General features: G+C 43.3%; 10 protein-coding genes and 1 pseudogene across 30 annotated transcripts in view; 7 read left to right on the forward strand and 4 right to left on the reverse strand.

Annotated features, from left to right (window-relative positions):
- The first annotated feature begins 6,014 nt into the window (after positions 1–6,014).
- On the forward strand, positions 6,015–10,406 carry smtnl1 (smoothelin-like 1). The gene is made up of 6 exons (XM_090198055.1): positions 6,015–6,347; positions 7,486–8,046; positions 8,884–9,134; positions 9,249–9,363; positions 9,452–9,603; positions 9,730–10,406. The coding sequence occupies exons 1-6, from the start codon at positions 6,219–6,221 to the stop codon at positions 10,091–10,093; spliced, it is 1,572 nt and encodes a 523-aa protein (XP_090054181.1). The 5' UTR covers positions 6,015–6,218; the 3' UTR covers positions 10,094–10,406.
- Positions 10,407–15,719: 5,313 nt separating this feature from the next.
- On the reverse strand, positions 15,720–19,176 carry LOC149978292 (uncharacterized; annotated as a pseudogene). Its single transcript, XR_016486180.1, has one exon. The product of XR_016486180.1 is annotated as an uncharacterized LOC149978292 (transcript).
- An 8,155-nt stretch (positions 19,177–27,331) lies between these two features.
- On the forward strand, positions 27,332–31,672 carry LOC110488842 (uncharacterized). Its single transcript, XM_021561263.3, has 4 exons — positions 27,332–27,717; positions 28,584–28,678; positions 28,781–28,868; positions 28,973–31,672. The coding sequence occupies exons 1-4, from the start codon at positions 27,429–27,431 to the stop codon at positions 29,818–29,820; spliced, it is 1,320 nt and encodes a 439-aa protein (XP_021416938.3). The 5' UTR covers positions 27,332–27,428; the 3' UTR covers positions 29,821–31,672.
- A 3,435-nt stretch (positions 31,673–35,107) lies between these two features.
- LOC110488843 (catenin delta-1) lies at positions 35,108–75,309 on the forward strand. Of its 18 annotated transcripts, none has more exons than XM_090198387.1 (23): positions 35,126–35,356; positions 36,301–36,379; positions 58,478–58,627; positions 60,152–60,303; positions 62,119–62,187; positions 62,314–62,436; positions 62,539–62,801; positions 62,929–63,225; positions 63,310–63,544; positions 63,691–63,913; positions 64,411–64,603; positions 64,708–64,825; positions 64,925–65,081; positions 66,291–66,308; positions 66,746–66,814; positions 66,884–67,011; positions 67,148–67,298; positions 67,425–67,617; positions 67,744–67,943; positions 68,071–68,112; positions 68,205–68,281; positions 68,479–68,570; positions 73,496–75,309. In XM_090198387.1, exons 4-22 carry the CDS (start codon positions 60,157–60,159, stop codon positions 68,536–68,538), a joined length of 2,763 nt encoding a protein of 920 aa, XP_090054513.1. In that variant the 5' UTR covers positions 35,126–35,356; positions 36,301–36,379; positions 58,478–58,627; positions 60,152–60,156; the 3' UTR covers positions 68,539–68,570; positions 73,496–75,309. The 18 variants fall into 18 exon arrangements, with proteins under 18 accessions (XP_090054517.1, XP_036798881.1, XP_090054515.1 ...); XM_036942985.2 differs by having other exon boundaries at positions 68,479–68,533; XM_036942986.2 differs by lacking the exon at positions 58,478–58,627 and having other exon boundaries at positions 35,120–35,356; positions 68,479–68,533.
- Positions 75,310–76,627: 1,318 nt separating this feature from the next.
- On the forward strand, positions 76,628–83,340 carry LOC110488844 (uncharacterized). Its single transcript, XM_021561267.3, has 3 exons — positions 76,628–77,093; positions 80,226–81,204; positions 81,362–83,340. Exons 2-3 carry the CDS (start codon positions 80,321–80,323, stop codon positions 81,750–81,752), a joined length of 1,275 nt encoding a protein of 424 aa, XP_021416942.3. The 5' UTR covers positions 76,628–77,093; positions 80,226–80,320; the 3' UTR covers positions 81,753–83,340.
- A 309-nt stretch (positions 83,341–83,649) lies between these two features.
- LOC110488846 (beta-crystallin A1-2-like) lies at positions 83,650–86,404 on the reverse strand. Its single transcript, XM_021561269.3, has 6 exons — positions 86,029–86,404; positions 85,265–85,347; positions 85,027–85,145; positions 84,697–84,838; positions 84,376–84,518; positions 83,650–84,242 (listed from the first exon to the last, which is right to left on the reverse strand). The coding sequence occupies exons 2-6, from the start codon at positions 85,337–85,339 to the stop codon at positions 84,095–84,097; spliced, it is 627 nt and encodes a 208-aa protein (XP_021416944.1). The 5' UTR covers positions 85,340–85,347; positions 86,029–86,404; the 3' UTR covers positions 83,650–84,094.
- Positions 86,405–87,569: 1,165 nt separating this feature from the next.
- On the forward strand, positions 87,570–89,912 carry LOC110488845 (beta-crystallin B1-like). Its single transcript, XM_021561268.3, has 6 exons — positions 87,570–87,650; positions 87,998–88,116; positions 88,252–88,370; positions 88,556–88,688; positions 88,913–89,055; positions 89,214–89,912. Exons 2-6 carry the CDS (start codon positions 88,003–88,005, stop codon positions 89,383–89,385), a joined length of 681 nt encoding a protein of 226 aa, XP_021416943.1. The 5' UTR covers positions 87,570–87,650; positions 87,998–88,002; the 3' UTR covers positions 89,386–89,912.
- A 5,994-nt stretch (positions 89,913–95,906) lies between these two features.
- LOC110488847 (uncharacterized) lies at positions 95,907–102,332 on the forward strand. Of its 3 annotated transcripts, XM_021561271.3 has the most exons (3): positions 95,907–96,655; positions 96,803–96,918; positions 100,656–102,332. In XM_021561271.3, the coding sequence occupies exon 3, from the start codon at positions 100,661–100,663 to the stop codon at positions 101,828–101,830; it is 1,170 nt and encodes a 389-aa protein (XP_021416946.3). In that variant the 5' UTR covers positions 95,907–96,655; positions 96,803–96,918; positions 100,656–100,660; the 3' UTR covers positions 101,831–102,332. The 3 variants fall into 3 exon arrangements, with proteins under 3 accessions (XP_021416946.3, XP_021416947.3, XP_021416945.3); XM_021561272.3 differs by lacking the exon at positions 96,803–96,918 and having other exon boundaries at positions 96,144–96,534; XM_021561270.3 differs by lacking the exon at positions 96,803–96,918 and having other exon boundaries at positions 96,243–96,655.
- A 5,620-nt stretch (positions 102,333–107,952) lies between these two features.
- LOC110487735 (calcium-binding protein 2) lies at positions 107,953–121,665 on the reverse strand. Its single transcript, XM_036942998.2, has 7 exons — positions 121,203–121,665; positions 120,254–120,562; positions 109,494–109,524; positions 109,194–109,328; positions 108,873–108,982; positions 108,582–108,729; positions 107,953–108,409 (listed from the first exon to the last, which is right to left on the reverse strand). Exons 1-7 carry the CDS (start codon positions 121,287–121,289, stop codon positions 108,384–108,386), a joined length of 846 nt encoding a protein of 281 aa, XP_036798893.2. The 5' UTR covers positions 121,290–121,665; the 3' UTR covers positions 107,953–108,383.
- Positions 121,666–131,124: 9,459 nt separating this feature from the next.
- LOC110488848 (zinc-binding protein A33) lies at positions 131,125–141,238 on the reverse strand. The gene is made up of 6 exons (XM_021561273.3): positions 140,001–141,238; positions 138,122–138,217; positions 132,970–133,203; positions 132,727–132,749; positions 132,351–132,466; positions 131,125–132,094 (listed from the first exon to the last, which is right to left on the reverse strand). Exons 1-6 carry the CDS (start codon positions 140,511–140,513, stop codon positions 131,529–131,531), a joined length of 1,548 nt encoding a protein of 515 aa, XP_021416948.2. The 5' UTR covers positions 140,514–141,238; the 3' UTR covers positions 131,125–131,528.
- LOC110487736 (endonuclease domain-containing 1 protein) overlaps positions 140,241–141,750 on the forward strand; it is a 5,354-nt gene continuing 3,844 nt past the window's right edge. Inside the window, exon 1 of the mRNA XM_021559648.3 lies at positions 140,241–141,750. This exon is cut by the window's right edge and continues 1,621 nt beyond it. The gene's annotated coding sequence lies outside the window, so the exon portion shown is untranslated.

Raw genomic sequence — 141,750 nt, forward strand, 5'->3', positions numbered from 1 at the left:
CTTTAAACGCTGCCAATGGTGCTTCAACAAAGTAGTGAGTACAGGGTCTGAATACTTACGTAAATGTCATATTTCAGTCTTTTTTTTAAATATAAATTTGCAAACATTTAAAAAAACTCTGTGTTTGCTTTGTCATAATGGGGTAATGTGTGCAGATTGACAAGGGGAAAAATGATTTAATGCATTTTAGAATAAGGCTGTGACGTAACAAAATATGGAAAACGTTAGGGGCTCTGAACACTTCCCGAATGCACTGTATGTTTTTTTAAAAAGGCAGTTAACGAGGCTGAATGAACTGTTTCGCTGCCAGACAAGGTTCAGCTGATTGCCAAGTGTAGCGGTGTTAAGGATTGACTCCATAGTGCTGAAAAGAAATCTCTGCTGTTGGGACAGCTTTATGTAGACCCTAATAGTTTGTGGGCACCGTTTGTCACTGTTATAGTGCAATTAATTTGTTATTTAGTGTTGTGTTGTGTAGTGGCTTTGCTGGCATGCATACCACATCATCCAAATCCAGACAGCTGATGTTCTGATAGAGCTGCAAAATCTGTATCCTACAAATCAGCAGGGCTAGATAATCTGGACCCTCTCTTCCTAAAATTATCTGCCGCCATTGTTGAAACCCCTATCACTAGTCTGTTCAACCTTTCTTTTGTATCGTCTGAGATTCCTAAAGATTGGAAAGCAGCCACGGTCATTCCCCTCTTCAAAGGGGGAAACACGCTAGACCCAAACTGTTACAGACCTATATCCATCCTGCCCTGCCTTTCTAAAGTCTTTGTAAGCCAAGTGAACAAACAGATCACCGACCATTTCAAATCCCACCGTACCTTCTCCCCTATGCAATCCGGTTTCAGAGCTGGTCACGGGTGCACCTCAGCCACGCTCAAAGTCCTAAACGGTATCATAACCGCCATCGATAAAAGACAGTACTGTGCAGCCGTCTTCATCGACTTGGCCACGGCTTTCAACTCTGTCAATCACCGTATTCTTATCGGCAGACTCAAAGGCTTTAGGTTCTCAAATGACTGCCTCGCCTGGTTCACTAACTACTTCTCAGATAGAGTTCAGTGTGTCAAATCAGAGGGCCTGTTGTCCAGACCTCTGGCAGTCTCTATGGTGGTGCCACAGGGTTCAATTCTCGGGCCGACTCTTTTCTCTGTTTTAACTAATGATGTCGCTCTTGCTGCTGGTGATTCTTTGATCCACCTCTACGTAGACGACACCATTCTGTATACATCTGGCCCCTCTTTGGACACTGTGGTAACAAACCTCCAAACGAGCTTCAATGCCATACAACACTCCTTCCGTGGCCACCAACTGCTCTTAAATGCTAGTAAAATGAAATGCATGCTCTTCAACCGATCGCTGCCTGTACCCACCCGCCCGACTACCATCACTACTCTGGACGGTTCTGACTTAGAATATGTGGACAACTAGAAATACCTAGGTGTCTGGCTAGACTGTAAACTCTCCTTCCAGACTCATATTAAGCATCTCCAATCCAAAATTACATCTAGAATCGACTTCCTATTTCGTAAGAAAGCCTCCTTCACTCATGGTGCCAAACATACCCTCGTAAAACTGACTATCCTACCGATCCTTGACTTTGGTGATGTCATTTACAAAATAGCCTCCAACACTCTACTCAGCAAATTGGATGCCGTCTATCGCCATTTTGTCACCAAAAAATACACTACCCACCACTGCAACCTGTATGCTCTTGTTGGCTGGTCCTTGCTACATATTCACCAGGTTTCCTCCAGACGTGATGCTTCAGGCCAAAGAGTTCAATCTTGGTTTCGCCAGACCAGAGTCTGAGTCCTTCAGGTCATCTATTAGTCCCACCCGTAGCACAAGCCAACACCTCCTTTGGCTGGCTTTCTTTCAAGTCCTCTGCTGCCAATGACTGGAACGAATTGCAAAAATCACTGGAGTTGGAGACTTATATCTCCCTCACTAACTGTAAGCATCAGCTGTCAGAGCAGCTTACCGATCGCTGCAGCTGTACACAGCCCATCTGTAAATAGCCCATCCAACTACATACCTCATCCCCATATTTGTTTTAGTTTTTCTGCTCTTTTGCACACCAGTATTTCTACCAGTATTTCTGCACATCCTCATCTGCACAGTGTTAATTTGCTAAATTGTAATTACTTCACGACTATGGCCTATTTATTGCCTCACCTCCTTACTTCATTTGCACACACTGTATACAGATTTTTCTATTGTGTTATTGACTGCATGTTTATTTATCCCATGTGTACCTCTGTTGTTGTTTTTGCCACACTGCTTTGCATTATCTTTGCCAGGTCGAAGTTGTAAATGAGAACAACTTGTTCTCAACTGGCCTACCTGGTTAAATAAAGGTGAAATAAAAAAAGACATGTTTTTTGTGTTTGTCCCACCATGATTTACATGCTAACATTGCCACTGAATAAGACTAGATAATAATACTGACTAGAGAGTGGAAGCATACCTCAATAAAACTTTTAGAGCTTTTTATGTCTCTATTTTGGATTGGTCAGGGTTTGATTTGGGTGGGCATTCTATGTTCTTATACATGTTTTTGTATTTCTTTGTTTTGGCCGGGTATGGTTCTCAATCAGGGACATCTGTCTATCGTTATTTCTGATTGGAAACCATACTTAGGTAGCGTTATTTTCTGTTTAGTGTTTTGCACCTTACAGGACTGTTTCGGTTTCGGTTATTCTCTTTGTTATTTTTGTTTAGTGTTCAGTGTAAATAAAAAGTAATGAATACTTACCACGCTGCTCTTTGGTGCGATTCCTCTTCAGACGCCGAAAACCGTTACAACTTTAATAACTTTAATTATGAAGTTCATATGAATGCAACAGGATTTACGTGTTGCTTGCTCATCCCCCTTTGCTTTGGCAAGCTTCTTTTTTAAGCCCATGACGTAACGTTAGCTAGCTAGTTAGATAACTATGGATATTTAGCTTGCTAGCTTGTGGACTTTTAGCGGGTTAATGTCTTTTCGCTATCTAGCTAACGCTTGCTAAGTTAAAGCTGCTATATGTAACTTTTTGGGTGACCCGACCAAATTCACATAAAAATGTGTGTTATGGATCTGTCATTCTCATTTAAAGCAAGTCTAAGAGCGGTGGATAATTTCTATGTGCACAAATCAGGTCCAGAGTCTGTGATGATCCCACAACGGTGACAGAGATAATACACTGTAAAATTAAGTAACTGCTTCCACAGGCTTATTTTGTTTACTCAACTTTTCGGACAAAGTGTTACCTGAATTTAACAATTTTAGTTTGGCCAACTTACCTCCAACATGGGAAAATGGAGGCAAAAATTCAGTCAATTTGAAATGATTTGTTTGCTCAATTTGTCTCATATATTCATTCAACTACAAATTATGATTTTGACAATTTACTGCCAAAAAAGGCTGTGGAACTAGTTACATGCGTGTACACACACACACACACACACACACACACAGTGCTTTTCACCTACAATGTTTTGAAAGTACATATTTGATACACGTTGACATACATGATTACATTGTGAATGTTTATTTATACAGTAATTAGTATTCAACATGTCCTCACCTGGGATTTAAACTCACAACCTCTTGGTTCACAGCATTCCAATCTTGATGAGATCTGTATTTAAAACATTTACACAGTGGTGAAAAGTAACAAAGTAGAAATATTTAAAAGTATTACTTAAGTAAATCATTTTTGGGGGTATCTGTAGCCGACTTTCATTTATATATTTTTGTCAATTTTTACTTTTATAAGAAAATATGTACTTTGTACTCCCATACATTTTCCCTGACACCCAAAAGTACTAGTTACATTTCGAAGGCTCAGGCAGGACAGCAATATGGTACAATTCACAGACCTATCAATATAATGCGTTGTCATCCTTACTGCCTCTGATCTGGCAGACTCACTAAACACAAATGCTGCGTTTATAAATAACGCCTGAGTGTTGGAGTGTGCCCCTGGCTGTCTGTAAATTAAAAAAACAAGAAAATTGTGCCATCTGGCACACTTACTTTTACTTCCTACTTTTACTCAAGTATGACAATTGAGAACCTTTTCCTCCACTGTACTTAAGTACATTTAAAACCAGATACTTTTAGACTTTTACTCAAGTAGTATTTTACTGGGTGACTTTTACTTGAGTCATTTTCTATTAAGGTATCTTTACTTTTTCCAACACTGCGTTTACATTTGACACTTTAGTCATTTAGCAGGTACTCTTATCCAGAGCAACTTACAGTTAGTGCCTAGTGGTTAGAGCATTGGGCCAGTTACCGAAAGGTTGCTGGATCGAATCCCTGAGCTGACAAGGTAAAAATCTGTCTTTCTGCCCCTGAACAAGGCAGTTAACCCATTGTTCCCTGGTAGGTTGTCATTGTAAATAAGAATTTGTTCTTAACTGACTTGCCTAGTTAAATGAAAGTTAAATAAATAAAAACATCTGATGATAGCTAGGTGAGACAACCACATATTAAATATACAGGAAACGAACATTCCATTTAGGCCAAACAATGAATATATATAATTTTGTACACACACATGAAGGTACCTATATATATATATTTTTCACCTTTATTTAACCAGGTAGGCATGATGAGAACAAGTTCTCATTTACAACTGCGACCTATAAGCAATCATTTCTGATGAAAAACAAAAAAATCATCAGGAAGTGGATCTTCCAGCAAAACAATAACCCCAATCGCTAATCAAAATCCACAAAGAAATGGTTAACCATAAAATCAACATTTTGCAATGGCCATCTTAGTCTCCGGACTGGAACCCCATTGAAAACCTGTGGATGGAATTGAAAAGGCCAGTCCATGAGCGCAGATGAAGAATATCAAAGATCTGGAAAGATTCTGCATGGGGGAATGGTCTAAGATCCCTCCCAATGTGTTCTCCAATCTCATAATTTGTTGGGGTGTGTTGTTACCCTCGCAAGAATAGAGTGCTGAAGTAATACTTTTGACGCTTATCTTTTTTAGATTTTTCTCTGAGCAATTGTATTAGTATAAAATAATATAACTTTCTATTTGATTATGGACCCCACTGTATATCGGTACGAATCTGGTTGGACATTACAGGACATTAGCATTCTGCTGCGAGAGAGAGAGAGAGAGAGAGAGAGAGAGAGAGACAGAGAGAGACGGAGAGAGAGAGCGAGAGAGAGAGAGAAAGAGAGAGAGAGAGAGAGAGAGAGAATATTCACATCTTACTGATTCACTGGTCGCTGCAGTTTATCAACACTGTATTGAGAGCCAGAAAAACAGAAAGAGAGAGAGGTGTTAAGACAAACAGGACAGACAGAAGTGGACACTGACTTAATAGAGAGAGAGAGAAAGCAGGACACAGTGACCACAGCGAACTCAGAGGGCTATAGGTACCACACAAGGTAAGGGCTGCACCTCTCCTACCACTCAACTCACACGCTTTTATCAACATCAAAGATTCACTGCATGTGTACGTGGAAGTGCTGGTCTCTGTATGTCTTGGTCTCCATGTATGTGTGTTGAACTGTGAACTGTATTGATTGTTACTATTTCTGTTAACTCATATCTGAATGACTGCATTTACTTTGAGATTAAATAGGCCATTAGGGTCCTTGGGATCAGGGTAAGAATTCAATTTAATTTGAGTAGAGTCCCAACTATGCAAATCTGTTTGCTAGGGCTTTACTTGAGAATATAATATGAGTGTGTCTGTGTGTGTGAGTGTGTTTGTGTGTGTGTGTCTGTCTGTCTGTGTATGTGTGTATTTGCACACACGTATACATGTGTGTACTTATGCATGTTTGTGTGTGTATGTGTCTGTGTACCCATGGTTTCCAGAGCAGATGCAGCTGTCCTGGCTGTTGGACTGTGCCGATGTCACTAGCTCTATTTCTGGAACCTGTGTTGTTCTGCAGGTCAGATAAAGTGACTTGGAATCCTAGCGAAGGAAGGAGGGGGGCAGGGGGCACTCACTAACCACACACATGAGAGCACTGACAGAGAGATATAGACAGACAGAGACAGAGCGGTAAAAGAGAGAGAGAGAGAAAGAGAGCAAAAGAGAGGGAGAGAGAGAGCAAGAGAGATTTCTGCCTAGAACTTTGAGCTTTGAGGCTACACTGATTGATGGAATGGACGTTGAATGAACATAGATATTGAATGATCAGGAGCAATTCAATAAAGGAAAGGAAGAGTCTGATTTGACTTGATGTTTCAGAAGAAGTTGGACAAACAGACAAAGGAAGTCCATCAAACCATGGACGATGTATCACTCCACCAGGAGGATTCTGGGAACGATGCAACAGCCAACCAGATAGAGGACAACAACAACAATCAGGTGTGTGTGTTGATGAAGGAAACACACCCAAAAACAGATACAGACAACCCCAAGACAATATGCATACAGAGACAAACCTCAACCACCTAAAGACAAACAAATACACACTTTTTTCAAGAAAAAAAAACACATACAACATCAGCCATATAGCTTTACCATGAGGTGGCAGAGTTGTATTTGCGATGTGGTCCAATGTAGTATTTGGAGCGAAGATAGTGGGAGGGGTTGGTGGTGGTCATGGCTGGGCAACACCTGTTCCTGTGCCAAATTCTGGCACAGGAATGTTGCTGCCTTTCTCTCTCTCAACACACACACACACACTCTCTCTCACACACACACACTCTCACACACACACACTCTCACACACACACACACACACACACACACACACACTCACACACGTGTCCATCCTATTTTCACTGATGAGTCACTACCCTGAAACATGACCAGGAGTGACACCTGGGACAGTCCCTCAAGTGCACTGACCTAACATAAATCCAACATACTGTATTATCTGCAACGTTATATATCTTAAAAGTAGGTTGAATATTTGCATTACATAAAAACAACATAAACATGTAATATGTTTCAGTTGTGACTTATTAAAGTCATGGAACATTATGATAGACCTGTGTAATATTACAGCCATAAACAACTCTGTACAACTCTGTACATGTGTTCTGAGTGTACCAGTATAGACTTTACGTCCGTCCCCTCGCCCCGACCTGGGCGCGAACCAGGGACGCTCTGCACACAGGCAACAGTCACCCTCGAAGCATCGTTACCCATCGCTCCAAAAGCCGCGGCCCTTGCAGAGCAAGGGGAACCACCACTTCAAGGTCTCAGAGCGAGTGACGTCACCGACTGAAACGCCACTAGCGCGCACCACCGCTAACTAGCTAGCCATTTCGCATCGGCTACATGAGCACCAAAGTAACTATGGGGATTCCCTAGAGTGAAACAGACTCATTTCCTAGTTTAGTACTTAACTATGTATAATGTCACTTTACATAGTCTCTCCCCTCAACAACTGATATAAAATCAGGTCTCTGACAACAATTCTGTCCTATAACCCTAACCAAAACTACCTCAAGTGCTCAGAATTGCCCATTGTAATCTTATCTGGTTTGTCTCTCAGACAGAGAGAGAAGCTCCAGTCCAGGAGTGTGACCCCCCGAAGAGAGAGCACCTGGCGGAGGACACAGTGGAAGGTCATAGGGTCAAGTCAGGGGCTAATAGGGTGAAAACTCCAGAACAGGCAACAGGGGCTAGCATTGAAAACATAGAGGAGTCTCAGACTGTAACCGACGCCAATGAGGTTAATGGTGAAGAGGCTTGTAAGGGTGAGGAAGGGCCGTGTCATGGTGCAGACACCGGAGAAACAGAAGACCCCAAATTGGTGAAAGGAGAGGGGGAAAGTGAGATGGAGGAGCACAAGAATGGAAAGGGGCAAGAGGTGGTCAAGAATGGAGAGATTGAGAAAAAGAAAGAGGAGCTGAAAGAGGACAAAGAGAAGGGGGGAGAAAATAATGCCAAGAAAGAGGGGAAGGGGGGGAAAATAGAAAAGAGAAAAGGAGATGAAGAGAAGAGGAAAGACAGAAAAATAAAGGCAGGGAAGGGAGAGGCAGGGAAGGGAGAGGCAGGGAAGGGAGTGGCAGGGAAGGGAGAGGCAGGGAAGGGAGAGGCAGGGAAGGGAGAGGCAGGGAAGGGAGAGGCAGGGAAGGGAGAGGCAGGGAAGGGAGTGGCAGGGAAGGGAGTGGCAGGGAAGGGAGAGGCAGGGAAGGGAGAAGCAGGGAAGGGAGAGGCAGGGAAGGGAGAAGCAGGGAAGGGAGAGGCAGGGAAGGAAGAGGCAGGGAAGGGAGTGGCAGGGAAGGGAGAGGCAGGGAAGGGAGAGGCAGGGAAGGGAGTGGCAGGGAAGGGAGAGGCAGGGAAGGGAGAGGCAGGGAAGGGAGTGGCAGGGAAAGGAGTGGCAGGGAAGGGAGTGGCAGGGAAGGGAGAGGCAGGGAAGGGAGAAGCAGGGAAGGGAGAGGCAGGGAAGGGAGAGGCAGGGAAGGGAGTGGCAGGGAAGGGAGAGGCAGGGAAGGGAGAAGCAGGGAAGGGAGAGGCAGGGAAGGGAGAGGCAGGGAAGGGAGTGGCAGGGAAGGGAGTGGCAGGGAAGGGAGAGGCAGGGAAGGGAGTGGCAGGGAAGGGAGAGGCAGGGAAGGGAGAAGCAGGGAAGGGAGAGGCAGGGAAGGGAGAGGCAGGGAAGGGAGTGGCAGGGAAGGGAGAGGCAGGGAAGGGAGTGGCAGGGAAAGGAGATGGAGAGGCAGTGAAGGGAGAGGCAGGGAAGGAAGAGGCAGGGAAGGGAGTGGCAGGGAAGGGAGAGGCAGGGAAGGGAGTGGCAGGGAAGGGAGAGGCAGGGAAGGGAGAAGCAGGGAAGGGAGAGGCAGGGAAGGGAGAGGCAGGGAAGGGAGTGGCAGGGAAGGGAGAGGCAGGGAAGGGAGTGGCAGGGAAAGGAGATGGAGAGGCAGTGAAGGGAGAGGAAGGGAAGGGAGAGGGAGGGGAGGCACCAGAGAACAAGAGCAAACCAGTAAAAGAAAAGGAAGGGGCGGGAGGAGGAAAGGTTAAAGAGAAAAGCAAGGAGGTGGAGAAGCAAGGGAAGACCAAAAGAAAGAGTGTCTTGAATCCCACCGCCTCTACCCCATCCTCTGCAGCCCCCTCTGTGATCCGACCCCGGAACTCTGCCCGCTCTGCCCGGATGTCCAGAAAAAATGACATCATAGCAAAGTTCCAGCAAAATGCACCTGAGTAAGTTATGACATGTATAATGTGTTCCAATGTGTATAATTAAATATATAATCTGTATTAATATAACAACATTCTAATGGGGAGAGTTGTATTTGTCTTTTGACTTATTTTAAGGACACCGGTTGTCCGCAACTTCAAACTTCAGAGATCATCTATGGCTGTGGCAAGTGGGGCATCAATCAAACAGAAAGTGCTTTCATGGTGTGCCAACAAAACACGCAACTATGAGGTGAGGGGATGGTCATGGTCATGCACAAGAGACATAAGAAGTGACATCTGGGGAACCATAACCCTGCTTGCCACCCTCTCTTTCCCAGGGCGTTTCCATAGAGAACTTCTCATCTTCATGGTGTGATGGGCTGGCGTTCTGTGCACTCATCCATCGCTTCTTCCCAGATGCTTTTGACTTCTCAGCCCTGAAGGCATCTGAGAAAGAGAAGAACTTCACCCTGGCCTTCAACACAGCAGAGTACGAAGCTGTATGTGTGTGTTTGTGTCTGAGTGTGTGTGTTGTAAAGTAATCATCCTCTCTCTCTCTGTCTCTCTCTCTCTCTCTTTCTCTCTCTCTCTCTCTCTCTCTCTCTCTCTCTCTCAGGACCATGGCTGACTGCTACCCCCTGTTGGAGGTTGGTGATATGCTCCTGATGGGGAACAGACCAGATCCTATGTGTGTGTTCACCTATGTCCAGGCTCTTTGTCACCACCTCTCCAAAATAGAGAAGGAGAAGAAGGACAAGGAAGAAATGGAGAAGAAGGACACAGCAGAGGAAAAGAAGAGTGAAAAGATGACCGACGGAGAGGTAGAAACCACTACAGAGAAGAAAGAGGAGGAGAGTGTGGGAGGGGAGAACAAAGGAAAAGATGGGAAAGAGAAAGAAAGCGAGGAGAGCTCAGCGGTGGAGGGAGAGAAAGAGAGAGAGGAAAGAGAAGTTGTAGTGTTAGTTGAAGGGCAGGCTTAAGCTAACGCTAAAGGTACATTGAAAAGACCAAAGGAGAGAGATTCAGAGAGATTAAGAAAGACTTAAGCTACATCATGAAGTAGAGTCTTACAGTGTTCAACGCGATTGTGTGTGTAGCGTATATGAGCATCATTTCTTAAAGAGTGACACATTACCACTGTGTATTCAAAAGCTGGCTTTGTGAAGGTTTGGAATTATGCTCAGATTCCAACAATGTGTGTCAATTGTAACCTGTTGTGATATTTTAAACATGATTTAACATGCTGTGTTTTGGAACTTTGCGCAGAGGAACATTAAACGTCAGTGTGTATTATAATGTATTCTTTTGATTTATTCTTCAGAGAGACCACCCATGTATACTACCGTTCAAAAGTTTGGGGTCACTTAGAAATGTCCTTGTTTTTGAAAGGAAAGCACATTTTCTGTCCGTTAAAATAACATCAAATTGATCAGAAATACAGTGTGGACATTGTTAACGTTGTAAATGACTATTGTAGCTGGAAACGGCAGATTTTTATGGAATATCTACATAGGCGTACAGAGGCCCATTATCAGCAACCATCCCTCCTGTGTTCCAATGGCACGTTGTTTTAGCTAATCCAAGTTTATAATTTTAAAAAGCTAATTGATCATTAGAAAACCCTTTTGCAATTATGTTAGCACAGCTGAAAACTGTTGTTTTTATTAAATAAGCAATTAAACTGGCCTTCTTTAGACTAGTTGAGTATCTGGAGCATTAGCATTTGTGGGTTCGATTACAGGCTCAAAATGGCCAGTAACAAAGACCTTTCTTCTGAAACTTGTCAGTCTATTCTTGTTCGGAGAAATGAAGACCATTCCATGCGAGAAATTGCCAAGAAACTGAAGATCTGTTACAATGCTGTGTACTACTCCCTTCACAGAACAACGCAAACTGGCTCTAACCAGAATAGAAAGAGGAGTGGGAAGCCCTGGTGCACAACTGAGCAAGAGGACAAGTAGATTAGAGTGTGTAGTTTGAGAAACAGATGCCTCACAAGTCCTCAACTGGCAGCTTCATTAAATAGTACCCCCAAAACACCAGTGTCAATGTCAACAGTGAAGAGGCAACTCTGGGATGCTGGCCTTCTAGGCAGAGTTCCTCTGTCCAGTGTCTATGTTCTTTTGCCCATCTTAATCTTTTCTTTGAATTGGCTAGTTTGAGATATGGCTTTTTCTTTGCAACTCTTTGCAAGCTATGGATCTTTTCATTGAGATCACACTAAATAGCCAATAGGCACACTTGATATTGCGCGCCCAGCAGAGAATCAGAGATGAGGGGCGGCATCGGGCACACATCGATATATAGCCTAATAAGTAACTTACATAAAACACTAAGAAATATAGAAATTCAATCAATTATAAATTATGTGAATTTTATTGTGTAGTTTCTGTGTCTTTATGTTTTATGTACCGTATTTTTAAGCACATGACCAAATTCATTTCCCCCTGGTGGGATAATAAAGTTGATCTGAATCTGAATCTACTCCGCTGGACTAGATAACATTTTTTTTTTTAACTCTCCTTGACTGAAATTGAACAAGCATGACCTTCCCCCATTTTCCTCCAGGTAGCAATCCTGTACAGTTCGATCCTTCCCTAATATGATGACAACGATGTAGACTGTGTAGAGGTTAGCAGTTATGGTATGGCTTGGATATTTTTTTTAGAAAGGGTCACAGACAGTTGTTGTGTTGTGCACTGAAGTCCACAAGCAAAGTGAAAAGGTGAGAGGGGGAGAGCACGTAAATGCGAGAAGGATGCGAGAAGGAATCGATTCTGCTGCAAACATTTCTTAAACAGAAGCAAATGTAATGACATGTGGATGGACCTACCTCAATTTGTCCAATAGAAACTCTCATTCCTTTTTGAAACTGTGTGGACAAATGATTACACCCCAGATAAGCTAGGTGCAGGCAAGACTCTGCAAGGCTCCAATTTGTCTCTCGACCTGTAGGCTTTGTAGGCTAGGTTGTAGCAACCTCATGATGCATATAGAGTAACTTCGATTATCATGTAATTGCCTAAACCTATCGATGTTACATTGAGATGGGTGAATGGAATATGAATGACAGTCATCTAATATGCTAGGGTGGGAAAACGTTGGCTCAAGCTCCCGTTTGGTGTCTCCGTGGTGCCCGGGGTTGACCAACGGAAGCAGCACGAGGGGATCAAGGGGATTGAACCCATCGTTGATGATATCCTGATTGTAGGCTGCGGTGACACTGACTAAGAACCAGAACACGACCACGATGTGAAGCTCCTGGCACCCCAGTCATATTGGAGGTGAAGTATGCTCCCGCCAAGCACGCAAAACATTATACTGGCCAAACATGCAGGCAGAAATGAAAGACTTCGTCAGCAGCTGTACCACATGCGACGAGCATGCGCATGAACAGCAAAATGAAACCATGATGTTGCAAGAATTACCCACAAGGCCCTAGCAGATCGTCAGCATGGTTATTCAGTCACAGACAAAAGGACTATCTTCTCATCGTTGATCACTACTCTGACTTTTGGGAGATTGAACTGCTCCCTGACTTGTCTGCAGAGACAGTCATAAAGCGCTGCAAGGCACAGTTCGCAAGGCAAGGTCAGCCTGGCTAGGACATCACGGACAATGGCACACAACTCATTGCACAGTTCAAGCGTTTCGCCTCAGAATGGGAGTTTGACCACATGACCTCCTTTCCAAAGCTCCCATTGGCAAATGGCAAGGCAGAGTCAGCTGTCAAGGTTGTAAAAAAAACTGTTACGCAAGGCCTTGCTTAACGGACACGGCCCCTGGAAAGCCATCTTACAGTGGAGGAAAACATGGACAGCAGTGCAACGCCTTCTGTCTAGGAGCAGTCCGGTCGAGACGTCTTCGACCGGACTGCTTGAGACCTAACAGAGCTGGAGGTGGGTGAGACAATAAGGACGAAACCCACTGCCGGGCGACCACACTGGATTTTGGTGAAATCTACAGAAAGTCACACCATGTTCTTACCTGGTGGATGTCGGTGGCTCTCTCTATCGCTGCAACCGGATGGATCTGTAAGTAGCAGAGCAGATACCTAACCAGAACAACACGCCATACACTCACTCGGAAGAGCCGGATCACAGTCCAGGCCTAAGGGCAAGGGGCGCAAATACTGAAAATGAGACTTGAGCAGGAGTGAAGCCACTGTCTATAAGACTGAAGACCCACATCATACAGAGAGTCCTATTGTTTTTGAAATCATATTTTGGCACAGAAAATGTAAAAAAAATATGTAAAAACGTTCAGCACATCAGAATTTCTCATACTGTTACACAAAATCAAGATAAACCTTTACCATCATAGTAGACACTGAACGTCTATAAGGGTCTTTCTATAAATAATTGAGCCAATGCTTGACATTGGGGTCAAAATTCCAAAATGCTTTGAAAGCAAAATAAAACATATTTTTATGCAGTTCCACATGTGTACTAGACTAGAGGAATGAAAGGGAATATATGCAAATTGGCCCATAACTCCGCCTATACAACAACATAGGCTTAGGAATATACATCCTTTAAGCAGGGTTCATAAAGACATTGGCAAGTCTAATTCAAAGACTTTCAGGGACTATTTCAAGCACTTCATTGTCATTTTGAAGGAACACAATATAATACCATTGTATAATTTCTATAATTGTACATATAAGGACCTACTATAGAACCACTCTCCACCCAAAAAGTGTAAAAGAAAAAGTGGGCCATTATCATTTTAAGAATAATGCATTTTTTTAGGCCATGATATAAAAATTATTATTACATTCTAAAATATGTGAGAATAATGTGATAATAATAAGCCAAGTGAAGCCAACATTAAATGGATACTTATGTAAATAAGGTATTTTACATTATTTTAAATACGTTTGCAAACATTTCTAAAAACCTGTTTTCGCTTTGTCATTATGGGGTAATGTGTGTAGATTTGCTGAGGATTATTTTTTATTTAACCCATTTTAGAATAAGGCTAGAACGTAACAAATTGTGGAAAAAGTCAAGTGGTCTGAATACGTTCCAAAGGCACTGTAGTATATGTTTGTGTGTCAGATATTCCCTACGCTACCATCCACGACTGTCGGTGAGCAGACAAGAGGTGAGGTCTTTGCCAGAGCCCATGGACATTATTAAATGCATCTAAGAAGCAGAAAATAAGCAGCAAATAATGTCAGTTTACATACATTATGTTTCACAATTGGGTTCTCAAATGTATCAAAGTAATGAAGTGGGTTACCTTCTGTTTTTGTACCAATGATGAGCCTGTGAAAGCTGTTGCCACTGACAGGTGAAGGTTGCTGGCCGCATACTCGCCAATATGTGGCTGACTAATCCATTCATAGGAATGCTCACAGTGAGGGCATGTCTGCACGAAGCTGATGACGGCCCCCTTCCTGGTCTTCTCTATGCTGCATGTTCGGCTGCAAACGGGACATCTCTTGAACAACTGCAGCAGGCAATCTTATGAAGTGGTGTTGACTGGGAGGGCCTGTGACGGGGTGATATAATAGACAGCCAAGTGGTAAATTGCATTTTCTTCTAAAGAAAGGACCAAGCTTTTTGCTAACGCACTTCACAACCAAAATACATCTACTAGCTGTATCTGGTTGGCTGAGGAATTAGCCTACTATTTTATCAAGCCGGGTATATTTTTATAAAACTTTTCACATTTCACAGAACACAATGTGCCTGTTGTTGTTGATGAAGCCATCTGTGTCATCAGGGCCTTAACTAGAGTCACTATCAGAGACCTCATGTTCTTTTTATAAGAATTGATCTTGACTCTGGCAACAATAGAGATGTCACAAGGGTACTTGTGTTGCATGGCACACTTTTATTCTGAGGTCTTGTCTGACAAGCTGTGAAAATATTGAACAGTGAATGAAATTATTTTTGGAGGTTGCTAAACCATTGCAATCACATTGCTGGACATGTTATGATACCCACCTTTGCTCCTTCTGGTAGGTCCCGGCATCCGTTCAACACCAGAGCATCAGTCTGGCACCTGACTGTGCAGTTTGTTTAACAGAAAAACAGGGTCAATGATTGTCATCATCCCTCAATTATAAACATACTGTAGCTCGAGAAATAACATAATCTCGTTTGTAAACTAATTCTATGCTTTACAGACTGACTGCCTCCAGATTTGATTAGATTCAGGATTACACTATGCAACTAACTGTGACGTGTTTTGATATGGCCCTGGGTTGGTTTGAGTTTGTTGCTGCTAGTTAGTACACTGTTTTAGTCAGACATGAGTTAGCATGTACCACCATACTGTTACTAGCAAAGTTGGTCAAAAATAGATATGGTTACTTCCTCAGATCTCTAGTAACACATTATACTCAATATTATGTTACTTTATCTCTAGTAGCCCATTATACATTTGTGTTACATCACAAATTCCTCCTCTACATCAGTGTTCTATTCATACAGGGGTTTGAAGATTCACTCTGGTGTTCTATTGAAAATAATATTCAGGAATAGTAATTTCTCCTTTCATATCTCCACATATCAAATGTATTTATATAGCCCTTCTTACATCAGCTGATATCTCAAAGTGATGTACAGAAACCCAGCCTAAAACCCCAAACAGCAAGCAATGCAGGTGTAGAAGTACGGTGGCTGTGCCGGGTGGAGATTATAACAGAACATGGCCAAGATGTTCAAATGTTCATAAATGACCAGCATGGTCAAATAATAATAATCACAGTAGTTGTCAAGGGTGCAACAGGTCAGCACCTCAGGAGTAAATGTCAGTTGGCTTTTCATAGCCGATAATTGAGAGTATCTCTACCGCTCCTGCTGTCTCTAGAGAGTTGAAAACAGCAGGTCTGGGACAGGTAGCACGTCCGGTGAACATGTCAGGGTTCCATACCGCAGGCAGATGGACTGGGGACAGCAAGGAGTCATCACGCCAGGTAGTCATGAGGCATGGTCCTAGGGCTCAGAATTAGAGAGAGCATACTTAAATTCACACAGGACACCGGATAAGACAGGAGAAATACTCCAGATATAACAGACTGACCGTAGCCCCCCGACACATAAACTACTGCAGCATAAATACTGGAGGCTGATTCAGAACAACTGAGCTTTGGAGGAATATGCAGATTTAAAGAGGAGTCTGTAATTTGCTTTCTAATGATCATGATCTTTTCCTCAAAGAAGTTCATGAATTTATCACTGCTGAAGTGAAAGCCATCCTCTCTTGGGGAATGCTGCTTTTTAGTTAGCTTTGCGACAATATCAAAAATAAACTTTGGATTGTTCTTATTTTCCTCAATTAAGTTGGAAAAATAGGATGATCGAGCAGCAGTGAAGGCTCTTCGATACTGCACGGTACAGTCTTTCCAAGCTAGTTGGAAGACTTCCAGTTTGGTGTGGCGCCATTTCCGTTCCAATTTTTTGGAAGCTGGCTTCAGAGCTCGGGTATTTTCTTTAGACCAGGGAGCTAGTTTCTTATGACAAATGTTTTTAGTTGTTAGGGGTGCGACTGCATCTAGGGTATTGCGCAAGGTTAAATTGAGTTCCTCAGTAAGGTGGTTATGTACCGTTCTGAGTGTAGTGGGTGAGAAGTCAGGCGCAGGAAGCAGAGAGTTCAGGGTAGTGCTACTTTAATGCACAAAACGGCGAACATAAGCCAACCCCACGAAAACACAGGGCGTGTAACAAAACAAACGCCCCAAACTAGGGGACTTAAACTGTCCAGCAAAACCCACAAAATGGGAAAACACGTAACCCACAGACGTGCACACAAGTTACACAAAACAGAAGGTCACAATAATTAATCCCGCACAAAGAACCAGGCGGGCCGGCTGACTAATAATGCCTCACTAATTATACCCAACTCAAAACAGGTGTACTCAATAAACACATAAGGAGGGGGAGGAAAGAATCAGTGGCAGCTAGTAGGCCGGCGACGACGACCGCCGAGCGCCACCCGAACGGGAAGGGGAGCCACCTTCGGTCGGAGTCGTGACAGGTTAACTGATTTTTGTCCTCTGGCGTCCTTGGGTAGGCAGAAGGAGTCAGGAAGGACATCAAGGAATCTTTGGGTTGTCTGAGAATTTATAGCATGACTTTTGATGATCCTTGGTTGGGGTCTGAGCAGATTATTTGTTGAGATTGCAAACGTAATAAAATGGTGGTCCGATAGTCCAGGATTATGAGGAAAAACATTAAGATCCACAACATTTATTCCATGGGACAAAACTAGGTCCTGAGTATGACTGTGGCAGTGAGTAGGTCCGGAGACACGTTGGACAAAACCCACTGAGTCGATGATGGCTCCGAAAGCCTTTTGGAGTGGGTCTGTGGACTTTTCCATATGAATATTAAAGTCACCAAAAATGTGAATATTATCTGCCATGACTACAAGGTCCGATAGGAATTCAGGGAACTCAGTGAGGAACGCTGTATGTGGCCCAGGAGGCCTATAAACAGTAGCTATAAAAAGTGATTGAGTAGGCTGCATAGATTTCATGACTAGAAGCTCAAAAGATGAAAACGTCATTTTTTTTTTGTAAATTTAAATTTGCTATCGTAAATGTTAACAACACCTCCGCCTTTATGGGATGCGCGGGGGATATGGTCACTAGTGTAACCAGGAGGAGAGTCCTCATTTAACACAGTAAATTCATCAGGCTTAAACCATGTTTCAGTCAGGCCAATCACATCAAGATTATGATCAGTGATTAGTTAATTAATTATGATTAGTTAATTGACTATAACTGCTTTGGAAGTGAGGGATCTAATGTTAAGTAGCCCTATTTTGAGATGTGAGGTATCACAATCTCTTTCAATAATTGCAGGAATGGAGGAGGTCTTTTTCCAGTGAGATTGCTAAGGCGCCATGTTTAGTTTTGCCCAACCTAGGTCGAGGCACAGACACAGTCTCAATGGGGATAGCTGAGCTGACTACACTGACTGTGCTATTAGCAGACTCCACTAAGCTGGCAGGCTGGCTAACAGCATGCTGCCTGGCCTGCACCCTATTTAATTGTGGAGCTAGGGGAGTTAGAGCCCTGTCTATGTTCGTAGATAAGATGAGAGCACCCCTCCAGCTAGGACGGAATCTGTCACTCCTCAACAGGCCAGGCTTGGTCCTGTTTGTGGGTGAGTCCCAGAAAGAGGGACAATTATCTACAAATTCTATCTTTTGGGATGGGCAGAAAACAGTTTTCAACCAGCGATTGAGTTGTGAGACTGCTGTAGAGCTCATCACTCCCCCTAACTGGGAGGGGACCAGAGACAATTACTCGATGGCGACACATCCTTATAGCTGATTTACACGGCGAAGCTATGTTGCTCTTGGTGACCTCTGACTGTTTAATCCTAACATCGTTGGTGCCGACATGGATAACATTATCCATATACTCTCTACACTTGCCAGTTTTAGCTTTAGCCAGCACCATCTTCAGATTAGCCTTAACGTTGGTAGCCCTGCCTCTTAGTAAACAGTGTATGATCGCTGGATGATTCGTTTTAAGTCTAATACTATGGGTAATGGAGTCGCCAATGACTCTGGTTTTCAATTTGTCAGCGCTAATGGTGGGAGGCTTCGGCGTCTCAGACCCCGTAACGGGAGGAGTAGAGACCAGAGAAGACTCGGCCTCTGACTCCAACTCGCTGCTTAATGGGGAGAACCGGTTGAAAGTTTCTGTCGGCTGAATGAGCGACACCGGTTGAGCATTCCTACAGCATTTCCCTTCAGAAGCCATGAGAAAGTTGTCCGGCTGCGGGGTCCATGTGAGGGGATTTATACTACTATCTGTACTTACTGGTGTCACAGACGTTGTTTCATCCTTTCCTACACTGAAGTTACCCTTGCCTAACGATTGCATCTGAAGCTGGGCTTGCAGCACAGCTATCCTTGCTGTCAGGCGATCGTTCTCCTGTATATTATGAGTACAGCGACTGCAATTAGAAGGCATCATGTTAATGTTACTACTTAGCTTCGGCTGGTGGAGGTCCTGACGAACCACGTCCAGATAAAGCGTCCGGAGTGAAAAAGTTGAATGAAAAAGAAAAAAAAAGTTGAGTGAGGGAAAAACTAAAAATATAAACGAAAATTAAAAAGTAAAAACCGTAAAGTTGTTAGGTAGCAAAGTAAGGTTAGCAACAAAACGCACAGCAGCACGTAAACAAGTCTGCAATATAACAACGTTATACCATCAAACTCTACTGATGAGTCATGCTATCCTCATGTAATCTAAGGTCATGTTACCCTTGTTACTAATGAGACGTGTAATCATGTTATCTCCAATGAGACATGTTATCATGTTATCATGTATTCAAAAATACCTTGTGTTATTTGTAGGGGCTGCAGACCACATAGACGTTTCTTATAAATGCCTACAGTCTCACGCCCGGATCTGTTTCACCTGTCCTTGTGATTGTCTCCACCCCCTCCAGGTGTCGCTTATTTTCCCCGGTGTATTTATCCCTGTGTTTTCTGTCTCTCTGTGCCAGTTCATCTTGTCAAGTCAACCAGCATGTTTTTCCCGTGCTCCTGCTTTTTCTTATCTTTCTTTTGCTAGTCCTCCCGGGTTATGACCCTTGCCTGCCCGGACTCTGACCTTGTTATGATCTTCTTGCCTGTCCACGACCATTCTCTTGTCTGCCCCTTGGATACTAATAAATATCAGAGACTCGAACCATCTGCCTCCTTTGTCTGCATCTGGGTCTCGCCCTGTGCCCTTATATAAAGACAGCTGTCAGCGGGGCTTTCCATGTTACAGTTACTTCCTCGCTCTAGTCTTCTCATAAAACTAGTGAATATCCTTCTCCCTATAAGACTGTGGGTACCTTTTAATGCGTTGCTCACCTGAATTACATTAATTGACTTACTGGAATTCAGAAGACATGTCCCTCAGAAGTTTGCGGATCTGGTATCTTCCCCCGGGCAGCTCTCAGTAAAAGTCTGGTCTGGGCGGGTCCACGTCGTCTTTGGTCAGACGGGAAATTCCTTTATTCTTTCCCACTAGGGAATGCGGCACCGATGTCTCCCTCGCAGACCTTCCCTGGGATGCTCCACAGGTGGAATCACTGATCCAGTTCATGACAACAAATTGTTGTGGAAATTCTTACACAGGACACTCAAAGTCAATATTAAATGAATCACTCTTTATTGTCAGCAAGCTGGAGAGGTCACAGTCAAACTTAGATGCATAAACTACCGGTCTGAAGTCTCTCACGGGGCAGTCCCATTAGTTCTCTTATATACTGCACAAAAGTCATATTTGCATGATTTAGCTTAATCAAAATGAATTAATCATTAACGTTTGCTTCATTCATGTGACCGACCAATACTGGGTCATGCATGTGACAGACCAATACCTCACGAGGCTTCTTCTCTCTAAGCTGAGACCTTGAAACTGAGATATTTTGTTCTCAAAATAAGGGTCTAGGCGTACTGCCAAATTGCAGATACTGATAGTGAGGGTTCTTTCAATCAGTCACCTGAAGAAAAAAAATCTGTCACCTGAAAAGCACAAACATAGAACACAGAAATGTATAAATAGAAAAGCACCAACATAAAATGTTCCATCACACTAACAAAGTTAATCAAAAATAGCTAGCAATGCTAATGTTAGCTTGCTAAAATATGGTGGTCCCCTCAATCTTAGTTAGCTGGCTAAAGTTATACTGCATCTGAAGTCAATCTGGCAAAATCATAATCATGACAAACGGTTTTCCTACTAATTATTCGCCTTCTTTTTTTAATGTTATTGTGCTGCCAAGCCAAATCCGAGTTGTATTGAGGTAGGCTAACGTTAGTTGCCACTAGCTAGCTAATGTCAGATATGCTAGCAATACTAGTGATAATGATTATCAAAATATACATGACTAGATACATAAACAGCAATCTATGGTCGCTAGGCAAAGAGCATTGGGCCAGTAACCGAAAGGTTGCTGTTCTGAATCCCCGAGCCGGTAAGGCGAAAAAGTCTGCTAACAACAACTAATTCACAGGTGCCGATGACATGGATGTCAATTAAGGCAGCTCACCTCTCTGATTCAGAGAGGTTGGGTTAATTGCAGAAGACACATTTCGGTTGAATGCATTCGGTTGGACAACTGACTAAGTTTCCCCTTGTTGGCATATAAGTTTTGATAAATCTAATTCAAATTGCAAAAATAGAAGTGTATAAGTTTTTTCAGAAACTTTTGTATAAAGATGGAATAGCATCAACCTGCATTAGATTTGTGGCAATATATCATACAACCTGACATTTAAGAATTTAAAGTTGTGTCATATTTGCACTTTCTACTGAAAAGGATGATGGTCTGGTTAATAAGAGATGCTGGAAGATGGAGCTTGAATTGGATGGCATTGGAAATGTTGAATGGGAAAATAAGCTAAATTCATATTAAAAAGAAAACAAAGTGTTGATGATTCCCCATCGTATCTGGTAGGAGTGTGTTTTCTGGGATTATGTACACACGACATGGTGAATCCAATGAAAATATCCAAAGTGGTGGAGAAAGCAAAGTAAAAGTAAAATCTGTGAAGATCACGAGAAGTATCAACTGGAATTACATGGATCTCTCTCAATTTGGAGATTATTGTGTGTTCAAATCAAATCAAAATAATCAAATCAAATGTATTTGTCACATACACATGGTTAGCAGATGTTAATGCGAGTGTAGCGAAATGCTTGTGCTTCTAGTTCCGACAATGCAGTAATAACCAACGAGTAATCTAACTAACAATTCCAAAACGACTACCTTATACACACAAGTGTAAAGGGATAAAGAATATGTATATAAAGATATATGAATGAGTGATGGTACAGAGCGGCATAGGCAAGATGCAGTAGATGGTATCGAGTAAGGTATAGACATATGAGATGAGTATGTAAACAAAGTGGCATAGTTTAAAGTGGCTAGTGATACATGTATTACATAAGGATGCAGTCGATGATATAGAGTACAGTATATACGTATGCATATGAGATGAATAATGTAGGGTATGTAAACATTATATTAAGTAGCATTGTTTAAAGTGGCTAGTGATATTATTTACATCAATTCTCATTATTAAAGTGGCTAGAGTTGAGTCAGTGTGTTGGCAGCAGCCACTCAATGTTAGTGGTGACTGTTTAACAGTCTGATGGCCTGTTGTGCTTTGAGCTACGGCACAGGGCACCTATTAAATTAGTAATTTCTTGAGTTTTGGAAGAAGTTGACATTGAAATGTTAAATAAAATTCCTGGAGTGGTCAATGTACGCTTGATGAATCGTGTGGTTAATGGCAGGAAGAGTCGTCTGTCCTTGTCAGTGGCGATTTTAGTATGTATATCTTGATGGGGCAACTCAACCAAGTTTTTTAGGTGCATGCCAGCAAAACCACTACACAACATTTTATTATTTTATTAGGCCTATGTGATCTAAAAAGTAAGGAAAATACAATCACGAGGATCCACTTTTATAGACAATATACCGACACACATTGCGCTAACATTACAACCCTTGAAATATCAACTATAATAACAGGGTCTATTACTTAACTTGTTGTTTAACAAAAATATATATGAATGGGAAGAGATTGTCACTGGCAAACATGGTTACAGACCAAACAACATTATATAGTCTCTCCTCCTCGTAAAGAAAAGAACATGAGCTAATTATAATACACAAAGTAAGCAAAACAATGAAATAATTCCAACATTCGTGAAGAAGGTGCAGCAGCGCCTCTTCAACCTCAGGAGGCTGAAGAAATTTGGCTTGTCACCAAAAGCACTCACAAACTTCTACAGATGCACAATCGAGAGCATCCTGGCGGGCTGTATCACCGCCTGGTATGGCAACTGCACCGCCCTCAACCGTAAGGCTCTCCAGAGGGTAGTGAGGTCTGCACAACGCATCACCGGGGGCAAACTACCTGCCCTCCAGGACACCTACACCACCCGATGTCACAGGAAGGCCATAAAGATCATCAAGGACATCAACCACCCGAGCCACTGCCTGTTCACCCCGCTATCATCCAGAAGGCGAGGTCAGTACAGGTGCATCAAAGCTGGGACCGAGAGACTGAAAAACAGCTTCTATCTCAAGGCCATCAGACTGTTAAACAGCCACCACTAACACTGAGTGGCTGCTGCCAACACACTGACACTGACTCAACTCCAGCCACTTTAATAATGGGAATTGATGGGAAATGATGTAAATATATATCACTAGCCACTTTAAACAATGCTACCTTATATAAATGTTACTTACCCTACATTATTCATCTCATATGCATACGTATATACTGTACTCTATATCATCGACGGTATCCTTATGTAATACATGTATCACTAGCCACTTTATACTATACTATGCCACTTTGTTTACATACTCATCTCATTTGTACATACTGTACCCGATACCATCTACTGTATCTTGCCTATGCTGCTCTGTACCATCACTCATTCATATATCCTCATGTACATATTCTTTATCCCCTTACACTGTGTACAAGACAGTAGTTTTGGAATTGTTAGTTAGATTACTTGTTATTACTGCATTGTCGGAACTAGAAGCACAAGCATTTCGCTACACTCGCATTAACATCTGCTAACCATGTGTATGTGACAAATAAAATTTGATTTGATTTGATTTGATTAACATTAACAAAAATTCTAAGATATGAATGAGATATACCTATATAAGCAATATAATAATTGTACAAACTATGGTTTAAGGGAACGATGTGCGGATACGAGGCAAGCCGTAATTTCGATTAAGACATTAATGAGCGAGTAGTTGATATAAGCATTTTTTCAGCACTTTTGGGCTGGTCTTTTGGGCTGAACGGGCTGTTCTTACAGTATTCTGTACATCAAATCAGAAACATAGGATAAATAACGTGGGCATATAAGCAGACAATGAAGGAGCTTACAATATTCGATGATTACATTTCTGTGCACCACCAAGTCAGAACAGTAGGCTAAATTCTGAGGGGGACAGGTTCCAAATTCTTAAGGTGAGGCACATGGGCTATTAACAGCTTACTACACAACATACACTTAGTATTACATTCTTAGCTACAGGATACATATCTCCCTAGCATATTACACAATTTATGCAGCAGCATACAGTACATTTTTGGACTGTTGTTATGGCGGCAGGTAGCCTAGTGGTTAGAGCGTTAGGCCGGTAATTGATAGGTTGCTGGATCGAATCCTCAAGCTGACAAGGTAAAAAACTGTTGTTCTACCTGTGGGGCCAGACAAGGCAGTTAAACCACTGAGAAAATAATTGTAGACAGACAAGGCAATTAACCCACTAGCCTGTCATTGAAAATAAGAGTTTGTTTATAACTGACTTGCCTACTTAAGTAAAAAAGTTATGCTGTGCTAACTTGAACGTTGAGCCGTGGTCCTTGTGTGCAAACTTAGTCATTCTCTGGATTTATGGTGCTTTCAAGACAACTGAGAATTCTGAAAAAACAAGGTTGAATCATGACGTCAGTAATCTTCAGGTCGGAGCTCTAGAAAGAGGCCCGAGTTCCCGAGTTGGATGACCGTTCAAAATGTATTTTCCCAGTCGGAGCTAGTTTTTTTTCTGAGTTCCCAGTTGTCTTGAACGCAGCAGAAATCATGCCAGATTGACAGCATGGCCATTGTATTCAACCTTTTCTGGTCCATGGTGTTGCATGTGAATGTTTATCCTTTTAAACTTGGAAAATAGACCCTTTCAGACAGATGTTTTAAATCCTTAAACCCAGACTTGGACCACACACCCTCTCCACCTAATAGCAGGCAAGGGAAGCAAAATAGTGATTGCTTTGTGACGCTTGCAGTTAGCCATTGATTCCTTCAAAACCACTTATTGTTACATTTGCGACTTTCGGCTTGTTGTGTAATGTTTATGTCCAATGGCCGATGAGCGCTGATAAGTTTTATCTATAATTTATCTTCATATGAAAAGGATTTGCCAGGAGATTGTTGATGTGATTCATGATAATGACTGCTTGTCTAACTTGCTAGCTAAGATTGTGAAAGTATGACGTTGACATGAATAGTCCAATCAAAGCTACTTTAGAAAAACATGATTTGACGTCATTTTATGTGTGGCCAATGGCATTGAGCCTTCATGGACCGCCACTTCTAATGTAAATCTGTGACAGCACCCAAAGGGGCTTGAATTGCCTAGCTTTCCCTGTAGATTCTGCGGAGACATAGTGTCCCCATGAGTGACTGAGCCAATCACGGCGCAACTAGAGAAGATTACTAATGCTTAAACTCTGTATTTTCGCTGACTGCCCCTCCACCACAGAAAGAACTGAGCTAGGCTGAAACACCCGCCTTACTCAAGAAAGAGACCATGTTTGTATGCGGATGTATTATTTTTATTGAACCTTTATTTAACTAGGCAAGTCAGTTAAGAACATATTCTTATTTACAATGATGGCCTACCAAAAGGCTAATGGCCTCCTGCAGGGATGGGGGCTGGGATTAAAAATAAAATATATAAATATAGGACAAAACACACTTAACAAACGGCACTTAACAAGTGGAAAAGAAGTCAAGAAGGATTGACATCATCTGACCTTGCTATATTGTTGTTTTAGGTCGCTCTTCAAGAAGAGCGGTTCAATTGTTGTGAAGAAGGCTTCAGGGTGCCCAAGAATGTCCAGCAAGCACCAGGACCGTCTCCTAAAGTTGATTCAGCTGCGCGATCGGGGCACCATCAGTACAGAGCTTGATCAGGAATGGCAGCAGGCAGGTGTGAGTGCATCTGCACGCACAGTGAGGCAAAGACTTTTGGAGGATGGGCTGGTGTCTAGAAGGGCAGCAAAGAAGCCACTTCTCTCCAGGAAAAACATCAGGGACAGACTGATATTCTGCAAAAGGTACAGGGATTGGACTGCTGATGACGGGGGTAAAGTCATTGTCTCTGATGAATCCCCTTTCCGATTGTTTGGGTCATCCGGAAAAAAGCTTGTCCGGAGAAGACAAGTGAGCGCTACCATCAGTCCTGTGTCATGCCAACAGTAAAGCATCCTGAGACCATTCATGTGTGGGGTTGCTTCTCAGCCAAGGGAGTGGGCTCAGTCACAATTTTGCCTAGAACACAGCCATTGAATAAAGAATGGTACTAACTCATCCTTCGAGAGCAACTTCTCCCAACCATCCAGGAACAGTTTGGTGATGAACAACAGTTTGGTGACGAACAGTTATCAAAAGTGATAACTAAGTGGCTCGGGGAACAAAACATCGATATTTTGGGTCCATGGCCAGGAAACTCCCCAGACCTTAATCTCATTGAGAACTTGTGGTCAATCCTCAAGAGGCGGGTGGATAAACAAAAACCCACAAATTCTGACAAACTCCAAGCATTGATTATGCAAGAATGGGCTGCCATCAGTCAGGATGTTGCCCAGGAGTTAATTGACAGCATGCCAGTGCAGATTGCAGAGGTCTTGAAAAAGAAGGGTCAACACTGCAAATATTGACTCTTTGCATCAACTTCATGTAATTGTCAATAAAAGCCTTTGACACATATGAAATGCTTGTAATTATACTTCAGTATTCCATAGTAACATCTGACAAAAATATCTAAAGACACTGAGGCAGCAGACTTTGTGAAAATTAATATTTGTGTCATTGTCAAAACTTTTGGCCACGACTGTACAGTTGTCACGGCAAAAAGTAAAAATGGCTATATCGTAAAAATTGGTCTTAATTTAAGGTTAGGCATAAGGTTAGCAGTGTGGTTAGAGTTTGGTTTAAAAATCACACCTGCCAAAATAATACGTTTTCATCCCAAATGCCTCTGATCTGGCGGACTCACTAAACACAAATGCTGTGTTTGTAAATTATGTGTTGGGATGATGGAGTGTGCCCATGGCTGGCTGTAAAATAAAAAAAAACAAGAACACCGTGCAGTCTGGTTTGCTTAATACAAGGAATTTGTTGTATAGCATTTACTTTTTACTTTTACTCAAGTATGACAATTGCGTACCTTTTCCACCACAGTACATTTAAAACCAGATACTTTTAGACTTTTACTCATGTAGTATTTTACTGGATGACTATCACTTGACTCATTTTCTATTAAGTTAACTTTTACTCAAATATGACAATTGAGTACTTTTTCCACCAATGTCACTAATCAATGGTCGCTCATTCCAACGATCCTGTGGTGACTTAGTACACCATATTTGCTACTCCGAAAAAAGTCAGCGGACGTCTTCGTATAATTACGGTGAGCTGCGTTATTCACCGGAAGTCGTTTTGTGTACACAGACAGACGCGTCACAGTTTGTCTGATCTTTTCCAATTTTTCCCTCTGTCGTTAATCTCGCCAGCTATCGATGTCAACAAACATGCATGCTCATCTGTCTGTACAGACACAACTTGCCTCGATAATGGACGTGCTTGCTAGAGCAGCCGTTGACGAGATAAGTCAACTCTTTTCCGAGAGCTCGGCTGATTTGCAGTTGGAGATTTCTCGCAGCTACAAAGAAAACGAAGCTCTGAAAATGAGGATGAAGGTGATGAAGAACGAGCTTTTCACCCTGCGACTACAAAGGGCGAGTACACCGCGGGGCAGTCGCTTTTCTTTCAGCAGAACTTTATGCAGGCCTCGGGGGAAACTCGCAGGTTGGTTGAGGTTCTCAAACTGCTATCTGTGAGACATGGGTGTTTCACAGATGATCCATTATATTAACCAGATACTCTAGTGGCCGCTCTAACAAAATGTCTTAAAAAATGGAAGGCAGTCGGGAGGAGACTCTGTCAGGTGGGACCGTTCTAGCCAACGAGAGGGCAGATACGCATGTGAACAACGGGCACAATCATCATAAAAATTCATGAAAACAAACATTTGCTATTTGGTCTTAATTTAAGGTTATACATGTGGTTAGGGGTTGGGTTAAAATCACATTTTGAGAAGTAGTAGAAATGGGCGGGGTTTAGGACTTTGTGTCTGAGGTAACTAGTGACGACCAGGCACAACTCTGATATAAAGTGTTTTTTCTCAAAGTTGCCGGGATGTCACGTGTCCTACTTATATTAGTACACTCAAAACAACCGAATCATTACAACACTTATATTCGATCAAATAAGCCACACATAGCAAATAATAAATACAACATTTTGTTAACAAAATTCGACACTTTCATTCACCTCCATACAAAGACTTCGCTTGGTGAGAAAAAATCGCCACCTGCTGGAAAATACAGATTTTGGGCCAAGTTATCCCTCTTGCTTCGCCTCATCATCTCTGGGTGGATTCCGTTTACTCCAAACGAAAAACATTTTGCAACATAAACAACCGTTTATATTGGCCAAATTTAGTTTGGACCCTTCTCGTTTTGTTCAGTTTTCTTCCTTTTGCTTCCTAAAGTAAACTGTTTTCTCTAGGACAACCGGTTTTGCAACTGAATCCGACTAATGAATACACTCCAGTCAATTGAACATAATATGTTGGAAGAGGAATGGTTTTTGACCTTTGCTCTCCCTCATAGATAAGACACCTGAGCACCAGACATCCATTTACAGCAGGGATGATGCCCCAATTACAATAGGGGAAGAGGAGATACCATCCACAGTCAAAAAAGAGGTGAGTGGCAATATTAACAACTCATCACACATTTCTGACATAGGCTACTACTACTCTAGAAATGTTTACATGTCTGTGTAAATGAGTGTGTTTATGGTTCAGTGTGCAGATGTGGAGAGTCCAGATGTCATCTTGATAAAAGATGAGGAGGGTCCTGAGGATGACTTTGGAGGATGTGGGCCAGATGCAGGTGTGTAGAGGACGAAGAAGAGAAGGAAGAAAATGATGGGATGGTATATAGACAATTGACAGCCAGATAACTACCAGATGATATTATTGTTTTGTTTCCCGTAGGTCATGACGATATTTGTGGTGAGAATGTTACCATGGTGACACCACAGCCGGAACATGCCACCCAGAGACTAGGTCACGATGAGGGACCATACAGCATGAATGACCCTCACGGTCATGGTCGAGGTGAAGGAGCGCTGTGCAGCGTGACCAGTACTGAGAACTACCCTTTCTTCAGAGCCCCAGAACTACCTCAGAGTTTGCCCTCACACTCTGGTCTGCTGCCGGACCACACAATCAGCCATCAGATACAGCTGAATACTCATTCTATTGGGGAACCACTGCAAGGCAACCCCCAAATGAGGGGTTTGCAGAGTGACAGAGGGGGTCTGCCGAGAGGGGATACAGGAGGACGGGGTCTGAAAATCGTACAGGTAGCTTCCCTAGAAACCACCCCAACGACCCCAACAACAACCTTGGTAACAGGGGGTGTGACTGTGAGGCGCCCTAGTCTTGTAAACCAGTTCCAGCGACACCACGTCCCCCATGGTACCAAGCCGTTGTTCTGTAGCGACTGTGGGAAGCGCTTCTCTCGCCGGCTTGACTTGATCCGCCACCGAGCGGTCCACACAGGAGAGAAGCCTGTCATATGCAACCTGTGTGGGAACTCGTTTGTCAACAAGACGACACTGAGGGTCCACATGCGTATTCATACAGGGGAGAAACCTTACATGTGCTCCCTGTGTGGGAAGGGTTTCACCCAGAATGGAAGCCTGACCATCCATCTGAGGACCCACTCTGGGGAGAAACCCTACAGCTGCTCCCACTGTGGAGCCTCTTTCAACAACCCCAGCAACCTGCGCAGACACATGGTCACACACCCAGAGCAGGCAGGGACGCTGACACTCTGACACCGAAACTCTGTGGGGCTTTAGGTTCTTTATTTTTCTTCAGCATTCTCTCATTCTTGTTCTCATTCTCTCTCTCTCTCAATTCAATTCCATATATGCTTTATTGGCATAAATGGGTTGTTGCCACTGTGGCCAAAGCAAAGTATATGAAGTATTACATAAATTAACAGCGTTTTTGAGCAAAAATAATAATATACAGTGAACAAAAATATAAACGCAACATGCAACAATTTCAAAGATTTTACAGAGTTATAGTTCATATAAGGAAATCAGTCAATTGAAATAAACCCATTATGCCCTAATCTATGGATTTCACATGACTTTTTTTTTAAGTAGGGCGTGGTGTGGATCAGAAAACTAGTCAGTATCTGGTGTGACCACCATTTGCCTCAAACAGTGTGAATCCTCCTTTGCATAGAGTTGATCAGGCTGTTGATTGTGGCTTGTGGAATGTTGTCCCACTCCTCTTCAATGGCTGTGCGAAGTTGCTGCATATTGGCGGGAACTGGAACATGCTGTCGACAATGTTGATCCAGAGCATCCCAAACATGCTCAATGGGTGACATGTCTGGTGAATATGCAGGCCATGGAAGAACTGGGACATTTTTAGCCTCCAGGAATTGTGTTCAGATCCATGTGACATGGGGCCGTGCATTATCATGCTGAAACATGAAGTGATGGTGGTAGATGAATTGCACGACAATGGGCCTCCAGGATCTCATCACGGTATCTCTGCACATTCAAATTGCCATCGCTAAAATGCAATTGTGTTTGTTGTCCGTAGCTTATGCCTGCGCATACCATAACACCACCGGCACCATGGGGCACTCTGTTCACAATGTTGATATCAGCAAACCGCTCACCCACACAAGCCATACATGCTGTCTGTCATCTGCCCGGTACAGTTCAAACTGGGATTCATCCATGAAGAGCACACTTCTCCAGCGTGCCAGTGGCCATTGAAGGTGAGCATTTGCCCACTGAAGTCGGTTACGACTCCAAATTGCAGTCAGGTTGAGACCCTGGTGAGGACAACGAGCTTCACTGAGACTGTTTCTGACAGTTTGCAGAAATTCTTCAGTTGTGCAAACCCACAGTTTCATCAGCTGTCCGGGTGGCTGGTCTCAGACCATGCCGCAGGTGAAGAAGCCAGAGGTCCTGTGCTGGCGTGGTTCACAATGTGGTCTGCGGTTGTGAGGCCGGTTGGACGTACTGCCAAATTCTCTAAAACGACTTTGGAGGCAGCTTATGGTAGAGAAATTTACATTACATTCTTTGACATTAACATTACATTCTCTGGGAACAGCTATGGTGGACATTCCTGGAGTCAGCATTCCAATGCTCCCTCAACTGGAGACATCTGTGACATTGTGTTGTGTGACAAAACTGCACATTTTAGATTGGCCTTATTGTCCCCAGATCATGTTGCTTAATCAGCTTCTTAATATGACACACCTGTCAGATGGATGGATTATCTTGGCAAAGGATAAATGCTCACTAACAGGGATGTAAGCAAATTTGTGCACAACATTGAGCATTTTTTGCATATGGAAAGTTTCTGGGATCTTTTATTTCAGCTCATGAAACATAGGACCAACACTACACGTTGCGTTTATATTTTTGTTCAAGTGTATATCAACAAAAACAATTAATACATTCTCTCACACTTCCAGCCCCAGACTGGAATCCACATCTGTCCCGTCGCTCTTATTCTTCCAATCTCCCTGATTTATACTCTGTTGTCTGTCTCGGATTTAATGGACATACTACATAAAGTTGCTGTATGAGTAGATTTTAGTAAGTAACCTACTCTGGCCGAAATAAATAAACAGTGTGTTTTGATATGAAGGAATGAATGAGCAAATGCTTTTTTTCTGACTCAGTGGCTGCACTACTAAGCCATTACTCATATATACAGTGCCTTCGGAAAGTATTCAGACCCCTTGACTTTTTCCACATTGTTATGTTACAGCCTTATTCTAAAATTGATTAGATTTTCCCCCATCTGCACACAATAACCCATAATGATAAAGCAAAAACAGGTTTTTAGAAAATTGTCCTAATTTATTAAAAACTGATATCAGTTATTTAAGTATTCAGACCCTATACTCAGTACTTTGTTAAAAAGCAACTTTAGCAGCGATTAGTCTTGATTCTTCTTGGATATGACGCTACAAGCTTGGCACACCTGTATTTCGGGAGATTCTCACATTTTTCTCTGCAGATCCTCTCAAGGTCTGTCAGGTTGGATGGGGAGCATCGCTGCACAGCTATTTTCAGGTCTCTTCAGAGATGTTCGATTGGGTTCAAGTCCGACCTCTGGTTAGGCCACTCAAGGTCATTGAGACTTGTCCCGAAGCCACTCCTGCGTTGTCTTGGCTGTGTGCTTAGGGTCGTTGATCTGTTGTAAGGTGAACCTTCACCCCAGTCTGAGGTCCCGAGCGCTCTGGAGTAGGCTTTCATCAAGGATGTCTCTGTACTTTGCACTGTTCATCTTTCCCCTCGATCCTGACTAGTCTCCCAGTCCCTGCAGCTGAAAAACATCCCCACAGCATGATGTTGCCACCACCATGCTTTACCGTAGGGATAGTGCCAGCTTTTCTCCTGTCGTGACGCTTGGCATTCAGGCCAATCTTGGTTTTATCAGACCAGAGAATCTTGTTTCTCATGGTCTTACAGTCCTTTAGGTGCCTTTTGGCAAACTCCAAGCGGGCTGTCAGGTGCCTTTTACTGAGGAGTGGCTTCCGTCTGACCACTTTACCATACAACCCTGATTGGTGGATTGCTGCAGAGATGTTTGTCCTTCTGGAAGGTTCTCCCATCTCCAGAGAGGAACTTTAGCGCTCTGTCAGAGTGACCATCAGGTTCTTGGTCACCTCCCTGACCAAGGCCCGTCTCCCCCGATTGCTCAGTTTGGCCGAGCGGCCAGCTCTAGGAAGAGTCTCGGTGGTTCCAAACTTCTTCCATTAAATAATTACGGAGGCTACTGTGTTCTTAGATCTTCAATGCTGCAGAAATGTTTTGGTACGCTTGCCCAGATCTGTGCCTTGACACAATCCTGTCCCAGAGCTCTATGGACAATTCCTTCGATCACATGGCTTGGTTTTTGCTCTGACATGCACTGTCAACTGTGGAACTTTATATAGACAGCTGTGTGCCTTTCCAAATCATGTCCAATCAATTGAGTATACCACAGGTGGGCTCCAATCAAGTTGTAGAAACAGCTCAAGGATTGTCAATGGAAACAGGATGCACCTGATCTCCATTTTGAGTCTCATAACAAAGGGTCTGAATATTTATGTAAATAAGGTATGTTTTAATGTTTTATTTTTAAAACATTTACAAAAACTTGTTTTTGCTTTGTCATTATGGGGTTTTGTGTGTAGATTGCTGAGGATTTTTTAAACATTTAATTTTAGAATAAGTAACAAGATGTGGAAATCAAGCGGTCTGCTGAATTCTTTTCGTAGTCACTGCATATAACAGTAAACAGTTGTTTGTAGTTTTACCTCTAGAGTGCAGCATTGCCTCCTTTTAGCAATCTTGTACTGTGGTTTTTAGCCTAGAGACTCTTTCTTCACCATCATGGGGGTCTCTTCAGGAATCTTCAGGAAATTGGGACATTCCTTACATTGTTGGGGGGTGAGTCTCGGACATTTCACAACTTCAACATCAAGTTTTGAACCCATCCCAATTGAAAAAATATACACATACAGTGGGGCAAAAAAGTATTTAGTCAGCCACCAATTGTGCAAGTTCTCCCACTTAAAAAGATGAGAGAGGCCTGTAATTTATCATAGGTACACTTCAACTATGACAGACAAAATTAGAAGAAAAAAATCCAGAAAATCACATTGTAGGATTTTTTATGAATTTATTTGCAAATTATGGTGGAAAATAAGTATTTGGTCACCTACAAACAAGCAAGATTTCTGGCTCTCACAGACCTGTAACTTCTTCTTTAAGAGGCTCCTCTGTCCTCCACTCGTTACCTGTATTAATGGCACCTGTTTGAACTTGTTATCAGTATAAAAGACACCTGTCCACAACCTCAAACAGTCACACTCCAAACTCCACTATGGCTAAGACCAAAGAGCTGTCAAAGGACACCAGAAACAAAATTGTAGACCTGCACCAGGCTGGGAAGACTGAATCTGCAATAGGTAAGCAGCTTGGTTTGAAGAAATCAACTGTGGGAGCAATTATTAGGAAATGGAAGACATACAAGACCACTGATAATCTCCCTCGATCTGGGGCTCCACGCAAGATCTCACCCCGTGGGGTCAAAATGATCACAAGAACGGTGAGCAAAAATCCCAGAACCACACGGGGGGACCTAGTGAATGACCTGCAGAGAGCTGGGACCAAAGTAACAAAGCCTACCATCAGTAACACACTACGCCGCCAGGGACTCAAATCCTGCAGTGCCAGACATGTCCCCCTGCTTAAGCCAGTACATGTCCAGGCCCTTCTGAAGTTTGCTAGAGAGCATTTGGATGATCCAGAAGAAGATTGGGAGAATGTCATATGGTCAGATGAAACCAAAATCTAACTTTTTGGTAAAAACTCAGTTCGTTGTGTTTGGAGGACAAAGAATGCTGAGTTGCATCCAAAGAACACCATACCTACTGTGAAGCATGGGGGTGGAAACATCATGCTTTGGGGCTGTTTTTCTGCAAAGGGACCAGGACGACTGATCCATGTAAAGGAAAGAATGAATGGGGCCATGTATCGTGAGATTTTGAGTGAAAACCTCCTTCCATCAGCAAGGGCATTGAAGATGAAACGTGGCTGGGTCTTTCAGCATGACAATGATCCCAAACACACCGCCCGGGCAACAAAGGAGTGGCTTCGTAAGAAGCATTTTAATGTCCTGGAGTGGCCTAGCCAGTCTCCAGATCTCAAACCCATAGAAAATCTTTGGAGGGAGTTGAAAGTCCATGTTGCCCAGCAACAGCCCCAAAACATCACTGCTCTAGAGGAGATCTGCATGGAGGAATGGGCCAAAATACCAGCAACAGTGTGTGAAAACCTTGACCTCTGTCATTGCCAACAAAGGGTATATAACAAAGTATTGAGATAAACTTTTGTTATTGACCAAATACTTATTTTCCACCATAATTTGCAAATAAATTCATTAAAAATCCTACAATGTGATTTTCTGGATTTTTTTCCCCTCATTTTGTCTGTCATAGTTGTCTGTCATAGTCATATATATATATATATTTTTTTGTTCATGTCCATTCAGTTGGATATTTGTGGAGATGTACATTTTCTAGTGTGCTTTGTGCTCCTGACTGTTCATTCTGCAACCTGTGACACCATTACTTGGGCGGAATCTTGTTCGGCCAACTGTTATCCGTATTTACGGTATATTAAAAAAAATCGATCTGTTATGCCCGCCCTCTAGCCCCTATGTATTCGTCCCGTTGCTTTGCTCCGACCGAGTTTGACCGAGAAACCAGGAAAGAAGAAGAAAAAGAAACGGGGATAAAATAAATACGTTAGGAAGAGGCCGAGAATACGAGACGGATATGTAAGTAAAATAAAATATACAAGCCTATTGAATGGATCGTTTGGCAGTGTTTTACTTCGCAAACCGCAGTGTCGTCAAGGAGTGGTCACTGGGGCACAGATCAGCACGACTTTTCCAATGCCCGTGATTGGGGTTAAAACGCCCAAATTCCGCTCTACACGGATAGCCAGCTTGAAGTCTGTCTAGTAGGCCAGTGTCTACCACAAGTGGAGGCGGAGGACCTATTATCTAGCTAGCTACCAAACAATTCAAACTCAAGACTGCTCGGTGTGTTAGCAACTAACGTTAGCTTGCCAGCTAGTTTCTGCTAATCTAGGCACACCATGGATGGTTAGTAAACTGGTTAGCTAGTCAAACAAGCTAGCCAGCTAACGATAACTTTGTTAGCTAATCCTCTTGTTAGCTAACTGGTCAACCAAACGAACTAGCCCGCGAGTTTTAGAAATAAACTTGCTGCATCCTTGTAACGTGAATTCATAACTAGCTAGCTGACGGTATTCCATTGTTTTTATTAGCTCAACGTAGCTAGTTACTGTGAACTATATATGTTTGGATGAAAACCCATCTGAAAATCAGGGTAGCCATCGCGTTCCCTGAATGCCCATGCACCGACTGATCTTTTGTTTGAATTTTACATAATCCTGTCCTCAATCGACCTCATTCAACTGGCTGTTAAACCTATCAATTTAAGCAAAATAACATTTTGTAGGTACAAAAAAAATCTAAACACTTATTTTGTCCCGATTGCCATATGAATGTCCTTGATGACTAACAATAATAGCTAGCGAAGTGTTTTTCGTGTTACTATGGCTGGTTGATCAAAAATACCTTTTTGGTTTGTGCAACTCATTAATTTGACTAGTCACTATGCAAGACTGGAATGTTTAACTTAAAATGTTCACTGTTAAACCTTCGCGGTAACTTCTATGTTCTTGTCGTTTTAGCGTCTGAAGTGTGGTGACAACAGCCCCACTTCAAACGAGGGGACAAGCAAGCATACAGTATTGACTACACCTGACACAGGTAAGGGTGGTTGAGCTGTCCCATATTTTCTCCCCACGTGAAGGATTATAAGATAAACCAAAGCCTGAACTAAAGAACAAGTTCTCCCTCGACCATATTTAATTAGATGTGTTTGCTGTTGCCTTTGGTTGTTTTTGTCATTACCAGTTATTTATACAATGTGTATGGCTGCATATAACTGTTTTAGTGGTTCGGGTGGTCTTCAAGTTGAATTCCCCCAACAGGTGTTTTCCCCCTGTCAGCTAACCTGTTCTGGTGGTTCCTGAGTGGACTTGTTTTGTTAGGGAAAAGGTTGGGCGGGATGAACTGTCGACATGTGCTTTGAATAAGAAGGATCCAACCCTGTATATTGGGTTGTAATTATTGGTATTTGTATTTCATGTCTAGCCAAGGAAGCCAGTTAAGTCACTGTTTGTTGCTTGTTCATGTGAGGTGATGTTGGAATTAATTTGGGTATATCAGTCAAGTCTGGTGCAGGTGTTTCTCAGTCTGATAACAGTCAACAAGGGATCTCCCTGAGACTGTCACTGTGATGCAGTGCAGGTGGAACAGGAGAGCACCCGAGTGTGTCTGTGTACACTAACAGACCATGTTTTAGTTGTTGTGAAGTAGCTGAGATTGTTGATATTCTACAGGCGATGTTTGTGTGACCAGATGAGTTGTCTAGAGGTTATAGTCTTTAAATCAATCAAATTCTATTTGTCAATGCTTCGTAAACGGGTGTAGACGAACAGTTAAAAGGTTACTTACGAGCCCCACACAGAGAAATATGTAAAAAATAATAACATAAAGAATAAATACACAATTAATGATAACTTGGCTTTAAACATGGGGTACCAGTACTGAGTCGATGTGAAGGGGTACTAGATAGATATGTACATATAGATAGGGTAGGGGTAAAATGACCAAGCAACAGGATAGATAATGAACAGTAGCAGCAACGAATGTGACGAGTCAAGTGTTAGTGCAAAGAGGGTCAATGCAGGTAGTCCGGGTAGCTATTTGGTTAACTATTTAGTAGTCTTATCACTTGGGGGGTAGGAGCTGTAGAGGGTCCTGTTGGTTCCAGAATTGGTGCATCGGTGCCGTGCAGTAGCAGAGAGAACAGTCTATGACTTGGGTGGCTGGAGTCTGACCATTTTTAGGGCCATCCTCTGACACCTGGTATAGTGGTCCTGGGTGGCAGGGAGATTGGCCCAATGATGTACTGGACCGTACGTGCTACCCTCTGTAGTGCCCTGCGGTCGGATGTCAAGCAGTTGCCATACCAAGTGGTGACGCAGCCAGTCAACATGCTCTCAATGGTGCAGCTGGAGAACTTTTTGAAGGTCTGAGGGCCAATGCCAAGTCTTTTCAGCCTCCTGAGGGTGAAGCGCGTTGCCGTGCCTTCTCAAAGGTGTGTGCACCATTTTTATTCCTTAGTGATGTGGACTGAGTTTTTAAAGCTCTCAACCTGCTCTACTACAGCCCCATCGATGTGGATGGGGTGTGCTCGTCCTTCCGTTTCCTGTAGTCCACAATCAGCTCCTTTGTCTTGCTGATGTTGAGGAAGAGTGAAGACACCCACCAGACTGTCATTGCATGCTCTGAGTACGTGTCCTGGTAATCAGTCTGGCACTGCAGCCTTGTGGAATGTTTACTTGTTTTAACCCTTTGACACGTATGAACACACGGGTCTGATCATTTTGCAGTGGTCCTGGCCTTGTACGCTCAAACCGGTGTGATTAGAACACTTATTTAGAATGTCCAGTTCCGATTGACGCAACACTCAGTGTTTGAGCTGGCCACACTTTTTTTCACAAGCATTTTGCACCAACAGTTTTTAAAATGTAATGTCATCAATGTGAGCAGCTTTTTTTTGGTATGCAGTGTTCAGACATTCACAGAAGTAGCGACAGCATAATGCCATTCTCATCCAAACCGGGAAAATGTAGGCTATATAGCAAAATGTAGCACTAACTGAGGAGAGCGCGACCTAACACAAACGATCATATTTAGTTAACTCTTGGCTGACAGAAACCATGATATTAATTAGCTTATAGCAATTACAGTAAGTTATCAGACGATGGGTATTTGTGTGCGCCGCAGCGTGTGTGTTTTTTTTTGTGTCAAGCAATTATGGAAAGGTTACAAGATGATTTGGGTCTGTTTGCAGGATGCATTTTGAAGGGGGTGTGTGATCTACCATAATTTCTGAAAGTGTAACCCTTAACCTCGTTTTGTTATTATGTCTTTGGTCTGACAGGTGTGACAACCAGAATGCATTGTATGATATCAAAAAACATAGCTGACAATTAGCTTAGCATTAGCTCATCATAATCAGTACAACCTTAAAAAAAGTATTTTACGCACGTGTCCATTACAATCTATACAATGTATGATTTGTCACCAGTACTTGAATGTGAATATAACAGTAAATACATAATGCTCTATACATGCATACAGTGTGCTACAGTAGAAATGACGACACTATATACAGAAACTATAATGGTAACGTGATAAGGAACTTACACATGTCCAAAGTTGTTAGTAGTGAAGGCAATGCAGGCGCCAGCCGGAAAATGTGCCAGGGAGGGAAAGTTTGTTCTTGGGCTCTTGTTCGATAGAGGTTTGTCCGGTTCAGTAACGCCTCAAATGTAAATTGTCCGCATCAGTTAAATTGGTCACTTCTATGTGAATGATGAGGCAGAACATACCTCAATTCAAACTGTTGGTCGAAAATAAAACTGGTTAAAAAATAATTTGATATTGACAAGTTGAAACAGCCTATAATTTGCAGGCAGCATGCCTTGGTTTGAGGGCAGCATGGGTTAACTGTCCTGTAACAATCACATTTTGGAACATTGAGTGCATTCTGACATCACGCGCATAACAAAACTCACGCTGGGGTGACCGGTAAAGATAGTTGGAACTCACGTGGGAAAAGGTTAAAGGTCTAATTCACATTGGCTACATAAAGCGTTATCAGTTGTCCGGTACTGCTGGTGCTCTCATGCGTGGTTCAGTGTCGCTTGCCTCGACGCGAGCATGGAAGGCATTTAGCTCGTCTGGTAGGGCTGGGTTTCCCTTTGTATTCTGTGATAGTTAGCAAGTTTTACCACTTTCGAGCATCAGTCCTTTATTGAAGCTTTGCATGTTTGATGGCTCTTCATAGGTCATGGTGGGATTTCTCATACACGTCCGGATTAGTATACCACTCCTTGAAAGCGGCAGCTCTAAGTGTGGATGTTGCCTCCATAGCTTCTGGTTTGGATATGTACGTACAGTCACTGTGGGGACGATGTCGTCAATGCACTTATTAATGAAGCCGGTGACTGATGTGAAACATGTAAACATATTCCAGTCTGTGCTTCATTGGATCACTTCTGTAATTGAGCGTGTCACTGGTACTTCCTGTTTTGAGTTATTTTGCTTGTGAACAGGAATCAGAGTATAGAGGATAGAATTATGGTCAGATTTGTATGGGTTTCTGTGTGGAGTAAAGGTGACAGAGTAAATATTTGTTTAAATATATTTTTTTGTGTCTAGTTGCACATGCTGGTAAAAATGTCAAACGGATTTGTTTCTCTACATTAAAATCACTTACCATGAGAAACGCTGCCTCTGGACGTGCATTTTCTTGTTTGCTAATGGCAATCTACAGAAAAATATAGAACGCTTTTGTTACATAGTCTGATCTGCAGTTTATTCTGAGGTGCGCAAGAACTTGGGACTTCTTTAACATTTAGAGATTTTGCACCAGCTGTTGGTAAAAGAGACACACCACTCATCTTACCCGAGGCTGCCGTCTGATCTTAACGATACATGGAAAAGCCAGTGAGGTGTATAATGTCCATGTTCAGCTACGACTACGAGAAACAGGATATTACAGTTCAGTTACAAATCAGAGGGCAATGGCGGTCTAGATGCTCGCCGACTTAGTTTAATAATAACGCCACCTTGCTTGCCTCTTAACCCCCTTCTCTTTCAAGTCCCGGGATCATTGAAAAATTGAGGTTTGTGATCGCTGTTCTGTCCAGAAGCTGTTTTCAATTATAGGATGTGGCAGAAACATTATGCACCCCAAAAATGAAGATCAGCTTAAAAACACACAAAATGGCAGAATTGGTCAGGAGCCTTGAAGACGGCAACTATCCACTGCAGTGCCATCACTATTCGCCTCATGGGTCGTAGGCTAAGTTTGTGTGTGTGTGTGTACACTACAGTGTTTGGGAGGTTCAGTGTGTGTGCGGAGGTAAGTGGATTAATAGTCTAATTCCTCAATCTTATTACCAGCCACACACACTTAAATCGACACGAAGGACTAATCTAATTTATCGTCAAACACTGGCGCACATGTCAGACATTCAGACGTGTTGTTGCAGGTGCAGCAGAGATGCTCTACTTGGCCAAAATTATGTGGACAACTGCTCTCATTCAAAAATAAAGGGCATTCTTACAGTTGGTCCCCCCTTTGCTGCTATAACAGCCTCTACTCTTCTGGGAAGGCTTTCCACTATATGTGGAAACATTACTGTGGGGACTTGAATCCATTAAGCCACAAAAGTGTTAGTGAGGTCAGGCACTGATGCTGGGCGATTAGGCCTGGCTTGCAGTCGGTGTTCCAATTCATCCCAAATGTATTCGATGGGGTTGAGGTCAGGACTCAGCATGCATGTCAAGTTCTTCCACACCAATCTTGTCAGCATTTCTGTATGGAACTCGCTTTGTGCACGGTATCATTGTCACGTTGAAACAAGGAAGGGCCTTTCCTAAACTGTTGCCACATTTGTAAGCACAGAATCGTCTAGTATGTCTTATGCACTAGCATTAATATTTCCCTTCACTGGAACTAAGAGACCTAGCCTGAAACATGAAAAACAGCCCCAGATCATTATTCCTCTTCCATCAAACTTTACAGTTGGCACTATGCGTGGGGGCAGGCAGCGTTCTTCTGGCATCCGCCAAACCCAGATTGGTCCGTCGGACTGCCAGATGGTGAAGCGTGATTCATTACTTCAGAGAACGTGTTCCACTGCTCCAGAGTCCAATGACAGCAAGCTTTACACCACTCAAGCCGATGCTTGGCATTGCACATGGTTCTCTAAAGCTTGTGTGAGGCTGCTCGGCCATGGAAACCCCTTTCATGAAGCTCCTGACAAAATGCTCTTGTGCTGACGCTGATTCCAGAGTCCGTTTGGAAGTCTGTAGTGAGCGTTGCAACCGAGGACAGACCATTTTTACACGCTTTGCGCATCAGCACTTGGTTGTCCAGTTCTGTGAGCTTGTGTGTCCTACCACTTCGCGGCTATAAACCTGCTGCCTATGCTGTCTGACGATCACTGTTAGTAAACTCAGCAAAAAAAGAAACTTCCTCTCACTGTCAACTGCGTTTATTTTCAGCATACTTAACATGTATATTTGTATCAACATAAGATTCAACAACTGAGACATAAACTGAACAAGTACCTCAGACATGTGACTAACAGAAATGGAATAATGTGTCCCTGAACAAACGGGGGGGGTCAAAATCAAAAGGAAGTCAGTATCTGGTGTGGCCACCAGCTGCATTAAGTACTGCAGTATATCTCCTCCTCATGGACTGCACCCGATTTGCCAGTTCTTTTTGTGAGCTGTTACCCCACTCTTCCACCAAGGCACCTGCAAGTTCCCAGACATTTCTAGGGGGGGGAATGGCACTAGCCCTCACCGGGAGAGATCCAGGCTCTTCGCTGGCCATGGCAGAACACTGACATTCCTATTTTGCCTGCAATGACAACAAGCTCAGTCTGATGATGCTGTGACACACCTCCCCAGATCGTAATGGACCCTCCACCTCCAAATCGATTCCGCTCCAGAGTACAGGCCTCAGTGTAACGCTCATTCCTTCGACGATAAACGTGAATCCGACCATCTCCCCTGGTTAGACAAAACCATGATTCGTCAGTGAAGAGCACCTTTTGCCAGTCCTGTCTGGTCCAGCGATGGTGGGTTTGTGCCCATAGGCGACATTGTTGCCGGTGATGTCTGGTGAGGACCTGCCTTACAACTGGCCTACAAGCCCTACGTCCAGCCTCTCTCAGCCTATTGCGGACAGTCTGAGCACTGATGGAGGGATTGTGCATTACTGGTGTAACTCAGGCAGTTGTTGCCTACCTGTCCCGCAGGTGTGATGTTTGGATGTACCGATCCTGTGCAGGTGTTACACATGGTCTGTCACTGGGAGGATGATCAGCTGTCCGTCCTGTAGCACTGTCTTAGGCGTCCCACAGTACGGACATTGCAATTTATAGCCCTGGCCACATCTGCAGTACTCATGCCTCCTTGCAGCATGCCTAAGGCACTTTCACGCAGATGAACAGGGACCCTGTGCATCTTTCTTTCTGTGTTTTTCAGTCCGCAGAAAGGCCTCTTTAGTGTCCTAAGTTTTCAAAACTGTGACCTTAATTGCATACCATCTGTAAGCTGCTAGTGTCTTAACGACCGTTCTACAGTTGCATGTTCATGAATTGTTTATGGTTCATTGAACAGGCATGGGAAACGATGGTTAAACCCTTTACAATGAAGATCTGTGAATTTTTTTGAATTAAGGATTATCTTTGAAAGACAGGGTCCTGAGTTCTTCAAAGTAAATGAGGCATACTTTTATGTCTGCAGAATACCAGCAATCTATCACTAACATTGCCGTCAAAGTATTCACCCCTTTTTCCACATTGTGTTACATCCTGAATTTAAAATGGGATAAATTGATTTTTTTTCACTGGCTTACGCACAATACCCCATAATGTCAAGGTGAATGTTATTTGAAAAGGGCATCGATTGGTTAAATTATTTAAAAAATAACAAAGCAGACATTGAATATCCCTTTGAGCATGGCGAAGTTTATTACACTTTGGTTGGAGTATCAACACACCCTGTCACTGTAAAGATAAACATCCTTCCTAACTCCGTAGCCGGACAGGAAGGCTACAGCTCAGGGCTTTCACCATTAGGCCAATGGTTACTGTAAAACAGTTAGAGTTTAATGGCTATGATATACTGAGTGTGGATTAACAACATTGTAGTTACTCCACAATACTTCCTAATTGACAGCGAAAAGGAAGCCTGTACAGAATAAATATTCCACAACTTGCATCCTGTTTGCAACTAAGCAAAGTAATACTGCAAAAAATGTTCCCAGGCAATTCACTTTTTTCCTGAATACAAAGTGTTGTGTTTGTGGCAAATCCAATACAACACATTACTGATTACCACTCCATATTTCCAAGCATACAGTGCATTCGGAAAGTATTCCAACCTCCTGACTTTTTCCACATTTTGCTACATTACAGCCTTCTAAAATGCATTTAAACATTTTTTTACAAACGTCCTGAGCGCTCTAGAGCAGGTTCTCATTAAGGATCTCCTTCCCGCGATCCTGACTTATCTCCCAGTCCCTGAAAAACATCCTCACAGCATGATGCTGCCACCACCATGCTTCATTGTAGGGATGGAAACCACTGTTCTTTGGGACCTTTAATGCTGCAGACATGTTTTTGTGCCCTTCCCCAGATCTGTGCCTCGACACAATCCTGTCTCGGAGCTCTACGGACTATTCCTTCGACCTTATTGCTTGGCTTTTGCTCTGACATGCACTGTCAACTGTGGGACCTTATATAGACAGGTGTGTGCCTTTCCAAATCATGTCCAATCATTTGAATATACCACAGGTGCTCCAGTCAAGTTGTAGAAACATCTCAAAGATGATCAATGGAAACCGGATGCACCTTACTCAAAATTGAGCACTCATAGCAAAGGATATGAATGCTTATGTAAATAAGGTGTTTATTTTTAATACATTTGCAAACATTTCTAAACCTGTTTTCACTTTCTCAGTATGGGGTATTGTGTGTAGTTTGAGAATTAAAATCCATTTTAGAATAACACTAATGTAACAAATGTGGGAAATGGGAAGGTGTCTGAATACCTTTTCGCGCGAAGGCACTGTAGTAGCGGCTTCATGTTACGTGTATGCTTGTAATCGTTAAGGACTTGGGAGTTTGTTAGGATAAAGAAGAAACGGAATGGCGCTAAGCGCTGGCAAACCCTAGAGGATAACCTGGTTGTCTGCTTTCCACCGAACACTGGGAGATGTGTTCACGTTTTTCAGCAAGACAACCTAAAACACAATGTCAAATCTACACTGTAGTTGCTTAGCAAGACAGTGAATGTTCCTGAGTGGCCCAGTTAGTTTTGACTTAAATCTACGGAAAGACCTGAAAAGGATGGTTTAGCAATGATCTATAACCAGAATTTTGTAAATAATCATGGGCTAATGTTGCACAATCCAGTTGTGGAAAGCTCTTAGAGACGTACCCAGAAAGACTCACAGCTGTAATCGATTCCAAATGGGATTCTACAAAGTATTGACTCAAGGGTTTGAATGCTTACGTCATTTAGGTTTCTGTATTTAATTTTCCATAAATTTGCTAAAATGTCAAAACATGTTTTCACTTTGTCATCATTTGGTATTGTGTGTAGATGGGTGAGGAAAAAATATATTTAATCCATTTTGAATTCAGGCTGTAACCCAAAAAATGTGGAATAAGTCAAGGGGTATGAGTACTTTCTGAAGGCAATGTAGGCCATGTTTTTTTTCATTTTCAGGTAGAGAGCTCACAAAGCAACTGCTTTCCAGCCCTCTAGATTGCACGTTCTCATCTCTAGTCCACACCTATTATTATAGCTTAGTGCTCAGCACAGACTGGACAAGTAGGCGGGCACCCAATGGATTATGGTCATTGTAGTTTAGTGTAGAATACATGGTAATTAACTGTGGATAATTTGCATGTTGGAAACTACTACATCAATCAGATCAAGCCTGAAATGTGAGCTCTCTACAGAAACTGTGCATTGATCACACAGAAAAAAACGAAAGCAAAATGGAAATCAAATAATTAAACGGACGTCAGGCTAATTAGTTGTTTAACCCAAAAAGTAACCAAGATTTTGGGTTAATAACTAATGCATGAATGCTACGCTGTATTCTGATGTCTGGCTAGGGTGAGTCACATTGACTGCTGCAGAATCAGACAGGATGATATGACCCGTGGTGTGTCAGTGTTGTATCAGGCCTACGTGCGTCTGAGTGCACATGTATTCTTTATCATTGAGCCTAAGGCGCTCTGCTTTTATCTGCTGACATGGTGACCTAGAGATATTGACGTCAGTGCAGTTGAGGTAATGGTTGGTTGTTGCAGTAGCATCTGCTTTTTCTTCCTCTTACAGGTTTTATTGATTAGTTTACTTCCTCAACACGAGTGTGAGGGCGGTTAGGGGTGAAGGTAGAAGCCTCAATCATAGATGGAAGCGAAAAAAGTGACCACAGGTAGTGGCAGCGAGATTAGTGGCAACTTTGTACTGTTGCTACACCCCATAGTCCAGCCAAGGTCAGTGAATTAAGAGAACTTAGCTTGAAGAGTTGAATCGGGTGTGGAACAAAGGCTTGTGCGCACCCTGCTGCTTATCTTCAGTGAATACCACTCATGTCTTCATTCATCTCTAAAGGAGAATCCATAACATCCTGTTTCTTAGGAAGGGGGGGGGGGGGGGGCAGCAGCAATGTTATTGTTCAGCGATACTCACAGCTGACTTCAGATAGGCTTTAAGGCTAAAATATCTTACTACTTACTTGGAAAGGGTATGATGCAGCGGTAAGTTGACTACGAATCTGCTTAAAGCGACATAGTTTATTTTTTTTTATCTACAGTTGAAGTCGGAAGTTTACATACACTTTAGCCAAATACATTTAAATTCAGTTTTTCACAATTCCTGACATTTAGTCTTGGTAAATATTCTCTGTCTTAGGTCAGTTAGGATCACCACTTTATTTTAAGAATGTAAAATGTCAGAATAATATAGATAATTATTTATTTATTTCATCATATTCCCAGTGGGTCAGAAGTTTACATACACTCAATTAGTATTTGGTAGCATTGCCTTTTACATTGTTGGGTCAAATGTTTTCTATAAGATTGAGTCAGGGTTTTGTGATGGCCACTCCAATACCTTGACTTTGTTGTCCTTAAGCCATTTTGCCACAACTTTGGAAGTATGCTTGGGTTCATTGTCCATTTGGAAGACCAATTTGCGACCAAGCTTTAACTTCCTGACTGATGTCTTCACATGTTGCTTCAATATATCCACATCATTTTCCTACCTCATGAATGTTATAAGCAGCCAGCTTGCTTCATCTGGCTAGTGAGGCTCAACCTGACCGGGTTATGTGTTGTGAAGCTAGCCACAATAGCTGACTTTGCGGTTAGCTTTTAAAATAAAACTATGTAATTGACAGTGATGCAAATGAATACAAATAGTAAAATTGCCATACCTTTTATTTTGAAGGCTAACCGCAAAGTCCACTATTGTGGCTTATCCTTATTGTGGCTAGCTTCACATAGATGGGTCCGGACACCATTAACCTCTAGCGACGAGCAATCCCGTATCCGGGAGCGTAATCATAGCCTCAAGCATTACCATAACGCAACGTTTCCTATTCATGAAAATCGCAAATGAAATAAATATATTGAAACACAAGCTTAGCCTTTTGTTAACAACACTGTCATCTCAGATTTTCAAAATATGCTTTTCAACCAAAGCTACACAAGCATTTGTGTAAGAGTATTGATAGCATAGCATTAAGCCTAGCATTCAGCAGGCAACATTTTCACAAACAAGAAAAGCATTCAAATACAATCATTTACCTTTGAAGAACTTCGGAAGTTTTCAATGACGAGACTCTTAGTTAGATAGCAAATGTTAATTTTTTCCGAAAATATTTGTGTAGACGAAATAGCTCCGTTTTGTTCATCACGTTTGGCTAAGAAAAATACCGGAAAATGCAGTCACTTACAACGCCAAACTTTTTTCCAAATTAGCTCCATAATATCGACAAACATCGCAAACGTTGTTTAGAATCAATCCTCAAGGTGTTTTTCACATATCTATTCGATAATCTATCTGTGGTGGCAGCTGGCTTCTCAACAGAAGCAAACGGAAAAATACTGCAGCTGGAGATTACGCAATAATTGCAACGGAGGACACCAAGCGACCACCTGGTAGATGTTGTCTCTTATGGTCAATCTTCCAATGATATGCCTACAAATACGTCACAATGCTGTAGACACCTTGGGGAAAACGTAAGCTGACTCCTAGCTCCTTCACAGCCATATAACTGACTCCGCAAGGAGTCATTGGAATGAGGCGGTTTCAAAAAATGCGGCACTTCCTGATTGGATTTTTATCTGGGTTTCGCCTGTAACATCAGTTCTGTGGCACTCACAGAAAATATCTTAGCAGTTTTGGAAACGTCAGTTTTCTTTCCAAAGCTGTCAATTATATGCATAGTCGAGCATCTTTTCGTGACAAAATATCTTGTTTCAAACGGGAACGTTTTTCATCCAAAAATTAAGAGCCCCTATATCGAAGAAGTTAACTTCTCAAATCAAATTTTTTTGTCACATGCACATAGTTAGCAGATGTTAATGCGAGTGTAGTGTGATGCTTGTGCTTCTAGTTCTGACAATGCAGTAATAACCAACGAGTAATCTAACCTAACAATTTCACAACAGCTACATTATACACAAGTGTAAAGGGATGAAGAATATGTACATAAAGATATATGAATGAGTGATGGTACAGAACGGCATAGGCAAGATTCAGTAGGTGGTATAGAGTACAGTATATACATGAGATGAGTAATGTAGGGTATCTAAACATTATATTAAGTGGCATTGTTTAAAGTGGCTAGGGATGCATTTTTTACATGTATGGCAGCAGCCACTTGATGTTAGTGGTGGCTTTTTAACAGTCTGATGGCCTTAAGATCAAAGCTGTTTTTCAGTCTCGGTCCTTGCTTTGATGCACCTGTACTGACCTTGCCTTCTGGATGATAGCGGGGTGAACAGGCAGTGGCTCGGGTGGTTGTTGTCCTTGATGATCTTTATGGCCTTCCTTTGACATCGGGTGATGTAGGTGTCCTGGAGGGCAGGTAGTTTGCCCCCGGTGATGCGTTGTGCAGACCTCACTACCCTCTGGAGAGCCTTACGGTTCTGGGCGGAGCAGCTGCCGTACCAGGCGGTGATACAGCCTGACAGGATGCTCTCGATTGTGCATCTGTAAAGCCAAATTTCTTCAGCCTCCTGAGGTTGAAGAGGCGCTGCTGCTGGGTGGACCAATTCAGTTTGTCTGTGTTGTGTACACCGAGGTACTTAAAAGTTAATACTCTCTCCACTACTGTCCCGTCAATGTGGATAGGGGGGTGCTCCCTCTGCTGTTAACTGAAGTCCACAATCATCTCCTTTTGTTGACGTTGATTGTGAGGTTATTTTCCTGACACCACACTCCGAGGGCCCTCACCTCCTCCCTGAAGGATGTCTCGTCGTTGTTGGTAATCAAACCTACCACTGTAGTGTCGTCTGAAAACTTTATGATTGAGTTGGAGGCGTGCATGGCAATGCAGTCGTTGGTGAACAGGGAGTACAGGAGAGGGCTCAGAATGCACCCTTGTGGGGCCCCATTGTTGAGGATCAGCGGGGTGGAGATGTTGTTACCTACCCTCACCACCTGGGGGTGGCCCGTCAGGAAGTCCAGTACCCAGTTGCACTGGGCGGGGTCGAGACACAGGGTCTCGAGCTTGATGACGAGGGTCATCAAGCTTGAGGGTTCTATGGTGTTAAATGCTGAGCTGTAGTCGATGAACAGCATTCTCACATAGGTATTCCTCTTGTCTAGATGGGTTAGGGCAGTGTGGTTGCGATTGCGTCGTCTGTGGAACTATTGGTGTAGTAAGCAAATTGGAGTGGGTCTAGGGTATCAGGTAGGGTGGAGGTGATATGGTCCTTGACTAGTCTCGTAAAGCACTTCATGATGACGGAAGTGAGTGCTACTGGACGGTAGTCGTTTAGCTCAGTTACCTTAGCTTTCTTGGGAACAGGAACAATGGTGGCCCTCTTGAAGCATGTGGGAGCAGCAGACTGGGTTAAGGGTTGATTGAATATGTCCGTAAACACCAGCCAGCTGGTCTGCGCATGCTCTGAGGAAGCTCTTCAAAAAGGCTTCACGGCGAAAGAAGACCATGTGATTATCTGAGGACAGCGTCCTGCATACAAACACATGAAAAACATATTTCAACCAGGCAGGTGCGACACGAAAGTCAGAAATAGCGATATAAAAAAAGACTTACCTTTGATCTTCTGTTGGCACTCCAAAAGGTCCCAGTTACATCACAAATGGTCCTTTTGTTCGATAATGTCCTTTATATCCATAAAAACTCAGTTTAGCTGGCGTGCTTCAGTCAATAATCGACCCAGTTTCCCATTCATCCAAAATGTTACTAATAAACTTTTCCAAACAAGTCAAACAACATTTATAATCAAACCGTAGGTACCCTAATACGTAAATAAACAATACAAATTTAAGACGGAGAATCGTTATGGTCTTTCCCGGAGAAAAATACCAAAACGCGCTCTCTTCCATGCGCTTGGAAACACTACAGCCAAAATGGGAGCCACCTAGAAAAACTACAGTTTCTGGCTAATTTTTTTCAAAAAACCAGCTGGAAACTCTTTCTAAGGAAAATATGGGGCATCTGCCAAAAATGTCATATCAGTGCGTCCTTAACCTATGTGATTTGTGTAGATCTGATGAGAAGTTTGGGCAAGGGGCTTGCTTGGCTTTGGATCACACTTCTGGCTGTAAGCAAACGAGTGCTGTGCGTTTTGGAAAAATACTGGCTGTATCCAAGGCTCAGCCAATCGTTCATATAACTGAATGCAGCACACTACTGAAGAGCGAATAGACAACCACTTTGCTAGTTACAGCATCAGCACCTCATGAGCTATAGAGGTGAAAGGAACACCACACACTTTCCCTATTTCTCACTTTTTCAATTCTACTTTAAGATGTTTTTTCCCAAGTGCAATATTTAGGTTGGTGTGTGTGTGGTCACAAGCGTTCTATTATAAAGGCTCTCATGGCTAATTGCAATATTAGTGGGTTTTTTCCTCAATACTTAATCGTCATTTGCAGTAAAGTCTAGGCAACTAATAACATTGGATTGCTCTCTTTACATTTTTTTTAACTGTGAGTTAGGTTCCCATGAACCACTTGATATTTTTCTTGTGTAATTAGTTAACCTGCATTTCCCCCAAACAGGGATTGTTTTTGCATGTTTCGGTGCAACAGTGTTTCCTTTTTGGGCCCTCACCAGTTTGCATCCCTAGCTACGTAAACTTGGTTTGAAGACATGTCTAAATCTGGCCTCTATACAGGTGCAATTGAAATTGTTCAATATTGTCCCAACATTTTATAAATTCAAATATTGAAAACATTTAAGGGGAACTGAAAGGTGTGCAACATGATGGATGATTGAAGCAGAGGCAAAATCAGTAAGTTCAGCCCCCCTTAAACACACAGCCTAAACCGCACTCTAACGCTTTCACGCTTGTGCTCACTCACACAAACTTCTCATTGTTCCAGTGGCCTCCCAAACCAACAGCTGCGAATTCCCCTCTCTCTGTGGTTTACACTCAGACACGCAGACCCACACACCAATGAACAAAAAAAAAAACATGCTCAAACACTCACACATTCCTTATTTGTAAATGATGACAAACATTTGGATTTGAGTGGTAATGATAGGTTTCACTAAATGAATGAGACTGTGTGCAATGCCAGACTTGGTTTTGCTCGCTTTGTGAATGGGTCACTGTGACCCAGGCTTGCCTTGAGATGTTACTGTCTCCATATTGAACCCACAGTTCTCCTACTACGGTTTGTTGTGTCTTAACTAGGGACTTTAGTAGCGATTTGAGCCGACACAGTCTGAGGAATGTAAGCTTCACTTTATTTTATTCAGCATTCCTTATCTTCTCTCTACTCCTCCCCTCTTTCTCTCCTGGCTGTAGGGTAGATAACAACAGTTCGGTGCTGTTGTACTGCGTCTTCCCATATAAGGGCATGTGTTACTGGACAAGAGTTTGTGCAGGTGGGCAGTGGCCTTTGGCTGTGTGTTTGTTAAAATGATGCCATCCATCCTCATCACTTCTTCACACCCCTCATCTCTGATTCTTGAACCCCTCTATTCCAAAATAAAGCAACCCGCTTGAAATATTCATCCCTTTTTTAAACAATATACTTTTTATCTCTAGCTGCCTCTTCTGCCCCTGTCTGTCATCCATCCTACCTCCCCCTTTTTTTTTCTATAAAAATATTTTTTTCACCTCCACCTCTTTTCCTCTTCTGGAGAAGCAGAGCAAAAAGCAACAAGGGAGCAGGAATCGGCCTGTAATAGACGTGGAATGGGATTTGTGTGTGTGGTGAGTCATCAGACAGGAGCCGACGAGGCAGCTAGAGGTACTATTTCTATTGTTTAAAGGGCAGTTCTACTCAATGATGTCATCACATTCCATGCTGGCCTGATCTCTACCCTTGCTCTCTGTGGCTCGGACACTTTCTCTCACACTATTTTTCGCTCATTCTGCTTCTTTCTCGTTCTCACACACTCAGTCCCCCACAGGTGAAACTGTGAGTCAGCCCCCCCCCCCCCTCCCATTTCACAATACACCTCTGTTCCTCCTTTCACCTTTTTACCCCGTTGTCAGCACCTCTCGCTCTTTCTGTTCAATTTCAGTTTAAGGGGCTTTATTGGCATGGGGAACAATGTTTACATTGCCAAGCAAGTGAAATGGATAACACAAGTGAAATAAGCTATAAATTAACAGTAAACATTACACAAGTTTCAAAAGAAAAGACATTTCAAATGTCATATCTATATACAGCGTTGTCATGATGTGCAAAAGGGAAAATAAATAAAGGTTGTATTTACAAGGGTTTGTTCTTCACTGGTTGCCCTTTTCTTGTGGCAACAGGTCACAAATCTTGCTGCTGTGATTGTACACTGGTATTTCATCCAATAGATATCGGATTTGTTTAATTTCTTTGCGGGTCTGTGTAATCTGAGGGAAATATGTGTCTCTATGGCCATACATTTGGCAGGGGGTTAGGAAGTGCAGCTCAGTTTCAACTCATTTTGTGGGCAGTGGGCACATAGGCTCTCAAGAGAAGACAGGCTGTCTGCCTTCAGCAGCCTTTCTCAATCGCTAGGCTATGCTCACTGAGTCTGTACATAGTCAAAGCTTTCCTTAAGTTTGGGTCAGTCACAGTGGTCAGGTATTCTGCCCCTGTGTACTCTCTGTTTAGGGCCAAATAGCATTCTAGTTTGCTCTGTTTTTTTGTAAATGCTTTCCAATGTGTCAAGTAATTATCTTTTTGTTTCTCCTGATTTTGGTTGGGTCTAATTGTGTTTTGCGTTCCTGGATCTCTTTTGGTTCTGTTTGTGAACAGAGCTCTGGGACCAGCTTCCTTAGGGTTCTCTTCTCCAGGTTAATTTCTCTGTAGGTGATGGCTTTGTTATGGGAGGTTTGGGAATCACTTCCTTTTAGACATTTGTAGAATTTACCGCCTCTTTTCTGGATTTTGATCATTAGCGGGTGTTGGCCAAATTCTGCTCTGCGTGCGTTATTTGTTTGTTGTACATGGAGGATATTTTTGCAGAATTCTGCATGCCGTCTCAATTTGGTGTTAGCCCCATTTCGTGAATTCTTGGTTGGTGAGTGGACCTCACAACCACAAAGTGCAATGGATTCTATAACTGATTCAAGTATTTTTAGATGGATCCTAATTGGTATGTTTCTTTAGATGACATAGGCGCTTTTTGCCTTCACACAGATCGTTCACAGCTTTGGAAGTTACCTGTGGTGCTTATGTTTAGGCCGAAGTTTGTTTTGTAGTGTTTGTGTGTTCTAGGGCAACATTGTCTAGATGGAATTTGTGGTCCTGGCGAGTGGACCTTTTTTTTGGAACACCATTTTTGTCTTACTGAGATTTATGGTCAGGGCCCATCTATGCAAGGTCTGACTGAATCTATGCAGAAGATATAGGTGCTGCGTAGGCCCTCCTTGGTTGGGGACAGAAGCACCAGATCATCAGCGAACAGACGTTTGACTTCAGATTCTAGTAGGGTGAGGCTGGGTGCTGCTGACTGTTCTTGTGCCCTCCCCAATTCGTTGATATATGTTGAGGGTGGGGGTTAATCGCTGTCTCACCACCTGGTCCTGTGGAAAGACCACAGGACCAATTTGAATCAGCCTTAATTTTTAAAAATCAAAGCATGAAGATTTTGCTGTTTTTTTTTTATTAGTTAGGGTGTGCAGGGTGAATACGTGATCTGTCGTACGGTAATTTGGCAAAACTCTTGGTTGCGTTTTTCTTTTGGATTAAATGGTGTCTGTTGTAAAATGTTTTGCAACAGAATCTGCGTATTGATTACACCCCTGCCGTTTCTACTTGTAGAATCGCAATGCTTGTCAGTGGCCGAGAACTTGACTTTGAGTCAATCAGTGTATGCGCTGACAGAAGTGACAGAGGGCACTTTTCTCAGTGTAAACCACTCCCTTTTCATCAATTGTTCAAACTACAACAAAGTTGCATTTTTTTTTTTCTAAAGCAAATCTTTACATCTAGCTAAGGAGTTTTGTCATAGAAGGAATTTTGTTAGGTTGTTAATGTGCACCTTTTCATTACTTAGCTAGCTAACATTAGCTTTCTTACTGAGCCAGGAAGCACAATGCACACAACACTAAATGCTCTACCAAGCTAGCCATCTATCAAGATGAAGAAATTATTTAATTCACTCTCCATTATCCCAAACTGCTATTTCTCTAAATGGTTACAATAGCCATTTTGTACAACATAGCTAGCTAGCTACTCCATTGACTCTCGACAGCTAACGGGTAGCTGCTTTTTTTTATTTTTTACAAATCCATTGTGTTTTAATGAATGTTGCTAGTTATCTAGTTGTGGCTATCTGGTTAGTGTCAACAACGGCTTATTACAAAATGGCTAGCTAGCAACGTTAGTGTAACTTGCCAGTTAGCGTACATTAGCTGCATCAGACACGTCAAACAAGCTACTGCCACCTTGTGGCCTTGAGTATTTAAAAGAAGCAAATCAGAGTTAACTTAACTGACGACTCTCTGGGTACAGATGCTAAGTACCCATCGGCAGTCAGATTTCCCGATATGGCTGACCCTTAAACCACAGCTCTTACTCAGTTGAGAGAGGCACTAGTATACCAAGAGTCCTGTGTCTGTGGAGACAAAGAAATGTGGTCACCTCCGTCTCTCTCCATGCCCCTCCCTAGCATAACCGGTTTGACAGGTGTATGTCTGTGCTTGTTTGTGTGTGGAGCCTTGGTATACTAACCTTTTTTTAAACCAGGAACCAATGGGCGGATGATATGTTTTATCAGGAGATAAGAGTAATTACTACTGTCTGAGCCTGTTTGTCTGGCTCTGATAGTACTGTATTCCGTTCTATTGTGTGCTCTGAAGAGGCTGGAACGAAAAACAGTGAGGGAGAGGGATGAAAGAGGGGACGTTGCCAGAGGGGGAGAGGAGGTTGGATAGAGATTGGTAGAGAGAAAAAGGAGCGAAGGGGCTTAAGGCGAGGTTGGGAGAGTGAGTGAGAAATGGGCTGGGGGAGGGATGGACGGACAGTACTGGAGGGCTTTAAACAAAGGAGAGGAGATGGATCCTGGGAGTTGGTGTTCTTGTCTCTCTGCTGACGGTGTGTTTCGTCTGGCCCAGACAAGCTGCAGTCTCAACTGAGCCACAGCTACTGTACTGTTAAAGCTAGTGTAAAATAGGTGTGTGTATTGTCTGGCAGGATAGCCATTGGGCTGTTTTAACAAATGAACAGAGATCACATTTTATTGGACACATGCAGATGTTATTGCGGGTGTAGCGAAATGCTTGTGTTCCTAGCTCCAACAGTGCAGTAAAATCTAAAAACAATTCACACACATACATAAAAGTAAATGAATGGAATTAAGAAATAAATTAGTGATGCGCCGATATTGATGATGTATTATACTTTAAAATTGCATTGGGGTGTACTTATTTCACTGTACAGCCCTACCTATGGATTGTTGGTCATTGACATGGGGTATGTCTACTCAGTGACACCCAGAGAAAATTAGCATTGTAGCTCTTATTGCGTGCCTCAAACAACTATGAATTGAGACACATTTATTGTTTGTTCTTAACTGACTTGCCTAGTTAAATAAATGTTTTGTTTTGGAGTCTGATAACTCTGAGGACATTGGGGGGGAAAAAATATATTGGGTATTGAGAAGACTGTTAGCTTATTTTATTGATCTCCAATCCTTAGGTAAAGCTGTACAGTGCAATATGAATGTCAATACACACAACAGGCTGACTGGGGAGGTTATTTCACAGTCGCAGTCCTGCGGTAAGAGCTACAACGCTAATATTTGGTTAAACTCTTCAGTTGTGTTCTGTGTGTGTCACAGTAGACTGATATTAGAGGTCGACCGACTTGTGAATTTTCAACGCCGATACCGATTTATTTGAGGACCAAAAAAAGCCGATACCGATTTAATCAGACGATTTTTAAAAATGAATTTATAAAAAAAAATATTGATATTTTAAAATGTATTTGTAATAATGATAATTACAACAATACTGAATGAACACTTATTTTAATTTCATAATACATCAATAAAATCATTTTAGCCTCAAATAAATAATGAAATATGTTCAATTTGGTTTAAATAATGCAAAAACAAAGTGTTGGAGAAGAAAGTAAAAGTGCAATATGTGGATGTAAAAAGCTAACGTTTCAGATCCTTGCTCAGAACATGAGAACATATGAAAGCTGGTGGTTCATTTTAACAGGACTATTCAATATTCCCAGGTAAGAAGTTTTAGGTTCTAGTTATTATAGGAATCATAGGACAATTTCTCTCAAAACGATTTGTATTTCATAAACCTTTGACTATTGGATGTTCTTATAGGCACTTTAGTATTGCCAGTGTAACAGTATAGCTTCCGTCCCTCTCCTCGCTCCTACCTGGGCTCGAACCAGGAACACATTGACAACAGCCACCCTCGAAGCAGCGTTACCCATGCAGAGCAAGGGGAACAACTACTCCAAGTCTCAGAGCGAGTGATGTTTGAAATGCTATTAGCGCACACCCTGCTAACTAGCTAGCCATTTCACATCGGTTACACCAGCCTAATCTCGGGAGTTGATAGGCTTGAAGTCATAAACATCGCAATGCTTGAAGCATTGCGAAGAGCTGCTAGCAAACGCATGAAATTGCTGTTTGAATGAATGCTTTCGAGTCAGCTTATTCCTACCATCGCTCAGTCAGACTGCTCTATCAAATCATAGACTTAATTATGACATAATAAGACACATTAAAATGGTAGAATCCGGAAACTATCATTTTTGAAAACGAAACGTTTATTCTTTTAGTGAAATAAAGCACCGTTTTGTATTTTATCTAATGGATGGCATCCCTAAGTCTAAATATTGCTGTTACATTGTACAACCTTCAATGTTATGTCATAATTATGTACAATTCTGGCAAATTAATTACGGCCTTTGTTAGGAATAAATGGACTTCACACAGTTTGCAATGAGCCAGGCGGCCCAAACTGCTGCATATACTGACTGCTTGCATGGAACGCAAGAGAAGTGACACAATTTGCCTAGTTATAAGAACTTCATGTTAGCAGGCAATATTAACTAAATATGCAGGTTTAAAAATATATACTTGTGTATTAATTTTAAAGAAAGGCATTGATGTTGGTGCAATGACAGGGCTTTTTTTGCAAATGTGCTTGTTAAATCATCACCCGTTTGTCGAAGTAGGCTGTGATTCAATGAGAAATTAACCGGCACCGCATCGATTTATATGCAACGCAGGACACGCTAGATAAACTAGTAATATCATCAACCATGTGTAGTTAACTAGTGATTATGTTAAGATTGATTAGTTTTTATAAGGTAAGTTTAATGCTAGCTAGCAACTTACCTTGGTTTTTTGCTGCCCTTGCGTAACAGGTAGTCAGCCTGCCATGCAGGCTCCTCGTGGAGTGCAATGTAATCAGGTGGTTAAAGCGTTGGACTAGTTAACTGTAAGGTTGCAAGATTGAATCCCCCGAGCTGACAAGGTAAAAATCTGTCGTTCTGCCCCTGAACAAGGCAGTTAACCCACTGTTCCTAGGTCGTCATTGAAAATAAGAATGTTCTTAACTGACTTACGTAGTTAAATAAAAATTGGCAAATCGGGGTCCACAATAGGCAAAGTGCACTATTGTGCCTAATCCTTATTGTGGCTAGCTGCTCAACCCGGTCAAGTCGAGCCTCACTAGCCAGATGACGCTAGCTGACTGTTTATAATGTTAGCTTTGGGCAACAGGGTTAAGTAGCTGGCTTGCTATCTACCCCAGAAGTTGCGGTCGAACAAATAATGCTTTATTACCAACGCGGTATTATAAACGCACAGTTCGTGGCTGGTTTTTGCTTGTTTGCTGACTTTTTTTGTACAGCTTCGACAGTGCTTCTGATAGTGTGGCGCTAGGCTTGCATGTGCAAATTCAGAACACACAACATTTTATAATAGAACTGTTATTTGACGTTTCAAATTAAAAGCTTATTTAACGTGTCATAGGTCAAAGAACACTTAGTATTATTGTCAATCTTTTTTGACACACAAAGACCCAAACGGTGTGCCATAGTATGTTGTGAAGCTAATAGCAGTGACGCTATTACTGTGTAACTACGGTAGGGCAACATCTGAATAGCGCACTTGGTAACGTTAGTGTGTACTGATGCTTGACCAGTCGCGAAAGCCAACATCACCCACGACAGAGAACAGTTGATTTGTCAAGTGCAATGAATTCCATTATCTTGGGGTTGATGGGTTTCACCTTTGCGTTGTCTCGCTGTTACTCTTTCAAATGACTGCTAGACTTGTTGACTGCTCGAGCCACACAGCAGACATTGTGGGCTAGGTTAGGAATGCTGTGTTGCGCATATAGAACAATTTTACGTGACGTCATTAAGTTATATAGGTATGCACGCCAACTTTGACAACGTGCATGTTCAATTCTACATACTCAAGTGTTTAGTGATCATCTTCCTTAATTCTTAAACTTTTAAATCTGCATTTTCACTCTTTCCTTTGTTTCTCTCTGTCCCCCTCTGCAGTATCTTTTGCCTTATCCACCTTCCTCTTTCTGGGCCTTGTGGTTTGGCAAACTTAATCTACTCTACCCATGAGCCCCTGCAAATAGGGCTCCACCTTTGACCTTGGCCTGACCTCTCACCTCTTCTCCAAAGCCACACCCCTTGGCGAAGGTGTGTATCTCTGCTTTTTTGCTCTTTCTATTTAGTGTTGCACAGAAATACTGAGAATCCTCTACTTTTTCGATACAAAAAAGCCTCCTGTTCGTTACTAGAATTTGTTACGTTCGGTACTTCTGTCAAATGTGTTTCATGTGAGTGTTTCAGTGCAGCCCCTTTATAGCACGAAGAGGAAAGTACCTGCTCCACTTACTCATTCGTTGCTCGAGCTGTCTGGCCTGCTTTGTTAGCACCCCACGCATGCTGCACTGAAGTTAACACACTTGAATAATGCAACACGAAATGTTGAAAATGTTCATTACAGTTCGCAATACCACGTCCATACAGGCGAGAATACTTTACAATGCAAGATGATACCAGTATCTTCCAGCTGTAATTGTACTAGGCTAACTTTCCCTGCTAGCTTATGTCCTTTTCTCATCCCGGAAGTTACGGTATTACTGGCTTAGTACTCAAGGGGGTGCCAAAAACACTGGGCGTCTATTACAGAATGCTAACAAAATGACCATAAGTAGTAGTGAATTTCCATGGAGGCTACTAGCTAAATATGGTAATGAGTGGACATTTTAAATAAACTAAAGTGATACATATTACATATACATACACCTTATGTATACATATACCTACACCTTATTAATTATTCCACTTAATTCGATAAGAGCAAGTTAAACTTTGGGGTTGAGTTAACGCCGAACTCTGTTTTTTTTCACACAGGAAAAAGAATGCATAAGAAATATCTTGCTGTGTTTTTGTAAACACTGATCTAAAATCCTTATTTTAATTTCTGTTCGGCATCACTCATTTTGTTCTTCAGTTGCTCTTCTCTACTCTGAGAATTCACCAACCGGCATTCTATCAGCGGAATTTCTCTGACTGTGTAGCTTCTTTTGTCCGTGTACAGCCAGCCTACTTTTTCACCAGTAAAATACCAGATTCATTTTAAGTATGACATTAGAATATAGCCAGCTATATTTCCTATGATAAACATTAGAAATATGGCCATGCATAGTTTTTGCTAAAAAAATACCTTTGCTTTTTCATTGTAAGCTCATTTACTTGTGTGGCTGCCAGCCAAATAGTTCCACTTCCGTTGTCCTCTGAAAATGAAGCTATTTTCTGCCAAAAGGAAAACTATAGTTGCCCGTCCCTGATCACTTTATTGAAGCAGAACACTGACTTTCAATATAAAATGTGACCCGTGTCAATACACAGCTTGACTCAACAGCTTCCCCTTTTCCCCGTGCTATCTACAAACAAATGCGTGACTGTTCTGGGGAACTACAGTAATCTTCATACTGTGCAATGTGATGGATGACATGAAGAAATAAATCTGCTTTATTTCCTAACGAATTGCACAGGTTGACTGCAGGTATTTACTTAAAAACTAGTTACAAATATAAACATGTATTGAGAAACGTTTAAACTTTTAAATAGTTTTGACGGTATTGAAAAATACCCCGGTATACTGCCCAAGCCTAGTAGAGTGTATGGAGCAGTGTGTGTGTGCTCTCTCTGTAGAGTGTATGGAACAGTGTGAGAGCGCTGCGGCTCTCCTGGAGTCGGTGAGGGAGCAGGAGGTGCAGTTTGAACAGCTGACCAGAGCGCTGGAGGAGGAGAGGAGGAGAGTGAGCCTGCTCAGCCCCCCGTCCTGCCCCCTCCCCCACACACAGGTAACAGCCCAGCCCCCATCCACGTCTCCCCAGGGGAGATTTCCTAGGGCCGTTTCTAGATGCAGGCGAAAAGACCAGGCATCCCTCATCTTTCCTTCCATCATCCCTCCATCATCCAGTGATTGCTGTTATCACCCTCCATCCATCGCATCCAACCCCATAATCCATCCCTCCGTTCCTCCACTGGCGCTGTGAATTGTGTGGTACCTGTGCGTTGCATTTCAATTCTTATCCTTTAACACACTACTGTGTGTGTTTACATATCTCTACAGCTTTAACAGGCCATGCATTTCCCATCACGTACCTCTGCATAACGCCGTCACTCACCACCACACTTACTGCACCCCCACACATTCACACAAAACCTTCATACCACCCTTGCATACCTTTTGCAGGCCTCTGTCATGTAATTACAGCTATTCTCATCTTTGCCAGAACTGCACCTGAAATGCTGCAGTCAGTTCTCATGCATGCAGCCTCATACTACCACTAAGATTATCATTCTAAACGATACACCGTATCAACTAAAAGAGGAACTGCTTCAAGAACTCCGAATATCATTGTCCTATGTTATGTAGTCATGTTTGTCCACAGCAGTGAAGTCACTATGCTTTATCATGAATTTACAGCCGTGATGGGAGAAGCCGTGGAGAAGCCTTTTTATTTTTTTTACATTTTTTATTTTATTTTACTGTGTAAACACAGACTGATTGGGAAGGTGAAGTGGTTGCCTTATTTTATTTTTTTTATAAAGCATCCTAGCAGGGCTAATTGGTTTAAGGTTGTCCTGTCATTCTCTACCATGCTTAGTCAGTGTGTTAAGCAATGTTTCATGACTGTCACTGGGTAGGTTTTGCCTCTCCCGGTTCAGGTGTCTTTGTTTATCTAATTTTAAGTATAATTCCACGTTTGGACTAAACTTGGTGCTTAACACATTTACTGTTAACTAGTTAACAACAGCTTTAGAATGTGAAGGGAAATATGCATTTCCTCCTGTAACCGTGGATGAACAGGCCTGACCCCTTGAGGACAGAGTAGGCACTACACACAGCCACACAGCTATAGCACAGATGGAACAATGAGGCGGATATTTCATCGGATGTATAAATGTGAAGCAGCATCTTGGTGTTTCCACTCACTACCAAATAAGGTGGTGAGGGGAAGCCCAGTGGCCGGCAGTGGGATGGAGCAAGATGGATTTTGGCCGGCATTTTGCTAATTTTCTTTTTGAACTTGATCTGTTACAAACAGTTGACTAAGTTTGAGTGCACGGGAGAATTGAGTTATTGCACAAGCGCACTTCAGAGTAGGTGTTGTCCAACAGAAATATGCAAATGCATGCTAGAACGAGCCAATATGATCTCATTAGCTTGTGCTTGGCTCTGCCCAACTCCTTTTCCCACTGATTCATTTGCTCCCATTGGAAACGACATTGGGGTCTATCTTGGGTTAGTTCTAAAATAATGAGTGAGTCTGCACTACAGCCATGGACCCACCTTTTTTTGTCCTCCATCCAGCCTTCATTGAAGTGATCTAACATGAAATGAGTGGTGGAAGAAGCAATGGTTTGGTCATTGATTACCTCAAAGGGAGAAGGAAAGGAAGGATACATTTTCAAAGTATTTGAATGTGGTAGATGACTGAGGTATTGAGAGAACAGGGTCTCTTTGGTTGTCATGATGCCAGCAGTGTTCGAGTGGTTGTAGGGAGATGTTGTAGTCTAGACTACAACCCAGTTGGATCCTCTATAATGTCTCTAAAGACGCCTGTGAATATGAGTTCTCTTGGTTGACGGTTTCTCTCTCTCCTCCTCAGAACGGGCGTCTGGGGGATGTGGACATAGAACGACTGAAACTGAGTGAGGGATACATTAACGGGACACAGGTCTGTGTGTGACGCTCTGTGTGTGACGCTCTGTGTGTGACGCTCTGTGTGTGACGCTCTGTGTGTGACGCTCTGTGTGTGACGCTCTGTGTGTGACGCTCTGTGTGTGACGCTCTGTGTTAACAGTACATGATGGTGGACCCAGCACATGGCTCTCTAGACGAGAGCTACACACCAGAAGGTGATTCCCAGGAAGTACACTCCGCCTTCTCAGACGATGGAACCAATGGACGGCGGGCAGGGAATGCGGTATAAACACACTTTGTACTGTAACTGAAAATAATATCCTCCATGGATGACAAACAATTATCTACAACTTCCTCTCATGGTGATGTACTTCCTCTTCTGCAGATGAAGGTGATCACCTCACGTACTGTCCTGCCCTCTGATTCGATGTCCATTGACGGGGGAGTGTCCGTCTCGGGCATGGGCGGTTACAGTGCCACTCTGGACCGTTCCTACAGGCAGGGTGGAGGGGGGGACTACCCCACAGCCACGGTCCCCAGGAACTACCACTACGGTCCCGCGGGGGGTTACGACGACTACAGGAGCGCCCCGCCTTCTGAGGCCTACGCTAGCCTGAGCAGAGGCACACGCATGGACGACCGCTACAGGTCAGACCACTGCCACTGTCGTTAAAGTTTGTGAAAATGCCGAAGAGCACTGTAAAGAAAGAAAAATGCTAGTATTCTTTTGAAGATTTCCTATCTTTGGTATAATTGATATTCTGTCTCTCTCCAGACCTGCGGATGGGTACAGGACACTTGACTCTGGGTACCGTGCCCCCAGTAGACAGCAGCTGGACCCCTACGCAGCCCAGCCCCAGGTGGGGCGAGGGGTGAGGGGCATGGGAAGTGCCCTGGAGCTGGGGGGCATGCGCTATGCCCACCAGGGCCACTATGGCATGGAGGATGACCAGAGGAGTCTGGGATATGATGATGTGGAGTACAGTATGGCTCCTCCCACCATGCATCCAGGATACGGCACCATGCCACGACTAGGCCCAGGCCCAGGAGGACTGGACAGACGCAGGCTCAGGTAGACACACACCACTCGGATATGTATGTACAACACACACACACACCAATTAATTCGCGTCTGATTTGTCCAATTGTCCCTTAGGAGTTGTGAGGACACTTTGGAAGGGGACATGGGAGGAGTTGACACCTACACCTGGGGCGTCAACATGGAGAGAGGAAGTATGGCGTCATTGGACAGCACCCTGAGGAAGGGTCCGCCCACATCCTGGAGACAGCCGGAGCTCCCTGAGGTCATCGCCATGTTGAACTACAGGCTGGACCCGGTCAAAACCAACGCTGCTGCCTTCCTCCAGCACCTCACCTTCAAGAACGACAAGGTAACACACACACACACACACACACAAACCTTGTATACTGGCAAACAAATTGATTTGTATTGAAATTATGGATATTACAAGTGTTAATGTACTGCTATCAGTGTTTTAGGATGGGTTTGGTGTGTGTGACCATGTTGGTTATGTAGGTGAAATCGGAGGTGCGTCGTTTAAAGGGGATCCCTTCTCTGGTCTCGTTGCTGGACAACCCCAAGAGGGATGTACACCACTCGGCTTGCGGGGCGCTCAAGAACATCTCGTACGGACCAGATCACGACAACAAGATCGCCATCAAGAACTGTGACGGCATTCCCGCCTTAGTCCGGCTACTGAGGAAGGCCAGAGACCAAGACCTCACTGACACCATTACAGGTAAATACTACTGTTCAGTCTCTCCAAGATTTCAAAGTGATTATTTTGTGCTGTATGCTTGCAAAAATGCTTGATTTTGCTGCGGCAATTCTGTAATTTTGCATGGCAATATGCAATGATTTTTACCAATTTGTCGCAAAAATGCATAGACGGCAAAGTTTGACTTGTGGCTTGATTTGAACCATATGCGGCGATTTTGCGGTGAAGAGTTGAAATTACGAGTACTCTTTGTCTACTGCGGTGATGGCTCCGTTTTTATGTGGAAATAGCCCTCATAATATGCAGGAATTTGATTTGGCCCCAAAATTGTAATCATGGAATTCTGAAGGGACTGACTACTCTGTTACAGTACTAGTTATGGGACAGTAAAACAATACCGTGTAGTAGTCCAACTCTACTTCAGCCTTATAACCTTTACTATAATTCCTTATTATTGGTCCCAACCAGAGAACTGAGAGTCATGAAGATGATGGACGCATCTCCCTCTTCTTCCTCAGGCACATTGTGGAACCTATCGTCTCACGACTCGGTGAAGATGGAGATCGTGGACCACGCGTTACACGCCCTCTCAGACGAGGTGATGGTGCCACACTCTGGCTGGGAGAGAGGGAGTGACGGAGGGGAGGAGAGCCTCAAACCACGCCACCTGGAGTGGGAGACGGCCCTCACCAACACAGCTGGCTGTCTGAGGTACGTGGAGGAAGCGGACAGCAGGAGGTGGATGGACAAAGGGAGTATGTATTGGGGATGTTGAACCCTAAACATTGTAACTATATATTTTTTGTTTTGTTCAGAAACGTGAGCTCAGAACGTAGTGAGGCCAGGCGGAAGCTGAGAGAGTGCGCAGGATTGGTGGACTCACTGATGTACATTGTCCAATCACAGATCAACCGCAAAGATGTGGACAACAAGGTGTTTAACCCAACCCATAGCTTCTAATCGATTGCTGATGAATTTTACTTACTGGAGTAATGACCCTTTGAAACCTCCCATCTCCCTGTCTCTGTGCAGTTGGTGGAGAACAGCGTTTGTCTGCTGAGGAATCTGTCCTATCAGGTTCACCGAGAGGTTCCCGGCTGCGAGCGCTACCAGGAGGCCGCACCTCTAAACCAGGGCCCCGCCCCCGGTTCCAACAAGGCCGGCTGCTTCGGCTCACGGAAGGGCAAAGGTCAGTAACCGGCCTGTAACCCCAAAAGGTCGATGTCTTTCCCCCCCCCGGAGATCTTATTAGCATAATAAACACATCTGTTTAATCTAGAGAGATGTTTTTTTCCCCTCATTGGATGCATCTCAATCAGAGCTAGAGCTTATCAGACCATGAGACATCCTGAAAATCGGTCTTTTCACAAAATCGTCTGTAGCGTCCAAACCCCCACAAGCGTCTTGGGACTCGTCTGATGTCGGTCGGTACAGAAAATCTGTCAAATTCTGTCTGTAGCGTCCAACAGTTTAAAGGTGAGACTCTCATGAAAATGTTGGTCGTTTATCTCTAGGATGCCCACAGGCCTCGAGACTCGTCTGAAGGCCCCCCCAGTACCACTGATGTCAGTATATATGGAGACTGTTTAATGACAAAAATAAGGGTTTAAATATACTATTTTTCATGGTTCGGGCTAGGCCCCTTCGTTCCAGTGAAGGGAAATCGTAACATTACAGCATACAATATTCTAGATGATTCTGTGCTTCCAACTTTGTGGCTACAGTTTGGGGAAGGTCCTTTCCTGTTTCAACATGACAAAGCCCTGTGCACAAAGCAAGGTCCGTATTGAAATGGTTTGTCCATCTGTGTGGAACAACTTGACTGGCCTGCACAGAGCCCTGACCTCAACTCCATCAAACACCTTTGAGATTTAATTGGAATGCCGACTGGGAGCCAGGCCTAATCGCCCAACATCGGTGCCCGACCTCACTAATGATCTTGTGGCTAAAGGGAAGCAAGACCCTGCAGTAATGTGCCAACATCTAGTGGAAAGCCTTCCCAAAAAAGTAAAGGGGGGACCAACTCCATTTTAATGGCCATTATTTTTGAATGACATGTTCTACGAGCAGTGCTTAAACTCTTATGGGTTAAAGGCCATAGTTCTCTGTGGCTAGAGGTAGAAAATGTCCCTTACCTCCAGATCTAGGATCAGATCACCCTCTCCCCATTCCTCACTCATTAAAAGGGATGTGAGATTTAGACTGACCTTAGATCTGTGGTTAGTGGAAACATAATCCTACTTTGAATGTGATGATTGGGTGCCATGGGCTGGGTTTTGCTTTTGGTGCTGATGGGTTTGTGCTTGTTGGTGGCTGGGTTACTATTTCAGTTTTTCACTCTCTCCTTCCCTTCCTCTGTCCTCCACCCATTCTCTTCTTGTGTTCCTGTCCTGTTTAGATGAGTGGTTTTCCAAAGGTAAGATTCTCTTCAGCTGCGTTTATGCAGGTTGCCCGATTCTGATCTTGTTTTTCACTAATTGGTCTTTTGACCAATCAGATCAGCGCTGAAAAATATCTGATGTGATTGGTCAAAAATATCAGAATTGTGCTGCCGTAAACGCAGCCTTCTTGGTGCTCTATTGTACTGTGGCTAAATAAGGGCTTTTCCTAACGCTGGCTGGTCTTAACATTGCCTTTACTGTAAATGGGACGTGACAAATGGAGTGCATGCTGTTCAACTAGTGCATGATACCATGATGTCGTTCTGAGGAGACTCTGCATCTATTAGAAAGGGCTGAGGTGGAACAGATTCAAATGCGCATAAAATGTATTTTTAAATCTACCTCAATCAGAATGAGATCTAGATCGTTTTGTCCTCTCCTCATCCCCACTCATCATCCTCTCTTTCTCCAGGTAAGAAGGATGCGGATGACGGGAGTGTGGACCAGGTTGATATTCCGAAGAGGACAATGCCTGCCAAAGGTAAGTCAAAACACCATACGAAAACACAGTGGACACAGAATCAGTTACTGAAATCCCTCTTCCTACCAGGCTACGAGCTGCTGTTCCAGCCAGAGGTGGTGCGTGTGTACACGTCGCTGCTGAGAGAGAGCCAGAACCCCTCAGTGCTGGAGGCCGCAGCCGGGGCTGTACAGAACCTGTGTGCCGGACGCTGGACTGTGAGTGGACAGCCTTTGACCTCTCACCTTTCCCTGAATCTCCTTGTCTTGCCTATCATTTTCTGATCCATAGCATGACCCCAATGGCGTTGGTCGCAGATTACTCCCTCTCCCTCCCTCCCTCTCTGTCCCTCAGTATGGTCGCTATATCCGGGCCACGGTGCGTCTGGAGAAGGGCCTGCCCATGATGGCAGAGCTGCTGGCTCATGGGAACGACCGCGTGGTCAGAGCCATGTCGGGAGCCCTGAGGAACCTGGCCATCGACCATCGCAACCGCGAGCTGCTCGGTAAGTTGGTGTATCAGATATCGTATGTTATGACAATTTCATGAGGAAATATGTTTTTCATTATCAGATAGAATTTATAATTCTTTTCCAGATACACTAAAGAGTGGATGTATTGCCCTCCCCTAGGTAAGCACGCTGTGCCCCACCTGGTGGCAGACCTGCCGGGTGGCCAGAGCCAGTCGGCACGACCTCTGTCTGAGGAGACGGTGGTGTCTGTACTGAGCACGCTCACTGAGGTGCTGGGCAACAGCCTGGAGGCCGCCAAGACCCTTAGGGCCTCCCAAGGCATCGAGAGACTGGTACTCATCAACAAGGATGGGTGAGAGTGTGTTTGCGTGTGGAACTGAGCTGCTCATTAACGTGTTATATTGTTGCCGTTTGTGACGGATAGGTCAGTGTTCATACATTACATGTCTAATGGAGTGTATGTCTCTTGGTCCTGCAGTAAGCGGTCTGAGCGGGAGGTGCGTGGGGCAGGCCAGGTGTTACAGCTGGTCTGGGGGCACAAGGATCTGCGGCGCCCCTTGGAGAAGGACGGCTGGAAGAAGACCGACTTCATGGTGAACCTCAACCCCCCCGCCAACGGCCCCTCTACACGCACCAATGGGACCTACGAGGATACTACCATGCCACTGCTAGACAGAGGTGACTTTTGGAATAGAGTTTGTATTTGCACCACACTTGTACCTTAATAGCAAGTTAAAGCTAGACATAAAATGTAGGAATTTTAGGGAAGCAAACAGAATGTAATGGCTTTTGTTTTTTTCTACAGGGGAGAAGAGGGACATGATTCCACTGAATGACCTAGGGCCTGGTGAGGATCCATAAAAACCCTGACAAAGTTAAGTCCAGCTCATACTTTTTTATTTTTATCAGTGATTTATGCTCTTCCTCCCTACATCTTAGAAGCCTACTCTACACTGGACCAGAGGGAGAGGAGACACACTCTGGACAACACCCTCAACGCCACAGACACTTTACAGGTAAGACACACCCCTGTCCTGTCCTGTACACATTGTTTCTTGAACTTAAACACACTTGTCTTTTAATCCGTTCTCTCTCCTTCACACCTTTTTTAAAACGTCTTTTCTTTCGGTTGACGACCGCCGTCTCTACTCACGGTATCTTTCTCACTTTCACAATCTCCCGCTCTTTCTCTGTCTTTCTCGTTCTGTCTCAGCGTGGGGTGTATGGAGGCAGAAAGGGTTCACTGCCTCTGTTGGACTCCTACGATGGTTAGCCCCCCTCTCCCCCTCTGCATGTAACAGCATGGTACGTTTCACCTCTTGTCCTGCATGGACTCTATCGCCATCCTTTGTCTCTGATACCTATTACCTACCTTTGCTGTAACACTTTGTCAATATTGTATTATTTCAGTACCTTGGTTTTGTAGACAGTATAGTGTGCAGTGAAAACTGAAGTTCAGCGGTATGAATACTCTAGTTGTATACAATACCATCAGTGTTTCCCCTAGTTTAAAAAATATATATATATATTCTCTAATTGTATACATTTTCCAATGGCGCTGAGAGAATATTGCTGTGTGAAAGTTAATTTCCTATTTCCAATTCTGCACATTTTGCCATGGCCATTTGTGTTCTTATGCTCAAACATAACAAAAGCAATGGGCATGTGCCCTGTCAGTAATCCAGCAATGGCAAAAAAAAATCCCTGACCTCTACCCCGTCGAGCACCTTTTGGATGAATTGGAACGCCAACTGCGAGCCAGGCCTAATCGCCCATCAGTGCCCATTTCCCTAATGATCTTTTGGCTGAATGGAAGCAAGTCCCTGCAGCAATGTTCCAACATTTAGTGGAAAGCCTACCCAGAAGGATGCAGGATGTTATAGCATCAAGGGGGACCAACTCCATATTAATGCCCATGATTTTGGAATGAAATGTTCGACGAGCAGGTGTCCACATACATTATATATCTCACATACACACACACACAGTTGAAGTCGGAAGTTTACAAACACTTAGGTTAGTCAACTCGTTTTTCAACCACTCCACAAATTTCTTGTTAACAAACTATAGTTTTGGCAAGTATGTTAGGGCATGCACTTCGTGCATGACAAGTAATGTTTCCAACAATTGTTTACTGACAGATTATTTCACTTATAATTCACTATCACAATTCCAGTGGGTCAGAAGTGTACATACACTAAGTTGACTGTGCCTTGAAACAGCTTGGAAAATTCCATAAAATGATGTAATTTCTTTAGAAGTTTCTGATAAGATAATTGACATAATTTGAGTCAAGTTGAGGTGTACCTGTGGACGTATTTCAAGGCCTACCTTCAAACTCAGTGCCTCTTTGCTTGACATCATGGGAAAATCAAAAGAAATCAGCCAAGACCTCAAAAACAAAATTATGGGCATCCAAGTCTGGTTCATCCTTGGGAGCAATTTCCAAATGCCTGAAGGTACCACGTTCATCTATACAAACAATAGTACGCAAATATTAACACCATGGGACCACGCAGCCGTCATACCGCTCAGGAATGAGATGCGTTCTGTCTCCCAGAGATGAATGCGCAAATTAATCCCAGAACAACAGCAAATGACCTTGTGAAGATGCTTGAGGTAACGGGTACAAAAGTATCTGTATCCACAGTAAAACAAGTCCTATATCAACACAACCTAAAAGGCAGCTCAGCAAGGAAGAAGCCACAAAAAAGCCAGACTACTATATGGGGACTAAGATCGTACTTTTTGGAGAAATGTCCTCTGGTCTGATGAAACAAAAATGGAACTGTTTGGCCATAATGACCATTGTTATGTTTGGAGGAAAAAGGGGGAGGCTTGCAAGCTGAAGAACACCATCCCAACTGTGAAGCATGGGGATCATGTTGTGGGGGTGCTTTGCTACAGGAGGGACTGGTGTACTTCACAAAATAGATGGTATCATGAGGAGGGAAATTATGTGGATATATTGAAGCAACATCAAGAAATCAGTCAGGAAGTTCAAGCTTGGTTGCAAATGGGTCTTCCAAATGGACAAATGACCCAAAGCATACTTCCAAAGTTGTGGCAAAATGGCTTAAGGACAACAAAGTCAAGGTATTGGAGTGGCAATCACAAAGCCCTGACCTCAATCCTATAGAAAATGTGGGAAGAACTGAAAAAGCGTGTGCGAGCAAGGAGGGCTACAAACCTGACTGTTACGCTAGCTCTGTCAGAAGGAATGGGCCAAAATTCACCCAACTTATTGTGGGAAGCTTGTGGAAGGCTACCTGAAACATTTGACCCAAGTTAAACAATTTAAAGGCAATGCTACCAAATACTATTTGATTGTATGTAAACTTCTGACCCACTGGGAATGTGATGAAAGAAATTAAAGCTGAAATAGATCATTCTCTACTATTATTCTGACATTTCACATTCTTATAATAAAGTTGTGATCATAACTGACCTAATTTGCAATTTTACTAGGGGTAAATGTCAGGAATTGTGAAACTGAGTTTAAATGTATTTGGCTAAGGTGTATGTAAACTTCCGACTTCAACTGTACATGCGTACAGTGGCAAGAAAGTTTGAGCCCTTTGGAAATACCTGATTTTCTGAATAAATTGGTCATAAATGTATCTGATCTTCATCTAGGTCACAACAATAGACCGTCTGCTTTAACACACAATTTTATGTTTTCATGTCTTTATTGAACACACTGTGTAAACATTCACAGTGCAGGGTGGAAAAAGTATGAACCCTTGGATTTAGCTGGTTGACCCTCCTTTGGCAGCAATAACATCAACCTAACGTTTTCTGTAGTTGCAGATCAGACCTGCACAACGGTCAGGAGGAATTTTGAACCATTCCTCTTTACAAAACCGTTGCGGTTCAGCAATATTCTTGGTATGTCTGAACTGTTCTCTTGAGGTCATGCCACAGCATCTCAATCGGTTTGAGGGCAGAACTGACTGGGCCACTCCAGAAGGCGTATTTTCTTCTGTTGAAGCCATTCTGTTGATTTACTTCTGTTTTGGGGCGTTGTCCTGTTGCATCACCCAACTTCTGTTGAGCTTCAATTGGCGGACAGATGGCCTAACATTCTCCTGCAAAATGTCTTGATGAACTTGGGAATTCATTTTTCCGTCAACAATAAGCTATCCAGGCCCTGCGGCAGCAAAGCATTCCCAACCATGATGCTCCCTCCACCAATACTTTACAGTTGGGATGAGGTTTTGATGTTGGTGTGCTGTGCTTTTTTTTCTTCTTCCAAACAACTCTCTATAGTTTCATCTGTCCAAAGAATATTTTGCCAGTAGCGCTGTGGAACATCAAGGTGTACTTTTGCGAACTTCATACGTGTAGCAATGTTTTTTTTTTGGACAGTAGTGGCTTCTTCCGTGGTGTTCTCCCATGAACACCATTCTTGTTTAGTGTTTTACGTATCGTAGACTCGTCAACAGAGATGTTAGCATGTTCCAGATATTTCTGTAAGTCTTTAGCTGACACTTTAGGATTCTTCTTAACCTCATTGAGCATTCTGCGCTGTACTCTTGCCGTCATCTTTGCAGGACGGCCACTCCTATGGAGAGTAGCAACAGTGCTGAACTTTCTCCATTTACAGACAATTTGGCTTACCCTGATGAACATGAAGGCTTTTAGAGATACTTTTGTAACCCTTTCCAGCTTTATGCAAGTCAACAATTCTTAATCTTAGGTCTTCTGAGATCTCTTTTGATCGCGTCATGATTCACATCAGCCAATGCTTCTTGTGAATAGCAAACTCCAATTGTGAGGTTTTTTTAACAGGGCAGGGCAGCTCTAACCAACGTCTCCAATGAGCTTTTGGAGAAGTCATTAGCCTAGGGGTTTACATACTTTTCCCAACCGACACTGTGAGTGTTTAAATTATCTATTCAATAGACAAGACAAATACAATCATTTGTGTTATTAGTTTAAGCACACTGTCTATTGTTGTGACTTAGATGATCACAGATCAAATTTGATGACCAATTTATGCAGAAATCCAGGTAATTCCAAAGGGTTCAGATACCTTTTCTTGTCACTAGATATTACACACACGTTGAACAAAAATATAACGTATGATTTTAAAGTGTTGGTTTCATAAGCTGAAATACAAGATCCCAAAAATGTTCCATATACACACAAAGATGATTTCTCTCATTTGGTGCACAAATGTTTACTTCCCTATTAGTGAGCATTTCTCCTTTGCCATGATAATCCATCCACCTGACAGGTGTGGCATATCAAGAAGCTGATTAAACCGCATGATCATTACACAGGTGTACCTTGTGTTGGGGACAATAAGGTCTCTCTAAAATGTGCGGTGTTGTCACACAACACAATGCCACAAATGTCTCCAATTGAGGGAGCATACAATTTGCATCCTGACTGCAAGGATGTCCACCAGAACTGTTGCCAGAGAATTTAATGTTAATTTCTCTACCATAAGCCGCCTAAATATAATTTTAGTTTCGCAGTAAGTCCAACCAGTCTCACAACCGCAGCCGATGAAACTTAGTATTTCTGTCTGTAATAAAGCTCTCTTGATTGGCTGGCTGCACCCCTGCTTAGTCATGTGAAATCCATAGGTTAGGACATAATGAATTTATTTAAATTGACTGATGAACTAACTCAGATTCTTTGAAATTGTTGCATGTTGTGTTTATTTTTGTTTTGTGTGTGTGTGTATATATCTCAATGTACAAGACATTAGGAACACCTTCTCTTTCATGAGCCTGACCAGGTGAGTTATGATGTCCCTTATTGATGTCACCTGTTAAATCCAAGCCAACTTGAAAACTGTGGGAAGCATTGGAGTCAACATGGGCAACTATCCCTGTGGAACGCTTTTGACACCTTGTCGAGTCCATGCCCTGATGAATTGAGGCTTTTCTGAGGGCAAAAGGGGGAGGTGGAACTCCATATTAGGAAGGTGTTCTTAAAGTTTTGTACACTCAGTGTATACTATTTGGCGCAATGATGAATACAGGGGAAACATTGAATACCCAAGAGTCTTTCACACTGGTATGCTATGTGGACTTGTGTATTACGCTGTATCATATACCTTAACAATATACCGTAGGCACTTGCATTTTGGCATATTGTGTATACTCACATACTTGCACCACAGAGTCCACTTGAGTGTACTGTTTGCATTTTACTCTTTGAAGTATAAACACATGCACTAATCAAATGTATTGCCTGTCATTCTCTTCTCCCTCCAGAAAAACTGATAGTGTGCATCACCCAGAGTGAGCTGCCCCTGCCCTACCACTGCTACTGAGGAGAGACCCACAGACTTGCTCTCATCCCCCTCTTTCACTCCTTCCATCACAAGTCTGTGGTTATGAAGATGAGGGTTGGGATCCAAAGAAAGCAGTTGTGTTGCAATCAGAAATCTAACACTCAAACTGACACCACACACACACACACACGGATCATAGTAGCATCAGAAATATATCTAAAGTTTTATTGATATTCCCTTTTTCAAGGCAATCATCTTTGTTTGACAATCATTGTTTATTTCTGTTGTTTCTATGGTTACTTACATCCAAAATTTGGCTCAGTGAGCGTTCCCTGTCGTTCGTTAGATTTATCGTCCTCATACTGATCCATGTGTGTTGTCGTGAATCAGATTGCTGCCATCACCTGCATCCTGAGATGAATTTATTTTTAAATATCTGTAGGGTATGTATATAAAAAGAGGACATGTTTGATTGGTAAGGGAGGTGTCTGCCTTCAAGGTTGATTTTAATTTAAATAGTGCCCAGATTGGGATTGGTGAGTGGGAAGTGACTGGTGGACCAATGGGGCTCGGCCTCATAGATTCAGAATGTTTCTATGAGTTATTTTAATCTCTTCTAGTTATCTTCGTCTGGTTGGTTTTGGGTTAGTTGGGAGAGTTTAAGGTCAGTGTTTGTGTGAGTGCCATACAGGAGATCTGTGTGAGATGGATGTGTGTGTGAGAGCTTCGTTAACGAACAAAACCCATATGACCGTTTTATTTTAAAGGATTTCATTTTGTGCTTTTCATGCGTTTTTCTACTCTTGTGGCAAATATTTATTTTGTCTGTTCTTTTCAATTGTGGCTTTTACAGATTTACCAACTGCATCTTTTGTTGGGTGATTTTTTTTCCCGTGTCTGTTTCCCCTAATGTAAAGATATGACCGTTAGACTGCCGTCTTTCCCTCCTGAAATGTTAACTATGGCTGTGTGGATTTAGCTTCTGCTGTGCAGGTAGCTGGAATACTAGAGTTCACACACTGTTAAAAAGCACCACAGCTCTTAGTCCTACATTGTCCATACACTAGATAACGTTCCAACACTAAACTACAACACTAGGAACTCATCCCCCACACTACTATACAGAACCCCACTACAGACCTGGGGCTTATTCAATCGGATGGGTTGTTTAGAAATGTATTGCATAGAACTCACAAGATTCTTTATTCTGCATGTTAGACATTATTCGTGTCTGTTTTAATAAAAGACAGTTCTCTGAACCACCTATAACGCTAATCGCACAGTCAGTACTTACTGTTACACCGGACAGAGCAATGTGCCGCTGATATGGACCAATGACAATGGTTGAAAAGGAGAATGATGTTGGTCTTCTCTATAAATGACACTTGTTACGTATTGAGAGTATTGGTTTCCTCAGAGGTGACTCGGGTGTAGACACAGCGGGACCAGGCTAAGGGGAAAACACTAAAAGCACATTTTGGTATAGAAGATCCTGTTCTTTGTGCTTTGACTTAATTTTGTGCCTGTGTTTTTAATATTTTGTTTTCTGATTTGGGAATGGTTGTTGAGAGTGATGGGTGAAGCATATGCAACCTGTTATACTTTTTATTCTGTTTTTACCACTTTCTTTGAATGGCAAGAGACCAATTCCACATGCATAATTTCTTGTTATTATTGCCTATTCATGTACAATGATGATGAACATACCTGCCTTGGCTCTGAAAAGTTTCTTTTTCACTAAGAATATGTAACTGGCAATACTGTTTTATAAAATAAAGATATTTTCTCAGACCAGATTAGATTTGTGTGCATGTGTGACAGCTAGAGATGTGTACTTGGGATAAACACGTCTAATTAAAGGAGTACTCTGTAGTTTGTCTGGGTAAAAAGACACCCTAACTCAAACACACACATTCACGCCTTAATAACCATGAAGCCTTGAGCTAGGGGTGGTCTGCTCAGTCTTGTGCCCCACTCACAGTTAATTTGCATCTACTACATTTGAGATGCCTGAAAGGTGTTTCTACCCCTCTGCATTTGTTTTTGAGTCTACTCCTTGGCCAGTAAGTCCTAGACATTGCTGTATGTGACCTAACAGGCTAACGTGACCCTGGGGAACATTTTGACCACCGATGAAATTTGAGTGTTCAATATGTGCTCAGCCTTTGACTCATGTCTCACGCTGTGAGACGATACCAGGGTGGATGTGACCAATGAACATGAGCGCTTTAAAGTGTCTCAATGTCCCCTCGTAAACCCTTATCAGTATTCCAGACATCTCTTTGCCTTACAGCTTATGCAATTTAACTACAGCTGTAGGATGGATCATGAAGCCTCAAGTGTGTGTGAGTGCACTGGCAGACTTGCCATTAGGCGGAGGGGGCCTCATGAGCTGGGCATAGAACAATTCTCAGCTCGAGCCCCTTAATCTGTTAAAAATAGAGATGTTTTTTTCAACATGGGCTGCGTCTCAATCCACTGCATCTGCCGACGTCAGCGCTACAGCCATGTTTGTCAGGCCAGGAGACATCACGAAAACGTCTGTAACGTTTGAACGGTTTACCCTAGAAATTGAAACTCCCGAATACTGGTGTTCTCCGTTTTGCTCTATGACCCCAACAAGTGTCACGGGCTCGTCTGAAGGTAACCCAGTACCGGGCCGAAAAATGAGTGGAAGTGAATAGGGCATTTCCACGGTATAAAAAAAATATTCTGAGCTTATATCTCGGGTATAGGACACTTCTAAACACTTCCTTTTGACTAGCAGTAAGGCCAAAATCTATGGTTTATCAAATATTTTTTAAATATACCGACATGGGTCCTAAAAATGATTCTTCCCCCTAGGGCCTCCAAATCATTAGGTCTGTCCCTGTGTGAGCGTATGAGAGCGAATAAGTGTTAGTGTGTGTACGGTATGCATGTAGCCTATGTGTCTCTCCCTAAATTTGAGGGCACTTAATACAGCAGATTCTCTCTCCTTGCTCCCCTGTTGCACACTCTCCTGTCACTTGGTAGAACTAGAGCTATTTAAAGATGCCACTCTCCTTCATTTACTCTCTCAATCATGCGCAGTGTCATGTTTCTCCAGAATCCACACAGCAGGGCAGGAGAAGGAAAACTAAAGAACAGATTGAGAAAGAGGGAACACCACCTGCTCCAGATGGCATGTTAGTAAGGATTTAAACATGTTGACTTCAGACCCATGAAGATTCAAGTCTTCAAGTCAAACTTGGAGCAAAGAGCAAAACCTTACCAGCCATGGACTATTGACAAGCACTGGGGGTAACTAGTGTCTGTGTGAGAGAGCAACAGCTACTGAGCACAGGAAGTGTGTGGTGCAAGAGATTAGTGACTTGAACTACAGAATGTTCTTTGCATTTATTTTTTCCATGGATGATTAGCCTAACTGGAGACATCACAGGCTAAAAATAACTTAAATATTGAAAGAGTTTTGCATCACTCTTCATTCTACTACTCCACTATGGATAACCTCTCTTCCCCGTCTTCCAACACGCAGGATGGTTCGCCCACCATGTTCCCAGACTCGTCTCGCCGCACCACTCACACTGGTAACCAAGGTGGGTTGGGATCATTGGTATATGAGGTGGGGGTCGTGTGGGCTCACCTGCGGCCGCTCATACCGTTCTTTCTGATCAGTGCAATGGTTGTGGCAATCATCTACCTAATCCAGCACATTATCTACTCTGGGCCATTCACCGATCCACTCTTCTTTGAGAAATTCGAGGAACGTTGGCCTAGACCCAAACCGCACAAGGATACCTCACCCTCAAACCCAGTCCTTTTCACTGACCCTATGGAATACACTGGGAATGGAACCCTTTGAACCTGAGTCGTGGAATTTGGATGAATTCTGCCTGTGCCATAGGATTCTATTTGAAGGTGGATCAAAGGTTTTTAGAATCTCCCTGTGGAATTTGCGGTGAAGTTCATTATCAGATCATGATTAGATCTGCATGTGACTCCCAGGGGCTTCTGTCTTTGACTCAATTGTGTCCCTATGTCTGTTCTATTCAACAGCCACTTGGGCTATGTATATATAATGTGCAGATTATGAGAACCTGGAGTCTGGACCATTACTAGGCTATAAATAGTCTACAATGCTCTAATGTCTTAATCTAGATTTATTAGCCCTGTATAACTGTCTGTCAGTGACGGTGAATTTATTTCATGATTTAAATTCCAGTAGGTCTGGCCTAGATCTACAGTTAATTAATTAATAAAGAATTTTCATAGACCGTATGGATTTTCTCTACAGATGCATTTGTGGCAACCCATTTAGCAGTGTTGCCAGGTCAAGCTAAAATGTGTAATCCAATGACCACTCAAAACCCACCCAAAAGGCCTGAAAACTTGCCCAACTTTTTTTTTCAGCAGCTAGAGGAGTTTGTCATTATGGAGACAACTATTGGATAAATGTGCAATCTAAATACTTATGGTCAAATTGATTTTCTGCATTTTTCCCTTTTTATTGGTTCATTTCATTAAATTATTTAATCTGAACTATTGAAATGATTGATAGTGAATGGTTAAGAGGTATGGTTTTTTGTTTCAGAAAACTTTCTTGTGAAATGGTGTTAACACAATGTTAATCATTGTGAAATAGTGTTAATACAAGTCACATTGCTCTAAAATAATTGTATTCCTTTAAACTGGAGTATGAAAAACTAAAATCCCCAACAATTTGCTTTTTGGATTTGATTTCATAATACATTTAAATTAATGTGTAGAGATAAGTACACCAAAACAGTAGTGCTAGTTTGGTAGTAGCCATCCATCTAGGATGAAGTGATCCCCACACAAGTTGGTGCTGCTGCTGCCATTACCCATATGTTGCTCTACAGAGAGTAGAGGAACAGACAGATAGTGCTGGGTTAGGCCAACCAGGAGCCCCACTACCAGGTTGAAGCCATTTCTTGGACTTTATGGGACACTCAGAAACAGGGTTCCTGCCAGTGAGGGGCCAAAGGAGGTACATGTTGGTGATCCCCATAGAAGCTGCAGTTGCTTCTTGGTTGTGACGTCTGTACTTTCATCAATAATCAACGAGTTAGACTCGTTCACAATTTTATTTATTAGTTCCTCATGCACTGCGAGCCCTATAACTTCATGAGCGCTGTGCATTTTGTTCTGGGGAAATTGATTCCTTTCTTTGCAATGTCTTCAATGCATCCCAGGTGATCTAGTTGCAATGATGGAGTGGCATGCAAAATGTGAAGCGATCTGTAAGGCTGATTGTTTAACTGTTATTCTCATACAAATGTAGTTCCTGAATCAAACAATGTTCTTGCATTAGAAAATGGAGCAGCATTTCTCTTGTTTCTCCGTTTGTGAATGAGAAATAAGATCGGCGTGGTGGGCCCGCATTTTTCCTCTGCAATATACCTACAACCTTTTCTGTCATCTCCCACGATGCTAATACATTACATTATACCCCTTTCTATTTCCTAGTTTTTGCAAAATGTTCGCCCATTTACCTGGCATTCTGACAGTAGAATCGTGTCTAGACAGTAAACTAGCGTGTTAAGTCTGTTAGTCTGCTAGCTACGTACTCAAGATAGAAAGCACATTGATGGATCCTCTCTCTTAAACTGTTGGATGCAATGGATGTCTCTTCCTTGCTGTAATGATTGGTAGGACTGTGGGCGTTCAGGATACAAAGAACCACGCAAATAATAATGTTGAGTGAGAATTATAAAGCTAGCTAGCTAGTGCTGCTGTTCCTTGTTGAACCTCACGTCACTTGTCATGATGTGCGCCCGCGCTGTTAACCCTGACTGACGTGGCTCCGCTGAGCTGCAGCATACAGTACTACACACTCGATGTGATAAATATATTTTCCAAAGCATCTGGTCTTTGCCTAAACCTTAATAAGTGTGAGTTGTTTGCTGTTAAAGACTGTGTGATACCCTCTATATGCAATATTCCAGTCAAGGAAAAAGTAACATACCTTGGGATTACCATATATCTAAGGATCAACAAGAAAGATGCTCATTAAATTGTATACCTATTATTGAAAGAAGAAAAAAAAGAAGTTGAACCATTGGATGCAGACGGATTTATCCTTGAAAGATCGAGTTTGCTTTCTAAAGCTGAAGGTATCTCCAGACTTACTTATGCAGCCCAGTCCCTATATCGTACACATTATATTAGGAAATCTGTCGTTATGAACTCACATGAATATGGTGGTCTCCATTTTTTTAGATTTTCCTACGTGGAATAAAAGTTTTAAGATAAGTTGGGCTAAACATGTTTTAAAAATTCCAACTTCAATTTGGAATTTCATCCCTCATATCTTCTCCCGTTTTGGTGGCCTCAATTTTATGTTACTTTGTAACTATAACTTTACTACCTGAAGTATCAGTTACTTCCTCGATCCCTCCCAACCACAGGAGGAGAACCTGAGAGGGAGGCAGGGCCGGAGGAGGCGGGTGGGGGGGATCTAAGAGGGGGGGAACTGAGAGGAGAGCCAGGAGGCTGAGAGAAGGAGGTAGTAGAGTGAGAGGAGTCCTGAAGAGGGGTCTGAGGTTGAGCAGGGGGTGATGGAGGTGTCCCAGAGAGCAAGACTGAGAGCAAGACTGTGGAAGTGGTGGGTCCGAGCCTTCGTCCCCATCTCCCTGCCCCTAACCTGACCCTTTCCCTGTCCCTCGTCCACACTGCCCCCCTCCCCCTTCTGCCCCCCCCCTCCCCAGGAGGACTCTGTCGAGCAGTTTGACCGCCTGCTGGAGGACATCATGATGGGCCTAGACTTCACCTGTGGTGGTTGCCAGGATCGGCTCCTAGCGCCATGGACGCTGTTACCGAGGTGACCGGTGCGGGTGACCGTTCTGGAAGTGCCAAGTCTTCCTCAGAAGTGGGGCTGCAGCAGCATGTGGAGGGTGAGCTGAGTGACATCCAGGACCACTTCCTCAGGTTGTTTGAGCAGCAGGTGGCAGCATCCAACCCAGTGGCACAGGGAGAGGGAGAGGGGTCTCGAAGCACAGCCAGCCTCTCGGAGCCTTACACCGCTCTCAGGAACTATAGTGGAGCCCAGATGGTGACCAGCACAGCTGAACACAGAACTCAGAGCACTCAAGTCAGAGAAGAGCAGAGCTACACACACACAGCCTATAAACACCCCTCTAACGCTGGGCAGAGTAACACACACGTGGCCCAGGTATACATGCCTCAACCAGAACCCAGCTACACATACACAGCCCACGTAGAGCAGTGTAGCACAGTCACACACCCCGCAAACACACACCTTCCTCTCTCTCACACATCACCTCTTCCATACTCAACTCCTAACAGTGTCCAGCCCACCTTAGCTCTACCCCCTACCAGTCTGCCACCCAGCCCAGGGGAAGAGAGGAGGGTGATGACCAGAAGACGGTTGCGAGCCGAGATCAACATCCAACCTAAAGTCAGGCCCAAGAAATGTCATGAGGAGAGGAACATAGACAGGACCAGACTACTGATCAAGAAGAAGAGGAGGATAAAGAAAGGGTACTCCATGAATGCGAGGAACTGCAAGATTGTGAGTGGTCCGTTGCCGGATGTGGATGATGTGTTGCTGTGTGTGTCTGTCCGTACAGGCGAGGAGCTATGCCAACCCGAGGATGCTGCCAGGGAAACGCCTACCACTAGCAAACTGCCCAATCAGGTCGGTCGGCTGAGAAGATCAAATCTCAGGTGAGAGTCTTTCCTCAACATTTGATGTTATGAAACATCTGCTACTATTTACTCAGTATACTTCATGCATTCTTCAGTAAATTGTTAGCCGTGTATAATTTGTATAGGTGTTTTATGGCTGAGTGGTCTAATTATAGTCAATGTTGTTATCTCTCAGACCAAGGCCCGGCCAGCAGCAGTCTGACACTACCAAGAAAACCCCACCCCTACCCAATCCCCCGATCAGCCCAATCAGAACCCCAGAGAAGCTCAGAGGTCAGAGTGCCCAGCCAATCAGACAGGGCGAGGAGGTTGTGAGGGGAGTGTCTGGGGCAGTGGCTATTGTGAAGAGAGGGAGAGGCAGACCACCCAGAAAGAGAAATGTCAATGGTGTGTGTGCAAAGGTTACATCTGCTCCAGTTCCACCAGAACAGACCAGCCTCCCTGCAGAACAGACCAGCCGAGGGGCAGAAACAAAGAAGAGTAGCAGAAGAAGAGGAGGAGGGAAGAAGCCTCAGCTGGAGTGGGAGAAAGGATCAGACCCAGCAAGGAGAAGAGTAGGAGAGTAAAGGAGTCAGAGGAGGAGAGGTGGAAGGGAAGGAAGGAGACAGAGAGACCAAGTGTGCATGTCCAGAAGTAGAAGTAGTCCCACTGGTCCAAACGCTCTCAGAACCTCACCCTCCCATCTCCGTTCCAGAAGCCCCAGCCTGTGGAGAGCAGTTACACCCTGAGGACAGAGAGGAGTCTGGGAAAGAAGTGACAACCTCCTCAGCCTTCCAGAAGACCAGGGAAGTCCTGCAGACACAGTGCAGAATGAAAGATGGAGAGGAAACGGGATGGGCTATTTTTAAACCACAAAAGACCGATCAGACAGAAGAGAGGGAGACACGGATGGACAAAATAGATGTTGAAGACATCAGAGCGATAGATGATTCTGATGAAAGTATTGATATAGATGGAGATGGAGAAGAATGGATGACAGACAGAGCAGAAAAACAGACCGAACTCCACAACCCACCAATCCAAATCGGAGCGTGGAAGGTCACAGTTCAGATGCATTCTGGGATAGTAAAGCCTCCAGTCTCCTATCCTTCACGTTCCATCCGAGAGGTGGACATCGAAGGGTCAACAGGAAGCTGGGAGGAAGAGGAGGAAGTGGATGTGTTGGGGGGCTTTAGCGCCTCCCCAGTCCCTCCTATCATACTGCCTGGCTCCTGGGGGGAGGGGCTTGGTTCTGAGGCGGAAGAGGAGATTGATGTCATTGGAGGAGAGTTGGACCACACCCCTTTTATTGGATATATGTCATCTCTGCTCTGACTGAGTGCATACACACGGTAGTCTACATTATCAATCAGATTATCACACTCAACTCTAATCTGAGGTTTCTTTGCTTTTACACTAACTATGACCATGTCCCTCCTATACCTGTTTCCCTAGTGTGACCAACATCTCCCCCCTGCTAGGAGACTGGGATATGGACAAACTGCTGTGTGTGGACCATCTCACAGTACAGAATCAATGAGGGGCTGCCACATAGACAGCCGTGGCATAACGACAAGGAATGTACAGATTTCTGCTTGATGGAGAAGCATGATTGTGTGGTTGAGTTCCTCCAAGTTACCAATTGTTAAACAAAAGAGGACGAATGGATGTTTTAAAAAATGGGGACGTTTTTGTTGTACCTTTTTTCTACCTCACCTTGTCTTTAGAGCTCTGTGCTTGAGTTCTAGTTTTCAGCACTTAGATCGTCAAATATGAACGTGTTTTACACTGTGGTTCAGTTGTGCTCTGTTGAAGTCTACATCTCACTGCCCAGACCTTTACAACATCATTGTGTTAAAGTTTTCAATGACCCGTGTAGAAAAACACCAGCTATATTTGCCTCTTGTGCAGAGGAGTTTGGGTTCATTCATGTACCAAATGTTTCATTGTGAGTTGCCAACAAATCAGGTTTTACACTGCTGTTAGTTCAGTTTCACAGGAATTTACGACTTTCATTGGTTGAGTGTCAATCATCACAGGCCTACATCTTCCGATTCTGCTTTTGGATTGTTCTAGAATGGAATCACATCATGTTTGTCATTATTACTGTCCTCCCCAGGTGTTTGACTGTTTTCTGTTTAAAAAACAGATTAAAGATGTTCTTGTGTGAATATATTTTAAGTGCAGCCTAAATAGCTGAGATGTTTATCATGGTGTTGTAGTGTCTTTAAGCGGTGACAGTAATCTGAGTGGATACAGCAAGGCTATTCATTTTTTGTAAAAAAGCAACAGGTTTATTTGAAGTAGTTTTTCAGTTATATCTATGTTTATCAGAGGGTTTGACATGCAGTGTACAAGCCCTTGGCTTATTACATTGGACCCAAATAGCTCATCTTGAGACGCTGCTATGTTGAATCCCATATGGTATTTATTATAGATTATCCTACACACACACCGCATAATGATAGGACAGGCCTGCGCGACTGAAGTGAACATGAGTTTATTAGTTAACCTTTGGTTCAACCTCCTACACACATCACATTAAGGCTGCACTACGGTGGTGGCCATCTTGAAACTGGTGCCTGTTGATGCGTTGACCTCTGGTTCGAGCAGGATGTGTGGCTCCCTGCTCAGCCCAGGTGACCTGGACAGGGGTTCAGGTAGTACAGCGCAGGTGTGTGTCTGTGTGTGGGTGCTCTACCCTGATAAAAAATAAACTGTTATGTCAGTCATGTCAGTGTGTGTGTGTGTGTTCCTGTGCTTTACCGGTGCGATATAGTCTCATCGTACCTCGGAGCGGCTGTGTGTGTCAGTGTTATGTGGTGAGTCGGTAGTTAGGGGCAGCTGGTCTTCCGTTGGGGGGGTAAAGGGTAAAGCAGCATCTGGGCTGGGGATTGCGGTTCTTGGGCCTCTCAGCCTCTAGCCCCTCTTAATGCTGGATACGGCGGATAGACTGGATCTGGGGGGTCTGGGAGTGGGAGCCCCAGTTCTTCCAGTGCTGGTAGTCTCCACTGTGTCTCTCACACTCCATGATGTACTGCTGGCCCCTGTAGCCGGGGTACTGGTAGCACACAAAGCTGGGGGATAGCGATAGGGGATATTCATTTAACACTGAGGTTTAGCATATCGATCGTGTGTGCAAAGTATTAAACCACAGCTGTTTGCTAACACGTAGCGTGTGTGTGTGGTGAATAATAGAGGTTAACTTACGCGCCACACTGCACGTGCATGGAGCCGACCTCAGGCATGGACCAGCCCATGGCCTGCAGGGAGGGGTAGTCGTCACACAGCTCAACACTGCGGCCCATGAAGTTCTCTCTCTCAAAGATCATCATACGACTGCTCATGTGGGACTGAGTGAAATAGAGGAAGGTTACACATACACACAAAAATATGACCATATTCCAAGAATTTGGGAGTTTCTCAAGGAAGGCCTCAATAGAATGTATCCGTTTGGCAGACATAAAAAAAAACTGCATTGATTCTCTTTCACATCTCCTCTTTCTCTATCTCACACACTGTGGTACTCACAGCACAGTAGATGGGACGCAGGGACATGAGGCGCTCCACGTGGTAGGACAGGGAACCGCTGTAGGCGTCCCAATGGGGGTACTCTCCTCTCTCCAGGATGAACTGCTGGCCCTGGAAGTCATGGTGCTCAAAGCCCACCCAGCTACAGTGGGGTGGGAGAGATATTTTACACGTTGAACTACCATCTTATACACCCACATTGAACCAGCCACTATAAACAAAATAACTCGCTCATCCGCACAGACAGACAGATTACACACCTGGATTCCTCTGTCCATAAATAAACATTCCCACTAAACAGATGGCGTAAACACACAGTGTGAAACTCACGCCCCACTCTCCACTCTGATGGAGCGGATGATGTCCAGACCACACTCGTGGATGTTACAGCACTCAGAGGTGAACTCCTGGCACTTGCCCTGGAAGTGCTCCTGCTCGAACACAGTCACCTACAGAGAGAGATGGGTGGGGAGAGGGAGAATAAATGGAAGATGAGAAGAGGGACATTTCAGGTGACAGAGCCCATCCCACTTATGCAAAGGTATGTGGCTCCTCTAAGGTGTGTTACCTTGAAGAAAGGAGCCACGCCCATTCCCGAGTTGACAAGGGATTGCATCATTGGTGATCTAGTGGTTCTGTACATCTTTACACCTAAGAGGCAGGAGTCAAACGTTCCATTACACAATCTCCTCAACTCTCCTACACTCTATAAGTCACCTCAACGCCAACAATCCACACAGACAGAGTAACATGATATTATATTTTATTACCTTCTATGTTATTCTATAATCAAGGCTTCACACTGGTATTCAAGTGAACATGCCTTGGAAGACAACCTCTCTAAAATGTTTCCCGTTTAACACTTCTCCTATCCGCTATGCACTATTTGGAAGAAATGTCACTGCACAGTCTCTAATGAGCTGAATTCATACTAATGCCGATCAATGAATCTATGATAAAGCTACACGATATTGTATCTAACAAGCTCGCTCCCTGTTTTAGCCAATCGTATTAAACAAATAATACGCAACAAATCGAAATTATTGTGAACTAACGGTAAAACATCACATCGTTTATTGTCCATCCAAGTTTGTAGGCTACACCAGAATAGGCAATATGGAGACACGGATCAGTTAAACGAGTCTACTTACTATACATTATGTAGCCAATCTATGCAATGTGCACTGCAGGTTAACGTGTTGTTTCAGGGTTAGTGCTTTTTGGTGAGTTTTAAATGAATGTGTAAACGCGTCTTGAATAAGCCTGCAATGGCCTATCTGACTGACTGTCCCTATAATTTGCATTAAATGCGTTACGGAGTTGGCACCTTACCTAGTTTGGCACTTATTCGTGATGAGCTCGGTAGTGACACGCGCCTAACGCTATCTCGCGTTGAGCTTCAAGAGATCCTGGCGCTTCAGTTTTATACGGAGTGACGAGAAGCGCCCCCCCTGGAGCGCGTCCATGGTGCAGGCCTTTGGTACGCGCACAATAACTTTTTCCCACCTAGAACACTGGCCAACAGCGCGCTCCTGTTCTTTCCGGTCATTCCATCGAAACTGCGCGATACGCCAGCTCAGCATTAACTATGGAACGCCAGTCTTCTCTGTGCACAGCGTTCGGGGTTTGCCCTGAATGGGAGAGGAACAATAACGTCCCGGTCAGTTCGTGCTGGTCAGCAGTCCGGTGTGCGGCAGTCACAAAGGCCGGGATAGAGGTGGAGAATGTGGAGATTAAAGGGGCACATGCACCGTTTGGGTAGAGAGAAAAAGTCAGTATACAAATATGTTTATAATAGAATATGGACAGGATAGAAACATTTGAGAATGAGAAAGTGTTGGACATCTATATGTAATAGTATCTCCTTAGTCACTAAACACATAGGACAACACAGAGATGTTTTGCCCCCTTTCACAGATGCCATGGGTAGCACACACAAACACACCTAAATCATGCCACACATCCATCTGAGTCCTCATCCATCCTTGAGTCCTATACATGGTACCCTGGCCCCTTAAGCACACTAAAGTCCCCCCCAATAAATTGCACCACACTCCTCACACTTCAACGAAATCGTACTGACACCTTATAGACTTGACACTCTCTTAATCAAAACCCTGTAGTTTGATAATGTGAGGTCCAATAATGCATCAATTAAAAAGTACGTGTTAATGACTTGCTTCAGGCTTGAGCTCCCATTCAACTGTTTCAAAACCGATGGTGATGAGATGAGACTCAGAGAGAAGACAAGACCAGAAATGTTCTGTTTGTAATAGAAGTTGGTACTGATTATGAGCAGATGGTTAGCGCACTTCACATGTCCTCTCATGTAAATAGTGAGCCTATTCAGTAAATATCCTTCCACCTATTCAAGCTAGATTTTAATGTTTGATCCCTTAAAAACAACATATTATTACATTAGTAGGTAATGGTTTTATGTGTTGTGATAGTTTGTTCTACTTCTTGATGTATTGTTGCTGTTATTCTTTAGTTGTCTACCTTATGCACACTGAGCGTGGGAAATGTGCTCCTCAAAATGACATAGGATCAATATTATTATGATCATGAACACAATATATGTACAGGTCTTTGTCACAGGTTATACCAGAGTGTGAAACATGTAATTAGTTGCTTATCACAGAAACTGGTACAGTGTTATCGCTCAGATACCGTATCTGTTCGTGGTTAGACCCTATCATCATGTACAGTATTCCACTATCAACCCCCCTCCAATCCTTCTCAATGAACCATGGATCTCATTGGTCCCCGTGGCTGGCCCCCCCTCTCTGGCTGTCCCTCTCTGATGATGCGGTGGTTCTATTGTCTCGTGGTTCTGACCTCAGCAGGTTTGTTTCTCTGTCTCTAATCCTCCTCCTCTGGGCGCCAGCATATAAAAGGGCGGGGCGCACTCTGAGCCACAAACACTCTCTGAGTGAGGCAGATCACACACACAGGTAAGAGCAGCAGACACACACGACACACATGCTGGCACCTGCATACACTGGTAAAGGGAGAAGGGGGAGAAAGAGGAGTAGCAGCTGTTCAGCAGCAGTCTGACTTTGAAATCAGTAATTAGAAGTCGCTATAATAATACATGTAACATTCATATTGTACATCACTATATTACACATGTAGACTGCATCCCCAAGCCCAAATACCACTCTTCCCCTGATAGCATCCATTCACTCCATCTTCATCCCTTATTGTATTTCCATACATTATTTGTATTCCCAACACCTTGGATGTGTTTTCTTGACTGTTTTGAGACTGTTTCATTCTCATCCCTCTCTCTCCCTTCCAGTCATCATGTCCAGTGATAAGTCCAAGGCTGCTTCCCAGACCGACGGGAAGGCTGCTTCCCAGACCGACGGGAAGGCTGCTCAGAGCAAGAAGTCTGAGATGGGCATGATGTCCTACAAGGCAAGTAGTCCTCAACTAACAGGACGTCTCCTGGCTCCAATCTAATGGAATATCATCGGCTCACTGATACAGCCAGACACCATCTGTGTTGATGATGTACTTATGTCTGCTTCTCTTTCTCTGTTTGCCCCTCAGATGTTTGTGTTCGACCAGGAGAACTTCCAGGGTCGCATGGTCGAGATCAGCAACGAGTGCATGAACGTGTGTGAGATGGGCATGGACCGCGTCCGCTCCCTCCGCATTGAGTGTGGACCGTAAGTCAACCTCTCCAGTTTTTTAAACTATATATTAGTGTCTATTAATGTCCTGCTATCCCTGTAGCTTTGTGGGATAATGGTAGATGTAGCAGTATCATTTACAGTAAAAAAAAAAAAAATCCTAATTAGATATGTCAACACAGCTGTATAATAAAGTAACACTGTCTTTCTATCCTGTATAGCTTTGTGGGCTTCGAGCAGATGAACTTCTGTGGCGAACACTACATTCTGGAGAAGGGAGAGTTCCCCCGTTGGGACTCTTGGAGCAACTGCCAGAAGAACGACTACCTGTTGTCCTTCAGGCCCGTCCGCATGGTGGGGACACTCCTCTCGTCTTTCACCATCTCTCTGTGTCATCTGTTCTCTAATTTTTCTCACTTATACACATCCTCTCTCTTTGTGACTTGCTACCTACCCCCTGATCTCTCACTCTGTCTTTCTTTACTCTCTCTCCATTTTTGTCTCTCTCCTGTACATTTCTCTCCTTCTGAACACCTCCCTCATTCTCACACACCTCTCTCCTTTCCCCTCTCTCTCAGGACCCCGAGAAGCACAAGATCTGCCTGTACGAGGTTGGGGAATTCAAGGGCCGTAAGATGGAGATCATGGACGATGACGTTCCGTCTCTGTTCTCCTACGGCTTCACCGACAGGGTCGGCAGCATAATGGTCAGCTGTGGAACGTAAGTGTTGCTATAGAGATGGAAAAAGGAATTGACAGAATTAAACTCACAACTAAGAACACATAAATCTAGAATGAAAAGATTGTAGGAGAACGGCTGATATTTTAGTGACAGACTTGCCTAGTGACATAATTTGGTCTTCTCCTTTTCCCCCTCAGCTGGGTGGGCTACCAGTTCCCCGGATACCGTGGCTCCCAGTACCTTCTGGAGAAGGGCGAGTTCAAACACTTCAACGAGTTCGGCGCCCGGCACCCCCAGTTCCAGTCCGTGAGGCGTATCCGCGACATGCAGTGGCACCAGCAGGGATGCTACACCATGGCCAGCAAGTGAGGCTCAGGGAAGGAGAGAAAGAGAAAGAGCGGAAGAGAGGGAGAGGGGCGGAGGAAGAGAGAGAGGGGGAGAGATGTCTGAGGCCTTGCCGAACCCCTGGCTGAAGCTTACCATCTGAAACAGCAAGGGAGAGTGGTGACATTAAAAATCCCCCCCTCTTTGAAACCTCAATTGAAGGACCACCTGGCTACAGAACACCTGAAAATCAGACAACCCCTCCATCACTCTCTCTCTACTCTTCTCTTTCTCTCCTGTGATCCGACCTTAGCTTTTCCCTCGTTCACCCCCCCCCCCCCTTCCTTTTTCGTCCCCCATTCCTTTCTCCTGCAGTCCATTGCAGCACCAAAGAGGGAACGAGAAATATCTTGCTGTTTTACACATGATTCTCGGCTCAGGGTATGATGCACCATGGGAAAAGAAGTTTCAATATCCACCCCCCACTTCCTAACCCTGTGTATCGCACACCCTCTCTGCTGTACAGAATCCTGGCCAACTTTTCAATAAAAATGAAAATCTTGATTTCAAAACGTTGTCTTTGCATTGTGACCGATAACCCTCATGACCAAGATGACACTCTTAAAATAAAAGTGCTATAACAGGTCATAACATGAAAATCATATCAGTACAGACTAGTCAATCTTGATGAAAAGGTAATCAAAATACACATATGTGGCCTTCATAAAGGAATTGCTTTGATGTTCTATAACTGGATACTTTTGAAACATTATTTGTAACCAAAGAGTATTCTAGGATTGTTTACATGTTGATCTCATAGGAGAATATGAAGTCAGAGCTGAGCACTGCAGATAATTTCCAAAGCCACCCTTTGCCTTGATGACAGCTTTGCACACTCTTGGCATTCTCTCAACCAGCTTCATGAGGAATGCTTTTCCAAACGTCTCGAAGGAGTTCCCACATATGCTGAGCACTTGTTGGCTACTTTCCTTCACTCTGTGGTCCAACTCATCCCAAACCATCTCAATTGGGTTGTGAAGGCCAGGTCATCTAATGCAGCACTCCATCACTCTCCTTCTTGGTCAAATAGACCTTACACAGCCTGGAGGTGTGTTTTGGGTCATTGTCCTGTTGAAAAACATGATAGTCCCACTAAGTGCAAATCAGATGGTATGGCGTATCACTGCAGAATGCTTTGCTAGCCATGCTGGTTAAGTGTGCTTTGAATTCTAAATAACTCACTGACAGTGTCACCAGCAAAGTACACCATCACACCTCCTCCTCCATGCTTCACGGTGGGAATAACACATGCGGATATCATCCATTCACCTACTCTGCTTCTCAAAAATACATAATGGTTGGAACCAAAAATGTGGACTCATCAGACCAAAGGACAGATTTCCACCGGTCTAATGTCCATTGCTCGTGTTTCTTGGCCCAAACAAGTCTCTTCTTATTATTGGTGTCCTTTAGTAGCAATGCTCGTGTTTCTTGGCCCAAACAAGTCTCTTCTTCTTATTGGTGTCCTTTGCAGCAATTTGACCATGAAGGCCTAATTCACGCAGTCTCCTCTGAATAGTTGATGTTGAGATGTGTCTGTTACTTGAACTCTATGAAGCATTTATTTGGGCTGCATTCTGAGGTGCAGTTAACTCTAATGAACTTATCCTCTGCAGCAGAGGTAACTCTGGGTCTTCCTTTCCTGTGGCGGTCCTCTTGAGAGACAGTTTAATCATAGCGCTTGATGGTTTTCGCGACGACACAAGTTCTTGAAATGTTACAGATTGACTGTCATTTCACTTTGCTTATTTGAGCTGTTCTTGCCATAATATGTACTTGGTCTTTTACCAAACAGGACTATCTTCTGTATACCAACCATACCTTGTCACAATACAAATGATTGGCTCAAACGCATTAAGAAGGAAAGACATTTCACAAATTAACTTTTAACAAGGGACACCTGTTAATGGAAATGCATTCCTGGTGACTACCTCATGAAGCTGGTTGAGAGAATGCTAAGTGTATGCAAAACTCTCATCAAGGCAAAGGGTGGTTACTTTGAAAAATGTCAAATATATTTTGATTTGCTAAACACTTTTTTGGTTACTTCCATATTAAATAAAGGTAAAAAATAAATAAATAAATAATATGCGTTATTTCATAGTTTTGATGTCTTTACTATTATTCTAAAATGTAGAAAATAGGGGGGGGGGGGGGTTAAAGAAGCAATAAACCTGGCCTTCTTTAGACTAGTTGAGTATCTGGAGCGTCAGCATTTGTGGGTTCGATTACAGGCTCAAAATGGCCAGAAACAAAGCACTTTCTTCTGAAACTCGCCAGTCTATTCTTGTTCTGAGAAATGAAGGCTATTCCATGCGAGAAATTGCCAATTTACCCTTAAAACACCAGGGCCTACATAAAGCTGTCCCAACAGCAGAGTCCCAACAGCAGTCCCAACACCTTACCAATGCTACACCTGGCTATCAGCGGAGCCTTGTCTGGCAGTGAAACAGTTTATTCAGCTTCATTTAATGCCTTTTAAAAAAAGAATAGCTGATATGGCTGACTTGCTTAAACAAATGTGGTTTCTACTGACAAATTAGATGTACAAACTATGGCATAAAGGGACGAGAGGAAAAGAGGCAATCCGTAATTTCGATTAAGACACTAATGAGTGAGCTAGGACAAACGTAGTCAATTTAGCTATTTGTTCTGCACTTTTGAAATGTCCAGCGACATAATTCAGAACATGGGCCGTTCTTATAGTACTCTCCCTGTACACCAAGTCAGACCCGTAGGATAAAAAAAGGGGGCATATAAGCATAGAATGAAAGCTCTTACAATATTCAATGATGACATTTCTTTAAATCAGGCTATAGGCTACATGTACACCAGCAAGTCAGAACAGTAGGCTAAGTTATGAGGGGGAAAGGGACCAGATTATTAGGGTGAGGCACATGGATTACTAACAGTTTACTACACAACATACACTTGGTATTGCTTTCTTAGCTACAGTCTACATATCTCCCTGGCATATTACAGAATTTATGCAGCAGCATACAAGAGATTTCTGGACTCACCTTGTTGTGCTGTGCTCACTTGAACAAGGTGGCGTGGTGGTCCTTCGTGGGCAAATTTTGTCATCAAACTCTGTCATTCTTTGGATTTATGGTGCTTTCAAGGCAACTGGGGGAAAAAACAAGGTTGAATCATGATGTCAGTGATCTTGAGGACAGAGTTCTAGAAAGAGGCCCAAGTTCCCTACTTGCAATTCTGAGTTGGATGACCATTTAAAACGTATATTCCCAGTCGGAGCTTGTTTTTTCCAGAGTTCACAATCTCTGAAGTCTGAGATTTCCCAGTTCCGAGATTCCCGTTCTTTTGAATGTGACAGATGTCATGCTGTATTGACAGCATGGCCAATGTTGAACTTTTATCCTTTTAAGCTTGGAAAAGAGACCCTTAAACCCAGACTTGGACCACACACCCACTCCACTGAATAGCAGGCTAGTGATTGCTTTGGAATGCTTGCAGTTAGCTACTGATTCCTTCCAAACCACTCATTGTTGAATTTGCGGTTTCTAACTTGTTGTGTAATGCTTATGTCCAATGGCCAATGATCACTGATGTTTTATCTATAATTTCTCTTTATTATTTCTCTTCATATGACAAGGATAGAAAAGGATTTGCCAGTAGATTGTCGACTTGATTCATGATGATGATGACTGCGAGCTTGCTTGCTAAGATTTTGAAAGTATGATGTTGACATGATCAGTCCAATCAAAGTTACTGTAGATATAATGTGATTTGACATGATTTTATCTGTGGCCAATGACCTTGAGCCTTCTTGAATGAGCACTTCTAATGTAACTCTATGGTAGCACCCAAGTGGCTTGAATTTGAGCTCTACCCTTAGATTTGGCAGTGACATAGTGTCCCCATGAGTGACAGAACACTGAGCCAATCATGGTGCAACTAGAACACATTACCAACCCCTACACTCCGTATTTTCCGCTAGCTACCCCACCACCGCAGAAAGCACTGAGCTACTGTAGACTGAAACACCTTCATTTTGGAGCTGCCTTACTCAAGAAATCAAAAAATAGACAATTTTTGTATGGTCTTTATTAACATTTTTTTTTTTTTTTACGTTGTTTGCAAACTGATATTTATTTATTTTTATTTCACCTTTATTTAACCAGGTAGGCTAGTTGAGAACAAGTTCTCATTTGCATCTGTGACCTGGCCAAGATAAAGCAAAGCAGTTCGACACATACAACAACATAGTTACACATGGAATAAAAAAATTAAAAAATCAATAATACAGTAGAAAAGTCTATGTACAGCATGTGCAAATGAGGTAGGATAAGAGAGGTAAAGGCAATAAATAGGCCATGGTGACGAAGTAATTACAATATAGCAATTAAACACTGGAATGGTAGAATGTGCAGAAGAGGAATGTGCAAGTAGAGATACTGGGGTGGAAAGGAGCATGATAAATAAATAAATAGTATGGGGATGAGGTAGATTGGATGGGCTATTTACAGATGAGCTATGAACAGGTGCAGTGATCTGTGAGCTGCTCTGACAGCTGGTGCTTAAAGATAGTGAGGGAGGTAAGGGTCTTCAGCTTTAGTGATTTTTGCAGGTCGTTCCAGTAATTGGCAGCAGAGAACTGGAAGGAGAGGCAGCCAAAGGAAGAATTGGCTTTGGGGGTGACCAGTGAGATATACAGTGGGGCATAAAAGTATTTAGTCAGCCACCAATTGTGCTAGTTCTCCCACTTAAAAAGATGAGAGAGGCCTGTAATTTTCATCATAGGTACACTTCAACTATGACAGACAAAATGAGAAAAGAAAATCCAGAAAATCACATTGTAGGATTTTTAATTTATTTATTTGCAAATTATGGTGGAAAATAAGTATTTGGTCACCTACAAACAAGCAAGATTTCTGGCTCTCACAGACCTTCTTTAAGAGGCTCCTCTGTCCTCCACTCGTTACCTGTATTAATGGCACCTGTTTGAACTTGTTATCAGTATAAAAGACACCTGTCCACAACCTCAAACAATCACACTCCAAACTCCACTATGGCCAAGACCAAAGAGCTGTCAAAGGACACCAGAAACAAAATTGTAGACCTGCACCAGGCTGGGAAGACTGAATCTGCAATAGGTAAGCAGCTTGGTTTGAAGAAATCAACTGTGGGAGCAATTATTAGGAAATGGAAGACATACAAGACCACTGATAATCTCCCTCGATCTGGGGCTCCACGCAAGATCTCACCCCGTGGGGTCAAAATGATCACAAGAACGGTGAGCAAAAATCCCAGAACCACACGGGGGGACCTAGTGAATGACCTGCAGAGAGCTGGGACCAAGTTAACAAAGCCTACCATCAGCAAGGGCATTGAAGATGAAACGTGGCTGGGTCTTTCAGCATGACATTGATCCCAAACACACCGCCCGGGCAAAGAAGGAGTGGCTTCGTAAGAAGCATTTCAAGATCCTGGAGTGGCCTAGCCAGTCTCCAGATCTCAACCCCATAGAAAATCTTTGGAGGGAGTTGAAAGTCTGTGTTGCCCAGCAACAGCCCTGCTCACTGCTCTAGAGGAGATCTGCATGGAGGAATGGGCCAAAATACCAGCAACAGTGTGTGAAAACGTTGTGAAGACTTACAGAAAACGTTTGACCTCTGTCATTGCCAACAAAGGGTATATAACAAAGTATTGAGATAAACTTTTGTTATTGACCAAATACTTATTTTCCACCATAATTTGCAAATAAATTCATTAAAAATCCTACAATGTGATTTTCTGGATTTTTCCCCCTCATTTTGTCTGTCATAGTTGAAGTGTACCTATGATGAAAATTACAGGCCTCTCTCATCTTTTTAATTGGGAGAACTTGCACAATTGGTGGCTGACTAAATACTTTTTAGCCCCACTGTACCTCCTGGAGCGCGTGCTATGGGCGGGTGCTGCTATGGTGACCAGTGAGATGAGATAAGGCGGGGCTTTACCTAGCATAGACTTGTAGATGACCTGGAGCCAGTGGGTTTGGCGACGAATCTGAAGCGAGGGCCAGCCAACGAGAGCGTACAGGTCGCAGTGGTGGGTAGTATATGGGGCTTTGGAGACAAAATGGATGGCACTGTGATTGACTGCATCCAATTTGTTGAGTAGAGTATTGGAGGCTATTTTGTAAATGACATTGCCGAAGTCGTGGATCGTCAGTTTTATGAGGGTATGTTTGGCAGCATGAGTGAAGGATGCTTTGTTGTGAAATAGGAAGCCGATTCTAGATTACATTTTTAATTATGTGACAAGTATTAATGCCAAAATAACATGCTAAACAGGTGGTGCTCAAAATAGGTGGGGCTCTTCGTATTATTTATTAAAATATTGATATATAGACATGGGGTTAGTTGGTGGTGCGATTTTGTCCTTTCCCCCTTCCTTTTAAATTGTTGCGTCACAAAATGTAACGTGATCGACCACACACTACCGTACAGTAGGTGGCGGCATGCACAAACAAAGTGAGCGAACGCCATGATACCAAAGACGAAGAAAGCCCAGCAAAGATGTTGGCTATACTGACAAGAAACATGTTTCTCCGCCCTAACAATGGGAGACGTTGTCCACAAAAGGGCACAGCGGGTTGTCTAGCTCCCACCCATCCTTTCTTAGGATTGGTGGATACATCTCATTATTGTAAATATTTTTGAATATTCGATGAGGTTGTTCCACGTCAAACGCTTGTATTCAATAGAGATGCTACTAGCCACATCACATGAATATGCATTACCATCTCGAGACAACTACGAAATAGTTTTTTTTCTCAGTTGCCGGTTTGTCACGTGTCTCATTTATATCAGTACACTCGTAGCAATTTAAACATTACTAACTTCTAATCCAATCAAATAAACCTCAAGTAGAAAATAAGCCATTATTTTGTTGTTGGCGCCGAATTCGACACTCCACACAAAAACTCCTTGCTTGGTGGGCGAAACAACGCTACCTGCTGGAGGGAGAGTTGGGCCTCTTCCTCTTTGGTTCGTGTCCACCCACCAAACAGTATCGTTTCCGGAATGTTCATGGCTTCGGAAGGTTCAGAAATCCTGGAATTTGATAGCTAACCATTCACTGGAAACAATAACAATCAACTTTGACATGTGGTTTCGTCATGCGGATCTGGTCAGTTTTATTTACGCTTGATGCTTCTCGTGTGGACTTTTTTTGCAATCTAGCTAGCCAGCAACCTACAAGTCAACAGACTATCTTCCAGCTGATCAAAACAAGGTCAATTGACGATGCGGTGAGTCGAGAATAAACTATTTTACTAGCAGTTTCTAAACATTTAGCTAAGCGACATTATGACAAATATACAACGGTTATGGCTTTCTGTCGTATTAGTAAATTAAGTACATGCGCGATAATAGTAGTTTACTACTTTTCCGCGCAGTTCCACGCAATTTGGCTGTTGTTAGAAGACCCCGCCCTCTCTCGGCAGCCTCAGCAAGACGCGGAGAAAGTGCGTTTTCTATAATTCACAACTAGTCCACTTGAAGCCAGAACCATGTGAGTCTCACCCAAATATTTATATATACACTAGAATACTGATTGGGGGCGCTGTGTTCAAGCCAACGTGCGTGCCTCCCTTTTCGCACTTCCTCACCATTGTAAAACATATTATTAACGTCTACATTCGTTTTTATATTACAGACACCTTAATGCATAATTGTAAATTATTTTATGAGCACATTTTTTTATTGATTACTAATGTTAATGTCCCCACTACAACAACAAAAATACTTAAATACCTGAACAAAAATATAAACACAACATGTAAAGTGTTGGTCCCATGTTTCATGAGCTGAAAAAAGATCCCAGAAATGTTCTAAATGCACAAAAAGCTTATTTCTCTCAAAAATGTATGCACAAATTTGTTTGCATCCCAGTTAGTGAGCATTTATCCTTTGCCAAGATAGTCCATCCACCTGACAGGTGTGGCATATCAAGAAGCTGATTAAACAGCATAATCATTACACAGGTGCACCTTGTGCTGGGGACAATAAGGCTTCTCTAAAATGTGCGGTGTTGTCACACAACACAATGCCACAAATATCTCAAGTTGAGGGAGCATACAATTTGCATCCTGACTGCAAGGATGTCCACCAGAACTGTTGCCAGATAATTTAATGTTAATTTCTCTACCATAAGCCACCTCTAACGTCATTTTAGAGAATTTGGCAGTACCTCCAACCGGCCTTACAACCACAGACCATGTTTATGGAGTCCTGTGGGCGAGCGCTTTGCTGCCCCCGTGGTGGTGGGGTTGTGGTATGGGTAGGCATAAGCTACGGACAACAAACACAATTGCAAGGTTTATGTGAACAACAGATGGATATCTGTATTCCTAGTCATGTGAAATCCATAGATTAGAGCCTAATCAATTGACTGATTTCCTCTTATGAACTGTAACTCTGTAAAATCTTTGAAATTGTTGCATGTTTTGTTTATTTTTTTGTTCAGTATACATGTAATTTTGTCCTTGAAACATTTAATTGAAATACTGTACTGAGTTCCATTCATTCCGATGGAGGACCACTTCTTCTGAGAGTGACAATATGGCCGACCGGTGTCTTCAAAGCCTCTCATTGGACAATACATTTAATCAGCATTCCAGGGTTTATATCAGTGTTGTAGTACTACACATTGAGTGTGGTGGTCTAGTTGTCAGATACATTTTTACTTGGTCTTCTCTCTGTGTCAGATACATTTTTACCTGGTCTCGGACAGTGAGGACTTGTAATTTCAGACCAGCGGAGTAAAAAGACCACCATTAACAGCTTCCATTCAGTCAGCGCATAAAAACGCTGTGCCAGGCCAAATATATACACTCCTTTTTTGAAACAATATCTTGTTGCCTATTGAAACCTGGGATTCCTACTTTACTTGTAACATTACTGTACTTTACTTGCATTGAAAAATATCCTCAAAGTTTGTCTGGATTTCCTTGACTCTGATAGGGAAGAGTGGGGTAAATTGTTGACTAAGTTGCGTGCTTACTATTAGTAAGGGGAGACAGGGAGAAATTCTAATAATCTTTATATCTATAGTAGACATGTTTGCGCAGTGGCGAACCTATTGGACCCCTAGGCCTTCAGTGTGTGACAGGCTGGTGATGCTGAAAGGACAACAACCGTAATACCAGGTCACTCATGTAGGAGAGTGCAATTTTGTCAAACACAAAGGGCCAATGATGTAGTGGAGGCTATATGCAGGTATACGCCCCATACCAACTTTGTCCCTTATGAAAAAATATTGCAGTCAGAGTGCAGTATAACTGCAGTTAATCTGCAATTACTGTGTCCAAAATACCACAGTTGACCGCAGTTTCAAAACTGCAATCATTTTGTAAGGGGTTTTCAGTGGGCATTGCCTAAACTCACTTCTTAATCCCTTTGGTTGCATATCAAAGTAGTGTACTGGAGGTATACAGCGTATTAATTATGTAGTACAATAGAGAAATCATGCACAAAGTTGCCTACACAATTGCAAAGAACGTGAAATACATGCACATGCGCGCATTACACATATCCTAGTTTCCGCAGAATATAATCTGCAGGCAGCAAGAGCGCGCAGCTCCCAACTCGTTTTTGCATGGAGCAGCTCACAGAATAATTACATTGGTAGCCGGTAGGGTAGGAAAGACATTTCAATTCTTGATATCTAGCAGTAAGTGCTCACTAAGGCAACAATGGGTATGCAAACCAGGTATTGAAAAAGTTTGGTCCATAGTCTTGGTTAGTAGGCTATTTACGAGGCGCAATTCAGTCATCATACGCTGCTTGCATGAACATTTATAAAGGCTTTCCCCAAAAAACTTTCCAATTAAATGTTAACTTGCCTACCTGACAAAATGATGTAATGCTGATTTGTATCAATGGGGAAAGCGTTTGTTTTGCTCAATTGATTTAAAGGGCAACAATATATTTTTTAGATTTTTCCCAGACCTAAAAAATAGTCTCCTGATGTGGTTTAAGCATTGTTGTGGACTTAGAACATCACATTTGTGTCCTTTTTAAAAATGTATTTAAAGTGTGATTTTTAGATATTTAACAAAGTGGTGCAATTCTGTCACACAGGACCCACTTCGTCAGGCACCACTGCATAGGGCTGATGGTCCATTCACTCTGACATATTAAGCCAGTAGGTCCCAATCATAAGAATACAAAAACAAAACCATTAGGCTAAGCATTTCCCAATCGAAATGTACAACTATTACTTACCATTGCAAAAAAAAACATTTCACGCTCAACACACAAAGTAACCCGTGATCTAAAGTTTAAATGAAATAATGTTTCACGCACAAGTTATTTTCAAAGAGATGGCTAACAACAGCAAGCGCGCTGCAATAAAAAACACAGTTCCACTCACCAGATGATCATTTCAAACTTAACTTCATGTTGAAAGTTATTATTTTAAAGGGGGGAAGCTAACAAATTAGCAACAACATTCTCTTCGATAACACCTGCTGCAGCCGCTGCAAACTATCCTACAACAAAAGCTAGCTAGCTAGACCGTGGTAAAACTACTGCTTGCTATTGCACAGTGAGCTTTTGGCCTTCCATACGTTTTGTAAAATCATCCCATGTACAATGTAATTGGTTGATTCAACTGTCACTCCAAAATGTTGAATGTCAAATGCCTTTGACAAAATTACAGTCATGGTCTTGAATTGAACTCACGTTTTTCTGGTCTTGACTGTCTCAAACCTCTCGTCCCCCTCCAAGTCTCGGTCTTGATTCGCTCCGGTCTTGGTTTTAGGTGGTCTTGAACCCAACACTGGTTTATATCACAGGAGGTTGGTGGCACTTTAATTGGGGAGAACGGGCTTGTGATAAGGACTCGAGCGGAATCAGTGGAATGGTATCAAATACATAAAACACATGGTTTCCAGGTGTTTGATGCCATTACATTTGCTCTGTTCCGGCTATTAATATGGGCTGTTCTCCCCTCAGCAGCCTCCACTGGTTTATATACATACTTGGTGCTACCACAGGTTTTCTACAAAGGTAGAGTTTGTTTTGCAGGCCCTGTCCCATGTGGGCGGAGTTGCACATTTTTGACCATTCCATTGGCCTTTAAGTGAAATCTCCACCCAACCTGGTAATCTGGCCATGCAAAACAAACTGAGCTCCACCATTTGAATAAAGGTTAAATGAATAAAAAAGATTGACAGCTGATTGTGGTTATGAAATGTAAACAAGATGCTTATGTCATGTGTTCTAATACCATTTGTTTTGTCCTAGTGGTGATGGCCTGGGAGATGGACAGCTCACACGGACCAGGGTCACCCCAAAGAATTCTGCTCAAAACGGAACATTCCGAGGTCGAACTGGTCTCCAGAGGTCAGGAATCCCTCCCTACCTCATGTGTCAAACAGGAGCGTACAGAATTATTTGTTACGAACCCTGAGCCTCCGAGGCCAACGCACATCAAAGAGGAGGAGTATGAGACCACAGTCACGCCCCTTTTATTACTTACCAAAGAGGAGAGTGAAGACAAGGAGATTCCTGACTCTAAACCAATGACACTTGAGCTTCACGACCCAGCCAGCCAATCATGTACAGCCCGAGAGGAGGAGAAAGCTGAGCTGAAGAAGTCTGGAGGAGTGTTCCATCCAAAGAATTCCTGTCTCCCTAAGCTTCAGGCCCCCTCTCAGCCCTCGGCAGCTGCAGGCTCCAGTCCTGTGAGTAGGGAGGAAGATGAGACGGAACCAGAGGTACAGGAGGACCAGGGCCCTGGAGACTGGCTAGCCCCCGTGGAGGACGACGAGGCCCTGGGTGAGGCCCAGCGTCGACGGGGCTTTGAGTCCGCCAGCCGCTCCCTTTCTTCCATCCTGGGCTCCGACTCAGAGTCAGACGACAAGGAGGGTGAAGAGGACCCCACTTGGGCCCCTGCCGACCCCCAGACCCTCCAGGACGACCCAGATGCTGACATTCCCGCTCTTCGAGAGGCGTCCCCACTGTGGCACACAAGAACATCATCGTCACGAAGTCGAGGCAAAAGATTTAGAGAGGGAGGTAGAGGTGGTGTCTCCTTGTTTCCAGAACCCCAAAAGAAGCCCAAAAACTTTTCCTGCCAGGAGTGCGGGAAGGCCTTCATATCCCGCCGTGACCGGGAGAGGCACATTCGCACTCATAGCGGGGAGAAGCCATTTCCCTGCCCCAGATGCGACAAATGCTTCAACGACACTGGGAACATGCGTAAACACATGCTGATCCACTCGGGGGAAAGGCCCCACCTCTGTCCAGACTGCGGCAGGGGGTTCTCAGAGAGGGGGAATCTCAGCAGGCACAGGGCCCACATCCACGGCAGTATGCCCAAGTCCGAATGTGAAGACTGTGGGAAGACCTACATAGAGAAAGGAGGTCTGGATCGCCACATCAGATCTGGAGCCTGCTCTGCAACAAGAAAAACATGACATTTTATAAATGAAAAAGGTTCCTACAATTACAGTCCCGTTTCAGCAAGTACGGCCTCCAGCGATCAAACTATCAAATATGAATGGCGACTTAACGGCCGGTGACTAGAGAGCTCCCTGGGAGAGTTCGGTGATTCCTTACTGAAGGTATTTTTCGCAGCATTAGGGGGTGGGAAGTTTCATGATTCGAGAGAAAATAATGACATTATGAAAAACCGTGCGTATGAACTGAGAAGCTGTGTAGAAAAATCAATATAATAGATGAAGAGATGATCTAGTCTATATTTTGTATTTTACTTCCTATCAATACCTAAAAAATATATATTTTCAGTCATTTTATTTTCGCAAGACTCAGTTAAATGACAAATGGAAATGGATAACTGAATTTAAAGTTTGTTCTCCCTTAGAGAGCTTTCTCCGTGAGTGCCTTTATGAGTGAGAGAAGTGCTTTGTGAATGTGATGATCTGTACTTCACTGTTAAAGTAAACAATCATGGATTAAGAACTGTGTATGTGTGTGTTTCTTAAGTCTAAGGCCTGGATTCAGTGCACGTTATAGCGCAGTGCACGTTATAGGGTCCACTATAAGCGACTTTAAAGTGCAGTTTACGCTTGAGCTGAGATGCACAGCGTTTTTCATAAGTGCCTTTTGAAAAGCACATTGTCGGCTTCTGTCTAGTGGGCTGCGCTATAACACCCCTTGCATTGAATCCTAGCCTAAATGTTGTTTCCCATGGCCACAAGGTAAAGGTAACTTGCCTATACACTCCTGGAACAAAGTACACACTGAAAGAGAATAAAGGTTTTATGAGTTATGGATCTACACAACCACAAGTGAGGAGCGAGGTACCAGAGAAAAGTGCATAAGCTTCAGACAAAAATGAGAAACTTTATTTGAAACAGTCACGTAAAGGGTCATACATTGTCTAAAAGTAGATCAGTAGGGAGCTGGGTCGTATATTAATTAGTGCATACCGTAGCAGAACATTTTGCAACGGAAAACAAAAAGAGTTCAATATTGGTCTCTCCCCGTTTTGTCCTGTTTGTCCTTCCTTCCACCCCGAGTTGTCAAACGTATCCAACCGGTCATACCCATCCAAACACCAAAACACGCAGAGGATCCGCCCTAAAAAGCAGTCAGTCCTCACTCAGAGAGCCTGTACAATAACAGATGTAGGATCTTAATTTGAGCCAGTTTCCTACAGCAGGAAAATAATTCTGCAGCAACAGGAAATGTGAATTATTATGTGGATTATGAATAATGGACAATTTTTGTAGGGGCTGACATTTTTAGTTAAGGGAAATCAAGTCTGACATTTTAAAGTGGAAATTACAAACATTTGCCTTTTTGTTTCCTTAAATACACTACAAGTTTGCCACCAAAAGTGATCAAATTAAGATCCTACATCTTTACAACTGGTTTTGGAGCTATAGTCAGGAGTCTCACTACAGATACATAATCTCTCCCTCTCTTCCCATCTGCCCCTCTTCCTCTACCCCTTTCCCTGATCCTGCTTCTAGTCCTGCCTCAAGTCTACTAGAGGCTCTGCTGTTGGCTGTGATCTTTCCTGGAGCCGCAGGCTCACTCTCTTATTGGGCTGTGCTCAGGTCAGTACCGGAACTTTGGTAAAGGACTTGCTGTTGGATTTGGTGGCAGAATTAGGAGTAGTTTCAGTCACTGGCTGCCCTGCTGTCTTGGACTGAGATGACCCTTGACATTTAGTGCTGACCCTAGCAGTAAGGTCATGTTGTGGAGGTGGTTCTGGGTTTTTGACTGACGGCGTGTTCTTGTTCTCAGATTTGCGAAGCCTCCTGGGTCTGGGTGGGGTAGCTTTCTGTCTAGGTTTGGTGGCTTGTGTTGCAACGTGGTGGTAGATGTGTTTGGTGTAAGTGGCATCTGTAGTTTGAGGGGTCCTGCTGGTGTGGTTGTGGTCTGGCTCGTCATGGGGGCGGGGAATACGGCAGTGGCAGGTGACTGGATAGGAAGTGTGTCAGGTTGTTGGGTGCGCACAATCATGATACCCCCCCGTTTAATTGTAACCCCAATACAAAACCTGACCAGGTGCTGCCTGCTGTGTTGGGGGTTCCCCTTGTTTGGGTAGGGCAGGGGAAGTGGACAGGTCTCTCTCTCCCCCCTCTGGTCGTGGTAGAATCTTGTGGCACCTGCGGCCCTGAATCAGTACCTCAGCCTGCTTCGTCTGTAGGGGGTCAGGGTGAGAAGTGCGGTTGTGTGCCTCCAGGAGGGCCAGGTTAGGGAAGTCTGTATGGCTTCTCACTCTGGTGTAACTTCCAGAGATCTGCAGACCAGTAGGCCGAGAGAACTTACGCTGGCACAGCTCACACATTTACATGGCGATCTCCAGTGTGAGTGAGATTGTGGGATGCCAGGAGATGCGTCCGCTTGAAACTCAAAGAGCAGAGTTCACATGGGTACGGGCACTCGTCGTTGTGTGTTTGGCAGTGCAGCATGACCCCATAGTCCGCCTTGAAGCTCTTCCCGCCGTAGGGGCAGGGGTGTGCGCGCTCCAGCTGGTGACGGAGCTCGTTGGGCATGTGGAAGGTCGTGATACAGAGGCTGCAGCGGTGGGTGCTTGGCGCAGCGGAAGCCCTTGGAGCAGTGCGGGCAAAGAAACGTCTGGTCCACCTGTTGTGTCATCTGGTGACCGCCCAGTACCTCCACGTGGAGAAGCCGTTTGTGGCAGATAGAGGGGGGAAGAGGCTCGAAGGCTCGCTTCCCAGTGTGTGTGCTCTCATGAACGGCCTGCTGCACCGGAATGGAAAAAGCCTTACCACCGTCAGTACACATGAACAGTTTAGGCTTGGGTGGGGCGCGTTCTTGCCTCTCTCCATGGATGCGTAGGTGGCTGTTGAGCCCCTCGATGCAGTAGAAGTGGTTGGGGCATTGAGGGCAGCCGTAGGGCTTGACGATGCTGTGTTTGTCGGCGGTGCTTGCTGAGAGATTTTGGGCGTGTAAAGCGCTGGTCACACACATTGCAGGCGTAGGCTTTGGCACTACTATGAGTCAGCAGGTGGGAGGCCAGACCCTTCCTCCCCTGGCCTCACTCTGCGTCTTCTAAGATGGCGGCGCAGGACCCACTCCTTACTGAAGTTCTTGCAGTACTGTGAACAGTTAGGTTGTCCCTTCTGCCCTGGTCTCCAGGCCCTCCTCCCCCAGCTCCTCCTGATCATCCGCCAGCTCCTCCTGATCTTCAACCAGCCCCAGGTCCTCCTTTCTGGGATTAGCTAGCTCCAGGGTGCCCAGGCTGGATGGTCGCTGGCTGGCCTCCACACCTTTACATGCCTCCCTGAAGATGATTGTCAAGCTTGACGTTTACCATAGTGAGCTCATACTCCCAAGTCTTGCGCTGCATTCACGAAACAAGATACAGCTGTCACCTCTTCATCAAACTCCAGAGTGTCCTCCTCATCGCTCTGCTTCTTCTCTTGGACCGCCTGCATTAGACCTACAGTGGAGAGATGTAATTACAGTAGCTAACGTTAGCGAAGTAATTCCGTAACATGTTATGTTGTATCATTCAGTTATATTCTGTAAAATAAAACAGAACAATTCAGAGAAATTAAATGACAAATGTACCACGCGCAGCATCACCTGGAACATGGTTTGTATTTGGTACCGCAGCTGCAGCGTTATGGTTATTGAGCTGGTCTGTGAATGAGCCGAGAAGGCTCCCAGGTTCAGTCTCCCCGCAGGTCTTCCGGTTTGCCCATCTCAGACTCCTTCTCGGCACTCTGACAAATTGGGCCACACTGTTATTCAACCATGACAGGATTTCGTGAAATGTCTATGCAATCTTACATATGGCTTTCAAAATATTGCATGTTATCGAGGCCCGATTGTGGTATGACGGTAGCTTTGACCGTTGTGCTTCCAGTGTCTTTGATGGCATCATTGCTGTTTTAAATTAGGTAATGTATGCTTTAACAATGAATTTCTCATCCATCAGTCGTTTAGACCCCTATAAATGAGTGAAACCACAGTTTCTGCGCTGCCTTTCTTTGATAAAACACTTTTGTCGTCGGCACCGCCATTACCAGTAACTTGTTGAATGAAAATGCTTCTTCTTCTTCTTTGGATTAAAACGGAGGTTGGCATCCAACATGTTGCATTACCGCCCCCAACTGGACTATAATATAAATCCATTTTACTTAGTGATACAAAAAGGGGAAAGTGGAAAAATAAATAAACTAAATCCCACAAATATATATATAAATATATGCAAATATAAAACAACTAACCTTAAAAACACACTACCCCATTCCACTACTTTGACCCTGTCTGCTCCTGCACCATGCCAATGGCCTGGGAGTACGGGACACCACAAGTCAGCACACCCTGTAACTTTTCTGAAATCAAATTTTGTATACCCAATACTTCTCTGCAGCTGCCACTACAACATCTATTTTCGGTGATTTTACGTTCCATTTCTGCTACAGTTGATAACCTATGAACGCTAAGAAGCCAACCATACTGATGCATATATCGCTTGTTGGCCTATCCCTCTGTGCTGGCACAGATCTACTACTCACAGGGATCCTCTCAGGATCCCTCACCCTTGACCCATCCTCCTACTTTCTTCACTGCCTCAGCATTCGTCACCTTCTGCACTACTCTGACTCTAGCCATCTCAACCTGCCTCTCTCTCACCGGACACATCTGATCCCCAGCAACGTGGGCACCCCTACAGTTGACACAGGACCGACAGTGACTCCTCTGTTTCACCACACTCACCACCAGGTCTACTTAGCACCAAACGGCAGGCATCACAAATGCCACGAATCTTCAACTTCAATTGCTCCATCTCCATACTTAATGCTACCCCAGAAAACACTCATTTCAATGGTGCTCTGTTCCTTAGAGCAAACAAAGCAAGAAACAGACCTTGACTCAAGTTGCGTGACACGGAGCGCCCACTCCCTCTGGTCAGAAGAATACAAACAAATATCACAAGTCCACTACAGGTTACCTTCACTGACTCAACTGCACCCAACTCCTTTCTCACCCACCCTGAAAACACAAATGGCTCTGCCAAAAGACAAGGATACACTTTCTCAAAAAATGTAAATCCTACTGGACAAGATTCTTCTTTATCATGTCCATTGATTGCCAGGCTCGGGTTCTGAGCTCTTCACCACACCTTCTACCTCACTTAACTCTCCATCATTCACTTCCTTTTCACCTCCAGAACTCGGTCTGGTGCACTGCTCAATCTGTTTTCACTTCACACCACTCTTCTTCTTCACCCCATCTCCATTTTTACCACCATCTTCCTCAAATACAAATCCAACCCCTGCTTTCCTCATACTTTCCTCTTCCTCTTTTTTTCCCCTCCATTCCTCCTCAGAAATCCATCTCTCTGTGTCTCTGTCCCAACATTCCTCTTCTCCCGACTTTGCTTGCGGCCCAGTGTCAGTCCAACGTAACTCCATCTCATAATCATCCTGCTCACCTTGGAAATGTGTATTCTCCGGGCGCCAACATTTTGAGAGCATGAGCAGTGGCCACACATAGAGAAATGACCCCCAAACTCAACTCTGTTCTACTCCCTTCGTGGCTGAAAACGTTCAGCTCTCTGTTGGTTCCATTCAATCACGCTTCGGTTCGTGTCCATGCACCATATGAACTACGACCCTTTCTCTGATTTATTTCTGTTACACCCAGCAGCTCAAGGTGATCAGCCCAGACTCAAACTTGCCACAGTGCTGCTCATAAACATAGTGTCTTTGCATATGCCTAGCAGAGGAGGCTGGTGGGAGGAGCTATAGGAGGATGGCTTATTGTGTAATGGCTGCAATGGAATAAATGGAATTATCAAACATATGGAAACCACATTTGACTTGGTTCCATTTTTTTCCATTGTCATAGAAGTTCATAAAATTGCTCAGTTGAATTGGTTGAAACTAATCTTTTCCATGCCACCATGTGTTCTTTGCCTTGAACGGAAGATTAATTAATGAATTATAATTTTCATTAACTAAATTCCTGTCCCTATTTAGTCTTACGTTGCATTAAAATGTGTCTAATTTTATTATCAATTGATCATCAATAAATGAATTAGTCGAACATTTTCTTAGAAATTATTACATTTAAGATAACACATAAAAACAACACAGACAACTTTTTATTTGAAAATAACGTCACATTTTACAAACGAGGTTAAACCTTTGAACACACATACAATCAGAGTAAAAACATTCACTTAAAAAAAAGACACTTTAAAAAGATAAGAGATACTCATAAAAGACAGCCAAGCAATAGGATTTTGATATGTTACAACCAATCAATGTTCAATTTAACTGTCACAGCTTGAGTTGCAAGATTTGTAGAACTACTATTAAGTGTTGACTCAATTTAAGTGCTGCTTAACAAAAAATAACAAACCGAGGTCCAGTCAGTAGAACAAGAATGTTCACTACAAATGTAGTGGTCCCTTTTCCAGTTGTTCACTACAAATCTAGTGGTCCCTTTTCCAGTTGTTCACTACAAACGTAGTGGTACCTTTTCCAGTTGTTGCACAACAACCATATGGTTATCTCAGCGTGACATCATTCGAACAAATTCTTTGAAAAGAGAGAGATAATGACAGAGATTTAAATGAGAAGGAGACATGATTATCCCATACACAGACCGACAGAAAACCTACCACTGCTTCTAACAAATATAAATCAGTACTGAAGTTGAGTATGCATGCACGCAAACACACACACACACACACACACACACATCTCTCACCCTCAAAGTCGACCAGTCCGTCCTGGTTGAGATCCACGTCTCGGAGGATCTCGTCGATCTCTCTGTTGGTCAGCTGTTCTCCCATCAGCTTCTTCATGGCCTCCCTCAGTTCCATTATACTGATCTGACCATCACTGTTAGCATCAAACTGTGTGTGAGAGAGAAAGAGAGAGAGAGAGAGACAGAGAGAGAAAGGAGGCTATAGTGACAGTTACTCACATTGAGAAAGACAGCAACCATCTCTGTCAGCTTTCAAACCACACAATCTGAGAGAGAGAGAGAGAGAGAGACCTCCTTGAATGCATCTCTCAGTTCTTTCACTCCGATCATGTCTGCTGTCTCTGCCAGCATCTTTGGGCCCATCAGCTCCACAAAGTCCTCAAAGTCTAGTTTGCCGCCACCTACAGACCAGATAAAAACATTACTACTATTATTCATTGTTACAATATGGACAATATGTCTTTCATTGCCTAAATAATCCTTGATTTTGTGTTTCCTTGGTTCATAATTCATTGCAATAATCAACTTAAATTCCGCCATAGCACTCAAGAGTTTCAGATATTCCATGACTCGGTGGTTTCCTCTGTCTCGTGATGATGACATCCAACTCACAGATGGACTGGCCCAGCTCGATGAGCTCCATCTCTGTGGGCATGTAGCCCATGGTCCTCATGCACTCTCCCAGGTCCTTGTAGCTGACATAACCATTCTTCTTCCTATCAAACTCCACAAACGCCTCGCGAAGCTCTGCAAACACACAGGCACACGCGTATGCATGCACGCACGCACACACAAACATACAAGTACACACACACATACAAGTACACACACAGGGTAAGAATTAGAGAATGTAGATTGTAAAACATGTCATGGTACGATTCTGACTGTGTGAGATAGAAAGGGGAAATCTACCTTCAATCTCCTCTGGTCGTAGGTCCCTGTCCTGTTGGAGGTAGCAGAGGGACTCACATAAGCAGACTGGTGGTGGCACATGAACACACACACACACATCGCATCACAAACACACACACGCACACACAAGCGCTACATCACAACCCCACGAGACGTATGACGATGACAAGATCTGTTTGCTCATGTACCCACGACAAGACAAACAACGTACGTGCATGTTTTCATGTGGATGCAAAAACCGCCGTCAAACACACAGATGTAAATCTAAAGATCAACAAACACAAAATGTTCAAGCGCTGATATTAGAAAATACACAATGGGCCTCAATCACAAAGACAATGGGAACCAATCAGCCAAAGGTATAAAAAGGAGGAGAGAAAAGAAGAGAGAGAAATTCTGCCATTTGTTTTTGCTTGTAAAAATCTACATATTTTTGTTACGGTATGATTAATAGCAGAGGTGGTACATGTGATATGTAGCGTGCCAGTAGACACACATTGTTAGAAAGAGTAAACCAGGATGCTTTGCAAAGTTAGACTAAATAGTATCTATATCTAGTACATTGCTTCTAAAGATATAACACAGTATCAGTCAAAGGTTTGGACACACCTACTCATTACAGAGTTTTTCTTTATCTTTACTATTTTCTACATTGTAGAATAATAGGGAAGACCTCATCACTATGAAATAACAAATATGGAATCATGTAGTAACCAAAGAAGTGTTAAACAAATCAAAATATATTTTCTATTTGAGAATTTTTTTTTAAACACCCCTTGCCTTGACAACAGCACTCATGAGGACCACCACAGGAAAGGAAGACCCAGAGTTAGCTGTGCTGCAGAGGATAAGTTCATTAGAGTTAATTGCACCTCAGATTGCAGCCCAAATAAATGCTTCAGAGAGTTCAAGTAACAGACACATCTCAACATCAACAATTCAGAGGACACTGCGTGAATCAAACCTTCATGGCCGAATTGCTGCAAAGAAACCACTACTAAAGGACACCAATAAAAAGAAGAGACCTGCTTGGGTCAAGAAACTTGATCAATGGACATTAGACCGGTGGAAATCTGTCCTTTGGTCTGATGACTCCAAATTTGCGATTTTTGGTTCCAACCGCTGTGTCTTTGTGAGACGCAGAGCAGGTGTACGGATGATCTCCGCATGTGTGGCATGGAGGAAGAGGTGTGATGGTGTGGGGGTTCTTTGCTGGTGACTCTGTCTGTGATTTATTTAGAATTGAAGGCACACTTAACCAGCATGTCTACCACAGCATGTTGCAGCGATACACCATCCCATCTGGTTTGGGCTTAGTGGGACTGTGATTTGTTTTTCAACTGGACAATGACCCAACACACCTCCAGGCTGTGTAAGGGCTATTTGACCAAGAAGGAGATTGATGGAGTGCTGCACCAGATGACCTGGCCTCCACAATCACCCGACCTCAACCCAATTGATATGGTTTTGGATGAGTTGGTCCGCAGAGTGAAGGAAAATCAGCCAACAAGTGCTCAGCATATATGGGAACTCCTTCAAGATGGTTGGAAAAGCATTCCAGGTGAAGCTGGTTGAGAGAATACCAAGAGTGTGCAAAGCTGTCATCAAGGCAAAGGGTGGCTACTTTGAAGAATCGAAAATGTAAAATATATTTTGATTTGTTTACATTTTTTTTGGTTACTACATGATTCCATGTGTGTTATTTCATAGTTCGACAATGTTGAAAATAGTAATACAAATTAAGAAAAATCCTTGAGGTGGGTGTCCAAGCTTTTGACTGGTACTGTATATCTGAACCTAAATCTACACAGATTGCATTGTATTGTTTGTATTATGGACTCGGTAAAATACTTTCACAAAACATAAATCACTGTAGTAACCAGATTATTGGGTAGTGTGGGTTTATTGTAAGTAAGACCCTTGGACATATAATGTGAATTGTTTACAGACACACACACACACACACACGTCCACACACTGTAGGTCGTGCCTGTTCTGGTGTAGTAGGTCATTAGGTTGAGTTTGTTTGATGGCAGAGAAATATAGGGAGTGACAATCCCTGTAGATGTCTTTCTCTTTACTATGGATGTTCTTCTTGGAATCTCCCTGTATGTGATAAACACAGTGCAACACCACATCAAGGTTTGGTTGGACTCCTCTCTGCCTGCAGAATGTACTTTAAATAGCACGTTTGATTGGTTGTCCCATGATGAAAATGAAATGATTGTGGAGAGAATGTTATGTGGTGAGAAGGACGTGAAGATGAGCATGATGTGTGGGTGAGTGTGTGTGTGTGTGTGAATAGTTTAGTATGTAATTGTACGTGTGTGTGTGATTGAGTATGCGCTTGCATGCATGTGTCTCATTATGTGTGTGTGTGTGTTCACTAGCATGTGTACGTACGATCTGACTGCTTGCAAAGCCCTGTTTGAGGAAGATGCAGGCGGGTCCCACGATGCTGTGTAACACGGTGCAGTTCTGGACCAGTGCAGACAGTGGCGCCTTAAACTCCTCGTCCTCACCCGATTCCTCCTCGCCCTCCGACCGGGGCCCCTCCTGGCCCCCTGCCCCCCCCTTGCCCCCCAGGGGCCCGACGGCCCCCTTAGAACCAGAATCATCCAGAACTAGTGAACCCAACAGTCGTTGCCTTCACACTCTGTTTCCCTCTCTGTCTGCTGAGGTCTGACAGCCAGCTGTCCACAGCACTAGTCCTCAGGGAGATCCGATGTTACATCAGCAAACAGGACAGGACAGGATTGGCAATCTCTGTCAGACTTTTAGAAGTTTAACTCTATCTACATGACAAGCCCTATCAGCCAGCAGACCATCAGCCTAATAAGTCTAGCTCTCTGTCTGCTGGTCTGTGTATTGGTTACAAGAAGCTATGCTTTCCCTCCATCTCTCACTCTTTCTCTCTCATCTATCTCTTTCTCTGTTCTGTTTTCCGAGGCTCAGTCTTGGCTCAGAGTTGGATTGGGGCGTTCATTCTGGTAAGTGTTCAGACACTCTGCTCAACTCAGAGACTCAACACACATAACACACTTACAGATTACATCTCGTCAATATGATAATGCCAGAGTTGTGTTTAGTTACAGTTTTTCTCAACCTGTGTACAAACATTTTTTGGAAGTGTGGTTAAACTAACCTACAGCAAACCAACGATGATCAAATGCTTAAGTACGTTTGCAGAATGTCTGATAAGTTTATTGTCTTTATGCCTGGATTGCATATACTGTATTAGGCCCAGCTTTACAAAACTGTAAATACAATTGTCATCAATAAATGCAAAATTCAATGCGAAGTGTTTTGTTTACAGAATATTAACATGTTGTTTTCATCGGAAGAGAAAAGGTTGCAAACTGTTTCTGGCAATCAGTAAATACTACTACACAATATTGGAAATGGAAGGTACAATATAGGGAAAGATCTAGGCAACAGGGAATGTCAAATTTGTACGATTTTTTTTACAGCATTGCAGAGATGCAAAAAATGAAGTGGAGTTACTTCTAAGTGACTTTGGGTTACTCCTAAACATTCCCCCTATGTAAAAAGTGGTTGAATCAACATTGTTTCCACATCATTTCAACCCCCCCAAAAATCTATGTGACAATGTGGAATCAACGTGGTAAATCAATTTGCCAATAGTTTTTTTTCACCCAACTTTGAACCTAAATCCAATGACATGGGTAATGTTTTGTTGTTGATTTCACTTTGAATTCACATAAGTTGACAGCTCAACCAAATGTGAATCAAAACTAGATGTTGAACTGGGGTCTATGCCCAGTGGGTTGTGACCTTCCATTATAGAGCTTTACAGTGGTGTGGATTGAGGCCTAGACATTCATATCAGTTGCCATTGTATTCACCTTCCTTATTTCTATTGGGGATTGTGTTTCTGCAGCCGATGGAAGATCTAAGCCTATGCACAGAACTGAATACATGGAATTGGGACTGTGAAGATATTGATGAAGGATTCCTGCACAGTGTGCTTATTTTCTATTTTCCTTTTGATCAGGAATAATGTTGTAATTTTCCATAATCATGCACCTTTTGATAGTTCTATTTCCAGTTTTGATCATCATGATTTAGTGACAGCAAAGCAAATATTTTGATCACCAGAATCAAAAACAACACATGCTAACTTTCTGTTTTGTCAGCTTAGACTCAAGAGAAATAGATGTTTGTGTTGATCTTTTTTTGCAGACAGTCGTGTTCTTTTGAGTAATGTATTAGCGATTGTGACGGTAGCATATAGAGTTGATGAATATATTTAAGTTTTGAGAAGGCATTTACTGTTTTTTTTTTCAATGGGCCACAGAATTCTGTGTCTTGAGAATACTTTTTTTTTTTAAATCAACAACATTGATCTATAAAAATAAAAAATAAATGCTTGTATGCGCTTGAGAATAACTGTAGTATCAAAATCCACGTCTGGTACCAGATTGATCTGGTTGTTGGGCCTGCCCTTTAGGGAACACAAGGATAAAGATCTCTGGGGAGTAATACTGCTTATCAGGCTCGGAGATAATCAAAGAAAGATCTCCATTGTACAGAGATGCAGAGACGTTGTGCATATACAGTGCCTTGCGAAAGTATTCGGCCCCCTTGAACTTTGCGACCTTTTGCCACATTTCAGGCTTCAAACATAAAGATATAAAACTGTATTTTTTTGTGAAGAATCAACAACAAGTGGGACACAATCATGAAGTGGAACGACATTTATTGGATATTTCAAACTTTTTTAACAAATCAAAAACTGAAAAATTGGGCGTGCAAAATTATTCAGCCCCCTTAAGTTAATACTTTGTAGCGCCACCTTTTGCTGCGATTACAGCTGTAAGTCGCTTGGGGTATGTCTCTATCAGTTTTGCACATCGAGAGACTGGAATTTTTTCCCATTCCTCCTTGCAAAACAGCTCGAGCTCAGTGAGGTTGGATGGAGAGCATTTGTGAACAGCAGTTTTCCTGGTCTCCCAGGTGGCTTGTGGCAAACTTTTAACGACACTTTTTATGGATATCTTTAAGAAATGGCTTTCTTCTTGCCACTCTTCCATAAAGGCCAGATTTGTGCAATATACGACTGATTGTTGTCCTATGGACAGAGTCTCACACCTCAGCTGTAGATCTCTGCCCTCTGAGACTATCACAGTGCAGGTGCATTTATACGGAGACTTGATTACACACAGGTGGATTGTATTTATCATCATTAGTCATTTAGGTCAACATTAGATCATTCAGAGATCCTCACTGAAATTCTGGAGAGAGTTTGCTGCACTGAAAGTAAAGGGGCTGAATAATTTTGCACGCCCAATTTTTAAATTTTGGATTTGTTAAACAAGTTTGAAATATCCAATAAATGTTGTTCCACTTCATGATTGTGTCCCACTTGTTGGTGATTCTTCACAAAAAAATACAGTTTTATATCTTTATATTTGAAGCCTGAAATGTGGCAAAAGGTCGCAAAGTTCAAGGGGGCCGAATACTTTCGCAAGGCACTGTAAGTGAAAAGGAAACGTCATAGATTGTCTCAGCTGGAGTTGTTCAGAATAATCACGTTGAATGGTTTCAGATCAATGTCGTGACAATCCTGCAGATCAATGTTGTTTAAAAATGCACAGGACCTATTCTAAATGGAGTACTTTGCAGAAAAAATACATTTGGCCAATATTTTCAGGGTACTACACACATAAACACACAGACAAAGAAATAGAAAGCAAATGCTTCTCTCGTCCCATATCTTTAAAAAAAAAGCAAATAACTGCTCTTACCTTAATTTTGCTTTTCATGGATGGCTTAGTACAATTTCCCATCCCCTATCCTCGGAGTGTGAAGTAACACTCTTGACCCTCCTTCTCTTTTCCCTCCCTCTCTATTCTATTTCCCTTCTTCCTATTTTTTCTGTCTGTCTTTCTTTCTCTCTCTCTCTCTCTCTCTCTTCTCTCTCTCTCTCTCTCTCTCTCTCTCTCTCTCTCTCTCTCTCTCTCTCTCTTCCCCCTTTCTTTGGAGTTCCAAAGGTCCCACCCGAGATTAGAGTTCTGAGGAGGGGTCCAGGAGGTCCCATCACCCAGTCACATCGTGGTCTGAAGTGATGTTCATATCAGAGATGAAACATACAGTAGAACCTCTATAATCCACACTCAGAAGATCCGAAATCCCATAAACAACATCCTGATCTGCGTTTAAGGTCGCCTAAAACAAACATTAACCTAACACTTCTGTGTCTGAACAGAAAAGAGTTAATGCGTGCATTACTCTGTCTTTCTCCCTCTCGCTCCTACTCACTCATCAACTCTCAATTTGACCCCTTCTTAAATCCCCTATCTCTCTACCCCTCTCATTCTCTCCTCCTCTCTGTCCCTAGAGCAAGGCTCGTTACAGCATTCAAATGACTACATCTATGTTAGGGGGTGAGATGCAGACAGACAGAGAGAGAGGGGGAGAGACAGATAGAGAGAGAGGGAGAGATAGACAGAGAGAGGGAGGAGAGATAGAGAGAATTAGAGGGGACAAACACAAGGGATTTAAAAATCCCTATCCCTCCATTTCAGATTAAAGGGAGCGATGGAGGGGTAAGAAGAGAAACGGATAGAGTGAGGAGATTGAGAGAAACAACGAAAGGGAGAAATTGAGGGCAGGTTGGAGAGAGAGGTGATACAAGATGGAAAGAGAGGATGAGAAGGAGGAGTGATGGAGAGAAAAGGATGGACAATTCAGAGGAACAGGGAAGAAGAAAATCAAACTGGTCATGAGATGAAAATCTCCGGGAAAGCAGGAAGAGAACAAGACAAGAAGCAAAACAGGGAAAGAAACAACAAATGAGCGAGGAAAGAAAAGAGCCAAGAGTGAGACTGAAGCTGAAACAGCCGGGAAGCAAGCTGCTGTTTTGGACTACCATTAGATGTGTGTATGTGCGTATGTTAGAATCACACACACCATTAACTGTATGCTTGGGTTAATAATATCCAAACCAAATACGCGCATCACAGTCGACTGCTCTAATTGGACTGTTTTTAAAATCAATCAACACATCTTCATGCTTTCCTTGGATGTCAAATGTAATATTCTCTCTGATTGGTGAATGATAAAAGCATTACAGAGGTTCTAATCCGAGCGGTAATGCTGTCTAATCCAGAGACGCAGGACATAATATCAGACACTCCAGGATAACATTTAAACTGTGACTCACATGACACGACTGTGACTAAACTGTGACTCAACACTGACTCAAATGACAAAATAAATACTATGACTACTGATGGGAATTACATGCTGTATATATATATATATATAGAGAGAGAGAGACCTTTAGGATTTATTTATTGTCAACAGCGGCAGATGTTAATATACGGTAGCCTGACTTTGTAGAGCTTATTACTAATGCATACCATTCTAAGCCATTGTCCTTGTGATGGACCTTGGGGGCATAAAGCTAAGGGTTAGGTTCCATAGATGCTGGTCTAAGGTCAGATTTGTGTTTCCCCCCCATATGGTTAAGGTTAGGATTGGGAGAAGGTAAAGTGATGCCAGATCTATGCCCATTGGTGCCCAGCGGGCCCCAACTACTATCCAGAGAGTTCCATACCCTCGTAGGTCAGAGGGATGAACTCTGTGATAGGCCTGGTCCTCCAGCTGGGACTTGTTATGATGCACAGCTGTGAACAAAGTACTTTGGCAACTTCCAGGGTAGTCAAACACATCAGTGTGTACGTGTGTGTGTGTGTGTGTGTCTGTGTGTGTGTGTACGTGTGCATGTGTGTGTTGTATAAATAACATTTGTAGTAGGATATACATTTTGTGACATTCCATGACCACTCTTACCTGATATTACCTTACCTCAAATTCTGCCAAATATTTATTTCATATTTGATACTGTGGTTCGGTCATGTCCCTCTCTACCCCTTCCGGCTCTCTCTTTCTCTCTCTCTCTCTCTCTCTCTCTCTTTCTCTCTCTCTCTCTCTCGCTCTCTCTCTCTCTCTCTCTCTCTCTCTCTCTCTTTCTCTCTCTCTCTCTCTCTCTCTCTCTCTCTCTCTCTCCCTCTCTCTCTCTTCACACCCATTCAAACCCAGACGTATGGTGAGAGTAGCAGATAAGAAGTATGAGTGCCAAGATTAACTGAGTGACAGATGTCTGTTACAAGATCAACCGACCGCTTTTCCTCTATACTTTTGGAGACAGTCTCTGATTTAGATCAAATGAACATTTTGGCTCATGTCATGACAAAATCTTTAACAAGTACTAGGTCAGTACTAGGGCAGTTCAACACTGCAGTGTCAATTTAATACCACTAGAGGACAGCTTCTTTCCAGAATATAGTACAAAATATAGTACAAAATATAGTGTTCCATAAGTATTTGGCAAAATGTAAAGCAGCAATCAGCAGCTGAAACAACAAAAAAGTGTACTCCCGTCCTGTTTGGGTAAAAAGCTGAGGGATGGGGCTGGAGAAATGTAACCACTCTCAAATTCATAGACCGAGCTATGGATGCAAGGACTGACCATCCATGATATCAAAATGATAGCTTAACGATGTTTTGAGGCTATATAGTGTTTGTTTACATTTACTTTGTTAACAAACATTGGAGTAAAACAAGCTTATATTTTGGGTTCTGAAGCTCATGAGGCATTTAGAAGTTGTATTATTCAAGAAACAATGGGTATATATAATTAATTTATAAATCACAAAATGTATGTAGCAACTGCAGAGTGCCCCTTTAAAACCACATTGTATTTGATTTATATGGCCACAAGGGAGAATTCTCCTTGTTTAATAAATAGGATCTCTACAGATCGGTGTCCCACCCTCAGGACGGTTGAGCTAATGTGATTAGCATGACGTTGTAAGTAACAAGAACATTTCTCAGCACATAGATATATCTGATGTGTCTAAATTCTTGTTAATCTAACTGCACTGTCCAATTTACAGTAGCTAGTACAGTGAAAGAATACCATGCTGTTGTTTGAGGAGGGTGCACAATTATGAACGTGTAAAATGTATGAATAAACCAATTAGGCATAATTGGGCAGTCTTGATACAACATTTTGAATAGATATGCAATAGTTCATTGGATCAGTCTAAAATGTTGTGCAAACACTGCTGCCATCTCGTGGCCAAAGTCTAAATTGCGCCTGGGCTGGAATAATACATTATGGCCATTCTCTTGCATTTCAAAGAAGGTTATACAAAAAAACATGTTTTTTTCTTTGTATTATGTTTTGCCAGATCTAATGTGTTATTTTCTCCTACATTAATTTCACATTTCAAAGTGTTTCCTTTCAAATGCTGCATATCCTTGCTTCAGGGCCTGAGCTACAAGCATTTAGATTTGGGTATGTAATTTTAGGCAAAATTTTTTAACTATCCTTTTGTGGATTTCAGGTTTTCACGAGGATAGAAGAACAAGATCTCTCTCACTCACTCACTCACTCACACACACACACACACACACACACACACACACACACACACACACACACACACACACACACACACACACACACACACACACACACACACACACACACACGGTAAATCAGGATTAGTCCCAGGACAAGTCTGGTAAACAACACTCATGCTGTTGATAGGATAAACATTGTTGCAACCACTGCCATTAAGACTGATTACCTATCTAATTGATATTTTATTGTTGATCATGTCAATTAATCATGTCACTCTGTTGGGCTTCTGGTTCTGTGTGTTCTGATCTGCATCAGGTATCAGTATTATACCTCTCTGTCACATGACCAGTATGACACGACCAGGTGTCAGCTCACAACCACAACCACACACACACACACAAGCACACGCACACACACACTTTGTTTGCTCTGCATGCCTAGAGGATGGAGTGTGTGGTAAGTGTGTGTGTATTGAGACAGACTCAGGTAGACACGCATCATGTAACCTGACTCTTACCCCTGACTGGAATTAAGGCTCTGGTCGCTATGGTGATATGCGTGTAGGAGCCGGTAATTCTGTAGATGTATTGTGTTCTGATCAGGTGTCAGATACTGATACTAGTATCCAGTGACTCAACTTGTCAACTACAGGAACTCTGCAGTGAGTCAATACCAGAGCCGAATACGGGCACAGGGGAGAGCAGGCCAGGCCAGGCAGGACAGGCTAGGCCAGGCAGGACAGGCTAGGCCAGGGGAGAGCAGGCCAGGCCAGGACAGGCCAGACCAGGGGAGAGGGGAGGAACCAGACTCCTGAGGGCAAACCTACTGCCCTCGCCCCAAGACTCTGAAGCCATGTGATGTTGTGCTGTTGTGTCGGTGTAATGTGGATGGGGACGAGTACTGTTTGGTGTATATTACTCCTGGGGCTTAAAATGATATCTGTTACGAATTACAGTTTCCTAATGTAGCAGATACCAATGAAGGAGCTTAAACCATCACACACGCTACCACATGAACCCTGAACACATAGATAAACAACACAACTCTGTTAGCATCAAGGCTAACACTTAAACATGGGATATAGGGTATAGGATAAGCAGCTACCGTAAAGTATTGCGACAGAGTCAGCGTTTTTATTTGGAGCAGGGGGCCTTCGAATTTCAATCAGGACCTTGGTAGATTGCAATCGTGCCTTGGATGGATGGACATGGGCACACACACATAGACACAGACACAGACACAGACACACACACACACACACACACACACACACACACACACACACACACACACACACACACACACACACACATGGCTAAAGAAGGCCAATCTCAGGGCAGACCCGGGTCATCCTGGCTCTTACCGGTCCAAATGCTGGGTCCATTATAGGGAGCAGGTCTATGGACTCCTTCTCTTCCTGCTTCTGACCACTCGTCTTCATCATATCTGCCACATCCAGGTCCTCCACATCCAGGTCCTCCTCTGCCTCCTCTTCATCCCCTGTACCTCTCTCTCTATCTCTGGGGAAGGGGGTGGGGGTCTGGCTGTACCTCCTACCATGGGGGAGGTTGACTCCAGCCGCTGACACTTCTGAGTCTCCACTCTGCTCACTGGACCGCCTCCTCTGCTTAATCTGCTGTTTCTGAACTTTCTTACTGATCGCTGCTTTTACCTGCATGGGGAAAGTACAGGTGCGAGATCAATTATAACAACGTTGTTACTGATAGTCAGGAACTGAGTCAGATCCATACAAGTGTTTCAAACAAACTAAGAAATGAATCAGATATTATTATTTCAAATTGAAAAATGAACAATAATTGAGTAACGAACAAATTGGTGTTTGAGGTCAAATTCACTGGTAAATTCACAAGTATTCTCCATCAATTAATCATTTTTCTCTTCATTTTCTCTTTTTTCATATACCGTACCTGCAAGGTTATCCCTATCCCCGCCCCATTCTATATCAATCCATTCATCTTTTCACCCTCAACTGCCCCTAACACAGGTTTTCACGAGGATAGAAGAACAAGATCTCTCTCACTCACTCTCTCACACACACACACACACACACACACACACACACACACACACACACACACACACACACACACACACACACACACACTCATTTATATACACCCAATATCATCTTAAACTCCAAGAGATGCTAAAACCTCTCACAACATCTATGTTTTTTCAATCGAGGTAGAGAGGTATTAGTCAAATATAGAAGATAATACAATTATACATTGTGTAATTAATTCACCTGAAAACAAACCGACACAAACACACCCATACACACAAACACACACCTGTTTTGCACTTTTCCCGTGCGGCGAGCTCATCCCTGCTGAACCACCTCCTCCAGCGGAAGAATCCTTCGGAATGATCATGAACATCTCGGTGTTGTTTTCTTACACGCCCTATCTCTTTCTCCCCCTCCCTTTCTCGTTCCCTCTCTTTCTCGCTCTCACTCTCTCTCTCACTTCCTCCCTCTCCTCTCTAGTTTTCCGAGTGGATTTTTTTTACAGACACTTCAAACTGACTAGTTCTGTATCTATTAAAGTCATTTTGTCTGGACTCTTCTAAATTCTGCTTTGACTTGCTTTCTCTCTCCCAAGTTTAAAATCAGAAAATAGCTAACTTTTCCAAAATAAAATTGTTCTCCCTTTGTACTCCCTTGATTTCCCTCCCCTTCTCTTTTCTCCCTTTCCCCTGTCTCTATCTATCCCTGTTCAGCGGTTGTTAGTGCGTGCCTCTCTCTATCTCTCGTCCTGTTCGTCCAGGTGAGGGGGGTTTTATCATCATGTGTCCTGCAACTCAGGGATTGAGTTCCTGCCCCTCTCTCTCTTTCTCTCTCTCTCTCTCTCTCTCTCTCTCGCTCTCTCCACTTCCTCTCTCTCTCTCACTCTCTCTCTCTCTCATCCTATCTCTCCATTACCCCCCCCCCCCCACACACAGACACTTTGTCTCTGTCCATCCCCCTTTTCCCTGTCTCTCTCTCATGTTGTCTGTCTGTGATCTGTTTTGTGTAGTGTGATAAGTTGTGTCTGCCCAGGCCCTGGCCTTTGTTGGAACGCTAATTGGATTTTCATTGAGGTGTTCAGGTCAGCCTTTCAGGAGGAGGGAAGGGGCGATGAGTACAGATTCAAACATGACATGTCATCGCCATCGAACACGAACATGCATGCATGGATAAATACATCATCCAGGCATGACTAAACACACACACAAACACAGTTGCGGGTGCAACAGTATCAGTCAAAAGTATATACAAACCTACTCATTCAACAGTTTTTCTTTATTTTTACTATTTTCTATATTGTACAATTATAGTGAAGACATCAAAACTATGAAATAACACATATAGAAGAATCATGTAGTAACCAAAAAAAGTGTTACACATATCAAAACATAATTTATATTAGAGATTCTACAAAGTAGCCACCCTTTGCCTTGATGACAGCGTTGCAGACTCTTGGCATTCTCTCAACCAGCTTCATGACGAATGCTTTTCCAACAGTCTTGAAGGAGTTCCCACATATGCTGGGCACTTGTTGACTGCTTTTCCTTCACTTTGCGGTCCAACTCATCCCAAACCATCTCAATTGGGTTGAGGACAGGGGATTGTGGAGGCCAGGTCAGCTGATGCAGCACTCCATCACTCTCCTTGGTCAAATAGCCCTTACACAGCCTGGAGGTGTGTTGGGTCATTGCCCTGTTGAAAAACAAATGATAGTCTCACTAAGCCCAAACCAGATGGGATGGCGTATCGCTGCTTAAGGCTGTGGTAGCCATGCTGGTTAAGTATGCCTTCAATTCTAAATAAATCACAGACAGTGTCACCAAAAAAGCATCCCCACACCATCACACCTCCTCCTCCATGCTTCACGGTGGGAACCATACATGCGGAGATCATACGTTCCTACTCTGCTTCTCATAAAGACCCGGTGGTTGGAACCAAAAGTCTCGCATTTGGACTCATCAGACCAAATGACAGATTTCCACCGGTCTAATGTCCATTGTTCGTGTTTCTTGGCCCAAGCAAGTCTCTTCTTAATATTGGTGTTCTTTAGTAGTGGTTTCTTTGAAGAAAATCGACCATGAAGGCTTGATTCACGCAGTCTACTCTAAACAATTGAAGTCTGTTACTTGAACTCTGTGAAGCATTTATTTGGGCTGCAATCTGAGGTGCAGTTTACTCAGCAGAGGTAACTCTGGGTTCCTTTCCTGTGGCGGTCCTCATAAGAGCCAGTTTCATCATAGCGCTTGATGGTTTTTGCGACTGCACTTTAAGATATAAGATATTTAAGTTATTGACATTTTCCGAATTGACTGACCTTCATGTCTCAAAGTTATGACGGACTGCCGCTTCTCTTTGCTTATTTGAGCTGTTCTTGCCATAATATGGTATTTTACTAAATAGGGGTATCTTCTGTATACCACCCCTACCTTGTCACAACCCAAGTGATTGGCTCAAATGCATTAAGAAGGAAAGAAATTCCACAAATTAACTTTTAACAAGGCACACCTGTTAATTGAAATGCATTCCAGGTGACTATCTCATGAAGCTGGTTGTGAGAATGCCAAGAGTGTGCAAAGTTGTCATAAAGGCAAAGGGTGGCTAATTTGAAGAATCTCGCATTTAAAATATATTTTGATTTGTTTAACACATTTTTTGGTTACTACATGATTCCATATTTGTTATTTCATAGTTGTGATGTCTTCACTATTATTCTACAATGTAGAAAATAGTAAAAACAAAGAAAAACCCTTTAATGAGAGACTGTGTCCAAACTTTTGACTGGTACTATACCTGTGTGCCGTGAACTAACCCAGCACACAGACTCTATGCTCAATCACAGTTTGGCTTAGAGCATAACTCTAAGCTCTTCCTTACACGGACATGTGTGACATCGCCACAGATATTTAAGTCCACTGAAAGCATCTGATTTCTAGAAAGAAGTAATAACCACCTCTGCTCTTCCTTCTCATTCCAGAACAGTACTTAGCCCTTAGTCTATAGGATAGTGAAGGACCACAAATAGTTCCGGGATAAATGATGAGCGTCACTCTCCATCCCTTCGGCTGATCTCCAATCAGTTTCAGTTCAATAAACAAGGACTATCAATGTAACCTAGCCACATACTGTTTGTACCACAGGAGGTTGGTGGCACCTTAATTGGGGAGGACGGACTCATGGTAACGGCTGGAGCGGAATAAATGGAATGGTAATCGATTTCCATGTGTTTGATACCATTCCATTAGTCCATTCCAGCCATTATTATGAGCCGTCCTCCCCTCAGCAGCCTCCTGTGTTTTGTATTACTACCTACATCTATTATGTGTAAATTGGGTTGAACTCTGTCTGTATCTTATGTTACAGTATGTCTTTATGTCTGCCATGTCTGTATGCTTGTAATGTAATGACACATGGAACATTTCCAAACAGATTATAAAGTATTCTATCCTATTTGCCCCACTGTTTTCTTGACCTCTGGCCCCTCCTCTTTCCTCCTCTATTCACCCCTCCCTTCTTAGCCAGCTCTTAACCTCTTTCCTCCTCTATTCACCCCTCCCTTCTTAGCCAGCTCTTAACCTCTTTCCTCCTCTATTCACCCCTCCCTTCTTAGCCAGCTCTTAACCTCTTTCCTCCTCTATTCACCCCTCCCTTCTTAGCCAGCTCTAAACCTCTTTCCGGCTGAAAAATAAGTTGATAGTAGTCAAGCTGAAGGAGAAGTGTATGGTAACAAACATTTCTCCAGTTCCTAATGAGGTTTCCATTAATCACATTAAGCCTATCTCTCTCCCTCCCCTATCTGTCTGGTCATTAGTTATTGATTGGGGAGCACAAACTCAGACTGGGAGAAAACAGATCCATTACGACAAAAACATCCAGAGTTGCACTGGTCAAAAATAGAATGGTGTATTTTACAAAGGGATAACTCAGGAGGGCCCGGCGGGAAGAGAATGATAGTTAGAGAGGTGGATAAGGGAGAGGCAGAAGCCATGTTTACACCTTGACATGTGGTTGTCGTTATCCGATCAAGATGATCTGATCACTATCTGATCAAGATTTGTTGTGTCTACACAGGGTAATTAAACGTGCCTCTTATCTGCCCACTGCTTCCATATTGTGACCAGTTTGTTCCCTGGTCACTCCCTGTGTGCAAATTAATCCAACCTGCATTGGTGCTCCCTTATGACACAAGCTGTATCAATTGTCTGAAAACAGCACACTTTTATAGTCAATAGTTTTACACTGATCATCACAGACTGTATTTGTTATCCAATGATTTAAAACTGGGTGTAGGCTATCATTGATCATTCAGTAACGGAGTCTCCTTCACTCCGAGAGATGATCGACTGACATACTAGCATTACAGAATGTAAACTTAACCACACATGGGGATACACGGGACGGTCTATGATGGAGTCACAGCAGAAGAGCGCAGTGCATGACAAGTGTATGGCAAGGTATAATGTGTAGGCATAATTGCTGTTTCCACCTGTACCTTTACATCTAGCCAGAGAAGACTTTTATAACATTTCCATAGGCAAGCCACTGTATTATAGCGCTGTATTATTTCCCTATCTGATATAGCAACTGAATTAGACTATTCACATGACCAAACAGTTGATAAAGCGCTCAGCAGCTTTCCCTCAATATTGCCACAGCACTGTCCAGAATGAACTGGGGATGTTCACCCAATACCGCTCTGAATGAAATGGGCACTGGGTTCTCCTGTTTCAACACATGCTATTACAGGCCTTTCTGTTCTATGCTTTAAAATATAACAATGTTTTTAGTGGCATTGAACCTGCGAACGAGGAACCCTTTGTCCATTTATATATATTTATTTATTTATTTATTTATGAGTGATCTAATTTCGATTGGACTGTGGCCCTTGGTTTCTAATGAAAACCACCATGATCTTAATTCTGGAGGGTTGTAGGACCGAGGCAGGAGGATTATCCAGAGACAGAGGCGAGGTGATTTGAGCCGCTCTGTTTGAGGGGACCCAGGTGTAGTGGTGTGAGGCGCTAAATGATGTTTATGAAACACTGGGAAATGTATCTGAAATGAAACCCAGGCTTGTTTACTAGTCCAATCATAAATCAAAGTCCTCTCCTTGTTCCTAGAGATCTACCTGTACGCCTATGATGAGTTATCTCTCTTTGAACAGAGAGAGAGAGAAGGAGGGAGGGAGGTGATGGATGGATAAACAGTAATGTAGAACGGAAGGCTTGTGTTACTGGATGTAGATTAGCCTTGGAGTAATGCTATCTAATTACAGATAAGATAGACAGATGAACTAGAAGAACCTTCATCATTAATTTGTTTGTTAATGAAGGGATGGACAATGAACTTACTATGGGCCCGATTCAGTCTTGCGATACAGTGCATTTGGAAAGTATTCAGACACCTTGATTTTTTTCCACATTTAGTTACGTTACAGCCTTATTGAAATATATACACTGCTCAAAAAAATAAAGGGAACACTAAAATAACACATCCTAGATCTGAATGAATGAAATATTCTTATTAAATACTTTTTTCTTTACATAGTTGAATGTGCTGACAACAAAATCACACAGAAATTAACAATGGAAATCAAATTTATCAACCCATGGAGGTCTGGATTTGGAGTCACACTCAAAATTAAAGTGGAAAACCACACTACAGGCTGATCCAACTTTGATGTAATGTCCTTAAAACAAGTTAAAATGACGCTCAGTAGTGTGTGTGGCCTCCATGTGCCTGTATGACCTCCATACAATGCCTGGGCATGCTCCTGATGAGGTGGCGGATGGTCTCCTGAGGGATCTCCTCCCAGACCTGGACTAAAGCATCCGCCAACTCCGCCAACTCCTGGACAGTCTGTGGTGCAACGTGGCGTTGGTGGATGGAGCGAGACATGATGTCCCAGCTCACTTGGATTCAGGTCTGGGGAACGGGCGGGCCAGTCCATAGCATCAATGCCTTCCTCTTGCAGGAACTGCTGACACACTCCAGCCACATGAGGTCTAGCATTGTCTTGCATTAGGAGGAACCCAGGGCCAACCGCACCAGCAAATGGTCTCACAAGGGGTCTGAGGATCTCATCTCGGTACCTAATGGCAGTCAGGTTACCTCTGGCGAGCACATGGAGGGCTGTGCGGCCCCCCAAAGAAATGCCACACCATGACTGACCCACCGCCAAACCGGTCATGCTGGAGGATGTTGCAGGCAGCAGAACGTTCTCCACGGCGTCTCCAGACTGTCACATCTGTCACATGTGCTCAGTGTGAACCTGCTTTCATCTGTGAAGAGCACAGGGCGCCAGTGGCGAATTTGCCAATCTTGGTGTTCTCTGCAAATGCCAAACGTCCTGCACGGTGTTGGGCTGTAAGCACAACCCCCACCTATGGACGTCGGGCCCTCATACCAACCTCATGTAGTCTGTTTCTGACAGTTTAAGCAGACACATGCACATTTGTGGCCTGCTGGAGGTCACTTTGCAGGGCTCTGGCAGTGCTCCTTCTGCTCCTCCTTGCACAAAGGCGGTGGTAGCGGTCCTGCTGCTGGGTTGTTGCCCTCCTACGGCCTCCTCCACGTCTCCTGATGTACTGGCCTGTCTCCTGGTAGCGCCTCCATGCTCTGGACACTACGCTGACAGACACAGCAAACCTTATTGCCACAGCTCGCATTGATGTGTCATCCTGGATGAGCTGCACTACCTGAGCCACTTGTGTGGGTTGTAGACTCCGTCTCATGCTACCACTAGAGTGAAAGCACTGCCAGCATTCAAAAGTGACCAAAACATCAGCCAGGAAGCATAGGAACTGAGAAGTGGTCTGTGGTTATCACCTGCAGAACCACTCCTTAATTGGGGGTGTCTTGCTAATTGCCTATAATTTCCACCTGTTGTCTATTCCATTTGCACAACAGCATGTGAAATGTATTGTCAATCAGTGTTGCTTCCTAAGTGGACAGTTTGATTTCACAGAAGTGTGATTGACTTGGAGTTACATTGTGTTGTTTGTGTTCCCTTTATTTTTTTGAGCAGTGTATATATTTTTTAAATCCCACATCAATCTACACAAAATACCCCATAATGAAAAAGCAAAAACAGGTTTTTAGAATTTTTTTGCAAATGTATATATAAAAAAGAAATATAACATTTACACAAGTTTTCAGACCCTTTTCTCAGTACTTTGTTGAGGCACTTCTGGCAGCAATTACAATCTTGAGTCTTCTTGGGTATGACGCTACAAGCTTGGCACACCTGTATTTGGGGAATTTCTCCCATTCTTCTCTGCAGATCCTCTCAAGCTCTGTCAGGTTGGATGGGAAGCTTCAATGCACAGCTATTTTCAGGTCTCTCCAGAGATGTTCGACCGGGGCTCTGGCTGGGCCACTCACGGACATTCAGAGACATTCCACTCCTGCATTGTCTTGGCTGTGTTCTTAGGGTCGTTGTCCTGTTGGAAGGTAAACCTTTTCCCCATTCTGAGGTCCTGAGCGCTCTGGAGCAGGTTTTCATCAAGTATATCTCTGTACTTTGCTTCGTTCATCTTTCTCTCGATCCTGACTAGTCTCCCAGTCCCTGTCGCTGAAAAACATTGCTTCACTGTAGGGATGGTGACAGATTTCTTCCAAACGTGACGCTTGACATTCAGGCCAAAGAGTTCAATCTTGGTTTCATCATACCAGAGATTCTTGTTTCTCATGGTCTGAGAGTCTTTAGGTGCCTTTTGGCAAACTCCAAGCGGGCTGTCATGTGCCTTTTACTGAAGAGTGGCTTCTGTCTGACCACTCTACCATAAAGGCCTGATTGGTGGAGTGCTGCAGAGATGGTTGTCCTTCTGGAAGTTTTTCCCATTTTCACAGAGGAGCTCTGGAGATCTGTCAGAGTGATCATCGGGTTCTTGGTCACCTCCCTGACCAAGGCCCTTCTCCCCCGATTGCTTGGTTTCGCAGGGCGGCCAGCTTTAGCAGAAATCTTGTTGGTTCCAAACTTCTTCCATTTAAGAATGATGGAGGCCACTGTGTTCTTGGGGATCTTCAGTGCTGCAGAAATGTTTTGTAAAACTTCCCCAAATTGGTGCCTCAACACAATTCTGTCTCGGAGTTCTACGGACAATTCCTTCGAACTCATGGCTTGGTTTTTGTTCTGACATGCACTGTCAAATGTGGGACCTTATATAGACAGTTGTGTGCCATTCCAAATCATGTCCATTCAATTGAATTTACCACAGGTGGACTCCAATCAAGTTGTAGAAATATCTCAAGGTTAATCAATGGAAACAGGATGCACCTGAGCTAAATTTTGAGTCTCATATTCAAAGGGTCTGAATACTTATGTAAATGAGGTATTTCAGTTTTTCTTTTTTAATACATTTGCAAAAATGTCTAAAAACCTGTTCCCGCTCACACACAGCACACTCTCACACACAGCACACTCTCACACACAGACACACTCTCACACACAGACACACACGAACTTAAGACACATGGCCCTGTGGTGTTCTCAGTACTACAGCACCACCTTGAACCTCTGCTCTAATCTGAACCCCTTTCTGACTGGTAGGTTCTACCAAAAATAATTTAGCGCCACAGCCAAGGTGTAACATGTTGAAATGTTGAACGCAGCCTCTGTCAGCGCCAGGTGTCTAATTTCCAATTAAGGGCATGGCTCAAGGTATACATGTTTGTCTGTTTCATTTGTTCCGGGGATCCTATTACTAGGTGCAGGTTGGCGTGCCTTGGGAGGATGGGTGTGGCGACAATGGATTGTCAGTATGTTCATGGCAAGGTTGCCTGTAACCACTGGTACCTGCTCCCCTTCTCCCATGGCATGCCTTCCTGGGTATGTATTTTGTGTGTTGGCCAGAAATAACACGAATATTGATTGAAATATAATACATTGATAGACGTTTGAAAACCTATGTACTGATGGAACTCAGGGGATGATTTAACCCGGTTGTGCTTGTCAGCAGGGATTGTACGGAGCGCTAGACGCTGAAGGTGGTGTCCGTGAGAAGCCTTCGCTGAGTTGCTTGAATAATTGGGATGGTGAATGAAACATGCATGTTTGTATATCCCTGGCATACTTCACTCCCTGATGCAAAGAACCTGAGTATTTTAGATTAGTCCGAGGACCTCACCTGGTGTATAAAGAAGATGGCGTAGTGTGGCTACATGAACCATATTCTAGGTGTTAAATCCCCGACGTGACGCATGGATTTTGACCAGTGATTACTGAAGTGCAGCTCTTGATCATTGAAAGCTCGTTCTCTTTTGTTGCCACCAGTGTGAGAATGACGTGTAGGGTGGCCGTTGTGTTGGACTGAAATAGAACAACAGTCTGAATACACCGTAGTCAAGATCTAAAGAACAGCCAGAGTTCATTATCTGCATGTTCCCAAACAACAGACCAGACATATGACATGTGTGTTGATAGGTTTGGTTTCTGAGCTTTCTATATTATTAATCATGAGGTATATTATTAATCATCAGGTATAATAGAGACGTGAGGGGTGTCATAAGTAAGCTTGGGAGGGACTGAGTGCAGGCAAAACCTATCACATGTAGCAGGACTGATAAGGGGAGGAATCGTTTAAGGCCCATATCACTCAGCTCCCTGCCTAGCAATAATGATGCAATGTTTAGTGATAAGGAGGAGACTCCACCCAAAGTGGGGTATGTATACTACCACGGGTGAAACCATGTTTTTGTCTAATGCAGCTGTATCGACTCTCTGGGAAGAATACACTTGGTTTAAGCTTTCATGGTGTCCGTTGAGTTTGTACTCTGAAAATTAGAACCTAACAGTGTGATCTATCTGTAGAACGACCACACTGTGGATGTAGCACAGCACCTTTTTATTCTACAGTCAGCCAATGTTTCCCCCAGGTCCTTTACGCTACTGCATCATTCCTATCTCCATCCTACCCCCAAACACACACACAGACGTATAGGGTGGGTATTGTGTTTGAGCGCCCTCCAGTGGACTGAAATAGAACAACAGTCTCAATACACTAAAGTCAAGCTCAAAAGAACAGCCAGACAGTTCATTATCTGTCACAATGGATTATGACAACCTACCCCGAAGCTTATCCACACACACACACACACACACACACACACACACACACACACACACACACACACACACACACACACACACACACACACACACAGCTTTCATTATGTTGCTTTGGAGTCAGTTAATACATGAGTAGAATACCTTTTCACATGTACAGTATATACTATTTTATTAAATGTTAAATACACTGTCATCTTACTATGTATACTTTATAGAATAATACTATGCAATTGTCATTTAATGTTCGCATTTGTAAGGATAAGAATGTTATATTTAAGGTACTTTTCAATTCTCTTTTCCATGTGGCTTACTTTAAAGTCTACTGGCATGTGCTCTCTTCAAACACAAAACATTATCCATGGTAACATAAATGACAAAACAGTGAACAATGGTACATTGTTAGTACATTAGTGAGTATGATGCTGTTTCTCACAGCTTTTCTAACCTTGTTCGACTTTCTTGTATTTGGTTTTCAGTGTTCTCTGATATTTGTTAACAGTTCTCTGCTATTTCTCAGACAGTTCATAACAATTCTTAACAGTTCTATCACACCTCCGGGTCTGGGCTAACAATAATAAGAGGTTCCCGGTTTCTCCCGTTGATGATTGGCCAGGGGTTGAAGTAGGGGAACACCGGCTCTGTGAATGTGGCGTCGGAGAATGTGAACAGGTGACTCATATCCCCTGCGTCGTAAAACGCCACAACACCCCTCCTGTAGTCCAGGTACACCCCTACCCTCCTGGGGGGGCGAGGGGGGTGCAGCAGGCTCTCCTCGTGGTTTGTGCAGGCCTCGTACTCACTCCCGTCCCGCCCGTCTCTCATCACCAGGGTCCAGAAGCCATCGTCCGGACACAGGCTGATCTCGTCCTTCCTGTTGACCGAAGCGGTCGCCACCCCCAGCCCCCAGGCCGTCTTGGTGCCCACCTCAACCACCCAGTAGTGTTGCCCTGAGGTGAAGGCCTGGCTGCCCAGTACGATGTTGTAGCGGGTGAAGCGCTCAGGGTTGTTGGGCAGGTTGGGCTGGATGTCCCCCACACTGACTTGAGTGCAGCACGGGGACACCCACAGCCTAGGGTAAGCTGTGTCTGGATCCAGAGTCACTGCTGTCACACCTAGGGAGAGACAGAGGCATTCAAATATTAACAAGAGTTATTGGGTGTGAGGTCGAGTGTTAATCCTGGTGTATGCGGCCAGCTCATAGGTGTGGTTGGATACTGTTAAGTGCAGTCAGGTTTGATAGAATGCAATCAGGTGGACCCGGTGGTGAAATGTGGTCACATATGTGAGAGCTGTGGACCGATGGATTCAGGTGTGGTCTACAATGTGGTCAGGTGTGTGTTGTCTAACTCTATATGGCTGTGGTTATACCTGGCTGAAGCCCAGAGTTCATCCTCCTCCAGGTGCGGTATTGCAGTGGTCCCAGGAACTCCCCCTCCTGCAGATCCACACTCACCTCCGGGGGGCGCTCAAACACACTCTCTGTCCTGAGAGACGGAGAGAGAGAGAGAGACAGAGATAGAGAGAAAGAAAGAGAGAGACAGAGTTTCATTTACCTAGAAAGGCCTATTTCTGAGTCTTTATCAAATTTACAAAGTACCCTTATAGAACAAATAAAGATGAATGAAACACTGTGGAACATTGGGTTACCTTTTTTAGAGTTAATTCAATCATGTGGAGTCATGTGGATGGTGCAGAGCTCTATGAACTGTAGCATCAAATAACAACCATGGATTTAATGACTTACCCTCCAATAAAATCTTTGATTCCCTGTAAGAAACAAAAACAGAGATATGAGGCCATGCCGAGACACGCACACGCTCTTCTTCTCCTATTCAGAAACCTTTTACCCTCCTCTTTCCCTTTCCCACAGTCCCTCTGGTTCTTTTTCCACCACCACCCTTAACCCCTTTCCCTCCCTCCTCTAAAATCCATATTTCCTCCCATCTCCTTCTTCCCTCTCCTTTCCTCTTCCTTTCTCTCCTCTCACCCTGAGTTGTGCCGGGTTCTCCTCCTCTCGGAGTTTCATGTGAAGCTGGTCGGCGGTTTGCTCTAATTGGCTGATTTGCTCTGTGGTGCGTTTGAGGGCCTCATCCAATTGGTTGAGCCTCTTTTCCTTCTCCCTCTGCAGTCTCTCCTTCACTCTCTCCTCCTCCTGGAGAAGGAACTCCCTCAGACGTCCAAACTCTGCACTCACCTGCACCTCCATGTCCCCAGCTCGCTCCTGATGTGGGGAGAAACAGAGAAAAATATTAGTGTTACAGACTGGATATGGACTACATCTAAGAGACCGTTATTTTTTACATTTTTCATTTCACCTTTATTTAACCAGGTAGGTCAGTTGAGAACAAGAGAGCGGCCTGGCCAAGACAGAGCAAAGCAGTGCGACACAAACAACACAGAATTACACATGGGATAAACAAACGTACAGTCAATAACACAACAGAAAAGTCTATGTACAGTGTGTGCAAATGTAATAGGATTAGGGAGGTAAGGCAATAAATAGGTCATAGTGGCAAAATAATTACAATTTAGCATTAACACTGGAGTGATAGATGTGCAAGTAGAGATACTGGGGTGCAAAGAAGCAAAAAATAAATAACAGTGTGGAAATTAGGTATTTGGGTGGGCTATTTTAAGATGGATTATGTACAGGTACAATGATCTGCTCTGACAGCTGATGCTTAAAGTTAGTGAGGGAGATATAAGACTCCAGCTTCAGTGATTTTTGTAATTCGTTCCAGTCATTGGCAGCAGAGAACTGGAAGGAAAGGCGGCCAAAGAGGAGTTGGCTTTGGGGATGACCAGCGAACCTGGTCATACCTGCTGGAGTGTGTGCTACGAGTGGGTGCTGCTATGGTGACCAGTTGAGATAATTCGGGGCTTTACCTAGCAAAGGCTTATAGATGACCTGGAGCCAGTGGATTTGGCGCCGAATATGAAGCGAGGGCCAGCTAACGAGAGCATACAGGTCGCAGTGGTGGGTAGTATATGGGCTTTGGTGACTAAACGGATGGCACTGTGATAGACTACATCCAATTTGCTGAGTAGAGTGTTGGAGGCTATTTTGTAAATGACATCACCGAAGTCAAGGGTTTACAATCTAACCAGACACCTAGGTATTTGTAGTTGTCCACATATTCCAAGTCAGAACCGTCCAGAGTAGAGATGCTAGACGGGTGGGCAGATGTGGGCAGCGATTGGTTGAAGCATGCATTTAGTTTTACTTGCATTTAAGAGCAGTTGGAGGCCACGGAAGGAGTGTTGTATGGCATTGAAGCTCGTCTGGAGGTTTGTTAACACAGTGTCCAAAGAAGGGCCATAAGTATACAGAATGGTGTTGTCTGTGTAGAGATGGATCAGAGAATCACCAGCAGCAAGAGTGACATCATTGATATATACAGAGAAAAGAGTCTGCCCAAGAATTGAACCCTCAGGCACCCCCATAGAGACTGCCAGAGGTCCGGGCCCTCCGATTTGACACACTGAACTCTATCTGAGAAGTAGTTAGTGAACCAGGCGAGGCAGTCATTTGAGAAACCAAGGCTGTTGAGTTTAAAGCCTTGGCCAGGTCGATGAAGACTGCTACATAGTATTGTCTTTTATCGATGGAGGTTATGATATCGTTCAGGACCTGAAGCGTGGCTGAGGTGCACCCATGACCAGCTTGGAAACCAGATTGCATAGTGGAGAAGGATTCGATATCGTCGGTGATCTGTTTGTTAACTTGGCTTTCGAAGACCTTAGAAAGACAGGGTAGGATAAATATAGGTCTGTAACAGTTTGGGTCTAGAGTATTCCCCTGCGGCAGCTTTCCAATCGTTAGGGATCTCAGACAATAAGAAAGAGAGGTTGAACAGGATAATAGGGGTTGCAACAATTGTGGCAGATAATTTTAGAAAGAGAGGCTCCAGATTGTCTAGCCCAGCTGATTTGTAGGGGTCCAGATAGCTGATGTTCTGAAAGAGCTGCAATCTGGATTTGGGTGAAGGAGAAATGGTGGAGGCTTGGGAAAGTTGTTGTGAGGGGTGCAGAGCTGTTGACAGGGGTAGGGGTAGCCAGGTGGAAAGCATGGCCAGCCATAGAAAAATGCTTATTGAAATTCTCAATTATAATGGATTTATCGGTGGTGACAGTGTTTCCTGGCCTCAGTGCAGTGGGCAGCTGGGAGGAGGTGCTCTTATTTTCCATGGACTGTACAGTGTCCCAGAACATTTTGGAGTTTGTTCTACAGGATGAACATTTCTGTTTGAAAAAGCTAGCCTTTGCTTTCCTAACTGCCTGTGTATATTGGTTCCTAACTTCCCTGAAAAGTTGCACATCGCGGGGGCTATTCGATGCTAATGCAGTAGGCCACAGGATGTTTTTGTGCTGGTCATGGGCAGTCAGGTCTGGAGTGAACCAAGGGCTATATCTATTCTTAGTTCTAAATTCTTTGAAAGGGGCATGCTTATTTAAGATGGTGAGGAATGCACTTTTAAAGAATAACCAGGCATCCTCTACTGATGGAATGAGGTCAATATCCTTCCAGGATACCCGGGCCTGGTCGATTAGAAAGGCCTGCTTGCTGAAGTGTTTTCGGTAGCGTTTGACAGTGATGAGGGGTGGTGGCGGACCAATTACGGACGCAGGCACTGAGGCAGTGATCGCTGAGATCCTGGTTGAAGACTGCAGAGTTGTATTTAGAGGGCAGGTTGGTCAGGATGATATCTATGAGGGTGCCCGTGTTTACGGATTTAGGGTTGTACCTGGTAGGTTCCATGATAATTTGTGGGAGATTGAGGGCATCTAGCTTAGTTTGTAGAATAGCCGGGGTGTTAAGCATATCCCAGTTTAGGTCACCTAACAGTACAATCTCTGAAGATAAATGGGGTGCAATTAATTCACATATGGTGTCCAGGGCACAGCTGGGGGCTGAGGGGGGTCTATAACAAGCGGCAACAGTGAGAGACTTATTTCTGGAAAGGTGGATTTTTAAAAGTAGAGGCTCTAGCTGTTTGGGCACAGACCTGGATAGCATGACAGATCTCTGCAGTAGATTGCAACTTCCACCCAACTTTGGCAGTTCTATCTTGGCGGAAAATCCTGTAGTTGGGGATGGACATTTCAGAATGTTTGGTGGCCTTACTAAGCCAGGATTCATACACAGCTAGGACACCAAGGTTGGCAGAGTGTGCTAAAGCAGTGAATAAAACAAACTTAGGGAGGAGGCTTTTGATGTTAACATGCATGAAACCAAGGCTTTTACGGTTACAGAAGTCAACAAATGTTAGCGCCTGGGGAATAGGGGTGGAACTGGGGGCTACAGGGCCTGGGTTAACCTCTACAGGGCCTGGGTTAACCCTTTTCAATGGGTTTTCTATGGGGATCTAGATTTCTAAGGCACTTGCTTGCAATTCCTATCGCTTCCATTGGATGTCAACATTCTTTAGAAATTGGTTGATGTTTTTCCTTTGAGAAATTAAGAAGTAACCCTGTTCAGAACGAGGGTCGAGTCTAGTGTACTGTTGTGGTTGGGGTGCATGACCTGAAAGCTCGCTCCACTTTGTTTTCGTCCTGTATTGAACGCAGTTTATCCCGTCTTAAATTTGATTGATTATTTACATCAAAAAATACCTAAAGTTGTATTAGGAAAGTTGTTTGAAATTTTTGGACAAAGATTACAGGTAACTTATTAGATAATGTGTAGTCATGTTGCGCAAGTTCGAACCAGTGTTTTTCTGGATCAAATACGCCAAATAAATCGACATTTTGGAGATATAACGACGGAGTTATTCGAACAAAAGGACCATTTGTGATGTTTATGGGACATATTGGAGTGCCAACAGAAGAAGCTCTTCAAAGGTAAGGCATGAATTATATCGTTATTTCTGAGTTTTGTGTCGAGCCTGGTGGGATGAAATATGATTGTCTGTGTTTGTTTCATGGGGTGCTGTCCTCAGATAATCGCATGGTTTGCTTTCGCCGTAAAGACTTTTTGAAATCTGAGACCGTGGCTGGATTAACAAGAGGTCAAGCTTTAATTTGACATATTGCATGTGTATTTTCAAGAAAGTTAAATTGGTACAATTCTGTAGTTTGAATTTTGCGCTCTGCAATTTCACTGGATGTTGGCCAGGTGGGACACTACCGTCCCACGTACCCTGGAGAGGTTTTAAGAACCAATTTCTATTTACAATGATGGGCTTTCCAGAGGCGGAGACAGGAATGATATAGAATACACAACAAAGACAACATGAAGCACAAAACAGACACACGTGGCAACATTTCAATAACTGATCATGTAAGGAAGAAAGAAACGCAGTGTTCCGTTAAAATCTCAGTCAGTGTACTGAAAATAATCCAAAGAAAACATACATCACAAGAACAGCTAACCACCTCCACTATACACACACACACACACACACACACATTTTATGGCTAGATTGTTGACATACATCCTTACTCACTTCCTGAGCCCTACAGAGAGACAGAGAGACAGAGGGAAGTGAAAGATCGAGTGAATGGCGGAGAGTAAATTTGTCAGCGTGTGACAGACAAACAGACACATAGACACACAGGGCATTCCTCCTTAATGGGGACCACATGACTGTGCTCTGTTCATTTTAAAGGCAGGACTCTACCGCCACCCTGACATCCTGCACATTCCATATCTGCCTCAGACACACGTACAACACTCTTGTAGACTTTACCTTGTGAGGTGAAGTCTGTGTTAGAATAGAGAGGGGGAGTCCCGGGCCCATTCTAAATTCTAGCATTGACCTTATCACTGCTAAGTGCTAACTAAGGCCAGTATTTTATGCCACTCTCATGGTGTATGCTTACATTAGGTGTGTGAGAATATGTGTGTGTGTCTGCAATGTTTCTGAGAGGAAGAATGGGTGAACACTAATCCCATAATCTGTATCATAATCTCAGAGTACCATTGTGCATGAGACATTCCCAACAGTCCAATATTTGATGTGACACCTGTCAACATAATCCTATTGATAATATAATATAATTATATTTCAACCAATTTGCATGTGCTTGGGTGAGACAACGCAGGAGAATGTTGCATGGTCAACAGAAATTCTGGTTCGGACTAGGGGCACCGCAAACCAGAATAGCCTCGCTGGCGCACACACATGCAGTCAGTATACCTTGATGAGCATGATCTTGTTGTTGGTCTGGACTTGATGGAGAGAAGCCTGTCCTGTCTGGAGCTGTACTCTCTCCAGGGCTATGGACAGCTTGTCCTGCAGAAGACACACACACACACACACACACAGAGAGAGAGAGAGCGAGACATAGTGAAGTTAAGGGAATATTATTATATGTATAATTCCGTTATACAGAGATTGAATTAGGCCTAACTCTTGTCAATAATAAGATGTACTGTTTTGGATCCTCTGTAGTCTCTCTGACAACAAGGTTAACGTAACTCATATGATCCATTTACAACTAACTGGACCCATTTCAACAAGTTACCCAAATGAACCCAAAGAAAGTTAGAATTTAGACGGGAAAGATTTGTAGAAACAGTGTGGTGACAGGTATGTCACCAAACATCCACGGCAAATAAAACAGGTTTAATATGTCTGGGAACTAAGCCCTGACACCGGCATGCTGAATTCCTCGCCAAGTATAAACTCACACTGACCTGAGTGGCTGATTTAAAGGTCCTGAACAGTCATCCTGAAAAGTATTTTTTCTCTCATGGCCAACTACCAGGATATTTGAAAAGACAAGATGAGTGGGCGGGGATCTTAAAATCATAAGGTCGCCTTGACTGACAGCTCTTTTAAATGCCTATGTCAAGCAACTTGGATGCAGTGAGCAGTGTTGCAGTAAAATCATCTCAAGCAAATTTGGTGATACACAAAGCAACTCAAACAACATTAAAATTGCATCAATTAAAACCAGTACCAGTCAAAAAGTGTGAAAGCTGTCATCAAGGCAAAGGAAGGCTACTTTGAAAAATCTCAAATATATTTAGATTTGTTTAACACTTTTTTGGTTACTACATGATTCCATATGTGTTATTTCATAGTTTTGATGTCTTCACTATTATTCTACAATGTAGAAAAAAATAAAAAAATAAAGAAAATCCCTTGAATGAGTAGGTGTGTCCAAACTTTTGACTGGTACTGTATATATATATATATATACATATTTTATACATCTCCCATTTGGCATCTCTTGTGATGCGGTTCACAGCAGCAACTGACGGATGTGTTGACATGACAACTGCATAAAAGTTTTGAATGAGCCACCCCCCTTTTGCTCCATGCTGGCTCAAGACCTTGCTAGCCAGTAACTACCTAACACCAGACAGATGAAAAGGGAAACATATAAGTATCTTTGCCATAGATGAATAGGGTAAACTTTCAATTATATTTGCTGACACCCTACAGTCACATTTTGGCACCAGTGGAGTAGCTATCTAGCTATATAAACCAAACCCCTCTGCAAACATGCCTTCTCCAATGTTGGTTACAAAGCAGTATTTATTTAAATTAGGTAGGAGAATATCATGTTACCATTGGTGTATTAAAATGAGAGTTAAGGTGATGTCACCTTGTCCCCTTCATAATGAATCCAAGTGTTTGACACGGGGAGGGGACCAGTAACTTCATGATCAAACTTGATCAATGTAGAAGCAACAGTAACTTTTAATACGTTGGTCATCATACTTTGATCTGGTTTCCTTCAAATATCATCCAATTTCATGAAAAACATGATATTGACCATTAAAATAACTGTCATTTCACTTAACCATGTGAAAGACCCAATTGTCTTCAAAAAAATGTTTAACTAACACTCCTTGCTCGGGTGCAAACTTGTTTAAAAAAATATCTGATTTAATATAGTAACTTTGTCAACTTTGCAGTTTCAGATTTATGGGCAGGTTTTAGCATACCTGATGCATTCCAATGCAATCCCTGTGACAGTGATGTATTATTAACCCATATGTATTTCTATAGCAAAACACCTATATAGGTAGATATATAAATACTAAATATTGTTCCAAAGTGTTACCTTGTAGTTCTCGAACGCCTCATTGATGGGGATGACGTTGTGCGTCTTGTGGCCTCGGGACATCCCGCACACCAGGCAGATCGCGAGCTGATCATCTTCACAGTATAGCTTCAGCTTCTCCTCGTGCTCCTCGCAAAGGTCTGGCTCGTGGCGCTGAGAAGAACCGGTGAAACTGAAACCGGAGCTGGGCATACTGGCCCCCCGTTGTCGTTCTTCTGTATCCTCCTGCGCGCGCTCGGTGTCCCCGGGTTTCAAATCCATGGATCGGGCTCTCCTCACGCTGTCCACGACATTACACAGAAGCGAGTTAGGACGCAGCTTCTGAGGGCATGTCTTCCGGCACTGCGGGCAAGTCGGGTGCTCGTCGGACTTGGCCTCCCAGCACTGCGTAATGCATACATGGAAGAAGTGGTGTCCGCACTCGAGGATCACCGGCTCACGGAAGAGGTCGAGGCATACGGGACAGCTGAGCTCGCTATGTAGCTCCTTAAGCGCGCTGGCATCAGTAGCCATTCCGAGCCGTCTGCTCACTGAAGGGACAGGGGGTTGAGCTCAGAAAGTAGCTGGTTGATGCAATGGAAAAGTTCACTCTTCCGTATTTGAGAGGGCGTGGTCTGTCTGACCTGACAGTGTCTGAGTTCCTCTGTTTCACGGAAGAGCGTGAAGACGTGCGTCTACAAGTCCACAGATCCCGCGGTTAGCCGCGTACTGAACCAGGTTTCTCTCTGGCCCAGTTTCATGTAGGCTCCTTGCTCCTACTTCTATACATTCCTCAAGCGTTCATGAATCTAAAAGGGACTGGATAGTTGAAATGGAGCATCTGGGCTATAGGAGTTGCCTAAATGTAGTGTAACTGTAATGTAGGTGTGCCCAGGGGTGAAAGTAGATATTATTTATTACGGGTATGGGACACCCAAGTGCGCGCACACATTTGTTTTATAGCCTAGGAGTGTAATCATATAGAATTACTTATATAATCCCTATTAATTTAATAAATTATCTCTGGGCCTAGTAGCCTAGGCAAAATAAAGATTAGTCATATCACCGTTAACATGCAAATCCTTCTAACACCGGCGGCTCGTGGGTTTCAAGTTTGGGGAAGCTCATTTTCACCATAAAAAGACACCCTTATAATAAAGTATTCCATGCATCCTTGCATTTGCATACTTATGTAAGATAGCTTACTATGCCTAATGTGATGATTAGATTGGATAGTCATATTTTAGTCATAATATAACTCAACCACTCAAAAAAGACTATTCATTGCGCACCGCGAAGAGTAGACTTGGGCTATGGCCTATCAGATATATTTCTTGTTGGCCTTTTATCTACACATTCCATGCTATTCTGCAACATTTTACATGAATGGAGACATTAGCAGAATATGTTTTAATAGCCTACTACAAACATTATACGGTAGCCTACTCTGCCGACACTGCGAAATACAATATGACATCCAAAAACAAACTAAAGTGTCACTGACCCAATGATGAAGACTGAATATGCACACTCACTGGGGATATGGCCGATGTTCTCCACTGGTGCCAATAAGATAGGACACTCTTTTTACAGCAATAGTAATTTACTTTCCAAATGTTTTTTGTATTCAATTGTATTTTTAAATATTGCGATACGCCCGTCTGTGTCTCTTTGTTTTTTAATGACAGTCACAGCTCAACAAACTGCAATTTGGTATTTGCCTCCCGCGTTGCCCAAATTGCGAGCTTTTTTATTTGTTTATTAAGGAATA

The sequence above is a fragment of the Oncorhynchus mykiss genome, chromosome 14, assembly GCF_057628025.1.
Source record: "Oncorhynchus mykiss isolate SJ-2025 chromosome 14, ASM5762802v1, whole genome shotgun sequence".
Classification (NCBI taxonomy): domain Eukaryota; kingdom Metazoa; phylum Chordata; class Actinopteri; order Salmoniformes; family Salmonidae; genus Oncorhynchus; species Oncorhynchus mykiss.

What these genes read in the sequence shown, in the direction of transcription:
- LOC110488844 (XM_021561267.3), top strand. Translation starts at nt 80,321, where the DNA reads ATGGACGCTGTTACCGAGGTGACCGGTGCGGGTGACCGTTCTGGAAGT. An exon ending in CTGAGAAGATCAAATCTCAG is followed by an intron (nt 81,205 to 81,361) that starts GTGAGAGTCTTT and finishes GTTATCTCTCAG; the next exon opens with ACCAAGGCCCGGCCAGCAGC.
- LOC110488842 (XM_021561263.3), top strand. Translation starts at nt 27,429, where the DNA reads ATGTCAACAAACATGCATGCTCATCTGTCTGTACAGACACAACTTGCC. An exon ending in CATCCACAGTCAAAAAAGAG is followed by an intron (nt 28,679 to 28,780) that starts GTGAGTGGCAAT and finishes TTTATGGTTCAG; the next exon opens with TGTGCAGATGTGGAGAGTCC. An exon ending in AGGATGTGGGCCAGATGCAG is followed by an intron (nt 28,869 to 28,972) that starts GTGTGTAGAGGA and finishes TGTTTCCCGTAG; the next exon opens with GTCATGACGATATTTGTGGT.
- smtnl1 (XM_090198055.1), top strand. Translation starts at nt 6,219, where the DNA reads ATGTTTCAGAAGAAGTTGGACAAACAGACAAAGGAAGTCCATCAAACC. An exon ending in TTCCAGCAAAATGCACCTGA is followed by an intron (nt 9,135 to 9,248) that starts GTAAGTTATGAC and finishes ACTTATTTTAAG; the next exon opens with GACACCGGTTGTCCGCAACT. An exon ending in ACAAAACACGCAACTATGAG is followed by an intron (nt 9,364 to 9,451) that starts GTGAGGGGATGG and finishes TCTCTTTCCCAG; the next exon opens with GGCGTTTCCATAGAGAACTT.
- LOC110488843 (XM_036942986.2), top strand. Translation starts at nt 60,157, where the DNA reads ATGGAACAGTGTGAGAGCGCTGCGGCTCTCCTGGAGTCGGTGAGGGAG. An exon ending in TCACCTTCAAGAACGACAAG is followed by an intron (nt 63,545 to 63,690) that starts GTAACACACACA and finishes TTGGTTATGTAG; the next exon opens with GTGAAATCGGAGGTGCGTCG. An exon ending in GTACTCATCAACAAGGATGG is followed by an intron (nt 67,618 to 67,743) that starts GTGAGAGTGTGT and finishes TTGGTCCTGCAG; the next exon opens with TAAGCGGTCTGAGCGGGAGG.
- LOC110488845 (XM_021561268.3), top strand. Translation starts at nt 88,003, where the DNA reads ATGTCCAGTGATAAGTCCAAGGCTGCTTCCCAGACCGACGGGAAGGCT. An exon ending in TGGGCATGATGTCCTACAAG is followed by an intron (nt 88,117 to 88,251) that starts GCAAGTAGTCCT and finishes TTTGCCCCTCAG; the next exon opens with ATGTTTGTGTTCGACCAGGA. An exon ending in ATAATGGTCAGCTGTGGAAC is followed by an intron (nt 89,056 to 89,213) that starts GTAAGTGTTGCT and finishes TTTCCCCCTCAG; the next exon opens with CTGGGTGGGCTACCAGTTCC.
- LOC110488846 (XM_021561269.3), bottom strand. Translation starts at nt 85,339, where the DNA reads ATGTACAGAACCACTAGATCACCAATGATGCAATCCCTTGTCAACTCG. An exon ending in GCGTGGCTCCTTTCTTCAAG is followed by an intron (nt 85,146 to 85,264) that starts GTAACACACCTT and finishes CTCTCTCTGTAG; the next exon opens with GTGACTGTGTTCGAGCAGGA. An exon ending in ATCAGAGTGGAGAGTGGGGC is followed by an intron (nt 84,839 to 85,026) that starts GTGAGTTTCACA and finishes ACCCCACTGTAG; the next exon opens with CTGGGTGGGCTTTGAGCACC.
- LOC110488848 (XM_021561273.3), bottom strand. Translation starts at nt 140,513, where the DNA reads ATGGCTACTGATGCCAGCGCGCTTAAGGAGCTACATAGCGAGCTCAGC. An exon ending in AGGCGTTCGAGAACTACAAG is followed by an intron (nt 138,218 to 140,000) that starts GTAACACTTTGG and finishes TGTCTTCTGCAG; the next exon opens with GACAAGCTGTCCATAGCCCT. An exon ending in ATCAAAGATTTTATTGGAGG is followed by an intron (nt 132,467 to 132,726) that starts GTAAGTCATTAA and finishes TCCGTCTCTCAG; the next exon opens with GACAGAGAGTGTGTTTGAGC.
- LOC110488847 (XM_021561271.3), top strand. Translation starts at nt 100,661, where the DNA reads ATGGCCTGGGAGATGGACAGCTCACACGGACCAGGGTCACCCCAAAGA.
- LOC110487735 (XM_036942998.2), bottom strand. Translation starts at nt 121,289, where the DNA reads ATGTTCATGATCATTCCGAAGGATTCTTCCGCTGGAGGAGGTGGTTCA. An exon ending in TGAGAGATGCATTCAAGGAG is followed by an intron (nt 108,730 to 108,872) that starts GTCTCTCTCTCT and finishes TCTCACACACAG; the next exon opens with TTTGATGCTAACAGTGATGG. An exon ending in CGGACTGGTCGACTTTGAGG is followed by an intron (nt 108,410 to 108,581) that starts GTGAGAGATGTG and finishes CTCTTTTCAAAG; the next exon opens with AATTTGTTCGAATGATGTCA.